Below are 144,179 nucleotides of genomic sequence, written 5' to 3' on the forward strand. Positions count from 1 at the left end.
CCCTATATCTCATGAACAGTACGTCAGGTTGGGTTGAAACTTGGTATGGGGGTAGGCCGGGATGTGTTACAAATAAATATTGAGGTGACGTCATCATGACGTCATCGTGTGATTTTATATAGATTTTTGAAGTTTTGGACCTTTAAACCATATATCACGAACCCAATATGTTAAATTTAAAATTCTTTTTGTATTAGGTTTGTAAGGCAATAGGTATATGTACAAAATTTTGAAAAATGTGTGACGTCATGATGATGTCATCAAATATGCGCTTTTTTGAAACACATATAAGATAATGTCCGATCGTCATGAAACTTGGTGGGTGGGTAGATAATAACACTAGTACACAACATCTGAAATACGTCACGATGACGTCATCAGTAGATTTTTTTACGATTTTTTTAATATTGCCAATTTTATTCTGCTTACAAATTTAACACTTTCATTAATCCGATTGTTTTCAAACTTGGTACAGACTAAAACCGCAATAAAATAATGAGCACTGCCAAGTATTGTTACAATGACGTCATCATTAGACATGTGACGTCATCGTTTGTATATTTTAAGCCCCTATCTCATCAACAGTAATTTAGATTGGGTTAAAACTTGGTATGGGGGCATGCCGGGATGTGTTACCAATAAATATTGAGGTGACGTCATAATGACGTCATCTTGTGATTATATATATATTTTATATATGACAAATGCAATATGCCAAAATCAAATTTCCATTTGAATGAGGTTTGTTAAACAAAACGTAAATGCACACAGTTTTGCACAAAACAGAAAAACATGACCTTAATTTAAAAAAAAACATAATGCGGAAAAGCCCTATGTTCTGTTGCAAACAGACATAGACCTCTAGTTCTTTTTGTGTTCCCATTATTAATTTAAAGATACTTCCCTCCTCAACAAGCAAAATACTAATAACACGACAAAATACTAATAAAAGTGACAAATGTGTTTACTTGCTAGTTGGTACTTACAAGTCTGTACCTTCCTGTTTCAAGAAATGAAGACTAGAATGGTAGAAGACTTTGAAAATTAAATTTAAATGACATTGTGTGTCAACAATAAATTATCATCTGTGGAGAAGCTGGTAGAAAGCTTGAGGAACCGGTATCGGCTGAGCATGCAGCGCGCGATTGTATGCTTTTTGGGAATTGAAAGGTTAAACAGGGTAGCTTCATCAGTAATAACACTTTAAACACAGGTGGGCCCATTATTGATAAAAAGAGCACCTGAAACCTAAACCGTCGATACCTACTCCGAACCGACCAGTCGCAAGGCGGTTTGCAACGTGTTCCTTCGGCCAAGTTTTTCGGCTTTTGAAAAAGAGAGACTGACAACATTCTAAAGGGAAAACGGTCCTTTTGTGCAATGTTAATGTTAAAAAAAAACTTTTTCATTTTGCCGACGCGCATGGCTACGGCGACGCGCGCGCATACCAGAAACCGGAGACTTTTTTTTTTAGGCCTTAACAAGATAACTCAAAAGTTATGGATGGATTTTCATTTATTATTTTAGGGGTTGTCCTTGGTACAAGTACAAATCGATTAGATTTTGGAAGTGATCCGGATCTGGGTCTGCAAGCCCTGCCAAATCTCGCTTTGGTCATTTGCATTTGTTTGGTCATACGTACTTTCTTGCCTTCTGGAATCACATTAGTGTTGCATGTTGATTTGGCTAGTAGTGCCAGTGGATTTACTTATTCAACATGAATTCACAATAACGCTTTCACTGAAACGCATGGCTTCCTCTGTGTAAAACCACTCTTTGGCCTAGTTGTGACTAATGGATGCGATGTTGGATCTTTTTCGATTTGCTTGGTCATCAGTCGTAGTAATGACTTTGGTGATTGGTTGCTACGAAGCAGACCTGCGTGTTTTGTTCGGCCCACCGGGCAGATCAAGTGCATTAAAGTCAGAGCTGTTTCCCGCCCTAAGTGGCATTTACTCATTTATAACAGCCTGTTGGCATGGCAACCGTCCCCTTTCATCAGACAATCTGATTGAAAGTGCACAAATAATGAGCTTAACTATTGCGCTGGCACGGCATATATATACTTTGATCTCCAGGGCCGTGAGACCTAACAAAACACTCTAGACTTATCCATGCCTCCTCTGCACAAACAACGAACACGGAATTACTGCCCTCGCACGCAAAACATCACTTTGCAGAATTTAGGTGACGTTTAAAGCTCAGAATGCCCTCGGCTGAAAGTTGAGATTCAGTCCCTGGCATTCACTTCTGCGAGATCAGAGTTATACAACTCATAATTTGACAACAGTCGGAAGAGTTCTCACAAATTCATACATGGATTCCTTTTGGCAACTCCTATTGGTAAGTTTTTTTACCGTCTTTTGTAAGGATTAGTTGTAGTTTTATTGCAAGACACATTTGTAATGAATGCACACCTGCGCTGGGGAGGGGGGGGGGGGACAATTGTCCTCCTGGCAATGTATTACCAATTTTTTTAGGAATTGAAAGTACTTGCGCATCACAATAGTTGTAGCAACTCCCATCTTTAAACAGATGTTTTTACTGATAAATTGATGAAGGGCCACTTTTTCAGAAAACATTTCCTTAAGATGTTCATCTAGAAACCAGACAGGCCACTGTAGGTATTACTGTATAATTATACGTTAAAGTAATCCCTGAATTTCTTGAAGTTACTTGAAGAGCTTTAGACAGAACATCATTTAGTTCAAAAGATCTTGATTTTAATTCTTTTGTGTTACGCGTACTGTAAATGCCCGGAAAAATCTCAGCGAAAAAATTGTCAGTTTTCAGAGGTGGTGTGTGGTAAAGAAATTTAAATTTGGAGGAAAGAAAATCAAACATTAATTTAAGATTTTGTTTTTATTAAAAACACATTGCTAGACTTTGGCGTTTCATCCAGTATCATTGTATTACAGGCCATAGATCCTAGATCCAAAATGTAATGTAAAGATGTTCTGATTTACCTCACAAGAATTGTATCCTTCTTTTATTCACAGGTAACTGTTGCTTTGAGTTTGAGATGCTATCATGTAAACAGCCTGGGTTTGACAACAACTCCAGCAGTCAGTGAAGGTAAGAGTTGCTCATGTGATTAGGCTGACAATATAATGGCCATTTATACTCAGACGACAATGAAATAAACCAACAAAGAGCCATCGTATGCACTGTTTTCCCTCAGTTACCCTTGATAATACAGCCCCTCAGATATTTGGCTGCCCATCCGACAGCACACTGCCCGCCGGTCAGAATGTAGCCAACTGGACAGAGCCTATAGCTATAGATGACCCTGGCATGGTTGAATTAATGGGCCAATCCAATGAACCTGAATATGTGTTTGTTGATGAATCAACTAATGTCGGCTACTTATTCATTGATGGGGCGGGCAATACAGCTGAGTGTGCCTTCACTGTCACGCGAATATTAGGTGAATGTTGCCCTAATACATGCTGTTGTAGATTTATGATGCTATCTTTCTGAGAAATCGCACCAAGTCTGTTTCTCGGTTGATAACTACCCGTCAGCCATGTAGCATCAGAACAAAATTCTGGCCTCTGCAAAGTTGGGATGATTTTGACGCGGATATGGTATTTTCTTTCAGCTCTCTGAGCACATGAGTTTTTGCTATGACAGAATACAGTCAATAAAAATGTATGAAAAAAAGGGTGCAATTGGGTAAAATATTACTGAGATTAGCAAGCACCAGCCCCACCCCAGATAAACCAGTTTGGAAATACAGAAGAATCGGTTGTGTTCAATGGACAGATAATGGGGAATGACACTCATTCATTGATGGAAGCATGGAATATTGGTGATCTCTTGTTCAAATAAGCTGAAACTAATCATCAGTATTCTTTAGGGTAGATCATTTGTCTTTTGTGCATTTTGTTTTGTTTAAAGCAACAAAAGTGCTTAAGAACAATATTCTAGCGTGTCGATTTCAAGTCAAAAGTTCCCGAGTCACGTTCAAATTACGTCTGAAATCAGCATCTGTTACACGTTCTCGTTTAGCCGATTGCAGCTACACGATGTGCAAGCCATTGTACAATGAAATCAACTGCTAAGGTCACTAACTGGCACAATACTTCTGCCAAAGTGTGTCCTCTGTTAGGGTTTTTGAGAAAAACGCAGTGGTCAATTTCATACAATCAAAATCTGTCATTGTCTAAAAGGTTTTGTCTTGCATGAATTTAGATCAATTGAAAGTCTTTCTTTTTTTGTATTTAAAACAGAAATACTTACCATTTTATCTATAATGTCATCACTTTGTTTTGTCCTGAAATTTTCCAGACATTCCAACTACAGTAGCGGATGCATCCAGTGCTTCCACATCGGAAGGGCCAGCAGCAAATGCAACAACACAAAGCAACAATAGCAATGCAACAACAGGGGAAACATCTACAACAAATGGATCTACAACAAATGGATCCACAACAGAAAAAGCATTCACAACGCAATTACTCGACCCAACTAATGCAGCAACAACAGAAGCACTCACAATACACATAAACACCACAGAGGCATCCACAACACAAATTCCAACTGAAGTATCCACAAATGAAGCCACAACCAAGACACAAACAATCAATACCTCCACAACAGAAGCATCCACAACACAAAGTCCAACTGAATTATCCACAAATAAAGCCACAACCAAGACACAAACAACTAATACCTCCACAACAGAAGCATCCACAACACAAAGTCCAACTGAAGTATCCACAAATGGAGCCACAACCAAGACACAAACAACCAATACCTCCACAACAGAAGCATCCACAACACAAAGTCCAACTGAAGTATCCACAAATAAAGCCACAACCAAGACACAAACAACCAATACCTCCACAACAGAAGCATCCACAACACAAAGTCCAACTGAAGTATCCACAAATGGAGCCACAACCAAGACACAAACAACCCATACCTCCACAACAGAAGCATCCACAACACAAAGTCCAACTGAAGTATCCACACATGGAGCCACAACCAAGACACAAACAACCAATACCTCCACAACAGAAGCATCCACAACACAAAGTCCAACTGAAGGACCCCCAACAGAAAATATGCCAACAACTAATGCAGCAGCAACAGAAGCATCCATAACACAAAGTCCAAATGAAGTATCCACAAATGAAGCCACAAACAAGACACAAACAACCAATACCTCCACAACAGAAGCATCCACAACACCAATTCCAACTGAAGTACCCCCAACAGAAAATATGCCAACAACTAATGCAGCAGCAACAGAAGCACTCACAATACAAATAAACACCACAGAGGCATCCACAACACAAATTCCAACTGAAGTACCCACAAATGAAGCCACAACCAAGACACAAACAACCAATACCTCCACAACAGAAGCATCCACAACACCAATTCCAACTGAAGTACCCCCAACAGAAAATATGCCAACAACTGATGCAGCAGCAACAGAAGCATCCATAACACAAAGTCCAACTGAAGTATCCACAAATGAAGCCACAACCAAGACACAAATAACACTTGAAGAACTATTGCACCAGGTAAATTCATTAATTGAGTGAAAAGCAAGTGTCGTTCTAGCCAGTCACTAAGGCTGTTTCAAAGTGACTAGCTATCTGGTATCTGGTTTGGTCCACTGTACTCACTATTTAGCTTTGATGCAATTATGTATCCAATCTGGATGTACTTTTGTATTTATACAGTTCAGTCGCTTACTCCCACAGCTATCAAGTAGACAGCCTCGGTAACGGCCAGCTAGTCTTACTAGAACCACACTTGCTGTTGTCCAGAACAGCTTGCTCAAACTCAGTCTGACACCAAGACTTCTGTAGTCACTGCAGATGATCAATATTGCAGCCTGTTCTTGGTTAGAAAACTACGGCGCTCCATGAGTGCCATCCACTTCTTTATATACTCAGATAATTTATCACGTCATGTTGACATATCGCTGAGAGTAAGGCGACTTAATCACATAATTGTATCGCCAAGTCGACTTATCGAAGTCGACATGACGACTTGTCCAGATGTATTCTCTCGCCAAGTCGACTTCCAGAAGTCGACATGACGACTTGTCCAGATGAATCATCTCACCAAGTCTACTTAATGAAGTGGAGATGACGACTTGTCCATATAAAATATCTCGCTAAGTTGACTTCCTGAAGTCGAGATGACAGCTTGTGGAAATAAATGATCTCGCCAAGTTGACTTACGATGTGGAGATGATGACATGCAAAAATCTCGTTCTGTATGGATATCCCGTTGTTGAAGCACTGTCGTGGATTCTCTCATGTTCGTAGGTGCATTTGAGGTTTCCCCACTCGTTCTGATATGAACAATAAACTGGCAGAGGAACAAGAGATAAACTGTTGGGTATAGATTTGATGTGGGTCGGAGTTGATTTTTTTGTTTTTTTTATTGTCAACTTGTTTTAAATTACTTCCCCAAGCTTTGTAGGAAATCACACTTTTCGGAAATGACAATAACTAATTCAAGATTTGCTTTAAATCATATTGAGATCATATTTAAGATAAAAGGACTCTCACAGCTTAAATTGGAATATCGGAAATTTAGCAAAACTCTTGTCTGATTTGCTATTACGAGAAATGAATGGATAAAAAAGTTTATTGTTCATATCAGAACGGGTGGGGAAAACCTCGAATGCACCGACGAACATGAGAGAATCCACGACAGTGCTTCAACAACGGGATATCCATACAGAACGAGATTTTTGCATGTCATCATCTGCACATTGTAAGTCGACTTGGCAAGATCATTTATTTCGACAAGTTGTCATCTCGACTTCAGGAAGTCGACTTAGTGAGATGATACATCTGGACAAGTCATCATGTCGACTTCCGGAAGTCGACTTGGCGAGATAATACATCTGGACAAGTCGTCAAGTCGACTTTGGTAAGTCGACTTGCCGATACTCTTGGCGATGTGTCAACATGACGTAATAAATTATCTGAGTAAAGAAAGAAGTGGATGGTACTCGATCATGGAGCGCCGTAGAAAACAAACAGATAATGACTTTTACAATTGTATTCACCCTTTTTTTGTGTTCTTTTCTTTTTACATAAGTCACATGCATAACTAACAGCATTCTTCATGCTTTGTTTTTGGTGTGGCAGGTGACGGTCAATCTCAGCCTGGAGGAGAGCCAAACGATCCTTGAAGAGGTGCAAACCATTCTAGACAGCGACTCTGAAGTGGCTGAAGCATCTGACCTGATCTCGTTGGTCGACGTTTACGCCACCATCGGCAATACAGACAAGCTGCAGAACGCTACCTTGGAAGACTCCACATCATTTGTACAGGTGATGTTATATAACGCCTAAATAGATCCTTGTCATTTGATTGGTGGAATTCAGTCACATGACATTGAATCATCTGCCCCATTTCATTGACAATATTCCATTGTGTGATTTATGTCATACATCATTGGTTCCATACAAATTGGTTCCATTTACCGTGCATTTTGGTTCCGTTTGTTTTGCTCCATTGAACGCGCGCCTCGATATCGCTCGCAGCGCTCATCGCGTTATTACGCGTTGACCGTACATGACCAACCGTACTGACACTGTGACGATTGCAACATTTGACACGAACCCTGACACTTATCATAGTGGCTTTATAATTTGTTGTGGATGGCCATGCCGGAAATGAAGTAAAATTGAAGATCAGCCTAAGTATTTTTTTTCATAAAATCTCAAATGACAAGGATCTACTCAGGTGTTATACAGGGTGAGTAAAAAAAAACTGTAATAATGCAAAGGAGTCATCTTTTTTTTTCAAAAGCAAGTTGAAGACACAAGTTCTGAATTTTTAAAACCTTGTCAGAATGACAAGTTGAGGTTAATTTTGAATCTGATATTATTTAGCAGTGGGTATTATACAACACCTGAATAAATCCCCGTCATCTGATTGGTGGATCGTTGATCACATGTCATTGAATTATTCGTCCCAACTCACGGCGCGCGCGCAGCGCACAGTGCAATGGAAGTTCTATTGCACGGTGAATAGAACTTCCATTGCATGGTGTCACTGCTGCTGGTGGTGTCGTTGTTTTAAATCGAGATAAATTGAATATGGTTGTTCACAACCTGTTGAACAGTTTGCATGAATATAAATATAATGAACTTGTCGAACTTTTAAACAGTTTTTAACCTGAATAAATTGGCTTTAAAAAGTCAACCAATCAGATGACAAGGATTTATTCAGGTGTTATATTATACAAATAACGAATGTTTGTGAGTGCGATGGTAAGAATAATTTCATTCGGTGACAGATTGAATGTTCTATTCCACGAGGCGAAGCCGAGTGGAATAGAACATTCAATCTGTCACCGAATGAAATTATTCTTTCCATAGCACGAACGTAAAACATTCGTTATTTGTTTTATACAACACCTGAATAAATTCTCGTCATTTGATTGGTAAATTTTAACTACAATTTGTTTTGATTTTAAAGATGTTGAACTACCCCTTCACGAAAATGTTTGAACCCAACGCTGTAGCGCTGGCTCTTTGGAACAATACGCGCTACGCTGAACGCGCACACCAGCATGCATTTTGCACGCAAATACCGCGTCATGGAACAAGCGCAAAGTGAAACGGTATAACGCATGGGTATAACGCATGGACGCACAGTGCATTATACCGAATAATAATATGTCACATGATCTACAATTCACCAATCAGATGACGGGGATTTATTCAGGTGTTGTATAAAAAACAAATAATGAATGTTTAACGTTCGTGCAATGGAAAGAACAATTTCATTCGGTGACAGATGAAATGTTCCATTCCACTCCGCTTCGCCTCGTGAAATGGAACATTTCATCTGTCACCTCATGAAATTATTCTTACCATTGCACTCACAAACATTCATTATTTGTATACTATAACCAAACTATTCATAAGATGGAATTTCTCTTGCAGGCAAGTCTGTCGGTAGCAAATTCACTTCTGGACGACAGGTACACAGGCTTCTATCAGGACGCCAATGGCTCTAGTGAAGCACAGACGATCTCTCCAGCCAGCAAAGTTATGAGTACCACGGAGCAGCTGATGAGATCCCTTGCTGAGCAGATACTTGCAGAAGGCGGGGAGTCCTTCAACTCCAGCAATGACAATATCGGTTCGTAGAAAGTGCAATATTTATCTCGGTTGCGAACCTTGCTCAATGGCCCTCATGACACCATGTTTAACACGTTAAATTTGCCACAGAAACACGCACCTCTTCCAAACTTTCGACCATTAAGAAGAGTGATAATACATATCTTACCAGATCGCTAAGATTTTGAAAGTGTGAATTATACTGTAATGTACAGAATGTTCAGGGAAATAAGGCTTATTTGGTTTTTTATTTTTTACTTTCTTAAAAATGCAAATAAATGTCAAAATCTGGATTTCCTATGGAGGTCAAAAACGTTTTCTGACATTTTTTCAGGGGTTCGTTCACTAAATAGAACAGCAAAATTGTTATGTTTATTGTACCAATGTAGATCACACGGCAGAATAAACTGCATGAAATGATATATCCACAATATAAACTAAAGAAGTTTGTGTATTGACTACCTACATATATTCCCAACACCATCTCAACATGGCAAACCACAAGGGACATACCCTTTAAACATTATGGGCCAATAATGGACACCAGAAAAGTTCAGCTTATCAAGTCAGAAAAGTTGCGCTTACCCTTATATATTTCACAACCTGTATGTGCTAACTGTTGTAGAGTAGATCATTTGTCATTTGTAACGTTTGTTTCGTTTGGAGCAACAAAAGTGTTCAAATCTAAAGACGGTTGCTCAACAACTAACCTGATGAAGGTTTGGCTCTGTGAATGCCGTATATTCTGAGAAAACAATATTCTAGGATCTCGATTTCAATTCAGAACTTGACGAGTCATGTTTTGAATTGTGCCTGAAATCAGCATCCAGGACACGTCTCATTCAGCCGATTAAAGCTACGCGATGTCACGCATTGAACTGACGAATTATAGCAACTGCACGCACATGTTCATCATGTCAACGCTTAATTACGCGCACCCATTCACGGATTTGCCAAATTACAAACCAACTACTAACGGAAATTTCGAAAAATTGCGTGACTTAATGTATCTTTGAAAATACATTCTTTTTTTTCGTTTTCTTCAAAATGGCAGCATACCAGAAACAATAATTTCACAGGGAGTTTAGTGCCAGTACTATCTTTAAAACTGGTAAGCTTTTTTGGATAGCTGCAAATGATCTACTTTACCTCTAAGGTTTCAGTGAAATGGACAAAGGTACTGTCACAATGAACATCTTCATCCCTTAAAAATTCATTAAAAGTCCATTTCTCCGTGAAAAGAATCTTTAAGAGATGTTTCACGGACATTTACATGGGGCTTATATAGGACTAATCCTGTAAGGGTATTTTCACGGTTTTTTAATGACCCTGGCCACTGAGGATTATCATTGGTTATACATACAGTACACTGGGTCTATCTCCATGGGTAAACAAAGGACTTTCTTAAGGGTGTTTTCACTGACTCCTAATCTGGCTTAATATGTTGAAAAATCCGTGAAAATTTAGTTAACTGTAATTTCAAGGGAAAATGGCTCTTTAACGAATTTTTAAGGGATGAAGATGTTCATAATGTTAGCATCAAATTATGTACTAATTAGCAGCAAATTATGTACTAATTAGCAGTTGCATGAAATTGGACCTTGTAATTTACAGCTACTGAAATCAAGAAGTGGGATGGCAGCGGAAATCCTGAGCCACTATCGGTCCCAGCAGAAGACCAGTTTAGCACAAGCATCGCTACTCAAGCCATCATCCCAGCTGAGTTGTTTAAAGCATATCAGGGCCTTGCCATTGTATCCGTCCTGTACCGAAATCTGGACAAAGTCATTGGGAATTCATCTCAGACGGACGTAGAGGAGGTCTTTGCATCGGGGAAGAGGTAATTCCTTCCTTGCAGAAAGACCCTGGGCATTGTAGCCATCTTGGAGCTGCATGCTTTATTCCAAAGGAATATTAGTCTGCTGATAAATTAAGGGTCCAAGGCGACATTTTTTTCCTGTCCCTGTTACCTTTGTACTTTTTACTTTTTCATTCAAGTATCATTCAAAATGACTTGATTTTTTTTTGGTGGGGGGCCCCAAATATATACAGGGTGAGCCACAAAAAAGAAAAGACACTTGGCCTGATCATTTTCTTCATAAAGTTCTGCATGTAGCACTTTCAAAATCTAGGAGAGGAAAGCCCAATTAATAAGCTTTCTTTTAGTGCAAGAATCTTTCAAATCATTGATGTGCTTTTCAAGTTACACATTTTAAAGATAATCACTGTTTTAAAGTTCTGTCCACAGATCACACAAAAAAGTGTGTTCTTTCAGCAAAACAAAAACATTTCACACTCATTTCTATATGTGAATTATTTTGGTTTGCTGAAAGAATACTTTTTTTGTGATCCGTGGACAGAACTTTAAAACACTGGTTGTATTTAAAATTCTGTCACTTGAAGAGCACATGAGTGATTCCCTTAGTAACTGCAGCTGCTAAACGTTTTATGTCGTATGAATGTATAACAATGAGTTGATCATTTTGTTTCTGTCTTGTGTGTCCAGTGGCAGTACTTCAGCGGAGATTGCCGTCTTGAGTAAAGTCCTAAGCATCTCTGTAGTACCTCAGCCAGCTGATATGAGTTTATTCAAAAATTTCCCCGTCAATATGACCTTCCAGACTCACGTTAAACAGGTAGATATTTTTTTCCCTATAATTTATTTGACAATTTTACAGAATTGAGATTTTGTTAAACAAAAAATGATACAAAGTGAGTACAGGCGTGGCTAGTGAACTTGTCAGTCAGATTTCAGCATGGATGCTAGTCTGAGTTCTGAGTCGACAGGATGAGTGCCAGTTGAGTCACAAGGAAGATAGCATGAGTACTTTTCTGAGTCATGAGCAAGGCATGATAGGTACTGTTTGAGTCATGAGTCAGGCAGATTGACTTTCATTTTCAGTCATGAGTCAGACAGAATGAGTGCCAGTTGATAAGCAAGGCTGGATGAGTACTAATTTGAGTCATGACTGGGTGAGTGCCAGTCTGAGTCATCAGAAAGGCAAGGTGAGTGCCAGATTGAGTTATGAGTTTTGCACATGAGTGTGATGTTCTAAGTCACAAGCCAAGCAGAATGATTGATATTCTGAGTCTTAAGTCATGATGAGTGTAGGTCTGAGTCATGATCGAGTGCCAGTTTGAGTTATCAGCCTTGCAGATAAGTGCTAATTGGAATGCTAGTTTGAATCATGAGTCTGACAGATGATCGCTTTGAGTCTGAGTCATGAGTCCTGCAGGATTTGCACCTGTCCTAGGATTGAGTCACAGAGAGTGAGTGCCAGTCTGAGTTATAAAATTTGCCATTGCCCCCTCCATATTTTTGTTGTGCAGTATGAAAACGTGTGTTGATGCTTTTTAACACACAATAACGAACCTAGTCAGCCTAAATTTGCATTCTCTAAAGCCTTAAATATTGCCTCTCTGTGACTATAGGTAAACGCTGAAAGACCCAATGACAGTGCTGTAGACACAGACACAGCTGCATGCGTCTACTGGGACATCACGTGAGTAATATCCCGTCATCTGTCTATCCTTTTTATCTGTTCCATTGAGGTACCCTAACGTGGCGCGGCCCCTAACGTGGCGCACTTTGATTGTTTGCCTCTTGTGCCTTGCTGGACTAAATATTTTAACTCAAATTTCACAGTAAGTGAAATTTCATCAAGCTCTAAACATTCCCGGCTCATAAATCTTGAGTTTATGTATCCGCTACAAAGCTCCAGAGAATTTCTATTTTGCCATGATTTTCCAATTTTATTTTGAAGTGCACAATGAACCCTTTAAAATGCCGAGCCTAAATATAAGAAACTAATTTCTGACAAACTTGTAGTTGGGTATTTGAGTGGAAATGATAATGATTTATCAGGATTTATCAACTTTAAAGGAATTCTAAAATGTTAACGTGGGATTTTCCAAGATTTGTTCGAGTGCGCCACATTAGGGAACACTCAGCCGACTTTGTGCTCCATTTCAGGATGCCACCATTTTTTGAATTTCGGACTATTGACACTGAAATATTTCAGATGCAGCCTCAGTTTTCTGGTTTGGTTATTTGATGAATTATTCATGAGGTCAATTGGTTTGTGTCAGTGGTTTGGCATTTCCCCTGTTGGTCTGTTCACTTGTTTGTTTGTCTGTGTAGGAACTCATCATCTGGTGAAAGTTGGTCATCCAGTGGATGTTCTTTCATCAGAGGCAATGTCAACTACACCATGTGTGCGTGCCGCCACCTGACCAGCTTTGCTGTCCTCATGCAAGTCAGGGACATCAAGGTAAGCTATCATTGTTGAAAAGCCCATAGGAACAAGAAATTGCATTCTTGTCACGTGGGTACAGTAGGAAAATGTGCACATATTAGAATGGGGCACAGTTCGCGCCTTACAATATTGACCATGAAATTTGAGACAATTAACAATTTCAGCAACCAGAAAAAAAGCAAGTTTTGACTACGGCTGATACATGTAAGCATACATAGATCCAAAATGCAAATTTAAGCCAGAGTTTTGAGTAGTTCTGATGCCTATTGGGTAGAAACATACTAACTATGATAATTCAGTCAAAAAAAACATCATGCCATAAGATTATCAGATGGGTTGGACAAAATGTAACGTGAGTAACCGTAACGTGAGTAACCATGTTTTTTGTGGATTGCAAAACAATGGAAGATTCTAGAGGATTTGTTTTACTCTTATTATGTGTGCCCCATGGCATGGTCTTTTATCCATTAAAAGAAATTTCCACAGGTTGCCTGAATGAGGACACTTTTTGATCAAAACATGTTGGGTTTTTATGCATGTCCGAAAATGTAACGTGAGTAACCGATTTTGTGCGTCTTGTTTATCACACATAACACATTTTTCTGGATGTCATCTTTGGTGCTTAGGTAGGTCTAGGTCTACTCTATCTACCATGGGGATAACAGTTATTAAACCTTTTCAGTAAGGTAATTACAGCCCAAAGAAACTCAAAAGTACATCAAAAACGTAACGTGAGTAACCGTTGAATTGCCCATCCCGTGTCTACACATAGTTCCTGTATCACTTTCTCGTATCACGTATGAGAAGAACGCACACAGTTATGAAGTCACACGTAGAACTGACATGGACACGTGATATGGGCGCGAGTTTCAAACCAGCCAAAACTCTCTTGTAGCACAAATTTGTTGCCATGGATTGGCCCATTTGAAGTATCGGCGGGTTTGGTGAAATAAACCGGTTGTAACTAAATGTATGTTCAAATTCTTTCTTTTTTTGCAGATATCCAAACCTAACCAGATGGCTTTGAATATTATATCATACATCGGCTGCAGTTTGTCCGTAGTTGGCGTCATATTATTGGTCGGAACTTTTGCTTTCTTAAAGTAAGTTGTTACAGACTGAAGGAACAACCAATTAATTAGAAAAAAACTTTTGTCCAAACTGTATTTGAAATATCGTCCTGTTTGTTGCTTTACAGTTGCACACCTGTTTTCTTTAATTAAGTAATCAACTTAAAAGCGCATGTAACTTAATATGTTTACATAGCTAGTTTTTTGGTCTATGTCATATACATATGGCTACAAATATATTGTACTGCAAGGTATCTGATGATCTTTTTGTTTGCTTTGGGTTAGCATACACACTGAGCGTGTGTTAGTCCACATCAACCTAGCCGTAGCCGTGGGCCTGGCTCGCATCATGTTTCTTCTCTTGGATTCCCCGCCAAGACACAGTGTGAGTACAGATTTCAAATATCAGTTAGACTTCGTTGAGTTTCCAGAACGGACCCAGAACCATTTTTTCTTTTTGCTGGAAGGGGGGGGGGGGGTGGGCTGGACCTCACTGGAGTGCTCTTTTCCCGCTTTTTCTTATCTCACTTTATATTACTTCATCACAAATTAAAAATTGAAAGAAAATGTGTACAGTCTTGTAAAATTTGTAATTTCTTCTTTTTATGTTACTTCTCAGTTGGCTGTCCTGACATATAGCATCTCACTCAGCCTTTTCAATCAGAAAATGTTCAAAAAAAGTTTTATAACAGGGATGATTTTTGTCCAGATTTGTGGATTTCAAAAGGCCTTAATGAGAAGTTTTATCACTATTTTTTTATGCTTGGGTCAAAGGTTTATGTGAGACAATTGCATTGCATAGCTCTGGGGATTCGCCCAATATGGGCATCCCCAAAAAGTGTATAATTATTTTCTCCCAATCTCACCCGTGAAATAATGTGACGGCAAGTTTTGCAAACTTTTACACGTGATGGTTCTACATCCCTGAGTTTGTAGATTCTAAGATGCACGTTAATGAAGCAAGCAATAAATGATGACCGTTACCACTCACCGACTTGGAATCATCTTTCATATTTTGCCTCCAGGATGCGTGCATAGTGGTTGCCATGGTAATCTACTACACCAACATGGCCAGTTTCTTCTGGATGTTGATTGAGGGTGTTCACCTCTATCTGCAGGTCGTGGTTGTGTTTAATATCGAGAGGAGCAAGCTCAGACTGTACATGCCTGTTGCTTGGGGTGAGTTCTTGAGTCTTAACCCATATTTACAAAGCGCACATATCCACCAGTATTGGTGCTCAAAGCACTACATCATTATCACTCTGCTCATTGAGCCAATGAAACATTCCAAATACCGTCTTAGCTCCCTGGGGAGTATAAAGCTTGATGCTGCCATTTCGGCACAAAGCAGCTAAAATCATTCACAGTGACCATCTCTGCCCTCACAGGTATCCACTTACCTGGCATTTTATATCCAGAAGAAAATACACACAACGATTTATAGATTTTGTTCAATTGTATCATTTTTCTAGGAGTTCCGATCATCCTGATGTCTGTCACAGTTGGTGTATTCTCGAACAGCATTCGCAAATCAGATGTGTAAGTTGGCAATAGGAAAATGTTAATGGCCCCCTTTTACAGGTGAATACAATGGCATATTGTGTGAAAAGCATATGGTTTAGGGTGTGTTTTTAACTTTGGCCATGCCGCTGGCTCTGGCACAATTTGAGCAATGCTTCAGGCATGCCAATTCCAATAATATGAGCTGGGTCATAGGTAAATGGTGGGGGATGTGACAGCCTACCCCTTCCCACCCAACCCTCTCCCCCCCCCCCCCTCCCACCCTACTGTTTGATCTTGTGGTGGCTGGGTGACCGGAAAAAAAAATCCTGGCTACCGGTACATTCCAGAATAGCTGGTCCGTTGGCACATTTGTTGTCACACTCACTCCTCTCCCTTCCCTCCTTCCCTCCCCCACCCTCTCCATTTAAATTGGTCTGACAATGGCCCTCAAATTTTACAATTCTCTAGCTTTTGTCTTTCCCCCTGCCTCTCTAGATGCTGGCTGCAATCCTCGGATAACTCCATTTGGATGTTTGTGGCGCCCATGCTGGCCGTCGTAGCAGCCAACACCTTTATTCTCATACGTGTGGTCCGGGTCATCTTCAAACTCACTGCTGCTAATGCAACAAGCGGACTCAGCCAAACAAAGTAAGTCTTTCTTTTTTCTCCAAAGTTCAACATGAAAAATTTCTCTAGATTTGGTAAAGCGAGCATCAACACCTGTGTTGCCACAAGTACATCAGTCAGCAGTTCAAGACTGATTCTAATCAATTTGAAACAAAGAAAAGTTAAAACGGCCCTAAAAGTTTGTGTGGTCTTCTATTTCATCTGCCCTATAATTGGCGCTTTGTGACCACATTTTAAAACCCCTGTAGGAGGGACACAATGCATTTGTGTACTGGTTTGTGTACGTACATGGCGCGAAGTACACATGACTTATTTTATTCTGATAGTTTCTCCACGTGAGCATTGGTAATGCATTTGAATGTCCCTCCCATGGTCTCCCCAACCCTCCCTTTGTAATCATTGAGAGGGTACCTGTGCACAGACACCAACCACGTTGAACAAAAAGACTTAACGCAACAGTGCAGTGCTTCTTTATAATTATGTAAAGCCTAGTTTCCATATCGACGTAAGAAACGCAAAGTGAAACGCAAACAGCACCAAACCTGCAACGCAGACATATAGAAACATTTCATCGGGAAGTGTCACTGACAACTCAGACAGACGCAACCTACCTCACAGACGATCAACAAATTTGAACGACAACTTTGCCGACGATTCCGCGTATTGTCTGTGCAGTCTTCGTAGTCTGCGTAAACTTCACGTCGATATGGAAACCAGGCTTTAGTGATAATCCTAAAGTACAGTTACACTGACAGTACTATTACTGTAATTTCCTCCACCAGACAAGTAGCTAAAGCTACCTTGATGCTGCAGCCAGTGCTGGGTGTGACCTGGATATTCGGTGTGCTATCCCTCTCATCATCTCTCCTCATATTCCAATATCTCTTCACAATATGTAACTCGTTTCAAGGGGTGCTGCTGTTCCTGTTTTACTGTGTTTTCAACTCAGAGGTTTGTTGCATTCTTATCTCCTTAAATGCTGTTCAAAATGTAAGGTTTAACCAATTAAGGCTTGTTCATACTTATTCATTCATGCATACTCATGCTTACACATATGCGAATGTAAAGCGAAGTTAATGTCGGAAAACATTTGGAGAACTTCACTGGAGTTGAAAAGTGTTAAATTTTTGCACATTTTGCATCGCGAATAATTGTCATGACGTCACAAATTTTGTTCCAAGTATGAACTTGCTTTTACTCTTTGTGTCATTTTTATGCCAGTCCGCCAGATAAACCAGCTCTCTCCACATGGAGTTGCGTTTGAGTTAGCTCATTGCATTTACCGGAGTTTGAATTCAGCATTCTCTTTCACAGTTAACAGTTAGGCTTCTCCTCGAGCAAATATTGAAGTGTTTTGGAGAATGATGTAGAGCAAGGGCTTGAGGCTACGTCACAGATCCGATCATTAGTAAATAACAAGTCTAGTTCCAAGTCCAATCACAATTAACAAGAGATGAACAATGACAAAGGAATGCAGCATTATCACAGTTCATTTAAAGAGCTTGTGACTTGACTAGGGACTGGGGATGACTTGTGAATGAATTGTAGCAGAATAGTGATGGTTAATGAATCACCACAAGGCCCCAATTACAACAATGGTACTAAAGATGAGACTAAACGTTAGTCTGTGGTCACTGCTTCAGCCGTAAAAAAAAATTGAACAAATTCCAAACTTTTTGACTCATTTTCTGAGTTCACTCATTGTCTGATTGTGTCTGACTGCATGACCCAGGTCCAGGACACTTTCAAACGACGCAAGGCAAACTGGGAAATGTTCAACAGGAGCACGAAATCATCCACTGTGGCACCGCTTACGGACTTAAACCGCTCAACATCGTACAAGCACCCGAGCCAAGGGGGAAGTGGGGCAGCCGTGGAATCATCAGTCCTTCCTTTGGAAGATATCCCAACATTTCGGTGAATAAATTGCCAAATGGCAGGTTTTTTTCACGTTGTCAAATTCAAGTCAATCACTGTGAAAATAAATGTTGAATTAAGTCAAATTAAGGTAAATTAAAAAGTCAATCTCAAATCAGATCACAAATCAATCATAAACCAAATCACAATCGAATTACAAGTCAATCATAAGCCAAATCACCAAAGTCAATCATATGCCAAATCACAAATTAAATCACAAGTCAAATCAACAGTGATTAGAAATGCTTGTGGCTTGACTTGAGTCTGGATGACTTGTGATGTCGTCTTAGATATTGACCTGGGATGATTTGCGATGACTTGTGAACATGTAGACGTAATGCAGATCTCAAGATCATTTACAAAGACAAATCAGCCACCATCAACTGCTGTAACTGACACCTCGAGAATCATGTAAATTATGTTTATTCAATATAATTTATATGCGATGATAAGCCGCCCACCTTTTGTTGGGTGTACATTTCTCACAATGTTTGTGACTGAGTTTGATCAAGCTATCTTAGTTGTACGTGCCTATTTATGGGCCCTTCTAAAGTTCACGTTGAAGGTCATATTTCACGTTTATTTGGCGGACAGAACTGGGCCTATTAAAGTTTCCAACGCTTCAATTGTTCTCAGAAGAATAAACACAAGTTCACACACTGTTCAATTCAAGGCCCTCGATCAGTTCTATTTTCTTCAATATTGCCTTGCCTACCATGTTCTTACAGTTTATGAGAAGCTCCTCTTATATCCCAATAGCTCCAAAACACACAAAAATATCCATAAGTCGAGAGAAAGTCAAAAAGAAAGCTTGCCAAAGGATGTCAAAAAGGTTGAAAAAACTTTAGTCCTCCGCACGTCCTATAACTTGCCATCCCATAATAATAACAACAAACTTTTCTGTCAACAGAGGGCACTATAACTGTCTCAAGCGGTGAATTTGGCACTAACAGTCACCTGACCAACAGTTGTTATCTCATTGGTCATTTACACTTTGATTGACAGGCAGGAAGAGTTCATTTCAAACCATAGGTTAACTGAAATATATTGTATATTGTTGTTTCCAAACCAAGTTAGTCAAATAGTGTGGACTTTACACAGAAGATAGATTAATGACTAGATGACCCAGTCTTAGCTCTAATAAATTGTATTTTATTGTATATATCTTTGTTACCATACTCAGATTGGAATAAAATAGTATGGAATATTCATTGAGGGAATTATTTTGAAAACAAGTTGTAGATAACCTAACTTCCAAAGATTGTCATTTTTTTCATTGCCTTGTATAGATTACCTTTTGTTTATCGCTGGGTGCCTAGACTCCCTTTTTGCTAATTAATTTGTATTTCATTATTCTATGATTGAGCATTTATCACATAAGGGCCAAGTCGTACAATGTAATTTTCAAATGCAACTGTGAGGCAACCAACTGTACAAAATCTGTGAATTGAATTATTGTAAAATAGTGCATTCTGATGTTGTGTTTGAACAAAACTTCAATTGAAAGATAACGCCATCATATCAGAACTGGACAATGTATTTTTGTAAAGATAGTTACAGATATTTGTAAACTATTGTAAATATGTAGAGTTTTGTAGCGGTTGCAGCAGAATAGTTCAAAAAGTGGGGGGGGGGAGGGAGAACTGCTGGTGTCCCCTGCCTCCCCCCCCCCAGTCCCCATTGTTTGCTAGCTAGTTTCCATATTGCTTGCCATTAAAGTTTTTTTTGGTATGATTTAAAGGTTTTCTAGGTTATTGAAAGATGCTTTCCCCATCCTCTTGTTTTAACCACAAAGATTTTGGGCATCTGCAACCCGCAGATAAAGGGCTTTTATCTTGTGCACATATAACCTTCCCTGCGAGAGCCACATTTTTGTCTGCCGGCCAATAATTCGAATTTTGTGCAGAAATAATTCAATAACTAAACGTTGCTGGATTCTTTTTTGTTCAATGACTCATCCAAAAGTGAATATCTTTTATATTGTCAGGAAAAAGCAATTGAAAAAGAAAATTAATTTTTCAATATGAAATTCGAAAATAGAACAGGGAATGCATCTTTAAAATGATTTTCAGTCAATTTCACCAATTCTAGTTTTCAAGGTTGTCCAGCAAAAGTTGCGTTGTAAATAGTCACCATAAAATTTTGTAATGTGTATTGTACACAAACATGCATTATTTATTTTGTCTATATTATTCATTTAAAACAATAATGAAATTATTCATGTTTGGTCGAGAATCATTAATAGTTATAAGTCAGTCATCAGTTCAACTTAAATACAACTTACGTACTCAGAAATGTATAAGTAATTGTAAAAGTTTATGTATCCATTTGGGTGCTTTGCTTTTACATTAAATGCAAATTGTGCTGGTAGTAAGTTACCCTTTTTTCTAGTGCTACGTCTATTAAATGCTGTGCATGCTATTATTTGTCTGAATGAGATTCTTATTACATAGTTGTCTCTGATCCATATTGATAATTTTTGTGATGACACAGAAAAATAAGATAAGTGACTTCATGGGCAGGGCAGTCTTTTTTGTGCAGGGGGGGGGGGGTAGTCTTAGTAATAGTATCATCCTTTGTTCAATGAACCCCACACTAAACCAGCAAGGGGATATTCCATAGACTAGGGGGGTGGGATTTTCCTTACTTGGTTATAGAAGTACATGTACACACGCACTCATGATTGCTAAATATTGTTAAAAAGTACCTATCCCCCCCCCCCCCCTTCAGATAGCTAGCTCAACACCCTATATTCAAATTAACTGCTAAACCGCGGATCTCAGTCCCCCCCCCCCCCCCCCCCCCCCCCCCTTCACACAGATAGCTGATTTAAATGCAACCTGCATCTTTTGGTGTGAAAACAAAATACAGAAGAAAAAAAATTGTACCCAGAAAATATTGCACATTTCTCTCGGATACTAATGACCAATCACTAGGTTCCCTTACGTTATGAATAATGCATGTCGGTCAGGGCGCCTTGTGATTGGCCAGTTGAGAATTCGCCCACATCGATCAAAAATGGCTACCGTGCACGTGTATTTTGATTTTTCGACGGGAGCGAGAGGTGAGTTTTATCCATTTTTTTCAGGTTTTACAGCCAGAGTTTAGCCAATTTTCGTGTATCACATGCTCCCTTAATCTGTTAAGAAGCCCTAGGGATAATTGGAGTTGGAATTCCGGCTGTAATTTCAGCGTTTGCAAGGGAAATTGTGAGTGTGAACTGATTTACTTGGTGAGGAAAACATGTCACCTATTCAGCATGTGGAGAATTTGCATTTCAGGGGGACGGTACGGGTGGAGGAGGAGGGGGGGGGGGTGTCATTTCAATAAAAACAGCTTCACTTTTGGTTTAACACCTGACGCTGCATTTTTCTTCACATATCATCTCAATGAAGCCAAGGTCAGTCATTGCAAAAATGATAACATGAATCTGTGACTGAAAAACATTTCCAAATTCCAGTTTTGTTTGGAAATACTTAAAAAAAATTCTTGACACTCCATAGACGTTGTCAGTTGTACGCAATTCAGTGCTGAAGTGGCGTCAGGTTGCAACATTCTTTCCTAACTTGGTTACAAAACAACTGTTTTCAGCATGGCTTATTTCAAGTTATTAAGAGACAAAAATAAGAAACGGATGTTGCAACCTGACGCCACTTCAGCAGTTGTGTACAAAGTCTATAGAGAGTCAAGAACATTTTCTCAACAAAATTGGAAATGTTTCTTGAATGGCCAACTCGTGAATAAGGTCCATGGGCCTTATTCATGAGTTGACCATTTTTGTTGAGCTCCCTGCCTGAACGTATTTCATACATGTAAGCATTAACTGTTCAATGCGATGGCGCCAGATAATAGGCCCAGTATTAAGCAGGCACACTGCAACATTATTTTACTGTCTTTTTTTTTTCGATCTGGCTTTAAACATTAGGGCATTTTTAATTACAAATTTAAAGTTATTCATTGAAGCAGACTGGAATTAATTAGGAATTAACTTGCTTTCATTTCTCTTCGCAAGTTTCAAAAATGAAGATTTTACCTCGTTTTCAATTCAATAATATGGCAGACTCGTGAATAAAGGCCCATAGTCTAAGCAGCAACCTGCACCGAGCCCCCTCCCCCTGTTTTTCCCATGCATGTTGCCAAGCTTGCATGATTCCCAAAACTCAGAACTACATCAATTTATACACAAACAATTTATACCTCATTGATACACAAACACTCAGCCAGCCAGGAGGGAGTTCAGTCAGCCTAGAACATTGAGTTTTATTACCATATAAGGTAACATTTTAGTACAGATTTGCATATGCAAATTAAGGACAACTTACAACCAATCACAGGCCTTCATTGGACTTCTCATGTTGCTATGTGCTATTGGAGCTGATGCTGTACTTTTGTGCTGACAATTTTGTTCAATGTTGTTTGTGAGACAGCTGACCTTGTAATTTATTTGTATTTGCACATAATATTTTCACAGTTTGTCCTCCTTTAACCCCACCTTAACCCTAACCTCCTAGTACTTCCTCAGGACTACCCTGCTATATCCAACAGAGTCCAACCGGACTTTCCTGCTCAATCCACTGTGCCTCATTTTCAGTTGTCTGCTGAATCCAACGGAGTCCAACATAGCGTTAAAATGCGGTTCCCCCCTCCCCTCCCCCCCCCCCCCCTCTGGGTACGCCTATGCTGAGCAACTGAGAATGCCATTACAGAACAAATTTCACTGATTGAATACGTCCATTTTGGTTTGCACAAATAAAGTATGGTAACTGTTTGGCAAAAGTCTTCTGCAATTCCCATGGTAAAATAAGAAATATTTTGATTGGAATTTAAATTAATGTCATATTTTTTTCCCCATGTCTCTTTTAGGAAGTCAGCCTGCTTACCAAGGAAGCCGCCCACTATCCTCCCATCTCCAGCAAGTTATTCAGCCAGCAGGCCCTTGGTGTTTGATGAGCATTGCCAGCGATGAAAGTTGTAGTATTACTTAGCATCAGCAGATTAGCGTGCAGCCGTAAAAAACGAAACACTTTATTGGACAGTAATCCATCAGCGAGCAAGATGGCAATGGATTTTGAAAGGACAACAGCAACCAAAATTCTTCAGTTGATTCCTGATGCTGTGTCGAAACACCATGAGTACGTACAGGTAGTCTACAGAACATAACGTAGCACCATACGTGCTGGAAATACACACTGTTCTTCCATTGATCATAATGTTTGTGGCACAGTCGCCTCACTAGGATGAAACATCTGTGACAAAAGCTTCAAGGACTTGGACTGTTTTCAGTTTTTCTGCACCATTTTGGCACCAACCATGACTAGATGTCAAACGAGGCACACATTGAGCTGTGGGTGTGATGAGTTGTGTAATGGATGCAGCAACCAGCCGTTCCTGAGACTAATGACAGGAGACAAGCCCAGAGGTAAGAGAACCACTTAGAATACTCACAGATGCTGATTTTGGTGCTCAAAATGTATTTACTTACATGTACATGTCATTGACAAAGATTTGTTGAAAGCTGGTGTAGATTTAGCTCAAGGCTTGAAGATTTTTGACTGATACATTTGAAAGAAATATTAGACCAGCCAAACAACATATTGTACGATTCCCTTTTCAAATCAATTGAAAATCAGCTGACTAAGGTGAAGTTAAAAAAAAACCATGTGTAGTGGCCCCGCCAGCTTCCTTTTTGTAGGCCGCCTCCTTTTTTTTCCTTTATTTTTTAACGAAAAAATGATACATTTTAAACAGTGACATCATTTTGGCCGCTTTGTCTGTTGCATCTAGCCCATATAGGCCTAAAGCTGGTATGTCATTTCCTGAGTCCAAGAGGCGGCCATTTAAAAAAAAAAAGCTGGCACCCATCTTGGAGGGGGAGTGGGGGGGGGGGGGAAGGGCCTCCTCCTTCCTTTTCTTCAAAAAGGCAGGACGCTAAACATATTTTTTTTTACTTCACCTAATTGGGCTCCAGTACAGGCTTCTAGCCAGGCATACAATAGGATATCGGGCCGATACGCTTCGAAAAAATCCGATACGCTTGAAGTTAACCGATATGATATCGATACGCTTCACATTTTTCGTGACAAAAAAAAACTACCCAAGGTTTTCTCACTACTTGTGTATTAAATGTACTGGTATAAAATAAGATCTGTTGCTGAAACGAATTATCAATTGTTACCTGACTCAAATCATTTTTTTAAACGAACAGTGGAAGCACATCCCACGAAAAGATACCGGAGGTTCGCTACCGAGCGCTGGTGGTATACACTGCCGCGCTGGCCGGCCGGCGGGCCATGCGTGAGCGAACTCTTTCGTTGGAATCCGATGTGATTTGCATGCGTGCCCCGGTCATGCATGCAACACGCACGCTGTATGATCGGACCAAACCATTTTTTGGCAATAAAGGGGTGTACTGTCTTGGGAACAATAATTATAAATACTTCTTATGGAGTCTGAAACATTTCTTTATACGACAGTCAGTTGTTCTACGTCACAATATATTTTTTTTTCTGGAAATGTATTCAAGAAATGACGTAAAACGCAAAACTGGCACTAAATCACCCCTTACGAAATTAATGGATTCGCCCGTGCATCGTGCTAGCTGTTTTTGAAGAAAATACGATCGTGTATTTGATGTTTTGACGTTACTAATCGTTAGTAATCACAACAATTTGTTTAGTTGTGTTGTAAAAAAGGACTTATTTATTCTTGGGACAAAACAAATCAGCATCTGTTGCCACAAAGCAAGATTTGTAGCACTCCAGTCAGACGCCACATGGTGGGTTGCATACTCTCTCAAGTGCTGCGGGAAAATGTTGTCATTCGCCGGCACAGGCTGCCGGGCCATGCGCTAACTCGCTGGCAGCAATTCCTGGTGTTTATTTCTCATTTTCAATGTTCGTATTTCTCGCCAATCATGATCATCTTAGTCGTGCTTTGAATTGTGTTTCTTCATGTTTCCACCACTTTTTTGCAATTTTCCTGTAAAAGCTCCCTATATCATTATGAGTAATGGAAGACAATGAAACTTGAGACCTACATTTTTCCTTATGAAAAAGGATGTTGTTTATAAACAGTTCTCTTATCAATCACTGTTATCAGGGTTTGACAATAATGGCAAAGATTTCATGAAAAGGTAAACTTGACGTAATGAGTGCTTTTTGAAAGACATCTAATGCTGACTACTGTGTTGCATTTTTTTTTGAGAACCCGACCACTCTTTGGATTTGTTGCGATTAATCTTTCTTTCTTTCTTTGAGTGGCCGGCACAACCCGACCTATCTTTGAAATCGTTCGTATTAATCTTTGGTGTGTGTTTTTTTTTCCGGACAATACTTCTCCGTGGGTTTTCTCCTAGACGGTTTATAATAGGAACTTGTAACTTTCAATATATAATGACCCTCATTCCAAGTGGTGTATGTTACTCTGACATCACGATGACGTCATCGGGTGTCAAATTACAAGCAATTTTTGGTCAAAATATGACAATTTTCCGTCAATTATAACACATGAACAAAATGAACGATCACGTTCATACTTTGTGATCTGATGGACAATATCTTGATAAACATTTTTGATTATAAAGTCAAAGTCGTTGACCTTTCCTTCCGGGGCTACCAGAAGGTCAAAGTTAGGTGAATTCAAAATGAAGACGTTAGTTTGGAATCAAAACAAAGCAAAATTTCTTCCGAACGGTTTATGGTATGATCATAAAACATAGTGTAAACTTGTACCATGCTATGAAGATGCTATATAGATTTTGTTACGTCATCATGACATCATCAGGTTCAAATTACAAGCGATTTAAGGGCAAATTTGGACAAAATAGTTTGCACTATATCTTATGAACTAAATAGAGTATCGTGTTCATTTTTTCGTGAGGTTGTAGACTATGCCGTGAGAAACATTTCTTGTTCTCGGACACAAAACAGCTTGACCTTTACTTCCGGTGTTACCGGAAGTGCAATGAAAACTGAATATAACGCAAAAGCGGAAGCATTTTACTACAGACATATATATTATGCAAGTGTTTAGTGAGAAATGCAAGTCGCAAAAAACAGTGTGATGATGTCATAATCCGAAAGGGCGCCCCCTAGCGGCACATAAAATTGTGTTTGTTTTCTTTAATCTGAAAAACATCTGTTCCAATTTTACCAAATCGCCCCTAGATATTCTTTGATCAACCACAGATAACTTAGCAAGGTTTCAAATTCATGACGTCATCATACCGGAAAGTAACGTCGATGAGAATTTGAAAATGATCATATTTTAAATTGAATTCTATCATTTGATCCATGTCGTATATATCTTCGTTCCCCAAATAACGATACCATAACAATTAATGTTAACCTTTTGCTTCCAAATACTAGTGACGTCATGAAACCGGAAGTTAGGTGTTATAAATACATACAGTTATATTTTCCATATTTGCATACGTTATTTAACTTCACAATAATCATTTATCCACTCCAAACTAAATCAGTATTCATTTCCCATTTTTATGCCCCGCAGCGAAGCCGAAGGGGCATACTGTTTTCGCCTTGTCCTTCCGTGGGTGGGTGGGTGCGTGGGTGGGTGGGTGTGTAACTTGAGAAATACTTTACATGTGATTAATTCATATAAAACCTACAGAAGACACTAATGCTGTCAATGAACGTTCCATGTGACCAAGGTACATGTACATTTGTAAGTTGATGTTAAAAGAGTGGTGTTATGTCATGGGAATAGTCACGGTTGCGGGGCATTTGTGTTTGTAAACACACCTGACTTGTTTTAATAATGACGTCATCAAGCCACAAATAACTCGTATGTGTACATAAAATGTTTACGGAAATGTACATGTAGCACACCGTTAAAGATGCATTTCGCAACAAAACAATTTATTGTGATGGAAAGGATTTAATTTCGTGATCCTTTGTTGTTACATAAACATAATCATAACTTAACTCGGCAGTGTTTCATGTACAAATTGCCTGCCTGACCACTCTGCGTTTGTAACAACAAACGCGAACCTCTAGTTGAGTGGTCGGGCACAACCCGACCACTCTCTGTTATTGTTCTGATAAATCTTTATTTTTTTTCCGGACAATACTTCTCCGCGGCTTTTCTCCTAAACGGTTCATGATATGAACTTGTAACTTTCAATATATATCGACCCTCATCCCTAGTGGTGCATATTACTCTGACGTCATGATGACGTCATCGGGTGTCAAATTACAAGCAATTTTAGCTGAAAAAGTGACCAATTGCTTTCATCTATAACTCTTGATCAAAATCATCAATAGTGTTTGTATTCTGCTATCAGATAGACCATGAATTGATAAACATTTTTTATTGTGTACGTGAACTCGCTTGACCTTTACTTCCGGGTCTACCGGAAGGTCAAAGTAAGGTGAATTCACTAAATGAAGACTTTAGCCTGAAATCAAAACAAAGCAGAATTTCTTCCGAACGGTTTACGGTATGATCCAGAAACCTAGTGTCAACTTGTACCATGTAACGAAGATGTTATAAATGTTATGTCATCATGACGTCATCAGGTATCAAATTACAAGCTATTTCAGGGTAAATTCTAACAAAATAGTTTCTGCCATATCTTTCGAACTAAATTGAGTATCGTGTTCGTTTTTTCGTAAGGTTGTAGACTATGCCATGAGAAACATTTCTTGTCCCCGGGCATAAAACCGCTTGACCTTCACTTCCGGTGTTACTGGAAGTGCAATGAAATCCGAATATAATTCAAAGGCGAAAGCATTTTACTACACATATATCATTTTGATAACTGGTGTTAAGTGATGAATGCCAGACAAAAAAAAAGCATTGTGATGACGTCACCTTTCGAAAGGGCGCCCCTAGCGGCACATAAAACAGTGTTTGCTTTCTATAATTTGAAAATCATCCATTCAAATTTTACTAAATCAGCCTTTGATATTCTTTCATGAACTACAAATAAGTTGGCAAGGTTTCAAATTCATGAGGTCATCAGACCGGAAATACCTTTTATGAGAATTTGAAAACAACTAATTTTAAATTTAATTTATATCGATCCATGTCGTATATCTTCGTAGCCCAAATAATGATATCCATTATAATGTTCACTTTTTGCTTCCAAATACTTTGACGTCATAAAACCGGAAGTTAAGTGTTATGAATGCAAGCACTTATGTTTTCCATATTTTCATACGTTATTTAACTTCCTAATGAACATCTATCCATTCCGAACTAAATCAGTATTCACTTCCCGTTTTGAATAATGTCGTCATCCAGCAAGAAATAACTTGTTTGTGTACATAATTATTATGTTTACTGAATTTTATCACAATATTATTGATTGTACTGGAAAGGATTTAATTTTGTTATCCTTTGTTCTTACATAAAAATATTTATAACTGAACTCGGCAGTGTTTAATGAAAAAAATGCCTGCCCGACCACTCTGCGTTTGTAACAACAAACGCGAACCTCTAGTAAATCTATATTTTTTTTCCGGACAATACTTCTCCGCGTTTTTTCTCCTAAACGGTCCATGATATGAACCTGTAACTTTCAATATATATCGACCCTCATCCCTAGTGGTGCATATTACTCTGACGCCATGATGACGTCATCGGGTGTCAAATTACAAGTGATTTCAGCTGAAAAAGTGATCAATTACTTTCACCTACATGTATAACTCTTGAACAAAATAACCAATGATGTTTTTATTCCGTAATCGGATAGACCATGAATTGATAAACATTTTTTGTTGTGTACGTGAACTCGTTTGACCGTTACTTCCGGGTCTACCGGAAGGTCAAAGTTAGGTGAATTTAAAATGAAGACTTTAGCCTGAAATCAAAACAAAGCAGAATTTCTTCCTAACCGTTCACGGTATGACCCCGAAACCTATTGTGAACTTGTACCATGCTACGAAGATGCTATAGATTTTGTTACGTCATCATGACGTCATCAGGGATCAAATTACAAGTGATTTCAGGGCAAATTTTGACAAAATAGTTTGTGCTATATCTTTTGAACTAAATGGAGTAACGTGTTCATTTTTTCGTGAGGTTGTAGACTATGCTGTTAGAAACAATTCTTGTCCCTGGACGCAAACCGCTTGACCTTTACTTCCGGTGTTACCGGAAGTGCAATAAAAACCGAGTATAACTCAAAAGGGGAAGCATTTTACTACACACATATATTTATGAAAGTGTTTGAGGAATGCCAGACACAAAACAGTGTGATGACGTCATCTTTCAAAAGGGCGCCCCCTAGCGGCATATTAATAAGGGTTTGCTTTCTTAATTTGAAAACCATCCGTTAAAATTTCACAAAATCGACCCTTGATATTCTTTGATTAACCACAGATAATTTGGCAAGGTTTCAAATTTATGACGTCATTATACTGGAAGTTACTTCTATGAGAATTTGAAAACTATTTTAAATATAATTCTATCATTTGATTCATGTTGTATATCTTCGTAGCCCAAATAACGATATCCTTTACAATGTTTACCTTTTGCTTCCGAATACTGTGACGTCATCAAACCGGAGTTAGGTGTTATGAATACATACAGTTATATTTTCCATATTTTCATACGTTATTCAACTTCACAACGAATATTTATCCACTCCGAACGAAATCAGTATTCACTTCCCGTTTTTGAATAATGACGTCATTAAGCCAGAAATAACTTGAATGTTTACTCAAATTTATCACACCGTTAAAGATGCATTTTTGAAACAAAATAATTGATTGTACTGGAACGGATTTAATTTGTGATCCTTGTTCTTACAAAAACATATTCATTACTCAACTCGGCAGTGTTTAATTAACAAATTGCCTGCGTTTGTAACAACAAACGCGAACCTGTAGTTTTTATTTTTCGACTAATATTGTTAACAAGGGCAATAACAACATCGATCTCTTTGTTAGTCCGTTGTCATTACCAGGCTTCTAGCCAGGCAAACAATAGGATATCGGGCTGCTACCCTTCGAAAAAAAATCCGATACGCTTGAAGTTAACCGATATGATATCGATACGCTTCACATTTTCCGTGACAAAAAAAAACTACCCAAGGTTTTCTCACTACTTGTGTATTAAATGTACTGGTATAAAATAAGATCTGTTGCTGAAATGAATTATCAATTGTTACCTGAGGCAAATCATTTTTTTAAACGAACAGTGGAAGCACATCCCACGAAAAGATACCGAGGTTCGCTACCGAGCGCTGGCGGTATACACTGCCGCGCTGGCCGGCCAGTGGGCCATGTGTACGTACGCGTGTGAGAGCAAACTCTTTCGTTGGAGTCCGATGTGATTGCATGCGTGCCCCGGACACGCATGCAACATGCACACTGTATGATCGGACCAAACCATTTTTTGGTAATAAAGGGGTGTATTGTCTTGGGAACAATAATTATCAATATTTCCATAGAAGAAAAGAAAACTAGTACTTTTTATAGAGTCTGTATACGACAGTCAGTTGTTCTACATGTACGTCACAATATATGGAAATGTATTCAAGAAACGACGTAAAATGCAAAACCGGCACTAAATCACCCCTTACGAAATTAATGGATTCGCCCGTGCATCGTGCTAGCTGTTTTTTGAAGAAAGTACGATCGTATATTCAGTGTTCTCCAACATGTAAAACAAACCTGGCGCCCCGCCATGTTTTCTGCGGCGCCCGCCATGTATTAGAAGTCACCGCCAAGCTTTAAAATCCAGCCGCCAGGTTTAATTTTTTTGACTCTAAACATAGGCTTCGGGGCCAAGGCTAACTTTTATTGCATGTTGTATTCCATGAACTTCAGTTGTAGATTATGAGGCCTATTTTTCAAAAGAAACCATTATTTTTACAAATTCGCTTCGTGATATAACTACTTCGCAATTCGATGTCACGGTGACTATAATCATATGTGCGTAAACCCAGCCCAATGCGGCGATGACTGGTTCCCTCCGCGCCAATTTAGAAGACATGATGAAAATGCGGTAACGAGTCTGTGCACACCTACGTGATCATAGTAGCATGGCTCTGCATTGCAAGTATGTGCACTGTCAACTGGTCGGATCCGACATCGTAAAAATGCCAAGAAAACACCAATGGAGAAAGAACATTTTTTGCAAGTTAATTCACAGAATTGATCTAGGTTGTCTGTGTATGTATTTTCCGTGTTCAAGAGTTCATTTTGAGATCTCACTACTCGTAATTGGAGTGATACAATGCAGCGTGTTTCCCGAAATTTTCGACCGTTAAACGGGGTCTGTTGGCCGCGGGCCACACATGCACAGTGCATCACACACTTCGGAGTTTTGGCCAGCTTCCCGTCTTGACTAGCGTTGTGCATATGATACGAACGACCTGAATTTTCCATTCTTTTTTAAAGAATTATAGAACGTAAATATATTGACATTAATTAAGGTAGTTTTTATTCACTTTTTGTGGCCATTTTGTGTATAGCTTTCGTAGTGCAATGGAAATAGTTCAGGCTAAAACTATTATGTCCAGTAATAAATTGCACCCCCTTACCGTGGTTGTTAACTTTGAGAAAATAATAAACTCTATGAATCAAAAATGATCAATTATGCTCCAACCTTGTAATCAGATAGACTATAAATTGATAAACATTTTTTGTCTGTACGTAAACTCGCTTGACCTTTACTTCCGGGTCTACCGGAGGGTCAAAGTTCGGTGAATTCAAAATGAAGACATTAGCCTGAAATCGAAAAAAAAGCACAATTTCTTCCGAACGGTTTACGGTATGATCATAAAACCTAGTGTGAACTTGTACCATGTTACGAAAATTTTATAAATGTTGTTACGTCATCATGACGTCATCAGGTATCGAATTACAAGCGATTTGATTGCACGATTTGACAAAATACTTTGACCTATATCTATTGAACTAAATAGAGTATCGTGTTCGTTTTTTCGTGAGGTTGTAGACGGTGCCTTGAACAACATTTCTTATTCCCGGGCACAAAACTGCTTGACCTTTACTTCCGGTGTTACCGGAAGTGCAATAGAAACTGAATCTAACTCTAAAACGGAAGCATTTTACTACAGACAAATATATTATGGAAGAGTTAAGTGAGGAATGCCAATCACAAAAAACATAATTTGACGTCATCCCACTAAAGGGCACCCTCTAGCAGCACATTGAAAACCGTTTAATCTTTTAAAATGTTACAACCCTCAATCAAATTTTTACCATATATTGCCCCTATATATCCCCTTATGCAACCACAAATGAATTTGCAAGGTTTCATAATCATGACATCATCAGACCGGAAGTTACTGTAGGGAGAATTCAACAATGATCATTTTATTTTGAATTTAAATCCATCGCTTGATCTCTGTCTCATGACTTTTTTGCCCCCCAAAAATGACATCTGTTACACTTAATATTGACCTTTTGCTTCCAAATACTGTGACGTCATCAAACCGGAAGTTATCTGTTATTATTACATACACTTAATTTCCATATTTCCATGCGTTATTTTTACTAAATAATAAACAAGTGTCCTCCCTTCCCTATTTTGACTGATGACGCCATCAAACCGGAAATAACTTACGTGTTGCTAACTGTTAACTGAAATTTATGATACCTTAAAAAAACACATTCTTTTTATACAAAATAATTGGTACTGGAAATGTTGAAGTTTTTGGTCCTTTTTTTCTGACATAAACATATTCATAACTTAATTGGAAAATGTCGAATGAAATGCTTGTCTACCCGACCACTCTGCGTTTGTAACAACAAACGCGACCCTCTAGTTTTACTTGTAATTGAAATAATTTTAAAAAAAAAACACCCAAAATTCAACAGGCCCACTTTCTGCAGCATTCTGTAACTTAGGGGTTTCGCTCTTTTTCCGATCATAAAATATGCTTCCAAATGGCCTTAGATTGCACCACAGAGCATCTAGAATGTCAAAAAAATTCGGGGCCCTTGAGCGGGCCCCGCACCCCACACCGTAAGGGCTTCGCGCTCGCAGGATCCTTCGCCGCTAGCCCCTATCCTTTAAATTCATCCTGGCTAGAACCCTGCTCCAGTACACAATCTTATACTATCTGAGTTTAACCTTTTGCATAGGAATTATTTAATTTGCTTTGGATTTGGAACTACGATGTAATTGAAGACAGTTTTAGTCTTTGCAAGTACAATTATGATGTCATCCAAGGCCTGCCAGAGCATGCCATTAGGGCAATTCCACACCAAAGTGGACATGACACCAAAAAATTCAAATACATGTGACTTAAACAAATTTGGCATCAAATGAAAGCTAAAAGTCTATATTTTCAAGATTTGAAGTCGGAATTTTATTTTTTATACATTTCGGTACCAAAAAATAGGATTATGTAATAATCCTGTTTTAATCCTAAAAATGTGATTAATAGTGATATGAAAGTATTCTACCAAAACACACACAAAAATATGTACTAATGCCATCAGTTTCTGTCATGAGAAAGTACTGGTCTTGAAAAACCGACTAAAACTTGTTTTTAACATTTTGCGTAATTTGCTTCGCTTCAGTGACTTCTAATATTTCAGCCTTCGAAAATGTCCTTCCGTTACCGAAAAAATACATATTTTTAATTTATTTTTAAAACTTGCAGTATGAATGCATTGAAAGTTATTGTGTAAAGCAAGTTTAGGTAGGCCTTCAATATGACATTATAACTGACACTGCTGTACTTCTCGTTTTTTAATTACAATTAATTAAATCACGTCCTTCCGTTACCAAATTGGTAACGGAAGGACGGTAACGGAAGGACAAATCGTATTTTTATCAAATGTTACGACATTTGCGCTCATGTTTGAAAAATGAAAATCACTGCAAATACATGCATGTATAATGAGCATTGAAAGGACATTCATGTGACCCACCTTCACAAAAGCGGGATAAGCAGGGCAAGGTGTTTATTACAAAGGAAAGCACAGGCATGTACAACATGTACAATGTACATGTGAATACATTTATATGCTGACGTACCAGTACTTGTATGTATGGAGTTGTTGCAGAAAATCAAATCATAAAGTTGCTGCCATCACCATTCATGGACAATAGAGAAAGATACAAATTCTGTGAAGCCATTCCAGAAGCAGATTAAGTCAAAAATGAGATGGCAGAAAGTACCGGTACTTTGGGGCACTTTCATTCAATTTACATGTGTAAGACATGTGAGGTGCAATCTTTGACAAATTATGCCCAAGTTAACAATTTCAGTTTGGATGTTTGTAAATTAATTGTTACTACTCTAAATCATTGTAATTTGATTTCAAACAATGATTTTAGAGTTCAATTAAAAGCAACACCTAACTGAAGCAATCAGTTCTACCGGTAGATGTTTTTACCTTAAATGTACATGTAGGCTGGTCGCCCCCCCCCCCCCCCCCCACTCTTTAGGTAAACCACTGAACCTACCGGTATTATTATTAAAAGTTGTTGGTGAACATGTCACCAATATACTCAAGTGCTCAAAAACTGTGTATTTAAACTTTTAAGGATTGAGGTGACGGGTTTGAAGTCCATTTCTGTAGTTGTCTTGTGTTCGTGAATTATGTGTTTTGGGTGGTTTTCGTTTTTCTTTTGTTATCATTAATTAGCAGGCTTCTATCTTTATCTCAATAGTTTCTTGGGTATAATTATTTATGCCAGGTCTGCATATTGTTGGTTTCTCATTCAGTTACACATTTCAGCAATTTGTTTCACTTGTATAATTAGTGTAAATTCACATTTTGTTCATGCTATAATTGAGTAAACCTTTTGTCCTTCCGTTACCGTCCTTCCGTTACCAAATCATAATCTGCTTAAAACGTTGTAATTATATTACCGAAACACTTACAGTCAAATGAAAGGCGGTATAGTATAGATAAAGCTTCAGGGATTCCATTTCTTACCTTTAAAATATAATTGCCCCATAAAATTCACAGAGTTTACGCAAAATGCGAGTAAGTTGGAAAACCCTTGTCCGTTTTACCGTCCTTCCGTTACCGACCTCATTAATATTCATAATTCATAAACGGGAGGCATTCATGCCCCCCAAAAGTGTGGAAAATGAAAGTAGCATTATAGCAATACAATTGTGACATTTGTTTGCTGTAACTATGAACAGTGTCTGTGATACACACATTTGAAATTTTGTTTAATGAGTGAAAACGTCCTTCCGTTACCGTGGAATTGCCCATTAGTCTTATTTTTCCCTGATTTTATCAAAATCCCCAGACCGGTAAGAATCAACAGAGGTAAAGATTAAGGACTCTGTTGATCCCAACCACTGTTCCTAAAGAGTGCTACATACATTTTGTACATATAGAAGTTTGTACATGTAGATTCGTAAAGGGTTTGAGCAAAATGCTATGGTGGTTTTTTTTAAAAGACGATGAAAACAAACATAGGTCTTTAGAATCACCAATTTAACCAATTTTATTCATTCTCTTTGTTCACTACCTTACATTGAACCTACCTCTGCAGCTTCGTTTTTTCTTATGTTTTATTTTCTGTGTTTGTGACTTGTTGCAAATCACTGTGCCTGTGCTGGGCAGGCTATTCCTGTATCCACATAAAGTGAGCGGAGGTGAACCTTTTTTCTTGAGTTCAACCCCTGAAAACAAGTTGGTGAATTCATGCAGAAAATATACAGTTTAAAAACAGCATGAGATACATGGAACATGGTCTTGACAAAAGCTTTCTGTTTGTTTTCTCTTGTTAGGGTGTTCTGCGAACTTCCCCCTTTGACAAGACTGCTGGAAACAGGTTACACTCCAATCATCAACCTGGTTCATCTCATCAGGCTCTGCCTGGCATCATCATGTGGAACATTTCACAGAGAGATACCGACTATAGAATAAACACATTATTCATTTCTCCAATGGGGTCGACCATGGACTTCCTCCATTCAAGAGACAGCTGGAGACAGGTTTTACCCCAATCACGGACTCAGTTCTGTCATCTCGTCAGGCTCTGCTTGCATCATCATGTGGAACTTTTGCTGATGTATCTCTCAGGACATTGCACAGGACATGAGTTACTGACTATAGAAACAAACTGTTGGTACATTTGTGGATGGTGAGCCTGGAGCATAGTCTACAAGGCTACTCGTGTCAAATTCAAATGCTGTTGGTAGACTCTGTGACTCACCCTGCCATGAATCACTGAAACCGCTCAGGAGTGCTTCTGATTCATTGTGAACTCTGTGGATATGCTTCCCATCTGAACATTTTACAGACTGAACCATACGTGCATGTGCACTCCAAGAAGCTACAAGCTAATCCTGCAAGAAGTGTACTTCAGCCCTGGATATCTTGACTTTGCAATGGATTGTGTACCAGAGTGCTCCAATATTGACTGAAATTGCCAAGGACTTGAACGGCTGATGCACAATTTAACTTGAAAGTCGCAGAGAACCAAGTTTAGAAAATTGGGTTGGGATATAATCAGTGGCGTAGCTCTTTTTTTCCTTCATGGAAGTAAAAACTATTAGCGCTCAAAACTCAATATTTAACCATTTCGGATAGAAATGTCTTGAATGTAAGCCTCTAGTTCCATCTAGAAAAAAATTCAAAGTTGACCAAACCAAGATCTTGTTGATTTTTTTTTTGAAAAGGAGTCATCACAAAAAAAATTGTTTTTTTTTCAGTGGCTAGGTTCACGTTGGATGTCACTTGTGATACATGGTGAGAATCAATCATTCTTGGTTCGCATTAAGTTTCCACCTTACAATGTGTGTAGTTGGCATTTTGCATTCTCATCTTTGTAATCAAAGCTACGCCACTGAAAAAAAAGGGTTGAGGGTGGGAATCGGGTGAGAGTAACAAGTCCATTTTGATGACGGAGCTCTTAAAGGTCGTAGCTACTTTTTTGTCAGCAAAGTGGTCTAAAACGTATTCATCTAAGATCAAGAGGTACACAGGCAGACAAAAATTGTCAATCACTTTTGAATGGTTTAACTGTTCAAGGACCTTTTAATAGGGGTGTAAAATATCAGCTTTTTAGCTGATTTCGGCATTTTTGTTTTGGATTTCAGCATTTTTCCTCACTTGCTGTGTACAGAAGTATAGGAGATTTCCACAGTTCATCATTTTATGCCTTTTTCAGCTGTTTACAGCTTCTTTTTTTATCATCGGTCACTCACACTCCTGTACTAAGCTGACAATTGCAAATGGGTGAAACATCAAGGCATCTAATATTGTTTTCAGCTCTTCGTCAGAATGGACTTGAACATTTGTAACCAGTCCTCACGTGTAGCCAGTCTATAAAGATTGAAGATAAAAGGCAATATATTCAAAAAGGATAACCAAGAGAAAGTCGGTACTATTTTCTGAAATTCAACCTTTGAAACTCGGAACATCTTGTAATTGTGCATAGAGAATCAATGAGTATTGACAGCAATACAAAATCATGTTATTTTGGCTTATTGCTTGGGGTTCAAAAGCATGTCATTTTTGCTCAAATATACCTTGTTTTAATTTTATCCAAAACAGCAAAGCACTTTTTTTTTAATCGTGAGGGAAAGTTCATCTGATCCGAAAAAATGCACACTTTTCGTTGATGTGTATTTCAAGTTTGACTGCAAGCGCACTTTTCTCACTGAAAAATGTACATGTCATATAATGCATTATAATGTGAGGGCTGGTTACATCATTTATTTACATGTAATTTGATTTTAAATTCAGTGCCTGAATGGTAAATGCTTTAAAGCCAGGTGCATGATGGGTAATTGACGTCACTTCCAAGTGAACACACTTAAGACAAAATATTTTCCTATTGAAAGTCTCTTGAAATTGAAGATTTTTTCGTTTTTTCCCCTGAAATGGCGATACGTTCAATTTTAACTCAAGCATTGAAATCACCTTAAAAAATTTAAAATAATTGAAAAAAATCAAAGTAATTTGCTTCTTTGGACAACAAAAAGTCAGTTTGTGAATCCTATTGCGGTCAGTTTAAGACATTTGCTAGGTCAGTGCAAAGTACGTCTTTTGTTGGTGTTAAATTTTATTTGGCTAAATGTACTACAAAAAAAGTACATGTAATCTTCATATTAAAGTTTTTACCCATCTTGCACCTGGTTTGAAATGTACGTGTATTATCAGCCCTGATGCTCAGGAATTTGAATTAGAGTTCAAAAAGTCTAATGCTGAAAACAGCTGATCGCATTTGGAAACAGTGTACAAGAAATGTAAGATTTCCATCAGATCATTCAACCCATGCAAAACAAGCATGGCTATATATTAATCACAGGCTGCTACATGGAGTTTGAAAAACTTGGCGTGTCTTTTGCTTTAATACTGCATTGATGAGTTCAATTTTGGTGATTTTGCCGCGTTGAAACTTTTCTTCATTTAAAATCAAAAGTTTAAAAATATAGTATTCTGGTCAAAGTAAGCGCAGGCACAATTGTATCTCAGTGCTGATTATACATGTACTTGCAACATTTATTTTGGAAAAATCAATTGATTAACCTTTTTTGCATTATTGTCTTTTACCATCAGGCACTGTAAATAAAAACCAATAAAGCCCAGCCACATGCAGGCCCTCCTGGTGCGTGCACGTGTGTCCCCTGCCCGCAGACGCTGACAGGTTGGTGGTTGCCCGCTATCTGCATCGGCTTGTGAATTGACTGTTGGTGATGTATGCAGCTCCCTCGAAATCTTGCACCCTGGGTGATTGTGGATACCTCGGAAGACTGCAACATGGTAAGGATCCTTTAAACTTTGGCAATTGGTTAGTTTGTCTACAAAGCAGATGTACATGTCCACTACTCCAGGAATGGCAACTCAAGAGAACACTTCTGTACCTACTCCGATATTGCTCACTTGACATTCAGAGAGTTCCTTGGGCATCATGTTCTGAGATCCATGAAAATAAAAGATTTTCAAATGGTGAATTTTGTAGGTTTTCTTGGATATTTTATAGTGTCGTATGATACTAGGGCAATTGTGTTGGTCTTATTTATTGTGAAAATCTCCAGAGTAACTCTTAAATCAATGCTGTTCCATTGTTATTTACACATTTCATTGCTGGTTCTCTAATAAAGCCACCAGAGGTGGTGAAACAAATATATTCTCAATTTGAAGCAGCAAAATTTAGGCTGAAAGCAAAGAATAATATAGGTTTACTGTTTAAAAAAATTGATTTAGCACTTGCAAAGTTTGGCAATCATCGAGTTTGGTAGCATGCATAAAAACATAATCCCAAAACCAAGTCAAGTCTTGCAGTTGCAGTCTGTGTACTGCCAAATAACATTTGAGAGTTTGAAAACTAAAAGGCAGAACCCTTATTATGAGATTACAAAAAAAAAAAATCTCTACATCTGAGTTTCAAATAAAAAGTGTTGCGATCGTTGAAAACAATTGAAAACTGAAAATATTTCAGTCTCAAAAGAAAAATAGTGGCAAACAAAATTTGCTGTTGAAGAAATCTAACCTTTGGGAAAAAAAGGATTTCCAAAAAAAATACTTTTCTTGAAAAGTACGAAAGGCCAAGTGGGCCTGGTGCCTGTGCCATCATCATTTTCACTATTTAGCCACTAAATTATAAAGAAAGGCAAGCATGGAAAACCAGAAAAGAAGTTCCACTTTAAAAAACAAGCTCTTGAAACTGCACTAAAGAAGTGCCTGGTGTGCAGAGAGGGAGAACCGTGCTGTTAGATTGCTGGGTGGATGATGTATCCAGGCCATTCACTCATACCATAGAGGGGCAAACACTCATTCACAATCCAAATTATAAAGACAAAGAAATGGAAGAAAGGAAACGGAGAGGAATTTTGGAAGATTGTGATTCACTGAGTTCTGAATCAGGAGTAAAAACCTCCATATCTGCAAAATATATTGCAAATTACTTGAAATATTTTTGACAATTGACAGTTACTGTCAAAAATCAGTACACTCTTGATTATATGTGTACATGTACATTATGATTGTAAATGGTCAAACCTTACTGAAATTAAAACCACAAGTTCACTAGCTGTGTTCCAATCTTTAAGTGGTTTTCATGATGGAGATTCCTTAGTTCTTCATGACCAAAAAAAAATGTTTCCTCTTAAAAGCTCCTTGTAAAACATGGAGGCTTAACCACATGGAGAATATTTTCTGGTGACAATTTGGAATGAATGTGTGTGCCCCTCAATAAATTGGAGTGAATGGCCTGGGAGATTGGATACCAATCTGTCTCTCAGTATCCTAAACAGAAACCGTGACATCAGACACGGGGAGCCAGTCCTGTCAACAATTTCCATGGTGAGTTTAATTGAAGTTTGTAGAATGAATTCATGCACTGGTACATCCTCATGTGTTGCTTGTTAAACCCAACTGTGTATCTCATGGCTAGGAGTATGGTGTAGTCTGCATAAAACAAGGCAGTATGTACAGATGGTCTTGATTCTATGGCAATACACAGTGGCATAGCTAATGGGGGAGGGGGCATGAAATGGCAATTGCTGTAGTTAGTGCTTGTTTGAATCCTCCCTCCACCACACCAAATCAAAATTTCAAAGTTGCTACTACATTTCAAGCAGCCTTTCCGTCTATTCCGAATGAGCATATACTCTACTCCATTTATACAGGTCTTCTAAAATGAAATGTGGGAGTATTTGATTGTGCTCGATGCAGTATGCAGAACTGGGCAAATTGCTTGCGTCGAAAGGCAAGTTAATTAATCTGAGACAACGAAAAGTCTCACAGTTTTTTGTTTATCCTGGAATGACGAGCAACTAAAATTACAAGAAAGTTGCAATATCAGAATTGTTTCGAAATGATACATGTACATGTACATGTATGTATTTTTGGAATTGTCAGTGGTTCAGACATGAACTATACCTTTTGAGTCTTGCAATGTGCTCAATCGACCCCTCAGTCAGACATAAAGAGGGATAAATTGCCTGAAAATGTGTGGTACACATTGTGCATGTACTTTCCAGGGAATCCATCATATTCTTGGCAGCTCTTATTCTTGCATAACCATAGAGATAACAGATACAATAGCTCCAAAACTTCAAGTCGAACAAAATGTGGAGATCATGACCTGTTTCATTTGAGACCCCCTCCCCAAAACCTAGCTATGCCACTCTTTTTTGTATTAAACTGTTGGATTATATTTTTCTTGTCCTTTTTTTTTTTTTTTAAAGGTCATCAATATGCAGCGTTAAGCAAACTTTATCAAGGCATTGATCTGAATTTTAAGGCATTTTACTCGAGGCTCACTGCTTGTAAATGCTACTATTTTGAATTTTTGAAGCATTCTATCCCTCCAAGTTATCTGGGTAAATTTAAGAATGCCTACAAAGTGTGAAGTGTGGAGACTGAAGTTTGATGCTCAAGGCTGTAGAACAAAGTCAATGGACTATGAATCTGCAAGGCCAGTATCCTCAGTAAATCCACAGTTTCAGCAGGCACTGCCTTTATGCATGCCCAGTTTGAAGTGGATGAAGAGAGGATACCTAACACAGTGACCTATTTGAGAGACAAAAGCAAAAGCTGCTTCCTTCGTTAATATTGGGCATGATATCATGACATCTTACTGACAATACACTCTGTGTGTAAAGTGATGTCCAAATGTACTCCTCATGCATGGAGTTGTAAGATGGCAATTTGCCCCACCACATCATTCACTGTGATGATCAAACAGTCAAAAGGCTCAAGATTTATCGCTGGCTACAAAGAGAGTTGATAAAAAAGCATATCCATGTTTGGCTCTAAAAGTGATCCACGATGTGGTTTGCAAACTGATTTCGCCAATCATTGATAAAGTATCAGTGCCGAATACTTTGTAGGAAAAATTTCAAATACAATCCACTTTCTGTCTGCATAAAAAAACCCAAATTTATCAATGCCTTGTTCATGTCATCTTTTGAGAATAAACGTGAAAATCTTGTAGTGTCCTTGATGTTTTTCACCTTCATCTTGTTTCAACTGTGAACTAGAAAAAACTTCTTCCAAATCAAAGATGTTATATCAGTGCAATATAAAAAAAAATAGAACCTAATTTAACATTTTGGAGACAGCATTCCATTTTGCACTACTATCATGGTTATCTTCCATCTCAAGAACTTCAGAGGAGAACAAGTGAATTATTGTTTAGTGCGCAAACAATTTTTGCTTATTTTTGCATTGAAACTCCAGCAAAGGGCTATGATAACACAAATGAAGGTGAAGAACTCAAGGACATTACAATCAGTATTGCCATAGACTGAAGACCATCACGCTCCATGCTTGGTTTAATTGTCAATAATCTTGCCGTAAAGCAAGTATTTGTGACACTGTAAAGTCAACTTAAATCATCTCTTTTTTTGTGTTAAAATTAAAGGCAAATATTTAGTGAGGGTATGGTCATGGTCATTTTGTTCCAAATCACTAAAAGTGCGGAAAATTAGCAGTGGATGGTTAGTAACCAGTCAGTTTAGCTAGGCAAATAAATTCAGTTTCAGGATTGTAATTTAGATGTCATCTTTGACGTACATTAAATTCAGCCAGTCTTGCTATTATAGCTGATCACCTAACTGTTCTGTCAGATACGTGCAGAAGCATTGCACTTTACATGTACATGTATAGATTTTAGGGGCTGTCGTCAGGACATGTCAAACAAGTTATTGAAAATGTTTAGGCTTTGTTGAGAGGTAACAAGCTGTTGGTGAAAAAATCTAGTTGGATTTTGTACTGCGTTAAAAATTTAGGAGGAAACTTTGTTTCCTTTATTGAAAGCGTTACCCCATGTTTTTCCCTTCGATGTGAGTCAAATTCTATGATCATTATCATCATGTCCTTACTTGTTGTATTGGGTTTTTTTAAGGGAAATATAAGTGGTGAGTTCAAGTCTACATTTTAGTAGGTATTAGATTGGTGCTAAAAAAATAATAGCTGTCAGAAAAAGTAGGTTTTGAAGTACATGTACATGTAGGTGGAATGCACTTAGTTTTTGTTGAGTTTCAATTTAGGCTTTGTCTGACAGAATTTATCAATGCCGTTCAAATTGAGGTAATGCATCTGATCTCTAGCAACCTGCATGTGCTTTCAGTACGCAAAGCTATTTTCATCATTAGGAAATTATGTAGATGAACGTTTACTTGTTGCTCATAGTTTTCATGCATAGGGTGGACCTACATTTGTACTAGGGCTGCTGATAGTGACAGTGGCTAATCCAGCGACAATCAGTCGATCTCTGCAATTCTCTACATCAGCATTCAGCTGAGTTCCTAGTATCCTACATTTATGTCAATCTAGCTACATATTGATAGTTTTCTGCTGGCATTGGTTGAGCATTCTCGACAATTTAAAACAAGGGTTGGCTTTAAATAACCACTTTAACTCATAAATTGGAAGTAAACAGGCCGTCCTTTTAGAACAGTCCCTTTACGGTAGTTCTTGTGGTTTTTTTAGAGAATCATTTAGTTTCAGAGAATCATTTAGTCGTCAGTCATGTTTATCCACTGCAGTGAATTTTATATGCTGCTTTTCTACTAACTCCCAGTTTGAATAGAACTTAAAACTCATCAGATGTATTTATGTATAAGCTAATTAGTTTTCTTAAATCAAGGGAATAATATTCTGTGTATGGTCGAGTGATGTTCACACCGTCGTTCGCTGGTTAAGGTCAAAGGCCATCTATGTTAGGCAGGCCCTGGGAAAATCTGATAAAATTACAAGAAAAACGTTCTACATAAAAATCAATACATTTCAGAAAGAAGTGTGCCCTTTTGAAACTTGTACTTTTCAAAATTTCCTCACTTATTTTTTTAAATTGTCACATTTCTTGCAACTTTGAAACATCTGCTTCTTGCATTTTTGGATGTTGATTTAGGGCTTTCATAGTCCTTTGAAAACACATAAACATTTTACTCGTGAAAATGTTTTGAAATAACTCTTAAAAAAAATAATGGTATGCCAGGTATGGTAAAGACATCAATTTGAGACCTATTCAAGGATACGTGTAATGTGCTATAAATGCAGAATTTTAACTGTAGATTTTCCCAGGACCTGCCTAGGTTTGCATGTGAGCATGTACATTACCTGCCTTATGCAGACACGCCTACTCCACTGCAGCCGATTTCACAAAACAGTGTGTAACTTGCGCCATGCATAGGACTTGCGCAACGAATTTGTTGTGCGGATGCACAATAAGCTTAGATCAATTTCACCAAACTTGCCGTAACTGCGCTACGTTTCCAAATAGGATAATAACAGAATTTATGATGGCTGTTTGTGCAAGATTTGAAAAAGTCATTGAATCACCTCCGCCTGCCATTTTGAAAATATGGCCCGTGGTGGTTTGTCCGAACTTTGGAATTGTGCGGCAACTCCTTGAAAAACTGTTGCAAGTAAAACAGTAACTTCCAAAACGAAGCTGCGAGTGCAATAACTTGCTCGACAATCACAATTTGTAGGTACATTAAATCATTTTCAGTGGCCTACGCCACACAACTTACATCACCTAAAACGAATGCACAAGTTACGCCATAATTTGTCGTGCAAGTCGCTGATATAAATGCACTAGGAAACTTTTGTTAAATTGTAATAACTGAAATGTTGCGCAGTGTGGAATCCTGTGCAAGTTGGGCATTTAAGTGTGGCGCAAGTGGACTTACGACATTGCTTAAAAGTTTGTGAAATCGGCTGCAGTTATGCCATGAGAATCATTGGGTTTAATGAGTAACAATGAGGATGTATAACCATGAATTGTACAGTGCATGAATTAATGAAAACTTCAATTAAACTTAGCATGGGCGACGGGACAGGCTTCCCCCGTGTCATATTGGATGTCGCAGTTTCTATGGATGCTGACGGGCAGATTGCTACCGCATCATCCACCGAGTCACTGAGCAGTATGGCTCTTAGAAGGGCACATCCAGGTCAAAAAATCACATCGGCAGAAACTACCGAAAATGATGAATTTTGTTACAGTCTAAGTTGACTATGTTTTAGTGCAGAGAAGCGTTAAATTACTTTTGGATTAGAAGAAGGTGGACTTTTCTGGAAGACAATTACTTGAAAAATAAACGTACACTCTTGCTCTTAAAAACTCAATTGATTTATACATGTACATGTACATGTACATGTACATGGACATGGACAAAAAAAAATGTTCTTGTGTTTTCCTTAATCAGAAAAGGAAAACTAATTGAAAAGATGATGGTACAATGTAAGGATAAAGTACTAGTTAATTTTTAATTTTTTCCTGCAAAGTTAATCTTTTGTCGTTCAAAAAAAGTGATAAGGGTTCTTTTGATGCCAACAAAATGTGCAATTGTGCACAATTTGATGAAATATAAACGTGTGAAACAATCGCACTAAGACAACACCGTACAGTTTGTACTCTGTGTTACTTTGCAATATGATGCCGACAAAAGTTTAATATTTACGCTAAGCATAGTCTGCTACCAAACCCTCGAATTTCTGCCATTCTTGCATTCATTGCCAAGCAATTTATTCATGTTATCTCATTTGAAGAAGTGTTCGAGATTGAAAACTTGTACAGTTGAAGAAAATCACACAAATTTTATTGCTTGCCAATTTTGCTATTTTGTCCTATTGCAAATCTAGCAATAATGACAAATTAAAGACACAGGAAAGAACCAGCACATTAAATGTCAGTGAAATTGACAATTTATTCACAAGTGTTGTGAATAACACAGTTAAGATAACTGTACTTATACAACTTGTAGATACTGAGAACAGCATAAAGATTCATAAGAGTTACACTCGGAGATTTTCCCTGTAAATAGGATCGATATGATTGACCTAATATCATCCGACACTGTAAAATGTCCAAGAAAACTTGCAAAACAAAACCATTTGTTAATTATTTTATTTGATTGGATCAAAAGTCATGATGCAACTGTGAACATCTGATAATGTCAAGGGGTAATTAAGGAAAGGTGCCAAGAGTCTCTTAAATTAACATTCTTGACAGTAGATGGTGGGTTACCGTGGCAACGCTCGTAACCAAAAACCCAAAGTATCATCTGCCTTGTAAAAAACTGAACTGATTGTCGGAGTTTAATAGGATCCTTATCATGTTGTTTTCTACTTGGGTTATCCATGATTGCTCAACTTGCAAGATCTAGAGGGCGCTGTGTACACTCATCAAGAGTTGGTCACAAGTTGGTGTGGGTAGTTGGGTGACTGCTGCTTGTTGGTGTCTGTGGGCGGGGGACATGTGTGTGCGCACCAGGGGGGCCTGTGTGTGGCTGGGCTTTTTTTTTGGCCAGGCAAAAGGTCAAAGTTCAAGGGTCATGTCAAAGTTGAAGGGTCAGGTCAAAGGTTATGTCAAAGTTGAAGGGTCAGGTCAAAGGTCAAATTTTTTTAAAAATAAAAATTGACAAGTCTATAAAATAAAGTTCAAATGACAATATATGGCAAGTCTATGGCTTCTTGTTTATTTCATAAAAACAGCGCCCTCAGTGTCACAAATTCAAACAATTTTTTGGTTTAATTTACAAAAGAGCGCCCTCTATCTTATTAAACTTAAGGGATTTTAGGTTTATTTACTAAAGAGCGCCCTCAATCTTAAAAAAAAAGTATAACTGTTAGTTTCTTATATAAGAGCGCCCTCATTGTTGTAGCCTTAAAGTTGAAATTAGTGTTAGAAGAGATAATGCAGCAAAGTTTAACACTTAAAACAGGCACATGTTCCAATAGTGGCAGAACTTAATCCCCGCGTACCTAAAATGCAGTACTTTTCCCACAAATACATGTGTATTCGCAATAAATTAAACAGTTTTGATTTAGATAATTTATAACATCGACTTTGATGAATTTGGAGATTGTGTTTGTTTTGGGAACTGTGCCTGTTAATCACATTAAACTTTGCTGCAAAAAGTCGGCTAATTAAGACACATACTTCTAAAATAAATACACTCCACAAAAAGACAACAAACATTTGTTTTATTCATTCAAAAATAAACAAAATACATATAAAGCACATCATAGGAATGATTCTCTGTAATTTATCAGCCAGTATCGCCACACTTTCTAAATATTTGGATCAGGATGTACTCACTTTGTAACAAATAAAACAATTTGAATTACTTGGGATTTAAAGTTGCTCTACCCATGCTCTTCAACAGCTAATTTGTTTTCAGTGAATTAAATTTCAATGTGTTAGTTTTATTTAAACAGAAAATGTACCTTTTTTCAATTTCAGACATTTTAAACTTCTGAAAATATGCTTTAATTTTGGGCGTTACTTCATCCGTAACAGAAAGATACCCCTGAATGATGTCCGTCTGTCGGGCTGCGAACAATTGGAAATTTGTAAAGTAAAAAAGCCAAAACTAAACTTTGGGTATGTTTTTTTCTTGTCCCATTTAAAGTTGAATAGCTGTACTGCTAGAAATATAGCAATTTACAAACAAGCTCTATTTTTAGACTGAAACTCTAAAACAGCATGGGCAGAGAACTATTTAAAAAACCTGATATTATAAATTCTGTGATTACACATGTAATCACATTCACATAGTTCGTTTTTTTAAAGCAGTATTGGAAATTACTGCATATTACACACAACTGCAAGGATACTGGCTAATTTCAGCTATTTTCCATCATATAGAATACAACTGACTGAATCATTCCTATGATGTGCTAAGTACTGTAGTTATTTGTCTCTAGAACCAAATGAACCAGGCACATGTCAACATTAGCCAAAACAAAGAACTTAGTGAAACTGGAATCTAAAATTAAAGAACCAACAAATCATTTGTGACCAATTTATTTTCCGATTCGAAGGACATTTTATCGACTGGCTGTTTGAATTTCCAACCTAAGAAGGTTTCACAACAAACCACAAAGACTGAATTATTTTGTTTCAACTCAAAATCTTGCTAAGAATTGACTTTGCATTCAGCTTGAAACCATTTTTAATAACATAACTTTTTTCTAAACGACTAAGTTCAAATTGTGAATTTGTTTTATAAAACTTTGAGTACACATGTGGTTTTGGCAAAAGCCTTTCATAAGTGCTACAAATCTTGAGCACATTTGAGATGAAACCTTTATTTTTATTTAATATGACATGTAATTTAATGGCTTTTCTAAATCTGACATGTGCCTGGTTCTAGAATTTAATATTTGAGTTCACAGGGCAAATCCATAGCAAAGAGTTTCACTTGTTTGAGATTGTTGATGCCAGATAAAGCACCTTGCAGAATCCTGCAATACCAATTCCAAGATTTCTTCCTTTTAAACTACGAAGACTTTCAAACTTATCGGTACTTCAGAATGCTTTATCAACCAATATTTTCAGGTTTGAGATGGCATTAATTCAAGCCAATAATGTGTTTCTGCCATGGATTTGCCCTTTCCCTAAGACGACTCCATCCAATCTTCATGAGGAGAGTCCGACAGGTTGGCATCAGATCCAGACATCGAGAGTAGCGTCTGTATAGCTTCCTGGCCTTAGCATCTCGTGCAGAAGTTGCACAATCTCAGCACATGTTGGGAGGAAACAAACACTGAAATAACATGCATTAGTTTGGTGAAGTGGTCCAGTATAAAGCAGGGATTTAGAGGATGTCTCTTATAATATTAAAAAAAAAACCCAGGGTGGCCACAAAAAAGCATCTCAGATCATTAATTAATGAGGGATTCAAATAAGGAAATACTTTAAAATTAGTTATAGTCACTTTATCAACAAAATTGGAGTTTCAGTGTACAATGTACATGTATTTAATGCTTACAAGTCAAGAGCTACAGTAGTGGCCACCCTGCTAGTACCCACAAAAAAAACCTGCGTGTAAAAATCTAGCTGTACTTTGCCTTGTCTAAAGCACCTCACCACTTAAAGATAAATATGTACGCTGCGGAAAGTAAGCCAATTTTGTAAAATAAAAACTCCACAATGCATTGGTGCGATTCCATGAGAAAGTCGACCAAAAAACCCCACCCTATTTTGGGGAGGCTAAAATTATCATTTTGGCTCATTGTTTTCTCCCGCAAGTGTTATCATGAGTCTGTGGTTTTCAGGCTGAGAGGAAGATGAACAGTTTATGCCAAGGCAAGAGTTTTTTTTGTGAGATTATAATTTGTTATGTTTTATCCTGTACCAAAGATGGGTGGACAAACTGTAACACAAGTTACCAAATTCTATCTCCCTAGAGATTTTATGATTGATTTTTTTAAAATAATTGTTATGGCAGCCTATGACTTACACCCTAATGATGTAAGAACACTGAAAAGATTTTTCAAACAGTTAAAAGTATGAGGAAACTTTCAAGTGCAAGGCACTTAATTTTGTTTCCATGTCCATTTTGTGTAACGTGAATTACCAATTAAAAAAAAGTTATTTCCAAAACAACAGCAGTTGATTTAGTTTGCTTTTTTTGTAGTTTAGTCACTCAATTTCAAGGGATCTTCTGTGACGAAAATACACCTTAAATACTTTGACTTTTTAGAATAATAGAACAAAGTTGGCTGAAGACCTGTTGTAAATAATGTAATGTGATTTAATTGCCCATTGATCCAGTTGGGGTAATATTGGTAAATATTTGAAACTTTTAAAAACTCATCTGAAGGCAGAGAGTGTTCAGATAAAATAGACTGCATCAAGGACAAATGTTGGAGAGAAAAAGTGTGCAAGTAACTGCAATGTGCTTGTGTTATGCTATCAACTCTAACATCAAAGTCACATTTTGACTGGAAAGCAGTCGCAACCAGATTTTTTTTTTTTTAATTAATGTTTGTTTCAAACATACCTAAATGAATTATTCCAGTTTGGATTATTTGATGTGCCTTTTTTGGTTATAGTCATTGAATAAAAACAGTTTTCACTGGGTTAAAATCCTTTGCAATGAGAGACTCATACATTTACTTTGAACCAATCATCAATTCTGCATTACCAAGTTGTCATCAATTTGATTACGACATCGGTAACAATTCTGAAAACCATGTTCAATGGGGAAAAAAGTCTACAATTGCAATGACAGGAACATTTCTACTCTTACCATATCTTGCCATGCTCTTTACCTACTAGTCTAAATGCACTTTTCTTTTTTATTCGAAATGACAGGGGAAACACACCAGAAAAATATACCTTATAATGGAATATATTTCTAAAATTTGTCTCCGCAACTGTGAAGCACATTTCAATTCATAATACTCATGAAACACTTTTCTCATGTACCGACTACGAGGAGAAATCACTACTAAATCGTGTAAAATGTATTATATTACAGCTAAATAAATGAAGAACATTATTTTAGATTAATTAATTGATTTTGTTCATTTTTCTCTAATAATTACACTCAATCCATGGGTGAAGGATACGCTGTCACCGCCAGCCAGGTTATACACCCAACTGACACCCTGATGTTGGGCCATTCCAAGGATCAAGCATATTAGGCAATCCACTACCAATATCGCTATGATAACTAAATATTTTATTTTGTTAATTTGTTGTTTTTTTGTTTTAAGTTTTTGGAGGACAGTAAACAGTTTTACCTCAAAGGTAGAGATATGCTGTCACCCCCAGCCAGATAATTTATCCAACTGGCACCCTGATGTTGGGCCATTCCAAGGATCAAGCACACTCTACTCTTTATTGTCCAACCATTATACTTGTTAAGTTCTACTACATGTACAGTACCACATTAACTATGGCTTACATATTTACTACAGCTGACCTAAGGCTTAAGTAAATTGTAAAATTAAAAAAAAAAATACAATAAAAAAAATAAATGTATTTACTGTCACAAAATAACAGTCCTTTACTTCCTTTCACTTTGAATGACATGAATGCATAATATTCTGGACATCTACAGCAAGTACAATTGTATTCGAAGCCAGCTTTGTAAACCATGAAATAAGAAACCATATTTTCTTAGTTAATCCGATCCCAAAAGTCCCGATAAAAGCAAATCCATAATGTCATGCCCTATGTATCTGTTGCTGGATGGAGAGAAGATGAATGTACCAAGTCTCCATTTGCTACTGGTGGAGAGATGTTACCTTGATGAACTGTCACTGGTCTAGACTGGTTACTGTGTGAAGCTGTATGTCATCTTGGTGAACTGCCACGGGTATTTACTAGCTTGTGGGTGAAGCGATGTGCCTTCTGGGCTTCCAGGTGGAGAGATGTCACCATGATGAACATGATCTAGACTGGCTATGTGGAGATAGGTCACCATGATGAACTGTCACTTGTGTAGACTGGCTATAGCTACTGGGTGAGGAGATGTCACCTTGATGAAGTGTCACAGGTCTAGACTGGCTACTGGGTGAAGAGATGTCACCATGATGAACTGTCACAGGTCTAGACTGGCTACTGGGTGGAGAGATGTCACCATGATGAACTGTCACAGGTCTAGACTGGCTACTGGGTGAAGAGATGTCACCATGATGAACTGTCACAGGTCTAGACTGGCTACTGGGTGAAGAGATGTCACCATGATGAACTGTCACAGGTCTAGACTGGCTACTGGGCGAAGAGATGTCACCATGATGAACTGTCACAGGTCTAGACTGGTTACAGTGTGAAGAGATGTCATCTTGGTGAACTGTCACAGGTCTTTACTGGCTTTTGGGTGAAGCGATGTGCCTTCTGGGCTTCCAGGTGGAGCGATGTGACCATGATGAACTGTCACAGGTCTAGACTGGCTACGTGGAGATAGGTCACCATGATGAACTGTCACTTGTTTAGACTGGCTATAGCTACTGGATGAAGAGATGTCACCATGATGAAGTGTCACAGGTCTAGACTGGCTACTGGGTGAAGAGATGTCACCATGATGAACTGTCACAGGTCTAGACTGGCTACTGGGTGAAGAGATGTCACCATGATGAACTGTCACAGGTCTAGACTGGCTACTGGGTGAAGAGATGTCACCATGATGAACTGTCACAGGTCTAGACTGGCTACTGGGTGAAGAGATGTCACCATGATGAACTGTCACAGGTCTAGACTGGCTACTGGTGTAGAGATGTCACCATGATGAACTGTCACATGGCTACTGGGCGAAGAGATGTCACCATGATGAACTGTCACTTGTTTAGACTGGCTATGGCTACTGGATGAAGAGATGTCACCATGATGAACTGTCACAGGTCTAGACTGGCTACTGGGTGAAGAGATGTCACCATGATGAACTGTCACAGGTCTAGACTGGCTACTGGGTGAAGAGATGTCACCATGATGAACTGTCACTGGTTTAGACTGGCCACTTGGTGGAGAAATGTCACTTGGATGAACTGTCACTTGTCTACAACAGGATCTGAGTAAATCGATGTGAACAGTCACAGGTCTAGACTGCACTGTGTGAAGGAGATGTCATCTTGGTTAGTAAACTGTCACGGGTCTAGACTGGCTTGTGGGTGATGAAGCAATGTGACCACGATTAACTGTCACATGTCTAGACTGGCTACATGGTGAGGTGACATCACTGAACTGTCAAAGGTGGAGTGCAGCTCAAGACGTATTTGTGATCAGATACATGTATGTTGCATGATTCCACTTCCCGAGTGTTATGGCAGGCCCATATTGTAGATTAGACAGAAGATTCTCTCCAAACAGTGACTTGCCAATCACCTGTGATCTCTAGTATCCTTCAATGGGAATGTTCAAGTTGCTGTATTACAGTCAAGACCAAATATTCTCTCCAAACAGCAGGTTTTTTTCTTTCTTTTTGTAACAACATTTTTTTATCAGCAGAGTAGACTCTGGTTTCAAGTTCAATGGCGGAGCAACCAGAAGGGCTTTTTCGATTACAATCGGACTAGTATCAGGGACCTAGACTACCCACAAATATGGTTTCTTATTTCCTGAGACGACAAAAAAACATACGAATGACCTTCTTTTGTCCAAAACACGCTATATCCATTTGAAAAAGGTGAAGATTTTGCTTTTTAAGAATAGAAACGGCCGTCGAAACTGACTTTGGGCAGCCAGGTGAGGGCAAGATATAAAAGGTAACAAAATGGAACTAATCGCATTTTGGAAATAAACTCTTCAAATGCATATATGAGCATCACAAACAGCTTTTCACAAAGTTTTAAATTTTTAAACAATTTAAATAAAGAGAAAATTTATTCATATATTAATAATGTTGTACAATTCCACCTGGGGGTGCGCATCGGAAATGGGGTACTTGAGTACCCGACCCTTGATGTCAGGAACCGGTTCCAGATTATGGGATTGGGTACTCGTAACCGACTTTACAAATTACCAAGTACCTTCTCAGACAATGACAAAAGCAAAACAGATTCGATGGTTGTGTTCATTTGTTTTTAACGCGCGACATTGGTCGATGCTCGCAAAAGTTGCAGTTTACTCCATAAAGCTATGAGAGCCCTTCAGACAACTGGATATGAATTTTTGGGGTTTCTTTTACCGGTATCCGGCTTTTACTTCAATATGGCACACCACTTTATGCCACCACAAATATTTTCAACACAAGTTTTCTTGAGCATGCCTTTTCATATTTTCAAAAATGAAATATGTCAAACAACTCTCAACAAAACTCGCTGTTGAAAAAGATGAACGAAAGGTGATAATAATTTGAGAGGGAATTATACACTAAGCTGCAAATGTAATCAATGAATGAGAGTTTAGGTTTTGGGTTTTTTTCCTTTATTTTTTTTAATATTAATTTAATTTGGAGAAGTGTTGACATTGTACAATATTTAGAATTGCTGATCTTAAAAGTGAACTTTGGTACAAAATTGTCCTGTGAAACTTTTCTGCCAAATACTGATTACACCTGCAGCTCAACAATGACTGCACCAATCTTTGACATTTCCTGAGGATATTTACCACATTGGTTGTGTTTCAAACACCTAATTCTGCAAAAAGAAAATCAAGCTTTGTTATTTTCTTCTTTTTTAATGATAAAGAATGTAATATTTGCAAGATTTGGTGTGTAAATGCTACAAAATGTTATTTTCATTTGAATAAGTTAAGAAAATTTCAAGTTTCGGCTTAAATTTGCCTTATTCAAGTGAAAAGGCAGCTTTCAAAACATATTTTGTCCGGTGATAGGAAATCAACTCGAATTTTGACATGCATGGTACATGCAAATCACAAAGTAAAAAGTTTTGAACACTGAAAAAATCAATGTGATTGATACTAAACAGAAATATTCAGATTTTGATAGCAGACTTTTCTGCAAAACCATGCTCTTCAGCATTTTTTCCCCCTCTTAAACATGTTCAACTTATACTTATGAATTATTCCAACCAAAAACTAACTTTCTTTCCTTTTTTGGCCGTCTCCAACCCTCTGGGTTGCAGATGCTCCCAAAGGGTACTCCTTTGCCCCCCTTACTATTAGGCACAAACTGGTTTCTGATCCATACATTATCAATACTGATTATTTGGCTGAAGGCAGCCTTAGGCCAAAAAAAAAAGTCTCCGGTTTCTGGTATGCGCGCGCGTTGCCGTAGCCATGCGCGTCGGCAAAGTGAAAAAGTTTTTTTTTCAATGAAAGATGATGTCTCTAAACCGCCAAACTCACTGGTTTGACTGGAATCCTGCTGCTGCACAATTTTAATGTGTTTTTAGATTGGGTTATGATCGAGAATAAGCTTTATGTGGCCTCTCTGGACTCCCATATATTTGCACTAAGTTTAGTCGGGCACCATTTGCAGTCATCAGCCGACATTTGAAGCAAAAAAATCAGGTAAAAAAAAAGAAAAAAGCCACGTCGCCGCACCACTTTTTGGGCAAGCTCCATACCAGAAACCGGAGACTTTTTGGGGGGGCCTTATACCCAAAGGAATAGATGTATTGCTGGGATGCAAGTACATGTAATTCATGTTATTTTGTAAAGTAATAATTCAAAAACTAGTGCTGGTGGAAAAGAATCATCTAAGAATTAAATTCCCAGTAAAGGAAACTTCATGCTATTATTAATTATTTTCAGTTGATGTCTTTTCAAAAGTGAATTACTTTTGTATTGCGAGACAAAAAGCAATTTGGAATGAGTCCATTTTTCAGGATGAAAATTCAAAAATACAGGGATGAGATTGTCCATTTAATTAAAAAGTCTGAAAATTGCAAGTTATGGTCTGAAAGATGCATTTGTTTCTATACTGATATTATCCAGTGTAGAAACAAATGCATCTTTCAGACTATATTTGCAAAATGTCCTTCTCTCATATTTAAAAATGTCTGATTTCAGACAAAAAGTCTGAAAAATTGTATGCCTGAACATAACTCAGGGAATGCATAGTCTTTAATTTTTTGAATTAAAAAAGGGAAATGAACAATTTTCAGCAGAACATTGGTCATTCAGTCCTCTTATTTCATCACAGGCTGCTTTTATACAAACAACATTAACTTGGTTCAACTGAAGTTGTTATACAATGCCAACACACAAAAGAGTTTGCAATAAAAGTTTTCTTGAGCATACATTTTGAAGATATCTGGATAGGGGGGGGGGGGGAGATATGTCAAAAGATACTCAGCAAAACTTTGTTAAATACGTTGTAATAATAAATGTTAAAGATTGGGGTGCAGGGGGTGGCATTTGCTGCTCACCAACATTCACTGCAGACAACTAAAGAAAATATAAGCGGTGTTTGAATTTTTTTCATAAATTATTTTGTTTATCAAACAGCTTTGAAATTGAGATGTTTTTAGTTGTCAATATTTGGGGGGGGGGGTGTTGGCATTGTATAATTTACGAAAATCAACTTCTTTAAAAGTCACTGAGTTGTCTTACTCTTATTTCCAAGAGTACAAATTGCACTCTCGACCACTGAAAGTAGGGACCAGGTGATTTAGGGTTAAAAGTAATTGTTACATTGAAAGAGTTAAAATGAAGGCATTACTGGTGTGGAAACTCAATCTATTTGATTGAGTAAATTTCATTCTAAATGTCTTGTCCCTACTTTCAAATGAATTATCACTCATTGGAAATAAGAGTAAAATGACCGATTTTAATGTTACTTTTTAAGGGTTCTTGTACATTGGAATTTTAAATATCTATCTTGTGTGAGTAATATATAAACCAGGAGCCTGAACTGGAATACCCAAACAGCCTCCCACTGCATTTAAGGTTTGAAATGAATTAGGCCATCAGCCTGGCGTTTGATTAGTATCAAATCGGGGCATAAATGGTTATAGTGCGCATGCGTAAGGTATACCCCTCCTAGAGTGGTAACAAGCATTTTGATGGACGTTTTGAAAAAAAAGGGTGACAACACCCAAAAAGCTGCCACCACTGCAATGATATCACATAATTATTTTCCAACTCTGCAGGTGTATACCTTGCCAAAAATCACTATGACGATTATTCCCCTCATTTGATACCGGTTGCCAACATTTTGGTCCGAGGCTGATGGCCTAAATCATAAATATCAGCAGCAGCTTTTAGAGAAGATACTAACTCGTTTATGCAATGTAGGTTGCTTTCAAAAAAGTATTTGAAAAAAAAAAGAGAAAATTTTTAAATGTACAACATAGTTCATTCTAGAATTATGTTGAAATTCAAAGCAGACCATCCATTCAAAACAAGTGCAAAATAAAGTCTCATTTCTTTTCACAATTTTCAGCAGCACACTTAACGCATGTCTTCTATTGAACTAGGAATCTTGTTATAGAATGCCATCACAATAATAAGCAATTAAAGTTTTCTTGAGTATGCATTTTGCATATTTTCCCATGTGTGCATGGTAATATGTCAAAATGATACTCAGCAAAACCTTATACATGTAAAATACAAAAAATAGCACAATACAAAAAAAAGGGAGGGGAATTATGTACTTATTACTTGCCCACTGCAGTCAGCTAAATAATAGTACATAATTTTTGTTCATAAATCTGTAGGGGAATAGTTTTTTCAAAGCGGTTTTAAGTTCATTTTCAGTTTAAAATTGTGGGCATTCAACAACAGTTTCAATTAGCGTTCTTTTAGAATTCACTGGGATTGTTACTGCCACCAAGGAGCAAACTTTTAGCGGACAAAGTTAAGTAAATTTGCTATATAAGCATGCAATCCTTAACCATGCACAACAGCACAATTCAACAAGATTCTATCAGATATATGTGATGTGTTCAAGTAAAGATGGTATCAGCATGTGGTTTTCACAGCAGTAATGCTGAGATTGTGCCCTTTTTTAAATTACACAAAAAAAACCCAAATTTACCAGGGTCGACAAACCACTCATTTAGCTTGATTGCATCACAAATGCACTACATCTAGGGTTTAAAATAATGAAGAACCAATAATGTCCAGGGCCTTAATTAATTAATTAATTAAATAATGGAGGAGCTGCTTGCGAGACAAATAGTAAATACTCAGAAAAAAATTGCAAAGCCATATTCAGCTGACTTTACTCCATCTAATATTTGTGTTGGCTAATGGCTAGTAATACTACCCTTTTCTAAAATAGATGCTGAGCTCAAGATCAACTCGAAACAGTTCGTCGTACAAAAAGATGTCGTTCAATGCCACCTCGAGAAGTTGCAATGAAAGTTTTCTTGAGTATTCATTTTTGGATATGATCTGGGTTTCGTATCAAAGATACTTAGCACAACTTATGCACCGAGTTTTAAAATGCAATTTAAAATTCAATACAATTAACTTGTTTCATTTCTCTGTCATAAACAAATGAGAAAAATGAGTCTTCTGAGAAATGAGTAATGAGAGAAATAAGTAAAAGTTTGTCTGCACGTTTAGAAAAGCTGGCATGGTACAACATCTGATTAAACAATTTGAAATTGATGCACAAAAAATTAACGGGTCTTGAACTTAAGCAATTGGTGATTTCACAGAAAATTTGATGATTTATTTTAACTGGACTCCAAAATGTTAACGGGCATCCACAACTGGGACAATACTTACCTGTTTTTTTTTTTATTATTATTGTTTTAGTATTTTTTTAGACCCAACTTTTGGAATCCAATTAAAAGCATTTACAATGGCTCTCAAGTTTACAAAGGCAAGAAAGGTCTATTTTGCTTGTCTGCTTTCCCATGTAGTTTCAAAGGAAAGAATAGTGCATTTAGACTGAAAGGTAAAGAGCATGGCAAGATATTGCAACAGCAGAAATGTTCCTGTCATTGCAATAGACTTGTTTTCCCCAGTGAACATGATTTCAAGATTTGTTACTGATGAGATAATCAAATTGATGACAACTTGGCAATGCAGAGTTGATGATTGGTTCAATGGAGTTATCCGAGTCTTAATTACAAAGGATTTCAACCCAGTGTATCTGTTTTCATTCATTGACTATAACAAAAAGCCTCATAAATTAATCACATAGTGGCATTATTTAAGGTATATTTGAAAAATTTGTCAATTTTGTGAAAGTGTAGGAGAAGGTTGTTCTTCCAAAGTGATTTTGCAAAGGATTCCAAATCAATGGCTAACCTACACAGCATTTTTTAAATATTTGTATAAAATACAAATATTCTTTGAATATTCCAAGCAGCAAAAAGATATTCTAATATTCAGTTGTTGATCAAATATTTGAATATTTGGTGTATTAGGGACAGCCCTATACATTTGTCCAAAGGTAGACACACTTTAGCTATTAAAGATTTACAGCAATAAGTTTCACGTTATCTTGTATTCGTAATATAACTTTTCAGAAATAATCATGTCAAAACCTGACCTACTATTTGAAAATTAATTAAAACTTTTATGTACGTAAAATTGTTACTTGGAATTTCAGCATGTTAATTTTGAAACCGCAAGGAATAACACGACTTAACAAACCTAATAGACCCCAAATGAATCTCAACAATGCAGATTTTTTTTCAATTTATTTATTTAGATAGGAGATGAATGAAAACAGGGCTTCACTCAATGTCCACATTTTTGTATGGAGGATTACTCAGAGCAAGTGGCAAAAAAAATCCACTAAAAAAAATGAACTAGTTTAAAAAATGAACCAGTTTCACAAATTAATAAGTTTGTGCATTTTCAGGATTTGAGATTTGTTAAAATAAGACTGAGAATTTATTTAATTCTTTTCTGAGGGCACTTTAAAAAATGAAGTGAGCAGACAAGGCAAAGACAGAGTTTAATTCATCACTTTTGGTTTCAGAGTTTCAGAATATTAACATCAATTGAATTTGTTCAGATTGACCCTAACCCCATAGCATAAGAAAACTAATAAAGGTTAAGATCTAAAGGTTTCAGAACTGTTATTTTTAAGGATAAGATAATGTATCCAATCCACACTCCATCAAACCATTAGACATTGCATGGAAGATAACCAAAACTTGAGCTATCTACAAATATAAGCAGCTGCTGTGTAATACAAATAAGGGGCTCTCCAGAAAATGTGAATAGTACTTAGAATTTTCCAAAAAAAATTGTTTCTCATTATTCTCCACTCAGCTGAAACTTCAGCAGGCTAGGTTTTTGAACAAACTCCTTTGGATTTTGAGTGGTGTTTGTATTGGAAACGGATGCGGTGCATGAAGAGTAAATGATCTTATGTGCCCTCGAAGTCAAGGATTTGAGGTTTTGATACATCACTGCTCAACATTATTGGAATAACTGAGAAATTTCAGTGGTGTACGCATTAAAAACATTAAGACATTGAGACCTTACTCCTCAAAATGCAATTGAATCAGCTCAACATTTTTGGTTTACTTTTACCTTCAGGAGTTTCCCATTTTTTTGGCAATTGTGTAGTAGGCCCCTCTCTAGTTTTGTATAAAATTATAGTCAAAGGTGTTTTTGATTATTCCAAAATGACTTTTGTCCGTCTAAAGCAGACTTCTCTTCATTCTCATGACATCGTTTTTTGTAATATTGAACAGTTTAGTAAGCACCATGCGAATTAACACAAGTTTGTATGCTCACTGTACTTCGCGGTGATTGCCATTTTTATTGTCGTGTTGCGTTTTGTCATCTTCTATCAACGCTTTAACCAAAAAATTATCTCAATAGACAAAAAACATGGCCTCTATCTAGGGCATACCTGTTGGTTTCTAATGTCACAAACTAGTTTGGTAAGTTTGATAACCTAAAAGCTGATTTGTGTTCCTTATAAGGAACAGAACAGGACCCTACACAATCGCCAATTTTTGGGACAAAGACTAGCTTTGATGGAATGTGGATAGGTATAACACTGACAAAAGCATTACAAACTCACCTGCTACAGTGCTGCTTTGTGTAGTTCGAGGTCCAAAACCATGGAACGTTGGAGGCATTATCAGTATAGGCAAGATGCAGACAGCTGTTGGTAAAACAAATTTAAACAAAAAAAGAAGTAAGAACCTACATTACAAATTTTGGGGTAAAATTATGGAAATGAAGGAAAAACACAACACAAAAAATGAAGGCAACTGGCCACTGTTGAAATTTTTGAAGTCACATTAAAGCAATAAGAAAACAGTCTGAAAGATTCCCATCTTTTGACCCTCTACGATCAGGTTCTCTAACTCTTGACATTTCTGTACTGGATGAGAAGATAATCTCCTTCAAGATTGGCAGCAAATTCTCTATAAATTTTTTTCAAATGATTTGGGGCATGTCTGAACTTCTGGCTGCACTACTAGAGCTTGTAACAGTGTACAGCCAGATCGAGGCACTCAAGCTACCAATGGCTACTCTAACGAGTAGGTGGGCCCACTCTAATTTTGGAAAACTATGTCCTGGACTGGAAGATAATCTTGATGAAAATAAAATCGGTAGTGAATTAGCTACATCATTTGACTCAATTCAAAAGCACCAATGTAAGAGCACTTAATTCAGCATAATCGTTAATAGCAGCCATGACATCAGGCTCCACATGTACATCTAGAAATTTCATATAATGCCCCAACTTGTTTGATTGGATTATTTTGTTTTCAGATATAGTGCCCTCTATTGATCTGAAGTAGTGTGCAACTAAAAAACAATAGCACTCTGCATTGTGCTCATTGAAGAGTGACAACAATAAGTGATTGTAGTCCAGGTGTCAAACTGCAGTTTGGAGGCTGACTGAATTTTGGAAAAAATTGAAAAAAATTGGAAAATTTCTTTTGACTCAATATGAAATTGCATAATCAACCAATTAAATTATCATCATGATCTCCATTTTTTTAATAAAGACTTATGGATATTAAAAGTTGATCACCATTCAAATGATCAAGTGTTAACATCCCCTTTTTGACAGCTTTAGTTTGGGAAATTTCCCTTTAACAGGAAAGCTTCCCTTAACAGGATCACCACCGGGAAGGTAACTGTCATGATCCCATGTTAGTAGAGAGAGGAAGAAAAGTGGGGGGGGGGGGGGGGGGGCCAGAAATTAGATGGTGCGTGCGAGAGATGGAAAGGGAAGGTAGGGGTGGAGAAAAGAGGAAGCAGGGAGGAGGAAAGGAAGAAATGAAACAGTGCGTGCAGTGCGTGCAGTGCGTGCAAGTGACAAAAGAAGGGGTGGAGAAGAGGGGAAAAGAGGATGGAGGAAAGGTAGACGTGAAACGGTGCGTGCAAGTAATGATAGAAAGAGGATGGAGGGTGAGGATGGAGGGTGGGGATGGAGGGTGGGGACGGAGGGTATGGAAGGTTGGGGTGGAAGGTAGGGTGGAGGAATAAACGGTGATGAGCCGGTCAGGAATCACCAGGGGGGGTAAGGGAAAGTCTTGTCTCAACTGTGGCTGCAGTGCAATGACCAGCTCCAGCGTTTCACAGGTGAGATGCAACTCAGCAAATGGAGTGACCATCTACTCAAGCAAATGGTTACTACCAAAAAGTCACTGTAAGCTTACCAATAGTCAGTTGGCTTGTGGTATAAATCAAGAGTACACAACTGAATAGCCATATTCCCCTACCTTTTTGTGGGTGGGGTTTTATATTGGGAATGGCAAAATAAACACAAAAGCAGAGTCATTTATCAAGACTTCTTACAGTAAACTAAAAAAAACAATTAAAGTTCAAATTACATGAAAACCACAACATTTGGACAAACTCCCTCTTTTGGGGGCGGGACACTATTCATAATAAGGGGGTGGGGAAATTACACATTTGCAAAATAATACAATATCAATCAAAACCCAAGTCATTTTTTTCCTCCTGATTTTGGCATTGGCAGTAAGCAGTAAATAAAAAGCTTGATGTAAGAGTAAGTGCACTTTTTAATGATGAGATAACAAGCACTTTTGTCCTTGAAATCCATTTTGCATCAATTACAGTAGATGCCAAAGTTTGACTGTCTAGTCTTTCTATTGCAGAAAACGTTTGAAGGATTTAAAGGAAGGAGTACATTTTCTAAATCTTTAAATTTCATGTCATATTCATATTCTAAGTGACTTTCAGTTGTCAAACAGAGGTGTAGTAAGAGTATGTGAGTATATGATGCCTTAAACACATTTTTCATAAAATAAAAAAATTAAGAATATACCCAAATATGGGAATAAATACATATGCCATTGGGTCAAACTTAAGGGTGGCATCCACCTATTTTCTTCTCCATCCTTCGACTGATTGATCTGACATGGTTGCCTGCTATTACCTAAAAATGTTGCTGGTCCACTATCTAGAACTGATTGTTTTGGTCATTGGCCCCTTTCCCCCTGAATTACAATGTATTTGAGCACAAGTTTTTATGATAAGAATGTTTTATGTTTTTTTTTACACATTTTAACTTACTGTGTACTCCAAAGCTTAAAACCATGTATTTTTAACTTCATATTTTCTTGCATTTTATTTTGGGAAAGGAATTTTACCAATTGACAAGTTTAGTTTGTAAACTGTTGCAACGATGCGTTAGGGCATTTGTTCCGAGGACTAATGCGAGCGCGGAGCACAAATGGGTCCGAGGACTAATGCGAGTGCAGAGCACAAATGTAATTTTTGAACAGTTTCTTGCAGTAGAAATTACGATTTTCTTGCTTGCGTGCTCATGGTATACATCGTGCGGTGATCGCCATCTTTATTTTAGTGTTGCGTTTTGTCTTATCATCATTTTTGTAATGAATGGGAAAGATTCCTATATCTGGCCATCAATGTCACCCTGTGCAAAACTGCATATGACTGGTGTGAATTTTTGTTAGTGCTTTCTCAGTAAATACTTCAATATTTTCCCTGCTAAATTTGACTTTTTAGGACACGTTATTTGAAACAGCTACTTTTGACTGCATGATTTTTTTGGGGTTATATGTCATCATGCAGCCTTTCCAATTGTGAAAGAAAACACCTTTAAATAGTAATGACTCCTTTGCACACAACCCCCACAGCTTTTTACAGCTTAATCCAAATATAGCTTAAATTATGGAAAAACAAAAATGACGTCATGAGTAAGAAGCCTTTCAAATTGTTCAGGTTTATGGAAAATATTAATTCAAATTTTATTAGGAAAAGATTCCCATATCTGGCCATCAGATATTTTTCCCTTCAGTGACCTATCAGCCATCAGAAAGTGATATGTCCTAAAAAGTCAAATTTAGCAAAGAAAATATTAAAGTATTTACAGAGAAAACACTTACAAACTTTTCAGCCCAGTCATAGGGTTTGTTCACAGGTAGCCCCATAAATGTGGCCAATTTACTGGACTACCTCCGTAAATAAAGGCCACACTTCCACCATGTACAAAAACGTGTCGAACTTTTATGAAATGTGAATCTCACGAATAACCCTTAAGCACATGTATTGAGTGATATCCATTTGCACAATTTACAGCAATAAATTGCACATTATCTTGCTACACTCACAATATAATGTTTTCGAAACATTCTTTTGGACACAAAACATTTTCAAATTTATTAATTAATGCAAAATTTGATTTATGTACATAAAAGCTTTATTTTGAATTTGAGAATTAAGTTTAAAACTGCAAAGAAATACAAGGGCTTAACAAACCTAATAGACCCCAAACTGAATCTCAATATGTTTATTATTTTATTTTTGTATTTTAGACAGGAGATGCCTGAAAATAGGACTTGACTGTATTTGCACTAAAAAAAATGAACCAGTTTCAATAATGAATAAGTTTGTGTATCCTATTTGCAGGGATTGAGATTTAAAAAAAAAAAGCTGATAGTTGCTCAGGCTTTCCAATGGCACTTTACGAAAATGAAGTGAGTAGACAAGGCAAAGACAGAGTGAGAAAATACTGCTAAAGGGTAAGACTACTTGTATGTATCCAATCCACACTCCATCAAACCAGCAAGCAAGGTAGACTTTATTCACTACGAAGCCATTTTTTATCGTATTCTCTGAATCTATCTAATAAATTGCTTACCGTTGAATAGGATGGTGCCAGACTATTTTTAGATTGAAGTGCATTCCACAAGCATTACAATTTTTTTGTTTACATGTGGTTTAAAACATCAGGGTATGTTTAATCACAAATATTAATTATTCATCAGAGGAGACTGTATTAATTTGTAATGAAGTTTCATTTCATTGCTTTCATTTGTACTCGCAAGTTCAATTTAATATGGCCAACTTGTGAATAAAGTCCATCATCTAGAACTTTAGCTAGTTGCTGTTTAAGCATTGAAAGAGTTCTTAAGTAGTTCATGATAGACGGTACAGCCTTGTATACTGCGTACTTTCCATTCACGAACCTGACTCGGTCGATGTCCTTTGCGAACTATTGGCACTGGCGTTTGTGTTAATTAGGGCGCCCGCTTCGGTGAATCACTGCACAGTCCAATAAACCATGCATGCTAGAAATTGCATTGTTAAGGACGTTTTGGAACCAAGACAAATGGAGTAGATGAATTGAATGGGAGCTCTCCAGACCACCCCTAATTCCAAACGTTCTCAACTTTTTGTTCATTTGGTTTCTCATAATTTTCCGAAATAATTATCCCCTCCAAAGTAATATCTGGAAATCCTTTATCAAAGAGAGGCATTCCTGTGACATTTAGTATCAATGTTTTAGCCATATATATGGGTAAATATACATGAATATCAAGTCAAGGGTTTGCGATTTTGATAAGTCACTCAACATACATGTAGTTGAAATAACTGAGATACTTTCTTGGTGATGTAATTAACATCAAAACCTTATTCTTATAAAGATTTGAGTTAATCAGTGACATAAGAATTTTTGTTTATTTTACCTTCAGTTGTTCTTACAAATTCTTTGGAGCACGTTTAGTCTTGTTTTGATGGAATGTGGATTGGTAACACGATTACAAATCATTACAAACTCACCAGCTATAGTAGGGCTCTCTGCAGTTGGAGGTCCCACGGAACTTGGGGAAACTACATCAGTAGGCAATATGCAGGTCTACAGCTGTTGGTTAAATCAACAAAAAGTAAGAACATACATACAACTTCTTTATACCTTAATTTTTGGGCAAGATTACCATATGCAAAGTTCACTAATTTTCCTCTGTATTGACTAACAAGCCCCCAGATAGCAATTTCATGTCATCAAAGTCAATTTGAGCAGTGAGAAAATACAAGCATTTTCTTAGAAAGCACTTAGAAATTTTCAGTCCACTCTCATAGGGTTTGTACACAGAGTGTTGAGTGAACTTCGTATATGGATATCTTTCCAATTTTTGTGTTGGGAGATTGTCAGGGAGGACTGCAGGATTTTTTTTTGATGTCATGGGTCATGCACCTTTGACCTTTTGATATTCCCCAGTTAATAATCATTAACCACAGCAAATGTCAAGGGTAAAAATATAGTTTAATTGCAGGAATCACTGCTTTTTAGAAATTTTAGCATTCATCACGGTACAAATGTTGCTCTAAATACCGAGGAAGTCTAGTATTTGTGAGACATTCTTTAGAACTAGGGTCATTCACTGGCTGTCTTTGTCATAGTCTCATCATCTCATGTGAATCAGTCTCTGATAAAGGACAAACATTTCAGAGCCTTCTATTTTTTTTTATTTTTTTTTTTGCAGTATGGCAAGCATAGCCCCATAAATGTGGCCTATTTACTGGACTGCCTTCGTAAACATAGGCCACACATCCACATGTACAAAAATCGTGTCGACTTTGCCAAATTTTGATTTTCACATTTAGGCTTAGTTTGTAGGGGTTTTTTGCTTTAGAAGCATACTCACCCTCTTTATAGGCTAATCAGAAAGTGCTGCCTTTTTCAGATGTATATTTTTTGTGAAATTTCCAGATTCGTTTTTACACGTTTGCGTATCAAAATTTCAACATGAAATTTCACAAAAATTAGACATCTGAAAAAGGCAGCACTTTCTGACAAGCCTATAAAGAGGGTGAGTATGCTTCTAAAGCAAAAAAATCCTACAAACTAAGCCTAAATGTGAAAATCAAAATTTGGCAAAGTCCACACGATTTTTGTACATGTGGATGTGTTGCCTATGTTTACGGAGGCAGTCCAGTAAATAGGCCACATTTATGGGGCTAGGCAAGCAAGGCTTCTCAATTTAAAAACACATGAAGATTGTACAGATAGACATTTCCAATTTTGTGAAAAAAAATACTTTTTAAAAAGTTCTGCCTGTAGACTTTGCACACAACCGCCAAGTGGTGTTCAATTTCTTGTTTGTTCAGTTGCTTAAATTTTCATTTCTTTTAACAACTTAATCCACATAGGGGCCTACATGTATTATAGCCTAAAATGACTGTTACAGAAATTAATTAATTCAAGAGTGACAAACATTCCAAATTGTTCAAGTAGGAAAATATGTACTTCCAGACTTCAAATGTTAATTAATGTAGTCTTGAGTTTTTAGACATTGTAGGCTTACAGGCTACACCACTAAAATTGAATGCCGTATACTGCAAATATAATTGTTTAAATTTAAAACCCTTCCCATTTTAATTAAATAAAAAAAAAATTGAGAGAGAACTTTAGGATCAGTCTCTGTTGGATAAACGAAAAAAAATGGCCAAAGTGTACTTCTGGACCCCTTTCCTGAAAAAGACAACTAAATCCATTTTTAATGTTATTGGCCTGTACTATCGGGGGGGGGGGAATGTTGCCACCACCCCCCCCCCCCAAGAGTAACCAAAATTGATAATTAAGTCAGAGTTTAAGTCTTCTCGAAAACAAGTGGAATTGCTTTAGGTTGCAGAAGGGGTTGTAAAGTATAGTTTTACCGCAACATGGAAAATAGCAATGCAAAGAGGGGAGTTCGGGGGTGTAGTCGTGGTAGCATGTCGTTTCATGTGCATGCAACAAATTGAAGACGAATGAAACTTTCCTCGCTACTTACATTTTTAACGTACCAAGAAAATATTGGTGAACATTTTCATTTCTCGGATTCCCACCACTTTCACGTTATCGTTCTCCTTGGAAAATTGAGGAAGCTGAAGGAGTCATTCAAAAGTCTTCAAGAACAAACTTCGGCAGCAATTTTCGTCTGCATCTTTCAAAATGGCGTCCCGTCAATTTCGGCACAATGCTTCTCCGTGCGCAAACAGCCGCACGTGCTCTCCCAACAATGGGAAAAATATTCCGCCCAAAGCTGAGCCAATCACAGAGCTCAATCCCCCGTGTGCACCAATCAGTGTTTCGCAGAGCCTGGACGCCAAAACAAACATTTGAATAATTTGCATATGCCTCGTTCATTAAAAGTTAGGAGAAAATGGTAAGTGTGTTTTTTATATTATTATGTGACAAATATTTCGGACTTTTTATTTATCAATCCGCCGGGCAACTTTGATGAAACAAAATAACTATTTTTTTTAACCACAACTTCTAAGTTATTAAATTTACTTCGTAAGCAGCACTTTTGGCTCATTTTTAATGGAATGGGTTGTTTGCTTGAGAAGAGAGAATTTACAGGAAAACGTTAATAATAAACTAAATCATACTGTTTTTGAAATTATTTTTTAACCAGAAACAGGAGAATTTTCCCGCCTTACATGCAGACGTACACATCCACATTATCTTGCTTAAATATACTTGTTGAACAGTAATCCACGTCTTATAGGTACCTGTGAAATTGACACTCCACTCTAAAAAGAGAATTTATTTTAAAATTTTAAAAGCGACTTAATTTCAACAGTTCTTGGGATGATGACCCAATAAACCGACCAAATTGATTTTTCCAGCGCCTTGAGTACCGAACTGTTGGTAGATACGTGCGCTATTTAAGATTCCATTATCATTAGTTGAAGACCTTCTTGTAGGAAACTGTTTTCAAGTTTCGGATAACAACATTATTAAATGTAAAGCCCGTGCCCCGCCTTACTTCGTATAGGTGCAGTTTCCCCTTACCTATATTATATTTGACAATTAATAACATTTACAAAACCAAACTTTCCTTAGTTTTTTTTCTAAGAATGTTTCTGGAAGGAAGACAATACGGTGGTCAATAGGCGCTATACTCTATCTCTCCCCAGTCCCCCCCCCCCCACGTGGACGCATACACACACAATCCCGTTCCCTTTTAAATACAAAAGTCCCCTTGCATGGAGTTGGAATGTAAATGCCAAGCAATGAAAAAAACTAAACCATGTTGAACAGTAGTCAATTAAAAAAATATATACCCACAGGAACATCCCCCGCCCCGCCCCGAATTTCCCGGCACTGTAGTGTTATAGAGGGCGCTAGACTTTAGTCTGGGCCCTTGATGACTGAATGATACCATCGGGGAAAATACATCATTCCTCTGGACACCATACCGCTATACCATACTGTGTTGGTGCATTTTGTCGATTTTTCGACCGGTCGTTCTGCAAAAAGGCAAGTATTTTTGATATATTCCGAAAGGTGATTTGTTAATTGAAATAAATGGAAGAACAAATCTGGATATCTCTACATGTATAGGGAAAAACTGTCTAAATTAGCCTGCTCTGGCTGATAGAAACAAGAACATGAAGAAGAACACAACACACATTTTTTTCTCATCCATTGTTTTTTGTAATGCCCTTGAGGGCGCTTTACAATGATTACTTGGCAGTTTTCTTAACGAATCGATTCCTGATTTCTCATGGCACCTATTTCCTTGTGTAATTTATTGTGTAATTTATTAATTATATAGTGCCTAGGAAAAGTTTGAGACCTTTCTGTCATGGTTATGCTTATTTTAAGTTCAAGTCTCGCAGTCGCAGGCGGATGGGCATTGATGGGTATTGATGGGTATCCAGTTTAATTCTAAATTATAATGCCAAGCAAAAAATGAAATAGTTTGTCGTCTGGGCTTAAAAATGAAGGAGGCGGTTGCATATTTTAATTTCTTTTTTCCCCCCAAGATCACGGATGTTCCAAGATTTCAGTTTGATTCTTCTATTTTTTGCGGATACAAAATGCAAAGGAGCCATACCCTTCATAAAAAAAAAAAGATATACATTAAAAAAATTATAATTTGGTCATGCACCCAGACTTTTGCAATGACAGAAATGAAAATAGACATTCATTTCACACACAAAAATGTAGCATTTCCTTATAATGTAAACACATGGAAACTCCAATATATGGTACCCAGAAACAGAATTGATTACGATTGACATTTAGTATTTTGAACCTTTTTACACTACTAATAAACTGTTTGTTTATTTCAGTCACAAAGATCAGATTTGAACCAGCAGTTATACATAGCCAGTCAGCACCATGCCAACTATTGAGGAAGTCAGTGATGATGAGGCACAGGGGAGTCAGGGTACCACTCAGTCAGGGACCAGCAGCAGCAGCAACCAATCAGAGAATGGCGATCAGGGTGGGGGGTTCGCTGCAGTTGGAGTGAGTATGCCTACTTGTCAACATCGGATAGACAGTAAATAAGCACTTCCACGGTAATGTACACCATGGAATGAACACATGATGACTTGGAAGTGCACAATTTTAGATTGACGGTTGATAGTAGAAGGAGTTTACAGGCCTGAATCCTTCAATATGCAACATCAGCTGTAACATTTAGGATTTTACAGGTTAGGTAGCAGAGACCCCCCAAAACTGAATTTTGACCAAGCTCATCAATGTTTGCCTTGAAATCAACTTGATATCTGCTTCGTAAGCAGCATCAATTTTTTTTGGTAAACTGAGTTTTCAAGGTATGCGCATATTGTTTCATAGATCCTTCAACATCCACCTGGAAGTCTTTGAAGGAGTTTTTAGGGGTTTTTAGGGCACATGTAGAGCCCAGTGCCCCTTAAAAAATCAAGTTAGAAATGTACAAATGTGGTGGAGTTTGGAGGATTCAGGAGGGTGTCTGGATGGTTCCAATCCCATTTTCAGGTACATTGTATTGATACCTTTATTATTCAAATTGTTCAGAGTGTATCTCTGTGTCCTATGTATAATACGTGTGTATTTTTCTCCCTCCTTTCAGAATTATCTTGCCAATAACAAGCTAGATTTCTGCCTGTGGATGTCTCGGATGGTTACAGTAATCTGCAGCTTGTTCTATCTTGTACCAATCTACGGGTGAGAGATTGTTCAATTTTCCCCCTTTTTCACCTCATTCACCTTAACCCTAACCCTGCCAGACGCAAAAAAGGTGGATAAGAACTGGTGCACTTTCATGCATTCAGCTACCAACACCAGTGCACGAGTGGCCAGCTCTGAAACAATGAGAGCTAAGTCCCATTGAATAATGCCACAGTTGTACCCTGCTGTGTGCGTTGACTGCCGTCTCTGAGGCAGTTTGGCCTTAAGCCTTTTGTCCTGATGGATCTTGCTACAGTTGGCAGGCTTGTCACTTAGTCAAGTGTTGCACGTTGCTACATTTGGCAGGGTTCTAGCAAACTTGATCCGAAACTTGTTCAGTATATTTTGGACAGATTTAGAATTACAGAGTTAGAAGTACAAATCCGCCCACTGAGCCCACAGTGATTGGTTATATCTCCATTTCAAGCTCTACCCAAAAGTGTCAAGTTTTGACGGAACACAGTGCATTTGCAATTTGTCACTTGTATATTTTTGCTTTGCAGTCCTCAGTCAGCCTATGGTTTCTACCAGCGGGCCATCATCTGTAACGGTCTAACCAGCGCGTTGAGGCTCCAGCAACGTCTACCCACATTTCAGTTCAACAGGGTCTACCTGTCGCTCCTGCTTCTTGAAGACAGCTGCCATAATCTCTTCTTCTCTCTCATCTTTGTCAACAGCCACCCTATCACACGTATCCTTTTTCCAGTAGATATAATAAACAGGCATGCAACTTTTCCTCGGCTCTGCTGATTTCCTCGTTTTTTACTTCTCATGAATTCCATTACTAATTGAAAAACACTGTACAAAGTCTTGTGTGTTTGGAGATTCCTCATTTTTTATAAAAACCAAGTTGCATGCCTAAATAAATAAATATGGATATTCATGTACCTCTTGTTATTACCCTTGCTCACTGGGCCCACGGAACATTCCTTACTTATACCATCTAAGTTCCCTGGAGAGTATACAGCTGGATGCAGCCATTTTTCTGGTTCAAACAGCTAATTCATGTGAAAATGTTCCAAAGTGTAAGCGTTACTGCATGGATAAATCCCTAACCCTGCTCAATGCAACAGGATCCCACTATTTTACATATCCATTGGGTCATATTTGATTGAGCAGTAAACCCCTTGTTTATATTCCTGTTGCAATCTGTTGGATTCAGCAGGCAACTGAAAGCATTCAGAGTTGGATTCTTTCAGGTGCTGGTAAATAACAGCAAGTTGGACTCTGTTGGATCCAGCAGCAAAGAGAAAAATAAGGCCCAGATGGATTCTGTTGGAGTGAGCATGCCAGTCATTAAATATTTTCAGGTACCCAACAACTTGGCAAGTTGGATTGTGTTGGATTGAGCAGGAAACTCATACAAGTAACCGTCGGACTCTGTTGGATTTAGCAGGGTAATCCTGGGGAACTATTAGGGGGTTAGGGTTCTAATGCAGGTCCATACTTTGAGCAATATAAGATGAATACACATTATTTTGTGACATCACTACAAATTCACAAAACTGTACACATTTCCATGAGGTCCACTTGGCTTCGGATTTGCATGATTTAAGAAGCAACATTCAAGTATATGTACCTTGACTTTAAGTTACATCAGTGGCGTTGGCACCCCCATTCCTATTCGCTCTGTTACACGCATCCAACTTCATCAAGAAACTCCTCAACGTAAGTATGACAGAAGAACAGGATTTAGGATCATCTGAGATGCAAAATGGACAATTCTGAAACAGAGAAACATAGGTTTTATGTGTGTTAATGTCAGGGACCAATTTTGTGGCACTGCTTGCAGGTTAGTAGAAAAATTTGTACTTGCCATGGCAGGAAATTTGGCAAACCGCAGACTCTTTTTCACGGCAAAGACATTCAAATGCTTTCGCGTGCATGAAGATTAGTGACAATGGAAATTAGTGACGTTGTAGCAATTTTGCAACCATTTTTTTACTACATCAAATTCACTTTGTATTCACAATTGCCTGGAATATGAACCAGCCTTTCATACAAAAAATATTGGTATCTTTTAGGAGTGGGTCTACATGTACATGAAAACTGTAATACAAGTTTCCCGTCCAAAAATCTGAATATCTGACAGTTTCTGTTTTTTCTTGGATATTTCAGATAATTGGTCCTAACTCCGTGTACCTGGTGCGTAAGATGGTGGATAACCTTATCACTAGACAGAGCCAGATACTACGCTTCATTGCCCTGGACGAGATCATCCTAATGCCCTTCCTTATATTCATGGTCTTCACGTAAGTATGATTACAACAAATGACAGAAGCCAACTAGCAGAAAAATATAATAGCCCAAACTACCTGGGATATTTCATCTCAAAACCCTGCTAAATGCAACAACATTCAACACAAAATGACAAAACCTGCTCAGTGGTGGATTTTGTAAGATTTTGAAGTTTCAAGCTGAAATGCCAAGAGATTTTTTTTGGGGGGGGGGGGGGGGTTAAACCTAAGAGAACCCCACAATTGTTCTCAAATAATTAGGATCCAGCAGAGATTGTCACTTTCAATAATATTAAATTAAGACTGTGAAGTGTTAAACTTAAGTTTTCAGCCTCAAGACAATTTTGTACGCTGGTCCAATGAACAATATTGGCTCAGGGGAAGACTTTATTTTACTTTTGACGAATATTATTACTTTGATAGTTTATTTAAATATGATTTTTATTTGCCGCTCTCTCCTCAGGGGGCGAGTGAGTTTCTTGGTACCCTTCATGTACTTCAGATTCTTGACGTTTCGCTATGCATCACGGAGGAACCCCTATTGCAAGTAAGTTCCGAAATCTAGCAGCACTGCAAAACTCGCGGCAATAAAGCTTCTGCCCACATTAATGCCTTGCCTCTGGGTTTTGATGGTCCTGGAACATTTGACACATAATCAGAGGGCTACCAGCCAATATGTTGTGTATTTGGGTAAGCCAGTTCAGCAGCATTCGATGAGTCCTGAAAAAATCCTTGAAGTCCTTGGGAAAAGACTCAAGATTACGCATGTTGACAAAAATAGTTCAGGATTAAGATATTAAGGAAGTTTCTTTTAATTAAGTTTCTGGATATTCATGGCCATTGTCAGCATTAAACAATGAACATGTTAAAAAGTATCAATTCGTTATTACTTGATTTGATCAAATGTTTCCTTTACTGCTATTTATCTTATATTAGGCAAATATTTCACGAGCTGCGCATCGTGACAGAGAACTACTGCAGCAAGCCCAACACGCCTGCTTTTCTTCGTAACTTCCTGACTAAATGCATCGGAATGATCTCGCGATTTGCTCCTCCCATTCAGCAACAGTAATCAGCACATGCGTACATGTATGTCATGCTCCTCTGTCACGTAGAGGTGAAATAGCTGGAGTTGTGCTGAACCAAATACAGTTAACCAATCTTAAACTTCAAAATTGGATTAAATGTATTATGTGCACTGTTAAGGTGTAGCTGTTCAGGGTGAGTAAAAAAAAAACAAGGACCCCAATAGCAGGACCATAAGATGCATGTGAATTGTTTAGCTGAAAAAACACTTACCTATTTTGTGATCCGTAGACAAAACTTTAAAATGGGGTTTGTGTTCAAAATTCCGTAACTTGAAAAGTACAAGAGTGATTTGAATGATTTTTGTACTAAAAGAAAGCTCATTGATTGGGCTTTCATATCCTATATTTTGAAAGTGCTACAGACAAAAGTTCATCCAAAAATTGGTCCTGCGATTTGGGTTTCATTTTTTTGACTCGCTCTGTATAAGGAAAAACCTGTTGAATTTTTTTGATTTGTTATTTGTACCACTTAAACGCCACTCAACTGCTGAAGCTTTCGTCCATTTATTTATGTTAAGGTCTTAATACCACTCGAAATTTTAGCGATATAAAGTAGTGTGTTTTCCGAATTCTGGTGCATGCAGGTGGTAGTGGTGTGCATTTACAGGTAGTTTGGAAAGTAAAATAATGGTACCCAGATACCCGTAAAAGAAAACCGATCCCAAAATTCATATCCCGGAAGTTGCTGTTAAGATTGTTAATAAAGGTGCGCACTATGACACTACCACATCAATGCGTCAATGCAACAAGATACAAGTGTGTACAGTGGGAGCTGAATGATTTGGAATTTTTAAATGCCCATAAACATGAAATCTGTTTTGGTTTTTCCATGTACCCTGGTTGTTGTGTTAAAAATTGCCCACAAATGGCATTCAAAACCTTTCTTTTTTATTTTCTAAGAAGTTGTTAAGTAATTTGTAACGTTGGTTGCAGGTACCCGATCCCATAATCTAGAACTGGGTCCTGACATCAACGGTTGGGTACTCGGGTACCCAGTTCCGATGCACAGCCCTAGCACATGGTTGCCGATACACATGGCAGTCCACTCACACTGAGCCAAACAATCCGCTCTGTTCACAAGTACCCCCTCACCGGCAAAGAAAGCACAGTTGGGGACGACCGACTGATGCCATCTTGCCTGACTGCAATTTTGCCGCGACGCGCAGCCGTACCATGTACCACTGCGTATACATAGTACAAATCCCCTGGTGTACGTGCGTCACACACAAGAAACGGTACGCGCCAACCAGCTAAATGTCCCACCCATGGGACGTCCTTGCTAGGTAAAAGGGCGCCCTCTTTCGTTGGCGCACGGAGCCCATACAGACTGTGTTGGTCATGGTGCATTGAATGGTGTGCACAACGTCAAATTCTAGCATCATCCTCCCAATAAATAAATTTCACTTTAATTAAAGCAAGTTTGAATTATTTGGGGGAGGGGGGTAAGTTTTCTTGGCAAAATGAAACTGTTTTGGCTGAATATATGGCTCTTATCAGCATAAAAATAAATTTGCTAAAAAAAGTTAACATATAAAATAATCCCCAACCTACCTACCTTATTTTGAAATGGCATGTTTCTCGGTAGCATGTACTCTTGGTCTTATGTAGCACACATCCCCTTTTACGTGTACGTATTGCGTGTCCGTTCTGATCGTCCGTGAAAGTCGCTGTAATGGATTTTAAAAAAAAAAAGGCGAATATTGAAAGGCGGCTTTAAACGTCATATTTTGATTGCAATATTAATGCAGTAATGGATAAAATGATAATTAAAATCATCTCTTTCATGGGATCTTTAGTTTGTAGGACTTTTTAGACTAGCATTCAATATAGTTTAGTTTCTTGAAATCTTTCGCACCATTCGCACACCCTTTTTGGCATTAATTAGTTCTGAAGATTATTGATAAGATAAATATAAATACACATTATTTATTACACATGGACTGTTCACAAAGTCAACTTCAAGTTCTATACTTTATTAAAAAAATATGCACAAAGAAAATGTGTGTGTATTGCATTTGTCCACATGTACATGCGGTGTACATGTACAGTCATTTAAAATATACCTAAAATATGGGAATGTTTAAAACATACTTTACTGAAATTGTTGTAATTTAGATGCAATTTAAACACTGCATTATTGTTCATGTGCATTACAACACAGCATTTTGTCTCTACCCTTGTTTTTAATAATCTTAAAAAAAAAAATTCACACTGCCAGCTTACCTACCAATTTACATGCAGTGCACTATACTGTACGGGCTGAATGTAGCAGCAGCCATATTGAGGGGCCAAAACGTTACCCACTGTGGCTTCACATTTTATTGTGCACAGCGATAACTGCATGCACTGTCTACATGTAGTCAGTATGTAGAGATCAGTGATGCGCAGACATCATTGAAACCCCCCAATTACACGTTGATACACATTAGAAGACACCATTTTGTCTTCATTGTACTTTTCAAGAACACGTTTCCACAGCTTTTCAGGTTCAAATTACATGTACTTCATTAATTTGCCCATAATTGTGTTCTCTGCAATTTCGATTCCAATTTCTTTGTTTCCGTTTTGTGCTTGGGGTGAAATTGTTATGCAGTTTGATGTTTATAATTTTTGTGTATTTGATCAAGAGGATAGTTTTGTGTTTTGTTTTGTGCTTTGTGTTCATTTCATTAAGCTCTATTGAGTTAATGATTGGAAAATGGCAGATAAATATGAGTTCTTGGAAGTTGAATATATTTATCTTAGTTCTGCTTTCTATGTCAGTGGCAATTTTAAACAAAACAAAAAAAACGCTCCCAACTTATTGCATTATTTAACCACAAACATTAGTGAGGCCGTCACTGAAAAATTAAAATTAAATGATGTGAATTTGGTTCTGAAAATGTTTGCTAGCCTCTTATCATTCACACAATGTAAAAACTACAATTGAATGTGTTAAAAAAGGCTAATTTGCTGATAGTTGTACCAAGTAAACTTGAAATGTATGCAAAACTGTAAGGATTTAAGACTTTTAAACTATGTATACGTATGCATATTACTTACCCCAGTGTGAACTGTAAAGTCTTTAAATGTACCATTACATCAAATTTACTTCAGTATTAAAAGAAATGCTTAAACAGTGTTTGTGCTACTTTCCCCATTTTTTTTCACGTACATTTTCCAAGTTAAATAAATGAATCATTTCAAATGTTACAATACAGAACTGATCTCTGTACCTTGTACTATTATCCGTTTAAAATGCTAACTCAATTTGAAAATGCAGCTGTAATTGTTTGAACACTGTCTGCTGCCAGAGTATTTTTATGTGCATGCATTGCTAGGGGCCATAGAGAACAAGTAGAGTTAGAAATTAACAGTCCCTCCAATTGCAACATCTAACCCCTAGAAATAGTTTCCCTTAATTCCTTAGACCAATCTACATGCTCAGATAAACTAAAGCCACTCTCCCTGCCCTCCAATAAAACCCTCGTCTCCCATCCCCCCTAGATTCCAGTCAGCCTGTCTATAGGACTCGACTCCTCAGCCCTGGCTCTCCAAGTGTCCAACCCTCAGCCCCTCAGATTGCCAAACAATTGCCAGGGGTACTCCTTGCCATCATGAAAACTGATCAGTGTTATTTAAATGTCAAAGTACAAACAACCTCAGGTTTATATTTTAGCAATTTGCACTAATTTTCAAGAAAGGGCCGAGGTAAAGCGGTTAAGGAAACAGACTGCCATGCTCTAGGTTGGTGTTGAACCCCACACCATACTACTGAAAAAAATTCTTACTGCGGAGGGAAAAAAACCCATTTTCTAATAACAAAAGGCAAAAACTGCATATGCAAAGCCAGAACACAAATACATGAAATATACATACAGAAGAGCAGGAAAACCTTCATGAGCGCCCTCTTGAGTCCAACCATGACAAATGAAAAATTCAGATGAGCAGAATTGTTTTGATGGCAGATTTGAATTTTGAAAGAGTCGGCACAATTGTTTGAGTGATGTACTTGACATAACAAAAACCGTTAGCATTTTAATATGGCCAAAGTGTTCACTTATTTGTTTATTCTGTTCAATAATATTACTACCAATATTTAAACTTTCTACCAATCAGAATCTATATGCAAATAAGCCATTCATCAATCCAAGAGATGTTTCCAAACAGTGTAAGGACAAAAACAAGTCCATGCTTAATACAGGCTGATATAATCTACTCTACCTGATATTCTCAGCCAATCATTCTTGAGGTTATTAAAATGTAACTACTGTTATGTAGCTTTTCGGAGATGTTCTGCAAGCCAGCTGAATCGGAACGGTAGCCCTATTAACGAAGCTAAGTCTATACATGATTATGCCACATGGCTCCACTGCCATCTCTGTAAAGACGTGTAAATTTGCAAAACAGATTGGCTTTGAAATGCAAATATATCCATGTGGAAAGATATGTAAAAGTTGCAAAACTTGCAGAACATTCATTGGCTTACCGTCGAAATTGACTTTGGGAAACCAAGAGAGGGCGTGATTCTTACTGAAAGGTAACAAAAATGTATTTGATGCATTTTGCAAACAAAGTCTTCAAGTATTCGTTATTTGAAAGCAGATTGACATTTCACCTTTTCTTTAACTTTTCTTGTTATAGTAACTTTATTGTCCTACTCCACATGCCGTGGTTACTTTCCAAGATGTTATTGTTCCTGACCATAAATAGGGAAACAATGTCCAAACTTTCCCAACAGAAAAAAAAATGTCGGGAATGCGTCGTAACTGCAGGCCTAAAAACACGCACGTGTAACCAAGCAGTTTCCCGGGCTATTTCAAAAACGTGACGTCATATAGGTTTCCACAATTTTACAAATGTACTTACCTAACAAAGAAGACCGACTTATTTCTATGCATATTCTTGTGCAGTCCACATGACGCAGTTCCAGTCATTCAGTGAGATATTTAGGAAGTCAACAGGCACGGGGGAAAATACAATTTTTCATGCCGGATATAAAATCGCCGGAAATGTGGCGGTCAATCGATATGGCGGAAAATAGGATGGTTCCGATTTGAAAGCATGTATACTGATCAAATCACATTCACTCACGGGCGGGGTACCAGACGAAGAAAAAACATTAGGGGCGGGATAGCATCGAGACCGGAAAGGGGGGGGGGGGCTTATTCCAATATGGATACTTAGAAGCACTGCCCACCAATGAAGATGTGAAATTATTTTAGGGGAGACGAATGTGTATCCCTTAAACTTCAATCTCTTTACTGGTGATATGTTTGGACCAATTTATACTGCAGACATGGGCGGTTGGAAAAAATTATGGAGGATAATTTGTGAGGATGATTTTGTGTGGGGTGTTTATAGTGCGTTAAACTCATTCTTTGGCAGAGATTGTGTGTCATTTAACGACTTTGTACTGAATCATTTACTAAGAATAAAGTTATCTTATTCTGCAAGTTTTACTTATAGGTTCGGTTCTAAATAAGTTGGGGCTTTTATAGGTACTAAAAATATCATTCGATATAGTTTTGAGAGCAATGGTAAGAAAGAACAATGGTTTCCTCTATTCGCCTTGCCACGATTTTGGAGGATTTTCACGAAAATAATAAAGTTAAATCCACTCAAAGAAAACAAAAATGACAACTTAAGGGAAAACCAACAACAGCATTAAAATACAAAGTTTTCTTTTATTGCAATACCACTTTGTCGAATGTATAAATTACACGACGAGTTGATTCTGAAGATTTTTTTGAAAGAATTATAAGAGGTTTTTTTAATTTAATGGCAGTTACATAATTGCTGAAAGAAACCCATGGTAGAATTGGCAGGGATGGGGTTGCAATTGCCTCTTAAAACACACAATTTTGAGGGAAATTTATGAGTTTTTTTAACAAACTTTACACCATTTACCCATTAAGTGCAAAACCTTCATTCTGAAATTTGTTACTGCCTAAATTAAAAAACCTATTCCAACAAATTACATCAATGAGTGATATGTTAAGTGCCAGTTTTTCCATCCACACAACATTTCAAAATGAATAATAGCTATAAATAATACTTTTTTATTTTGGAAACTGAATGATTTGCAACCCCATTGACCCCGACAATCTCAACCAAATGTCAAAACATTTTACAAACAGGACTTATGTAAACCATTGTGGGTTTAATACTCAAATGCATTATGACGTGGTTACACCGAGAAGATTATGAGTTTGCATCTACAGAATTACTTTTCAAAATAACATTAAAAAACCTAGAACGGGTCAAATTATCCATATTGCAACTTATCACCAATGATCTCTCACGAGAGAAAAAAAAAATGGTGTTTGTATATTTTGCTTTTACTCCAAAACAAAATGGTGGGACATCCTCAATTCAAACTTTAACTTTGTACAAGTGTTTAAAAACTAACAAAAGAAATCAACAATTTATATATTACAAAAACTGATTGCAACTAGAAGTGATCCTACCAGAAACACACACATCCAAACCTACAGAATCCAAAAATGACACATGCACACTGCTGCTAACTACAAGAAAGACATTCAAAAATACAAATTATTAATTTTTTCATTGAAAGATTTACAAGAAAAGCTGTGGAAAAAAAAAATCAATTTCGGGAATTTTTCACGATATTAGTTATACACCAGAACTCATGCAAGCTCTGGCATTACGTTCCTTTCCAAGAAAAAAACAAATGTTTTAATTACATTGCTCACTTTTTTGTATGTACATCTGTAAGCTATCTAGCTATTTATTTACATTTCAAATATGTCAATGAAAGAATATATTTATATATAAGGAATTGAGACCATCAAGATGCTTGTAAGAACACTGAAGATTTGATATAAATGCAACAAGACATGAATTCCATCAATCACAGAATCCAATATTAAAACCGGAATGGGGCCTACTCCCTACGTGCATGTCCAAATCCCCAACAATTTCCTGGGCACACAATGCTCCATATCACATCCACTTCCAAAGACTATCAGTCAAATCGCGCTTAACTACAACTAACAAAAAGAATCAAAGATCTCGCTGGAAATTTGATGCACTGTGAGCTAAAATTCATCAAGGTGGGTTGAAATAGTCAAGAACATTATTACACGAATCTGTAAAATTACTGAAGGATTTCATGGACATGATTTTGTTTGGAAAAAGATGCATTCTTCCAATGTCACATCATGTATCAAATATTTCACAGAGATTTTGGCACAAAATTTCATCTTCAAAGATTTAGTCATAATAATGGAAAGTATGTACATTATTACAAAATCATTTAGTCAACTGTTAAATTTCTTTTAATTCTATGTGTTACCCTGGTGACCAAACTTTAATTTAGCACACATCTGTCCTTTTGGTATCGGGGAACCGGGGATAAATAGAAAAAAGAAAAAAGAATGAAAAAACCTACACCCAAGCCGGTATTTCTCTCGATAGAAAATTTCACAAGTTATTCTTATCATCATATAATTATCCATGACAAGGTACATGCAGTTAATAGAGAAGTATTGCATTGTGGGGTTCACATAAACACTCATTATCACTCATCCCCCCCCCAAAAAAAAGCAATTTTAAAACATGTCTATTATTCATTGATGATTCCCACTAATTGTCACAAACAGTGTTTATTATTGGCAGTAGATTTTGCGCACAAACAACATAGGAAAAACGTGGCAGCAAAATGTTAATATCATATTGACTATTTCCTTTTCCGGAATCTTTTCCATGCACACACAATTGATATTCCGTGTCCACAGAAACATGGAATTACAGTTTGGTCACAGAAATTTGATACCGACTAGTAAGGAATAGAGGCGGAAATGAAGATGCTCTATGAATTTTCCCAAATCATTTTCACTCTTGACTGTTGTAATACAGTTAACTTGAGCTAAGCATTTTTAGAATTTTTTTACAGAGTAGTCAGAGATCCCACAGATAGATCGGAAATTACTCCATGGCTTTTCAAGACTCTTTTCTGTAACCATTGTGAAAAAATTTAAAAGCTAACTATGGAATTTCCAAGTGATAGTAAGGAAATTTGATGCCTGAAAAACTGTAAACAGTTTTGTTCGAAATCATTTCCACAGTCAATCAGAGAATTCACAGAACAATGGTTTGGATTGTGAACAACAAAAAACTAATTTGATGCATTTTCGAAAGTGGCCCTGTTTATATTCAATGTGTGATGCTTTAAAGTCATGGGCTGATTTCAGTTTGAAAGTAACATAAAGCTATAATTATGACTTCACATTTTAAACTTGAATCAAAAATTCAATGAAAGCTACATCATTCCTGATTAACTTTAGATGCTAATTTACATGATAAACACAACTGAAATTATTCAATGTCGTCTTAAATATGATTAGAAAACTCATACGTTAAATGAATACATCACACTTTAAATTAATTTAATCAAGTTCAATTCTACATGGAGTGATTAGTGAATTTTCAAATTGATTGTCATGCCGACTACTAATCAAGAAATCTGTCGAAAGACAGGATTCATTTAGCAGACTGCAGGATTAGGGTAAATGGTGACCCTAGTTATACCACGCTGTGTACTATCCCAGGATGCCTTGCAAATTCTGTTGAACTTTCATTATATTTGTATAGAATGTTTGTGTGCATTGACAAGGGACACAGGCCCAATTTCAGACTTTAAACTTGCAGTGTATTTCAATTGTTGACTGACTTCAGAGACGACATGCGCCAATCATGACAGAATGCATCTGTCATTTGTATTAGTAGCATATAGAAAGTTTGTTGACTAAATGCAAGTTATACAAATGAGGCCTGCAAATTTATTTATGAATATTTGTTTGATTTCTTACCATTCATTTAGATGTGTCGGGTTTAAAATTCAAACTTGCACATTAAATACTAGTGAATTTGTTGTTTTACATAACATGATATGGTCAGTGTCAATCAAAGCAAGATAGACTATGCACTTTACAATAGTTAACTGTTACGATATCCCGTACGAAAGAGCTCATAGCTTCACCAAACATGGAAAAACAGTTGCAATAAATTGCAGGGCTTAAGAAGAGCAGCAGCACTTCTCAAATTGTACCGTTTGTGGTACTTCACATACCAATCACGAATAAAGTTGCATTCAAGTGAATGATGTTAAGAAATCAAGCCACAGATTCAACAGGACATCTTCAGTTAACATGAAACTTTGACATGACACTGCCACCTATAAACAAATCTGATATGCCTAATGGTTAAAAACCACCTTTGATTTTACCGGAAAGTGTTTCCTTATGAATGGTCGGTTTGGAATCGAATAACTTCGGCAAGTACAGTTTTAAGAATGTTTGGTCCTTACAAATATCCAAATTTACATCTTCGTTATTTGCGTCTATGTGTGCATAGATAAATAAAACAAGGGGAGTAAGCCGTTAAAAGACCCTGAGTGTTTATTTAATTAAGAATAAAAACATCAATTAACAAAAAATCATAACGTATTACTGGGATGTGAATTCGGATGTCATCAATCTATCTACAGTGTATTACTTCAATAAAATCTGATTAATACTTATAAGATACTTAACACTTGTGAAGTCCGGGATCCATACTGAAATTCCACTGGACTCCACTGGGAATGTATGCACTATAAGACTGGTCCTATTTTCTATGATTGTCATTCATTATTTACTCACAAACGTCCCACTCGTTAATAAAATAAATCACATTACACTCGCAACTATAAATTATGAAAACTCAAAAACTATACACTCCTTTATTAAAAATGCTGCTTTCCTCACGAGCAGTTTGGCATCGTCTAAAATAAATAAAAAATCAGATGGTCATATGGCCCACATGAAGAATCCCACCTGACGAGTTTGTCATTTAACTATTCTGTACACTGCATGCATCTTTGTTGGGACTCACCTATACACCCAATCAGAAATATTTAAAATCCAAGATGGCCGCCCACGAAATGCATTTTACACTGAATTTTTTCAACATCCGAGACTTGAGGGATTTCGAGAATTCAAAACTATGAATAATACCGTTTGATTCGGCATCCACTTGTGTGAGAGATGAGATACGATACATTAATAATACCAACACAGTTGACTTTCCTGGTCTCTGGGCACCAGACCAATTGGTTTTGCACACAGAAGCTCAATAATCCAAACGTTGCTGCCTGATTACCCTTGGGAATGATGAGACACGAGCAGGCATCCGCTGTGGTGACCAGTCTACTTGGTTAGGCAGAGAACATAGCTGCATGCTTGTAATACAGATGAGCATCTGAAATCAAATGCGAGAACTTCATTTATACTGGGAACTTACAAAGAAAAAAATCCACAAACTTCTAATCTAAACATCCACATTGATGGTTTTTCCCCAGAATTTTAAACCGATTCACATACACAAACGTGCAAAAAATAAATTGAAATTATACCTGGGCATGCACAGAAGGATCCTTTTGAACCAAAAAATTGCCACAAAACTACTGGAAAAAATAGGAATCCAAGCCATTTGTACTTGACCATGATCGAAACAAATAGACCCAAATGGCAACACATTGTACATTACACTCAATTCTACCTTATTACTTTTGCATGATCACACATTATCTGTTTCATCCTTCAAAATCTTGCATGTAAAAAATAACTTTGGATTCTGATATTTTTTCCAGATTAGCTTGCTCCAGAGATATTTAGCAAAACTGTGATAACCACAACACAAATGACGGGTGCAAATTGACCAAAACTTGAAGGAAAAAAAGATTAGATTTTTTTTACACAAAGCAAAAAATGGAAATGGTATTTTGTGAGGTAATGACAAGCTCTTTGCATGAAAACATCAACTTTAAACACTGTTCACATGCATGTTCGCTTTGCAGCGAAATGAGGCTGATGGTATTAATACTAATTGGACTAATTTTTAACAGTACTTTTTGCATGGCTAATACATGTTACGAGGTGTACATCAAAGTTCAAAATTGAGATCCAATATCTCATGAAAGCAAAACTTGGTTTATACTTATGTACTGTTTATTAAATTGATAACTGCAAAAAAAGATAAAATATATTATTTTTTTCTGAAAAAAATTGTGCTTTTTTAACGGTGCAATTGTGCATGCATGCATTTGCGTGCTTGATTCTGGCAGCTGACATTTCTCATCAGTGTCAGTGAATCTGATTGGTTCACGAGCAAGCCCTAATCCAATCAAAATGCCGATAATGGTCACATGGTGATCTCTTGACCAATCAGAGAAGCTCAGCTCAAAGGTGTCTATTCATTAGCCTGTTTTGAGATATGGTGTGCACAATAGGAGGGCAATATTTTGAGTGGGTAAATTCTTTTGTACTTTCCAAATACATGTAGTGCCGTCCTATTATGACCACCTTTTCTCAAAAAGGCTAATACACTAAAACTTGCATACGAAAGTAAACGTGCTTGCCTCATGATTTGCACTTTGTTACAGCTTTTGCAGCCTACAGCTTTTTAGTAGTCCATCACGCGTTTTATTCTTCCATCTTCCATTTCTTGCCAACGATAATCTACGGAAGGAGTGAATTGGGGGTTGCATTCAGTGGTTTGCACTATGGCAGCCATCTTGCAAGCTTACAAAAAGGACATTCTTTATTCTCTTGTGCCAAAAACTGTGATTCTTTGATACTCTGCTGGCAATCAACAGTGACTGTTTCAGTATGGAAAGGCCTGCATATTATTTTTGTTATTAATTTGTATTTTTTTGGTTTTATTTGCACATGCACTTCTCAATTTATGACTGTCCCAGAAAGAAAACCATAAATAAATGTTCTTCTATTTTCCATAGACTAGGCTTTCAAAAGAATACAAATCAACATTTTTCTAGAGTTTCTTTTTTTCGAAATGACAATGAATTTGACATGACAATGAATTTCTTACAACAGACTCAAGACTTTAACACCATACACCATCACAAATTCCGACACCAAGTCACAACGCACATACATAAATGAATGGGAAAGGAAAAACTACACAGAGGTGAAGCAACATATGAAGCAATATTTTGTTGAGAATTTGAGGGATGGGTAGAAAAAGCAAGCACAAGTAGGCCATGTAAACCCAAATGAAGGCTAAATACAAGCAAGCCATGGTCTCATGGTAAAGGGCCATTTCTCTAAACCTCGGTTCATCTTCAGGTTCTCCTACAGGACCCTCCAATCCCATAGTGTCAACCCTAATCATTTGGGAGCCATTTGTTTTGAATACTAAAAGCTTACAAATGGCTCTGGAGTGAGAGATGAAGCCAACGCCAGAGACTTTGCCAAGGTTTGAACAATGGCGCTTACTCAAACTGGGACACAGTGATCATGGTCATCATGTCCTTGGGCAGGACACTTTACCATCTTCTAGGTGAGGTGAGGCTTAATACTTCTCATTTTGTAAATAGAAAGGTTCATGGTACAAAGATGGATTCTCGTCAAATAATAATGTGATATACATCTAACTACTGGCCTAGTGTGACTGCAAGTGTCTAAGGTTCGATCCCCACCAGCCTCTTCTCATCCAGGTGAATTAATAAAAGCCACCCCAGCCAAGTACACAAATTTAACAGCCATGCTTTGATGCTGTTTTCCATGGCAAAGTATAAAGCCCACCAACTATTATAAACAACGTACATGTGTTCTAAGGTTGGCCATTTTTACTCTGTACTTACATGCTTGGTCCTGTTGGAATGGTGGTTGGGCTGGCGGCGGGGGACTGTAGGACATCGGACTGCTGTCGGATGCCGCAGACTTCTTGTCCGATTCGCTTCTCGCGATGCGCTCCTTCTCCAACTCATGTGATAAAGATTCTGCTAAAATTCAAAATTTATTGTATGTTTTTGTAAATGACTCTGCTTTTGATTTTACTACCAGGCAGGTATTTATATGACATTTTATTAAAAGAACAATGATATTTTACAGGAGTGGTATTTGAAAGTACAATCTCTGTGATGCAGTGCGTATACACCAGCAACTTTGCAATAGCTTTACATTTAATCACAGTTTCCCAATTTCGTCAAAACCTTTGAAAGTTGGCATTGTTGTCGGAATGCCAGTCTCCTGTTGCAAAACTAGTTTGCTGTTGCTAGCTGTATAGCGATTCACTCACTGTCACCTTCTGAAAGCTTTTCCAATCTATAAGATTACGTAATAGTGGAGGCAATTTCCGTCTTCCAATTTATGAAGGCAAGAGTCAAATGGAAAGTTGACTTCTTTAATACAAACACAGTGTATGGATCCAGGCAATTTTTGAATCATTTGTTTAGTCGTTTATTCTTTACATTAACTGACAGAATTGCCTAGGTTCCAGAATTAAACATTAGAAAGTTAGAGGCATAGGCAAAAGAAAAGGTTACATTTGCCTTTGAGAAAGATCCTGACAGGACTGAAACGTTAGGCCTTCCAAGTTTGATTTGTATATTTTAGGTCAATCTACGTAGTTAGCAGTTTGCAGTAGTTTTACATATTTTCAGGTTCCAAACTAAGCAGTAAACTACCATCACAACAAATGTCATTATCAAGCTCTACCCTTTCACCAACATCCGGCCCCCCCTACCAATTTCCCACTGAAGCCCGTGATTTTGCACGACTTAACACACTGACTGCTTTCAGCGATACATACCACACTCACCGTTGAGCGCTCGCAGTGACTCGGTGGAGTTCTGCCTTGCGATAGCCGCAGCCTCAGTCTCTGACGTCATGCCGTGTCTCTTGCTGTGGCTGTGCTCCAGTTGCTCCTGCAGACGTCTTCTGGCCTTCTTCTCTTTCTTCAGTCGTTTCAAGATGATGGCTACAGACAACGGGGAAAAAAATACTTAGATATTTTGGTTTCTCTGGAATATTGGGTTTTTCTAATGCCACTACAATCAGCTAATAATTCATCACCTGCTTCCTCATGATTTATTCAGTGTTGCTGAAGTGTCTTATTGTTTATGACTGGGCGACAGCAGATTTTTGCAAAGCCAAATTTTCAGCATAGCGTCTCTCTGAAATTGGGCCCAGAACTCACCCACGAAACTACTTTGTGTCCAGCGCTCAGGAATCCCATTATACTTACACAGCAAATTTCTTCTCATTTACAGTAATTGGGTATTCCCCCCATGGGATCATGTTGTCAGGAGCATTTTACTGCCAGAAAAAAACTGGATCAAGTGGTTGGGATTTTAGACTTTCCTGCCTTTTTCTTTTTGCCTTCATAATGCCTTTTTTGTGAATGTACGTATCCCCCCAGTGTTTTTCAGTCCCAATGAATGTACGTATCCCCCCAGTGTTTTTCAGTCCCACCAACAAAATGGCAACCCGCATAATATGAATCTAAACTTCTACTTGTAAGATCACAAGGCTACTGGGTTGCAAGGAGGCCCTCTTGTGGTCCCAACTTGAACCCCACTTGAACCCCGCTCAACCCCGACAAGTTGAATGAGAAGGGGATGTAAACCAGCTTCCCCGGTACCCATGTCTGACACATACCAGCTGTTACTGGGGCCAACCGATCTTAATTCTTGTCATATCGCAGGTATGTAGGACTGGGCTCCATGTTTCTGATTTGAATGCACGCAGAAACACCAGTTTGACCATAAATAACCCCAACAAAACAGGAAATTATCTCAATGTAAGTTTATTCTGGCAAAAAGCTGGGATGGTTTTCAATTCAGCCCCAAGTTTATGAAATTAGAGATGGGTTTCATGGGCACAAACATCTCAAGACTTGATGAGTCATTATGTCTTGATCGCAAGACAGTTTATCTTGAATAATCTTGGGTAATTCTGCTCGGCTCAAGTTTCACACAGGGAACAATTGCAGTCGTGAATGCATCGTTAAAATCAGACGGTGTTGTAGTCAGGATACTTACGATGAATTACAAGTCATCACAACAAGTCGAACAAAAGTCCATTGCAGGTCATCCAGTTCCAAGTCAAATCACAAGCTATTCGGATGAACTGTGACAAGGCTTTCCTTCTTGTGAATTGACTTGTGACCAGACTTGTGATGTACTTGTGAAATGACTTGGGATGTACTTGTGAATTGACTTGTGATGTACTTGTGACCGGACTTGTGATGTTCTTGTGAATTGACTTGTGATGAACTTGTGACCGGACTTGTGACGTACTTATAATAAGTACCTCAACTACAACGCTGTAACATTTATCATGGTACGCACCCAATCTCTTCTGTTCGCCCATAAGTTGTTTCTCCAGCGACTCTCTCAGTTCTCGTTCTCTCAGCAGTTCGAGTCTCAACTCGGCTGTTGGATAGAGTCAAAACGAAGCTTACAGTTATCACATAGCTTATTTAAATCTGCAATTGGACTTCAAAATGGCAACATATCTTCTACGTTCTTTAAAAAGTTGGGTCTGCTAATACAATACCACCAAATGGCATATAAGAACTTTAACCAATCAGTCACTGAACGGCCCCAAACCACCCTGCTTGCTTCTCCCTGTACTGCTCAAAATCACCCCAGCACTGTTTTTATGGATTCGTCATGGTATACATACAATGTCATGAAATGTAGTAGGGGTGCTAATATGTTAAACAGTTTTTATTCAACGCCAACATGAACTATTTCCATAGTTTTAACAGACCACTGAAGTAACATTTGACAAAGCCAACTGCAACTCCAAAATCGTAAAGCCGGCATTTAACTACCTCTCTACAGGCAAATCACCTGTTTTGGATTCCACAGCCAAAGGAAGTTGCAAACTTAATTACAATTCTTAAACAGCATGATCTTGTAGCCAATAACGGTGCCTTAACAGTTCCCAGTTCAACGGGACAGTTTTCTGCCGCTGGAAGTGTACAAACAGATTGACAATTTCCTGGGTCGCGCCGAGTCGGGGGAGAGGGGCGGGCGTGGATGGGGTGTGGGAATAGGGGGTGGGTGAGGAGGAACAGCAGGTGTTGCTGTGTCAGTTCTCATTGTTTGTAGGGGTAGGTGTGATATTAGAAGGAGGTACAACTTCACCATTTTTTAGAAGAGATGAGCTTTGCAGCATGCTTCCCATGCGAACTTTAGAGTATGGAAAACACGACATGTAGTAACTGCTTCATGCTCATTCCCGTAAACTACTCATGATTAATTATATTATGAATGTGCAGTTTTGTGCACAAACCCAAAGAGCAGTCTTTGTGTCCTTCATCCCTCTTGTCTTTTTCAGTGTTGATGGTTAAATGTGCACAGAGTCCATAGCAGAAAACAAAAATTGTGTTTACCGTTATGTACGGCATTTCACAATTAAAGGCGGTTCATATTTCACACAAATGTGAATGCCAAACAAATTAGACTTCACGAAACAAACTCAGCAAAATTTGCCGGAGTTGAAACATGTTCAACTTTAGCGAATTCGCAGCACTAATACTTGCCATGACCTCACAAATTCCCATTCTTGTTCACTTATATGGAGTATGAACCGGCCTTATAACTTCTTAATACTTGTGTGAGGATTACTGTGAGATTCTATTGTGTTTCTGTCTTTAGAATCAGTATTGTTTCTGAACCAAGTATGCTATTGCAAATGGTAAATGCTCATGATGTTCATGAAATGTACATAAGCTCGGCTAGCAGAATTTTTTTTGCTTAAGAGTCGACTAAAAAACATCCAGGACATCTCGCCGAAGGTTTATCCGCATTGGGCACAATGTATTGGGTATTAGTTTCAGGACTCTGAACTATTTGGTTGTAAACGAAATGTCATTCAGAATCCTGCAACTATATCAAAACAATGGACTTATTGAGGATAAACTTGTCCCCAACTGATCCCTGACATTTAGATAGATGACTCCTTAGTGATCTCATGAATTCCACCCTTTTTTTTTTTACCTCTTTCCAAGTGAATGTGTTTCTCCTGTTGCCGGGCGTTGTCAGCGGCAACCTTCACCAGACCCTGGATGTTGGTCAGAAGCGTCTCGATGGAGGAGGGGCCCTGGGGGGCAAACATCTCCTTGGCAGCGGCAGCGGCGGCGCTACGGTCCAGGGACAAACCCATGGAGGTACTCAGGGAGTGGGGATTGTGATGATGGGGATGATGGGGATGGGGGTGTGGGTGGGGGGTGGAATGGGAGCTGGGCTGGACCGGTCGCTCCCTGTCGGGCGAGACATTGCAATGGGAGGAGGAGGATCGGGAGCTGGATACATCCACGGCCAGCAGGCCATCTGTGTAAGAAACAGAAAAGCACCATTTCACTAATCATTATTATCCCTAATTGGTAGGCCGATCATCATTTCTGGAATCTTACATGCCAAGGTGTGTAGGGCCAATTTCAAAGTTTTTCTAATGTTGCCTATATCAAGAATTTGATAATATTGCTTATGACCCAACATTCTGCGTTGAACAAAAATTTAGAAAAAAATATCTGCACTATTACCTTGTAAGCTAAGAATACTTTCAGGATGCGTGCAAGGGCAACACAGCAACTGATGTCAAAGTCATATGTTTATAAAAACAAACCAAATATGTGTGTATGTTTGGCATCAGGTTTTTGTTAAAGTTTATTTTTCACGGGTGTGCCAACTTGGCTTTGATAAAGTTTCCAGGCTGCATTTTACAAGTTTCCCTCGGTAGTACGCTGCATGGCTGGCCACGGTTCAATGACCGAGGGTCCTCTGCTTCCGAACACATGGCGGCATTTTTCGACATCGTTACTTAATTTGATAAGTTAATTTATAAAAAAACAAGTTGGAAAGGGGGTCTCGAGGTAAAAAGGTTGACTAGACAAAATGACACAGACAAATATCAACAGGAACTGGGAGCCTGCATTCTAACCAGCTGCTGGGATTCCTGTTATAGTCAAGTCTACCCCCGAACCTGCTACGCATTAAGTCGCACTCACCCTATGCCGGCCGGCCGGCTGCCCGTGAGTCGGCACGGCCGATAACTCATAAAGGACTGGAGCTGTTTCAGACCAATAACAACACAAACACTAAAGGGTTGAGACAGTAAGGGCCCATCCCCGGGGAGCCCGAATGCCGCGATAAAAAAGCTAGCTTTGCCGTTAAGGAGGGGGGGAAATGACAGGCTAAAATCCCTCATCGGTAACACACTGAGGCCATCGGGTGAAGCACGAGTGACAAGCTAATGCGCGCCAATTTCCTGAATTGGCGACTCCTTTCCTCTCCCCTAATAGCATTTCTGGTTTGCAGCAGTGAAGTATGCAATTCAGCAGTCAAACAAGCGCTAAGTGTTTCGGCCACGCAGCCACCAACCACCACTACCAGCCAGGTATTTATATGAGTCGCGACGTGCCACGTGGATTCGGGGGATTCGAGGAATGAGGGCGGTCTACTGGGGTTGGGACCGCCGATAAAAAGTTGCCAACTCATTGACGGCACTCCAGCCTGAGGGGGCGCCGGGTTACAAAAATACCCCCTGCCTTGCTCAACAATGAATCGAAGGTTTCCTGTTTTTGTGTTGGTTGAGTGGAGTTCCTCGCCAAGTTATTGGCAGCAGATAACATAAAGGTGGGCTAATCTGACAGATGTTTTCCTTAAGATGTTTCTCCGAGCCTTGGTTTTTAATCTGTCTTCCCGCAAGAGGTACAAATGCCCTTGTTTCCCCCGACCAGCTCGCAGCATATCTATTCCTGGAGCTTCCTTTTCAGATTTGTTTTGCGAATTGCAATGTTTTTGTTTTTCACTGGGCGGGCTGACAGACGGAAAATTGCAAAGTCAGTCTGTGCATAATTTTCTTTTTCTTCGGGAAGAGTGACCAAGACAGAATTTAAGTGAGAGTATGGCCAAAACATATTCAAATGGACAGTTACGTTTGAAATTGTGCATAAGAAAAAGGACTCCATACACATTTTGTTAAAACGTGAAGATTCACACAAACTAACACAACATTTCAGTTGAAATTCAGTTCCCTTCCCGTGTTTTCTTTTTCTCTCTGTTTTGGATCTCCTTTTGGGTCCAGTGCCATTACTTCAAAACCTATTTTTCAACTTGGCCGCCAGGCCCAATATGTACAGTTTATGCAGTAGACTAAAAAAAGAAATCCCCTATAATTGAAACTGCACACATGGAACCACACCCTCTAAAAACCTTGGGGGAAGGGAAAGGGGGCTATTAGCACCAAGGGATCACGGCTTAATCCACTCTGCTCCCCACGATACCTCCTTTTATCACATCCGAATTTTTTTTTAAACTATAAAAAGGCTCTTTTTTTTAAACCCAAATGGCTGTTTGGCAAACATATTTAACAAGGAAAGTTTTTTCCAACGTTTCTGGACCCTACCCCTTAAAAAATTATCCTGCTGTAATCGTTTTGGGTCGATGGGTCATATTATCAATTTAAATTTGACCCTTCCTGAACAACAAGTCGTAAAAATCTTTGACCAATCAAAATAGGTGTTTCAAATCTTTTTTAATAGAGTATCTATACAAGATTCTCCCAAGTAGGCATAAATATATACACCAATTTCCATATAACAACATTCTGTCAATTAATGCTTCCCCTTTTGACCTTTCGTAACCCAAAAATCTGGCAGCGCCAAAAAAATAAGCACTTTGCAATAACAATGCTTTCGTAGCTATTTGTGGCACAAAAATTGCCCAAGATCATGTACATGTACGTGAAAAACAGGGGGGCCAGGCGCCAGGAAAATGTCCCCCACATGTTGGGAAAGATGAAGTAGGCACGCTTGTTGCTGTTGAGGTTGTGTAAGGGGGGATAAAGATTGCTTACTCATGTGTGATGTCTTGGAATGGTTGTTGGTGTGGCTTGGTGGGGAGGTGGTCGGGAGGTCGTCTCGAGCGTGGGCTGCTAAAAAACAAACAAAAAACACAAAGAAAAAAAACTGAATAAAATTTGCAGCTTTGTAATAAGTGCAGGATGGAAAACGGGGTTACAACCATGTAAAGGTTGGTTCATACTTAGCGCGATACTGAACGTGAACGCAAATTTGTGACGACATGGCACGTATTTGCGCTGCGTTTCGCACATGTTGAGCTCATATCAAGTCCTGCAAATTTGGCAGCGAAGGTTTTCTGATGTCACGTTCACTTTGCATTCACATTCGTGTGAAGTATGAACCGGACTTCTCCGGGGAAATGATGCTTCGAGAAGAAAATTCGGGGAAATAAGTTAACTGTTAAGCTCTGGTTCTTTTCAAAATTACCACAAACACCAAAATTATCCTATTTCCCTTAACCTTAATGGTCCTGATTTCTTCAGTAATATCTGCATATACCTAGGGGGTTAGGGTTAAACAAAATAATGGAAAAATTTACCGACAGTTTTTAAAGTCTAGAATGAATTTTAAATTCAATTTCAAAATATATGATGTACTTAAGCCAGGCGAACTAAAAATATATATTAACCCTGTGTTACAGAATACCTGTGAAGTTGCTGCAGTGTTTTAAAATATCCAAGAGTAGAAAATACCGATACAGTTAACAATTTGAAATGTCAAGTGTTGCCGAGTTAATTAGTGCATAATTACTGCATCAAATGAAATGTTGTGCAATACCAAATCATGAAAAGAACCCAAATCAATAAGTTGCTGCGAAGAAGCGCCATATGTTGCTATAATGGGCAGCTTTTGTGTCTACGCTCAAGGGAACATACAAGTTACCAGTCTGGACTCACGATGTTTTCGTCAATCAATTTTTTCAATTGCAAAAACATTGTGATGAAAGTAGTCTGGTGCACTCGTGCGGTCTGTATCAGAACCCAATTCTGGTGTCTAAGGGTGCCACACCTAAGATTTTTGGTCAATTCTTGATTTTCAAATCGTACAGAAATGACGACGAAAAAAGTCTGGTGCAAGGTGCATGTCTGTACCAGTAGCCAATTATCGCATCTCGGGGTGCCATACCTAAGCTGTGTTCCATAGCGGCCATTGCTCGCTGGTGCTTCCTATCCACCTCCTTATCCTCACCGTTAAACTCGCTGTCGCCCGGCGGCGAGGCCAACTCGCGCGAGCCGGGCCCGCCGCCCGAGGAGTGGTCAGTCCGGGGCGATATGCTCTCGTTGTCGGTGCCTGGGTGCTCCCCGCTTCCCGACGATGATTTGCTGTTGGGGCTGCCAAGGCTGTTCTGGATGGAGGCGGCACTGGTGATGAAGCTTCCATTGGTGTAGATCGATGGGGAGGAGATGTGATGGCCAGGGAAGGCGCTGCTTGAGACCAGGGCTGGGTGGGTGGTCAGGAGGTAGGGTGAAGCCCCTGCCATCAGACTGTCATAACCATTGAACGGCAGAGGTGCCTTCAGACCAGCTAGTCCTGCAAAGATAACAATAATGTTGCTTGGTCTAAAACTGTTTCTTTTTAAACCCTATTTCTTCTTGCTTTTATAATGGGTCTTGAACTTGTAAAAGTTTCTTTTATAATCTCTTGTGGATATTTTGCTGATTCTTCTGTGGTGCCCCATCAACAGTTATGTAGACGCGTCCATTACAGTTTATCACAAGTAAATCACAAGACCTTACACACAAGGTCCAGTTGGAATGAACGATGACAAAGGAATACATTTGTCATTGTTCACAGCTCACTTTTCACTGTAATTGATATTGTCGAATTGACTTTTAACGAGAGATTGGAATACTTGTGGTGTACTGAGGACTCAATTACAACACTGTCTTATGGGTTTCTCAAGTACCCCCTCAACAATAATAAAGTGCCAGTTAGGGAAGGCCACTGGGAGAGACATTTGAACACATTGTCAAGGACTAGGGGTGTGCATTGGAACCGGATACCCGAGTACCCGACCGCTGATGTCAGTAACCAGTTCGAGATTATGGGAACGGGTACCCAATTTAACAAATTACTTAGCAACTTCTTACATAATGTAAAAAGATTGTGAATGAGATTTTGTGAGAAATTTCCAAAATGAAAACCAGGCTACACGGAAAACCAAATCAGATTTCACGTTGATGTGCATTTTAATGCGCGACAGATGACGCTCGCAAAAGTTGCAGTTTAAACCGCAAATCTATAAAGCCCTTCAGACAACATCCTGGATTTGAATTTTGGGTTTAAGTTTCTTTTACGGGAAACCGTTGTCTGAATTACTTGGCAAAGGTGGCTCAGGAGTTTGCATTACATGTAAATCATGTGTATTAATAAAAAATAAAAAGTAATTGTCCGAATTTCTTGGTTACGGCTGGAAATAATGCACAAGTCTATGTGAAGTGGTTGTAGTCGCTAACATGGATACGGCCTAAGAAACAGAAATGCTCGTCTTACTGTTCTCAAAATCATAATATATTCTTGTCTGGGTTGATGCCGATGGTGTACATGTACATGTATTTATTGTACCATAGAAGGAATTCGGGTGATTCACAATGCAGTGCGCCACCAAGAGTTTGCCACGGAGAGTTCATTTTTCCCAGTGCATTGTGGGAGATGGTCGACAAATTCGAAGCGCGGGACATTTGAAATTGTTAGTTTTTTTGGTCAGTGGTTTCGTAAGCGTATGATTCGAGGATCTGTTTGCCCTTTTCTTTTTTCTTGTTATCAATATGGTGTTTTCTGTAAGGCGGCAGAACGCTATGACCCAATCTATGACATATTAGCTCAAGTTGTCTACCGACACTCATTCAAATGGGCCATGTTTTGTCGACCGTAAACTTGAAAAATGGACTCTCCATGGCAAACTCTTGGTGAATCGCCCGAATTGCACTAATTGCACAACAGAAACAGATATCCTTCATTGAAACAATTATCACAGATCCATCGCATGGCTAACTTTCATTACATGGCCGATAATAAAGAACTGACTTTCAACTCGCAATCCTTGAGATGAGTGATCCTCTCATGCAAACAAAATAATAATACTTGCCCTGCGGCAATAATACCAACACTTGTAACATGCTTTTCTTAGACACTTCACAATTTCATAATTATCGCGAGAGAACGACTTTATCGATTTCCCTTTGCAATGCGCTCGGGCACTTCAGGTTGTCATGTTTGCCGGCTGAAAAGCCCTCACTGCGTAAAAGCGCTGACTTTGTGGACGACACCCCATCCGTCTCTGACAACGGGAATCAATAATCAATCAAAAAAATGGAGGGGGAAAAAGACTTATATGAATGAAGTGGAAGTGTCTGGGATTATGGCATCAATTGTAGGTGATGGATAACAAATGCAAAAAAGTACTACAACAGCCTTGATGATACAAAGCTATTCTAGATGATTCTGTGTGTGACGTGACTGACATCCTTTTGAAAGTGTCTGTGAATTGAAGGCCGTATTTGAATATCCTTGATTGGAATTGTAGTTCTGACACGACATGCTTTTGTCAGATAAAATCAGACATATCACGTAAAGCCTTTTCATTGTGACTGTCATTAGGCTTTATTGTCAGCAAGAGTTACTTTTTACAGAAGTTGGTTTTGGAGTGTGCATGAGACTAAACGAATGTGTCAACTTCAACAAATGAATACAAATATCTTTTAAATCCTGGCACATCTTTTTGTGTCTTGACAACTGACGGTGATGACAACTGACAAGGTGAAACGTTAAAGGTCAATAAACTGACGTGAACCCTCGGAGTTAATGTGCCTTTCCAATAACATTGCAAACATTCACACCGAGCAACATTGGGCAGTCAAACGATACACATAAGTCTACACAATGTACCGTATTGAACCGATCCTTGTATACTTATTTATAATAGGACAACAATGGCTTCATTGTTTTCAAAAAAAGGGCAAAACACTGTGAAAGCTATGAATTTTGTCTCATTGTGGGATTAGATCTAGAGCCACTTGAAGTAGGCACAACCATGCAATTAGAAACAGCAAGCAAACAATCAAATTTTAAAAAGCAACAATTATGGGGCAAATAACAAAATCCTGACATCCCAAATCCATTTCCCCCTTGAAATTCGATTCGTTTATGTCGAAAAGCAATCCAAATATAAAGTAGTAGAGTAGTCAAATATAAACATGGATTTGTCTCTGCAAATTCCTCCATGATATCTAGATGTGAACAACAAGACTTCCGATATTTCAACCAAAAGGTGTCTCTTATCAAATGACTAGCGTCCTGCAGGGACCGGTCATCAGAATCCAATTAAAAATATTATAAAAAAAAAAATAACTTTCCTTTCTGAGAGAAAGGGAAAGAAAAAAAACATTGTCTGCAAAATACGAATTGATATTTCAACAGCTAATCGTGGCATAGTTGGCATAGCAGTATCCAGCCATGATACTTGATTGCTTTTCGGGGTTCAAGCTCACTCTGTTGTGAAATCGAGAATTCTCGGTTTGTCATTCCGTTTTCTGTGGATATACTGGGAACTTATCAAGGAGCTAATTATCACCAATCAGCTTGCTCAGGTCATACCCCCCGTGGGTCCGAGCTCCGCAACACCTCGATCTACCATCTGCTGTTTTAACTCATTCGCACATTTCAAACTCTCTCTCAAGTCTCAGCATTTTTCTATGTCACTCGGAGCTTGTTTTTCTCTCCCTGTAGATCATTTCGAAGAATTTTCATCAGAGCTTTAAGGTCAGTTGATGGGGAGAGCTGTCATAACTATTTTCAAGTGATCCATTGCATTCGGGTTTTTTTTTCTAATCTCTAATTTTTCTTGTTATATTGCTGCATCAGTGTAAGATCAGGAAATTGGTCATGCAGGTATTAAATTGGAAGTGGACTGCGCGACTGTGGATAAATAATGGCTTAATTATTTCAAAATGTGGATGTTGTTCCCATCAATTACAAAAACCAAATATGGCAACAGGCTTGTAATTGCAAAGTCATAATTGCTGACTTTCAACAAGCAGTTAAAATACCAGCATACATCACCCCAAATACTCTATTGTACTATACAAAACATACTAATTGGCTGAATTTGTGCTAGACGATTTAAGTTAAATTGCACCAAAATAACTTATGCTTATTACATGTAAAATGCGCATCCAGTTTTTAAATACACAAGAAAGACGAGTTTCAATTTGTGGGAAAAGTTAAGAAAAGAAAAAATTGATTGGCTGTAGCCTGAAGCAGCACAAAAAATAGAGGAAAATCTATCAACTGATAATGGCTTCTTGATCATTTTTATTAATTACATATACTACTTTAATTGTTATGGTATTTTGTTTGACTAACTAGCAATGCAACCAATTTTTAAGGATGCCCGTTTCAAACGAATATTTCATGGTACACTCCTTTCCAGCAAGTTAAAATACAACATTTGAAACAATAGCTTAACCACATGTTGTCTCTGTGGTCACAGTCTCTGCTAGTTTGCAAGCATCATATACATTCGTCAAGTTTCATTAATTTCCCGTACATGTTCATTAATAATAGTCTATGAGTTTCCTATTCATGAAATACAATTTACAAACGGCTGGCAAGGAGAATGACAAGCAATTTATATTCTGTAATTCTGCAGGTATAAACTGCAACATTCACAGCGCAATATGCAATTCTAAATTATGGACATACATGTTATCACAATCTGGCAGACGCACATTAATAACGAAAAAAATCTTTATAGCCAAGATTTATACAAGGAAAAGAGCAATGAACCTCATAAAAGTAATTTTATTCTCTACACTTGCAGAATATATGGATACTTAAGATTCCATCCGTACAAATTAAAACAACATATGGATACTTGCAACTCCATTCCTGTTTATGATCAATTACGACTAATTGCGTGCAGCAGATAAAGTGCATACGGAGTGTTAATATACTCTGCCAATAATTCATATGCATGTGCAGGCAATAAAAAATTTAAAAGAAACATACTGACTTTAAGTTTTTGGGCAGAATTTTTGCATTGGTGCATTTGGATTTTAAATTTGATTTTTGAGCAGTCACATATACTTACAAGTCTGTAAAAAAAACCTCAAATCACCCTCTTTTCAAAACTCTTTCCAAACATATTTAATAGGTTACGGTCAATTCAAAATAAGCGCCAGTTTTTCATTTTGTCCACTAAACTCGTCAAATATTAATATTTGAGGGTTCCTTTCATTTTGTTTTCGGACACCCTGTATTTGTGTTATACAACATTTCCAAATGAAAAGTCAAAGTTATAATATTGCAAATGGTCGAACAGTAATACTGAAGATTGCTGGAAAATTTCTGAAGATTGCTTGATTTTGAGTCATCGGTTGACACAGTTGACACAATTCCCCAAGAGGGAGAGTAACATTGTGTCTAAAGAACAATCTTGTAAAACATTTAACTGAAATCCAAGATGGCCACCACGCCAACCAGAAGTGACCACAATAGGCAGGGTCTGTGCAGTGTTTGGATGTCTAAGGACACACATCTGGAATTGGTAATACAGTCCATCCTCCTGTTGAAATACTCCGACCTTCCTTCCTCTTGGTCAGCTAACTCCGGCCACAAATCTCAAAAACACCCACTGTCAACCTATGATTAATGTCCAACTTCCTTCACATTTTTTTTCTTCGCTTATATATATATCAAAAGACATTGTCCAGTCTCCCCGTGAGATTTGCAGAATTTTTTTTTTTAACAGTAAACAACTTGTGGACGTCCAGCCAACTTGGGTGTCCAGTGAGAGACTGGAACAATGTTGTTAAACAAATCAGGCGGCAGGAAAATGTGGCACTTGGGCGACGGATTAGTGTGCAAAACATGATGGGAAATTCAGGGTCTGCTCAGATAAAGAATATTATAGTCTTCAGATTCTTATTTCAAAATAATTCATTCTCTCTTGTGTATTATGTCCACTCCATTTCTAGATAACAATAGTCACAGGAAGAAACAGATTTTCTTCTGCAGCAGTTCGAGATCAGCGCCATCTGGTCTCTACCTTCCCAGGTACCCATTCATACTCCTGGGCAAAGAGAGGCAATTGTAGTAAAGAGTCTTGCCCAAGAACACAAGCACCATGTTCCCTGTCAGGGTTTGAACCCACGGCACTTGCTTCAAACATCATTGTACCACAGCGCTCCCTCATCCATTCCCTATTTTCAAGCAACTTTTTGCTGTCAGAAATCAAGGACTATAGTTCCAATTTGTATTTTAAATAATCTTCTTTCATTTGTATATTGCATCCTGTGCATTTCTACATATGTAGATATTTTTGAAGTCCCAGAAAGGTTCATACTCCTCCATTCTTTCTGCTGCATGAATTTATGTAACTTTTTCGCTATACATATTCAGAATTATCTTTTCAAAAAAAGAGTTTTATAATCTTTGAAAAGCATCTGTGATCAATTTAATTAAAATGCCCTTGGGCCTTCTATTTGGTACAAGGGAAAGTCTGTGGTATCCGATGAAACCGCCTAATGCTATATGATTGCACTCGTGAGTAGCAACTGAGCAAAAACTGATATAACGCAAGGTCAGCGATAATTACAGTTATTTTATTGCCTCCTCGCCCGACAATTACTTGAAGTTAAGAGCAGAACGTCATTAACGTTATTGGCCATTCAGACGGCATAAATCATTGCACTTTTCATTTCAGATGGGCGAGCCATCATTATCAGGGTGGCTTTTGAGTTGGAAAATTGTCAATGCCAATACTGTTAATTTTCCTGTGCTCCAAAGAAACTGAACTGAAAAACAAGGTGTTTTTCCTTTATGCAACAGTCGCTTCTGGCGCTATTTCTGCTACACAGCTTCAATTTCTTCTTATACTCTTAAAATTGGCATTGCTACAACTTCTACAACTGTAGTTTTAAACTGTATGCAACTGTAGTTTTAAACTGTATATAGCACGGAGAAGTGGAAGGGGTTAATTAAAATCAGTCCATACAAAAAACCAATACAAGAGGGCCAGCCTGATGTTCTTGTTGTACCTACACATATCTCACTGACTGACTGCCTGACAAGGGCCGATCCAGAACACAATTTTTTGGGGGGGGGGGCCAAAAAATTTTGTCCCCCAAAAAGTGGGTAAAAAAAATTACGGCGTGGGGTGCTAAATGCTGGTGTTGGATATTAATACTAAATGCTCTGTGGTGCGATCTGAGGCAATTTCTGACCACTTTAACCAAATGTTTTTTGAGGTAAAAATGGTGGTGTACTCATTGCCTGCCTTTATTGCGATGTCACATAAAAAAAATTAAAAATTGGTTTCGTTTAGGGGGGGGGGGCATGGCCCCCTTTGCCCCCCCCCCCCCCCCCCCCCCCCCCCCCCCCCCCCCGGATCCGCCCTTGCTGACAAACTACATGTAACTATCACTTGTCGGGCAGTGCTGTCGTATGAGATTACCCTACATGTATAATGCCAATGGATGGGGTAAATCCAGCCCATTGTGAATAGTGAATAGCCATTCTGAGTCAATTGAATAGACTTTGGTACCCTCTGGGCCCAGCTTGGCTAATAGGCTTGCCTATAGTCTTGTTTTGTTGAGATTGGTGTCTCTGTTGTAATGAAGTACCATTACCACTCCCTTTGTTGTCTTTGTTCCTTGCGTTCATCCATTTATGCAACAACTGCACATCACAATGCAAGAAATTACATTACGACCTTGGGTATTATACTTTCCCATCGAATAGAATCAACAAATTATCCCTGCGGTATCTAATTACAAATTGTGCACAATGTTAGTCACCACCGGGACTTCATAATGCCTCGATAGCGTGCATGGGCAACTGCACATCATCAACAAAACAATACATCAATGAAATGAAATTACATTTATCTCTCAGGTGATCACAGTAGCGGAACAATTTTGTTCGGCCTCGCGTGATTAGTATTGCTACAAAGGGGTGCACAGTGCATGAACTTGGCAGCAGTTTATGAGTTCATTAATAATGGATGCTCTCTGCAAGCCATTTGGCATTTTTTTCTTCAGTATTTATATTTCTGCGATTGGGCTTGTATATTTTATAGGAATCACAAACAAGTGCACTCCACTCGAGTAAATGTTGCCAACGTTTGCGATCTTTTTGTGCATAGCCAATGAGAAATCATTAGCAACGTTTGCCTTGTTTGCGTAAGTGGAACACACCCCGAAGCCAATTTCATGAAACAGAGCGCAACTTACGTTTCTGTCAAGAGACAAAAGCAAAAAAGGATTAAAAACAAATTGCGGTGACACTGGGACATTGTCCAGAAATAAGAAATTATACCGGGATAATTGTCAGCCAAATGTTATCCCACGAACTAGTATTAAGTCCAAAGTCTAGAACTAACAATTTGATTTTCATACCATGTCAAAAGCTATCTTTTTTTGGTTAAAACCCTAACCATATTACAATTGAACGATTCAGGGCTGTTAGGATGTCAGTTAAATGAGTTCCACTGAGCAATGTCCAGAAAACATTTTTTGTTTTTCTTTGGATGGAATAAAACATCCAGTAATGATGAAACAGTAGGGCCTAGAATATAAAAACCTAACGGCAAGGTCAAATCCTCTTTTTACAACAAGTTGCCCTTTTGTTAACAAAAACCCTGGTTATGGCTTTGTCCGTTGATGAATACAGCGGGAAAGACACATGGCCTTGCCGCCAGCATTATTCGAACACATGAATGCGCGGTGCACACTGGCTACATAGACCTAATCCTTTTCATTTGTTCTTCAAACGCGCCACGGGTTTTTACCACGCTTCGTCGGTTCCAACAATATGTCATCTGTATACTACAATTCCAATAATTGCTGGCCGCGACCAATATTTTAATTGTCATGCCGTCGCGCATCTTCTCTTCGTTGAAGCCATGGATTTAGTTTTCGGCTCTCCTCTCCTCACTGGCGGGTAATACCGTCAATAATTCCCGTTCCGGCAATATTGACAACTCCGCGTTGATTGGCGTTTTTGGTGCTGTACCCTCAATAAGCTGCCCTTCATTAATTTTAATCAGGTGTCTTTTTGAGCAAACACAATCGGCCATATCAAAATATAGGGCAAGGGGAAAGGAAAGCATAATTTCATTAAATATTTAAAGCAGGACTAGGAATGGGCGTTTCTAGAGATGGTGCTTTGCGACATGTAGAAACAACATGGAATGTCTAATTATTTGGTTTTTCTTTTAGAAACAGTCATACATCAAGAATCTAATTACTATACTGCGTCCATTGAAATATCAATCAACCTTCGATAATTCAGCCCTTGTCATGTCAAAATTCAGCACGCAAAAGCGTGCCCCACTAGCCTTGTATTGCAAAGTAGACAAAAGAGAATATAATCTATATGTATAATTTATATCTGTATTTTCTTTTAATATTAATCATACAGATTAAACACTATCAATCAGCCCAAGTGGAAATGGAATCATGCACGATATCAATTCATTATCACAATTTGTTTCACAATATCTTCAATATTTTTCCAATGCTGGTCGCTTACAATGTGGCAATTTCACCACAGTCTGTTTTCAACATTCTCTCATAAGATCTTCTGTTTTTGGCACTTTTATGGAAACTGCAGTTGTATATTCTAACCACTTTATATCTGCTTTTGCAGCGTGCGGCAATTTTCACATCCCCAACAAACTCAAGAAATCATACTCAAATTGTGAAATTAAGTGTCCCGAGTTGATATCAATAGCTGAAAACTCTAGACAAGAAACCATACTTTTTTTTCTGTCTCTTGTGTTAGAAACCCCGGTCCCCAAAGCAATTATTTTTGCAGAGGGGGAAAATTGGAGTGTTGAGACGTTTCTGCTTGTCTAATTCCATTACGCCGGACAAGTAAATCATCCACTTTGATAATGAACACCAGGAGTGTATGAACAGGAAAAACGTTTCCCTTAAGAGTTGTAAAGCTCCCGGCATGAAGTGTTTACGTTGAAGGAGGGGGGAGAGGGAAGAAATGGGATGGGGCAACAGTTGGGTAAGTCTTTTAATTTCATGAGGCGGCCTATCAAAATACAAAGTTGGCATGCAAGTACCTGGATTGCTAGATTTAATCAGGGGAGGCAGGGGAGGGAGGGCCAAAAGCTAGTGTGGGGAGGGGGAGGTTTTTTTATCAGACACAACACACTTTTTTTGGAGGTGGAGGTGGTTTGAGAAATATTACCCTTTGTGGGGGGAGTACTAGGAGTGTACCAGGATTTTATGGGGCAGACGACTCTAGACTACCAAGCATCTAGGGAGGGGAAGGCAGGGACGGAGGGGGGGACTACAATCCTTAGAGTTTAGACACTTAATCCTCAAGACTTTTTCTTCACTATTCTATTAAAGCCAACAATGCTGAGAGACCAACAACTGTCAATGCTGACCAGTAATCAAGCTGTCAAAAAAACAAGGCTGAAAACAATTACAGCAGCCCAAACTAGTCTGTAACACTGGTACTATAACATTCATTTTAGAATGAATAAGAAAATACTAATTATGAACCCAAGTTGTACAAAACGATATTCTTATTAAGCAGCAATTTGGGGAATTCTTATTACATATTTGTTTGTCAATGCAACTTTAGAAATCTCTGGGTATATTCGAGTGCTGGAATGTTCGGATCAAGAACTGTACGAGTATTTTGAGGTTAACTGTTCTACCTCAACATAAACATAACTTCCCTGAAACCATTGGTAAAACTTGCTCTGATTCAACCAAAAAGAAAAAAAAATCTCATAATTTAATGGAAATCATCTTACCATTTTCCATCTTGGGCTTCTTGAGTGGGTCTCCCTGTTGCAAGCCATGGAGCATGTGCACCGTCTGTGACAGAGACAGGGGTAGGCTGCGCTTAGGAGGTCTGCCCGGCCGACTACTGTGCAAGAGGGGAGAAGAATAAGACGAAGACATGAGGGATAGCAAGATCTCAAATATATAAAAATGAAAATAATTATGAGGTGCTCACAATCACATAGTGCTTGTTACCAACAGTCTCAAAGCGCTTCACAATTATTACCCCTGTTCATCAGGCCATGAGACCATTTTGCTGCAGCAGCTTGAGATCAGCACAATCAAATCTCTACTCTCACAGAGCATGCATTTATACTCCTGGGTGGAGAGAGGCAATTGTGGTAAAGTGTCTTGCCCAAGAACACAAGTGTCATGTTCCCTGTCAGGGTTTGCATGATTCAATTTTTTTTTAAAGGAAATGACCAAAAAGGGTTTCATTACTGGATATATGGTCATACCCCTTGTAAGTACAAAAAAAGCTCCAAGTAGAAGTGACAACAAATTCTGCAGTAAAATTTCTCTGGAAGTAGAAGGAATATGGAAATTCAGAGAGCATCAAAAGGCAACCGAACCAGGTTTTAAATAAAAAGTACAAATAAAAAATGGGGCAAAAATTGATAAGAACCAGTTGAAACTTGACTGGCTTTACGACACCATTTGAAATTGAAAGGATGCCCATGCATCCAAACTGTAAGAAAAAAAAATGGCTACTCTGTTAAAAAAACGAAAATGACTTGTGTGTACATGTAAGCCAGCTACGCATACATGCAACAGACATTTGTCAAGTCATACAGACAACCATATCAGTAGTAATGATTAACACAATAACGTAATATCCCGACAGCAAGACAGCCATTTGTATCGCGCCAGACACCAGTCCTGCATTGCCCTTTGATGTTTAAATACGTTTGCACAAACATTGCAGCGGGTATCCAAATAACCCATACAGCACTTTGCCGATTGCTTATTTCAAATTGATTTGCCTGTTGTCATGGCTAAACATTGCAAACACTAAATCCTGTTTGCTGGGAGGGTCGAAAGACCCAAGCTGTCGTAAACATATGTCTCAATTTCCACGCCAAAAACAAACACGGTTTGTACAAATAGGTTGCAATGTTATGAGAAGTACACGTAAAAGCTTTTACGCTTATTATGAGTTATGAACATATATGTACATTGTTGTTTGTACATGTAAAATAAAATGTGTACAATGTATTGTTTGGATGCATACATGTAAGTTCGTTTCACAACTCAAGTTTACAGAGTGTTACACAGTAGACTGGACTGTGTACAGCCCTCAACCAACCATCCAAAAATTAAAAGCTTCAGCAAATGCTGACAATCATTTTTCAAGTTTACAAATATTTTGCAATCTCAAACACCCCTCGTTTTCATAAGGATTATTCTTCTTTCTTCACTTCACTCTTCATTTCTCCTGGTTAACACAGTGATTTTGAGTATTATCATCTGACTAACTGACTGATGGGGAGACAGACAGACAGACAGACTGACTGACTGACTCCCCGACTGAGTCAATCTGGGCATAAATATTGTCCTCAACTGAGACTTCTGGGTCAAGCTTAACTAGCTATAACCTAGTCTTGTTACACACAAATTAACAAAACAATCCCTCACAAACTAATTGACCTTTGTATTAATACCAGACTAGAAATACACACAATAAACCACCCAGTATTCCAAAACTGTCCCCTTCTTTTGTTTTCATTCTGGTCTCACATCAAGGTGACTCAGCAGTCGGCTCAGACTGATGTTGTCTTTAGCCCGAGTCACCTTTCTTCGCGTCGGGCGCTGAAACAATAATGAGCGTAATGCCTAATACCCCATCCAGTCATGGATATCGTAATGCCAGCAATCAATCTACTCAGGTCTTGCCACGATCACGCTCAGACGGTTGCAAAATCATCGGCGAAGATTACTTCAATTTTTTTTTTTTCACGAGATGTAAATTTCAAGACCGGGGTTTTGAAATCTAAGCAATTTCAATTTCAAGAGGGCTTAGAGATAATCCATGTGCACACCAAACTATTTCAGAATTTCAAAACAATTTCATCCACTGTCAATTTCATTTGATCATGCAATACCCAATCACTATTGTTATCAGAGATGGTTCAAGTATGTTGCAGTAAATATGTGTATAGAAATCCTTTACTACCATAACAAGACTTTAGTATTAGTAAGCAATGACAATGAATAAATTCTAGAGTCAAATTTCAACAAAGGAAGCTATGTATGTATATGAACAAGGAAATCTCCAGTCAAACGTATTACTGGTTCATTACCTTTTGTCCGTTCAGCGCAGAGCTGAATTGCTCCAGAAAGTTCTCCCATTTATGATTTTTAATAGCTGCCCAGGTATTATACTTTCAAGTTCATGTACTTTGAGATTGTCTTTTTAACAAAAAATGCCATGTTCAGTTAAATCGTTCCTTCCCCAAAGGGATGAATTTAGTCTACTCGGGCCAGAAAGTGAATGATAGCCGTTTCTCAATGCGCCTTTATTGCGATTCTCTGATTGATGAAGCCTTGGCCTTCCGAAATCCGATCTGCCATCAAATCTCTGGAAACTCAGCGGATAATTTGATATTGCCGGGGCCTTAGTAGGAACAATATCAACTGGATTATAAAACAGCCAAGAAAAAATCAATTATAGCTATAATTTTCATAAGAGAGTGCGCCAAAGTTGCTTTTGACTTTGACGTCTGCTCAAGAGATGAAGGAAAAAAAAACGGCGGCGGTGCAATGAGACGGTTTGTTGAAGCAACTGTACTTTCCCTCCTTCCCTTGCCAAATCCCATCGGACTCGGTGCCAACTCCTTCTGATGATTGAAAGCCTCGCCACCAAGCGCCATTAAAAATGCATCCATTCTTCATGCTCGTGTGCATTTCCGAGTTCATTATTAATTCAGGCAAACGGAATATATTTTTGGCTCGGCTCTTAGGACTCTGTCTTTGGTTTTCTTTGGCAAGCCAGGCCCCGCTGTAAGAGATCATCATGTTTCATGCCGTGTTTGAACACACTGAGCCGATATATACAGGACCTCCGGAAATGTCCATGATTTGAATGACAATGGACAATCTGAGGCCAATTTAGGTCAGTTGTGCACCCCTTGGGATCCTCGCATAACCTCTCACTCAGGACATTCTTATTTTCTTACAAAGCAAATAATATCAATTTCATATTTCTTATTCCAATTATCTACAATGGCACACCGTGGCTCAATTTTTTTATGCCAGTGATTCAAACTTTCTCAACTTTTTGACTCCCACTACAGACGTTGTTCCATCCTGAAAGTAAATAACAAATGAACATTTTACTACTTTTAAATGGAATGCTAAATCCTGAAAGAGGACAAAGTTTTCAGCAAAGTTTTCATCTTCTCCTCCCCCCCCCCCCCCCCCCACCACAGTACAAGGGAAACATTACCACACACAAAAAAAATTGTTCAGAAAGTTCCATTTCAAGTTATAACAGCAAACTTTTTGCCTGAATGATTTGAGTTACATACATTTTGAAGCAACAAGCTACCCAGTAGTGTTTACTTTCTCAGAGCCCTGAGCCAATGAAAAAGCTCTTGAAAAATGTGATAAGCTAACTGTTTAACTTGTGAACCTATAGCCTAAATATGTTTTTGCTTTTTGGAAACACTGCATTAGAGTCTGCTGTCTGACTTTGTTTACACGCTCACAGCATCCAATATTTTGCTGTACAGAGATTGTTCTTCGGAGTGCAAGACCGGACGTCCACTCAAAACACAGATATTATCCCGTTTCATCTACCGGAAACTTTCTGACATTAATATAAGCAAAGTGACAAGTTTTGCACGAAAACTATGTCCTTGGCTTATGGCAATCTAGAATTTGATTGGTTCACTCGAGCGTCTGATTCCTAACTCAGCCAATCACAGCGCCAGTGACTGGCATACATGGCATACACAGCCCCAGAATATTTTCCTTTCTCACTGGAAACTTGTCAGGTTGATGTCAAAAATAAAAGCGAGGTTTTCATTTTTTTGAGGGGGACAGCAGGCCTCAAGCTTTATACTCTGTCCTATTATCACTCCATGAGTGGGCGCAGTCAACTATCGCTAGTATTAATGAAACATGAAGACACAGTCAGCTTGAGGGCTCTCACATCCCACTGTCTGTGCACTAACTACCGGTGTCAGCCCGGCAAAGGTGAACAAACACACAGGATCTCTCTTACCAAAGGCAGGAAAACACTATCAACTTTCTCCAAACCTAAACAAACAGGGACAGCCAGATATGAAGAAAGCTTTTGGTTTTTTTGACACGGGATTGAGTGAGTACTGGCTGAGCGTCGGGCCTAGAGTACATGGACGTCAGGCACGCCACAAACTCTTCAACCAGTTTTGACAAATGATTTCCTGTACATTTGTCGATCTATTTCTATGATTTATATCTCAAGAATCGGAGGTGGGGCAAGCAGTGAACAAGCACTTCTTGTGTTTGAGAGTCACGGAATTCAATTGATACTCTTGGGTTTTTTATGGCAACAGGTTATAGTTGCTGAAAAATGGAGGAAAACACGATTAATAACGATCAAACAGGACGTCCCATTTTGCCAAGATTAATAACGTGTGAAAATGGTGAATGGTGGCTTTCTTGTGGAGGATGATGTAAACAGATTGAATATCCAGTACAGTGATACATGAAGTTGACTTCAACAAGGTCGCGTCAGCACCTGATTAGGGTAACAAATCTTTCTTGACGTGGACATTTCAAGGAAGAGAAGTTGACTTGTATTTGGAATCAACCATTTGTATATTGCACGTCTGTACCATGTAGATTTGTTGAAGCAATTTTGGTCTGATAATATTCAGAAGCAAAACAAATCGGGACCAATCCAGACACGCTATCACTTCTAGCACAAAGGCCCCCTTCGATGGTGAAAGCATTGCGCTATCTATTGTTCAGATAATCCATCAAGGGGCAGTTGCTTTGCACAATAGCATACACACTGGTTTCTCCATTAAAGGGGGCCCGCACGAGTGCCCGGGAAAGTCTATAAAATAAGTCAAATTGTGAAGTTACACACATGTTTGTAATATACACTGGTGACATTTATTTGTTTATTCAAAGCAGCATTCCAATAAAAGACAGCCAGTTTCAAGTTTCCAGTGTACATTTGTATATCAGCACTTGCACTTCTTGGAACCTCAAGGCTAAATAGAGATACTACAGGATTATGGGGTTTATCAATATTATAACCATACGGCATCCAGGGATAGCGTGAACTCTCGATGACATCATTAGTTGCATAAATTAATCATAATTGGCACAGTGCCATAACCTTACAAGATCAAAGTACTTTTTCTTTTATTACTAACCCCGACAGTTGTGCTATTCGTGGTCTAAGCATCCAACAAAAAACTGGTATTCTTTGGTGAAATGATCGAGCGCAACCATTTAAGTTATGGCACTCAAAATATAATATCGGTGAGGTGATAAAAGTACCTTTCTTTATTATTACCCCCATGATTGAGCTATAGTTTTAGTATTAGACAAAGCAACTGTGTGTCTGTGGTAAAATGAAAACAATAACAAAACTTAGAGCATTATTAAAAGAACAGAAAATTCAAAATACCCCGACCCAAATCAAAACATTTCACCACAGAGTTGAAGTATAACCAGGTCGATAATAACAAAGTCACCCACTGCCGACAACCTGTGTGGACAAAACTATCTGTTTATTTGTACAGGTTGCAAATATTTAACAGTGAATCAATTCTAGAAATGGCTGTCCGCCCAACCCAAACACGTAACGAATAAAACAACACATGGGACTGTGGCCATGTGTCATTTCCCATGCACGCTAGCTTTTGCCAACTGATCAAAAGTTGTGAAAATATACAAATGACTTTAACCCTTGCCCAAGCCAAACAAATGCACTTGGAACAGCCACCTGTCCTTATGATAACCAAAACATGTTTCGCGCCCAGGACCACAGCGCCCTGGCCGATGATAGCTGGGGATAATGGATCGTACACCTACTCAAACATCAACCCTGGAACTTTGCAACAACTCCACAAGACAATTTGCAATAGTTTTTTTGCACAAACAGATGCTAGCTGTCCAGCATGTTGACTTTGTTTGAAATGGTCCAATTTTTCCTAGTTTCGTTTTTGGGTTCTGGTCGTTTGATCTCATTGCTGTGTTCATTTGTTTGCTTGTTTGCTTTTCGAGATGTAATCTGTTTATAAGTCCACTATTAACATGTCCATGTATACAAGGTAAACAGTACCGTCCGATTAATTTTTCTTAATTTAAAGATGTTTTATGAAATGACATTTATTTTTTGCATACTTTTGCATACTGGACTACGATGTACATGTACATGTATGCATACGATGTAGGCCTATAACATTTCAATCAACGATCCACTTTTCATTATTTGATTCAGGGGAGAGAAGTTTCAGCTGTGCACCAACAATAATTCAACCCAAGTTATTTTATTTTTAATAATTTCATCCACAAATATTTACCAGGTACTTTTTTCCAAAATCTAAATTACATTCATGGTTACACGAGTCCCAGTGAGCAGAAAATGTTGTCCATTAAATTTCTGGTTCTGGCACAAGGGTCTCCAATTGCAGGCTCACCCTATGCGGCCATTTTGATGGCCCTTCCAGGTAGGTCTGTGGGCCTTCAAGGCAATGGTACCGACAGCTGTGAATGAAATGTAGTTTTGTCATCAAATAACATATTTTTCAGGGGTCACCTTGTTGTTTTGTTAACTTTTTGGATTTTTTTTCTGCACCGAAAGAGGTCAAGGAACAAAAAAACTTGATTCGTTTTGCTGGAACATTTTTTCAAGAATTCAGTCGTTCCCAGGGTGCCCTTAAGCATTAAGCATTGATCTGTTCTTGTGCGTTTGTTTGTCAAACTAAGAAGTGCTGAATGAAATAGAGGAGTAACGCATAGATTCACTTAACTCCTGTAATGACATCCTATGAAAGAACATTTATGTAAACAATCTGGTGTTATGCACTTTTAAAAGTGCAACTGTATGCAATTGACCATGGAATTTATAGCAAAACATCAGAAGAAATTGAGTGAAGATTCATACATATGTAATACCCTATATATCATATTTTCATTTCAACTTGCAAATCAACTGGTTGAACCATAGAGCATGGTTGAACTGAACTCCCAAGTAGGTAAATACGATGAAATCACATGCAGACTAAATCTGTACAGCAACATATTGTTCGTTCTCTCTCAAAACTAAAAAAAAAAATTGGTTGGTGGGGAGAGATTCTCTTAACTATTATTCTAGACTCGGAGAAAAAACTATGTCGCTTGTTTCTTTTTATATTTCCAGTTTCGTATTAAATTCAGAATCTAAATCAGTTGAAAGTTGTGAGTCACATTTTATTTCAAGAATTAGCTGTCTGTAGTCAGTTCCAGCATTTTTGATGACACAGCCAGGGACTCTTCACTGGAAAAGCCATATATCAACCGTCCGACACCTGATGGTCAAGCCAAACAAAAACATGATAAGATCTTTGCCTGTCCGAAACCCAGTTAGCTGACCCTTACACAAAGACAGACAAATTTGAACTCCAAATGATTTGGCATTTCTGACAACTGCCATCTATCATTCTCTTTCCAGCACTGCCCTCTCCCCGCGACTCCAACCCAGTCAATCTTAAAGCCCCAACAATTACCGCAACAAAAGCCCTCTTTGTCCTACGCGACCCGCCCCCAGGCCTTAGGCCTAACATCAAAGCTCAGTGTGTGCCGAGACATCCAGCGGTTCAGGATCATTAATTCCATTTTTCTGGCTTTAGCCAATTATTTTCGGCCCAACTGCAAATTGAGGTCATTCCAAAGTGACCAATATCATACCCAGATTTAAAACGACTTAGGCACCTCAATTTTTTCTCACAAAAGGACCCACACTTATCAGAACTGTGTAAATATTAATGACTGAGGGAAAAAACCAGTATTAATTGAACGTAGAAATTATACAAGTGCTTCATGAATTTTAATGTCCGTATGTCCAGATGGTAAACGTAGACAGTTTGTTTAATTAAGGAAAGTGATATAAGGGTACCGTCATTTTCAATATTAAATTTCTCAATTCAATATATTTTATTTTATTTTATTTAGTAATTTTTTTAATTCACTAATTCATGCTCTGGATTTGCGTTCCCTATGAGCCTCACTACTATCAGGAATGGCTGAGAACTAAATAAGTTTAAAACATAAACAGGAACTTAGAGACGGAACAACCTTTTCTGCATCACAATCAAGATCAAATGTTCTTGCCATCTTTCTCTACTTAAAAAATGTTGCAAAAATCAACACAACTATAAACAAAGGAAACCCCTATTGCCTTTTCAGTCCTTCATTTTACAGAGTCAGTTTTATGTAGCATTTTTAAACATCCATTTTTTTCACATCTGAGTAAACAAACCAAAAAATCCCAAATCCACAACAAATTTTCCTCTGTTCTAGAATCATAAAAAAAAGTTGAGGTCACCTTTATTTGATGCCGACAGATTTCACTTTCTTTTTTACCACTCTGCCTTTAACCAATCATTTTATGGAGACCACAATAAACAAAATATTGGTGCTTTAGGATTAGACTTGAGGGACAAAGAAACAGATCCAAATCAGATGCATAACGCCCAGACCACGTCAGTCGAGCAGACAGCAAGACGAAAAAGAAAAAAAAAGGAATTACTCATTTCGGGCTAAGAGCAGTTTCACACATTGTTCCCATGATTCATCTGTTTAGATTGCACTAATGTAGTCTGCCGATCTAAATGATTTAAGTGCGAATCTTCGCATATAAATACCCGGAACTAATTCCCAGCAGAATCTCGGGAGGCCCCGCTGTTGGAGTAAGGGGACGTATCGAGTTGCTCCGCAAAGGAAAAATAAATTGGCGAGTGAGACAACTGACCATCGAGAGACGAGTAGTGTTACCAAGGAGGGCTGGGGAAGGCTTCAGTAAATTGCTAAAGGTGTGGGGTTGGGGATTTGCTCAAGTCACAATTGGTTCATTTTGTTGTGAAATATCTGCACACTGGCCTTCAGTGTGGTAACATAAAGCTCTCCATTCGCTTTGAAAACATCATGGTTCTTTACCGATTCTTACACGAAAATGTACTGAAGAATCAATTGTGTAGAACATTAGGTTCACTTTGTAGTCTACAAATGTGTACATGTGTATATCATGCAGTGTCTTGGACCAATTAAATACACATTTTTTTTGTTGGTTCTGTAAGTAAACCAGACACTGATGTCATCCAACTCAAATAAAAAATATCACCCAAACCCTCGTTTCTTTCCCCAGACTGAGCCTGCCACTTTCATGGACCATTTTACTAGCAGCCTACAAAAATATGTTGACATGTATTTCTCAAACCTTGAAGACATTTATGTCCCTGTTTTCTTAGACTACATGGCCAGCGTACACTGGAGTATCGTATGTCAGTCGGTCGCATTGAGAAATTGCGATATTTTCTTAAGCCGGAGAGAGCGCTCTATAGGCAGTCCCGTCATTTGAAAGCAATTAATACTTTTTCCCATCCATGGCTGAGTGTCAGTCTTAATTCGCTCCATCACAAAACGTAACTTAATCTTTCCCTCAGTTCAACATCCAATTTAGCCTTTTGTGTCTGCTTGCAAACACTGGTTATTACCGCTAGCAGCGTTCCACTGTCAGATCGTGTCCCCCTCGCCAAGGACTGCGCACCATCGGGCATGAATTTCATTTCTTTGTGTGCAGCCATACAACTGTATCCACAACTGTTGTTATGATTTCGGTCGGGGCGGGGAGGGAATCCGACGGCAAATCCCAGTCCCCACTGACGCTGAGTCTGTCCAAACATCAGGAGGGCCACAGTCAGTCGCAGAAAAGGGGAACATGCAAGCTGATACAGCCTCGGTCCAAATGGTGCCCGGGCGCTAATTCTGGTTTGTTGTCCCATCTCAGTGTCACATTTTGAAATGAAACAGCGCGAAACACAACACACCGCGATCAATAAAGCACAGTTACAGAAAACCCTCCGCTAAGTAAGTGGACGACTTTTTCGACTCGTGAAAGTGAATCCGTCAGCCCTGCCGGGAACACCCAAGCCCCGAATCCAATTTGCGTTTTCTGCATGTCTTGCATGGTAACCCGACACCCGTGGCCTGTCCAGAAGTTGTCATTATTCAGTCATAGTATATTCCAATTAATTAAAAAGCTTTTTAATAGAAAGCCTCCGGCTATTATGCCAGAGCCCTCCTGGTTTATATTTTGGTTCTTTCTGGCTCCTGGAGCTCAGCACTCCAAATCTGCATGTGTGAATGACTTGGCGTGCATCTGGTCATTTGCCTTAAGGCCCTGGATGCGTGATACGCCAACAGTCCCCGGGGAATAACAAAATGGCCGCTCCTTACACTCATTGTTTGATCATGAGCAAAGCGTGTGGCTCTGTGTAACATTGCGTTCAATTAACACAGGATCTATATCTGATTGCATAGCGGGTAAACTTGAAAACTCAAGTTTGTGATTAACAATGCTCGGGAACTGTTGTTCTGCTTCAGGCACAATGGGTTACTTATCAAATTTGGGGGATAATCAAAAGTTGTTTAACTCTTTGCAATTTTTTTTCTCAAGGCTCAAGTTTACAAGCGACTGACTCTGGGCTGTGTTTGTGAAAAAGTGACTTACATTGTACCGCATGAAGGATAAGTCCGAGCCAATGATGAACAAGTGACCAAAAAAAAATACCTCAGAAAGTTTCACCTCGAAATGTTCAAGGTTTAGACCTAACTTCTGACCAGCATTTTCAGCTTTCCATAAGCTTGACAGCTCATCAACATTTTATTAGTCGTTAACAAATTATGCAGTCGCCATGTACACCCAAACTCACTTTAAAATTGGCACTAATCATGCAGAAAGTACACAGAACAAATGAATATAAAGAAAAAGGTTTGCCCTTTTATCCGTAACACATTTTTTCTTGTTTTTTCCAGCATCTATATGAACATAAAACTTTAAACAGGTCAGTGTAACAATATTTGCTGTAAAATACCAACCCCAAAACCCATCCATTTCTGAAAATTACAGCAACAACAAATGTTGTATATTACCTTTAATGCAAACGTGATAAATTTACCAAAGAGTAGACGACAAGCGACCGTATCTTAAGACCCCATTTATATTTCATGAGAGAAAAACCACATCAGCCGAAACAAACAGCTAATACACACAGCCTTGAAGACTATTAAACAAAAAGAAAACCCTGAAAACCAAATAATACATGTAATAATGAATTAAGAGAATGCATTAGGCTAACCTTGACAACTGTTAACAGAGCAACAAAGTGAATTTCAGGGCCATGTTATATTAATATTTGCAATTAATTATTTCTGGCTGTATTCATTAAGGCGGAGAGAGAGCACTCGGTCGTCATTTAAGCGCAGCAAACTCAAGTCTTCATCATTATTAATGGCCCCTTTTAAGCTACGTACAGCACATGTACTTCAAAACTCTGAAATATTCATGTGAGATACCGAGTTAAAATGTATCATCCTCTGTGTTTAATGAGAGCCTCACTAACGACTTTAATATACTAATTGTATAAGAGATTTGGGGGTGTTTCTTGTGATTAATATTTGATTTGAGGGTAATTATCGATCGGGAAAAACACGAGTACTTTGCAAATTCTTAACTTCATGCAATCCTCTGCGAATCATTTTAATGCAACAACAGTGAGTGTTTGTGGCAAAAACAAATCCACAGGCCTTGTTTTTTCTTTTTAAAGTAATCTTGCTTTCAATAAACCACTTGAAACAATAATTTATGAATATTGCCTTTTCAAACATAATCTGCCAAGTTCGAGGGAAAAACGGGGACAAAGACAAGTATAAAACTCAATATAATGACCATTTCACAGAATTGTTCACCAAAGAAAAAGCAGCAGGGTAATTCCAGCGTTACGGAAGAAAATGTAATGTCCAAGACAGAGCCAATTAATCATGATATCTAATTATTCAGAGAAATGAAATGATCCAAAACTCTAATACGTAATCTCCTTAACTGTTTCTAGATGATGGATGCATAAGATTTGAAAAATACATTTTCAGCTTTATTCACTGAGCTCTTTTAACAACCAAAAAAATGTCTGATTTGTAATGTCCTTGACGCTGGAATTGTATGGGTTGGTTAAACTACAGCACTTTTTCAATCATTCTGATAAATTTGTTGCAAGAAAAGTACACTCAGTTGAAAATGTAAACTATAGAAGACAATTATTCTGGACCTTTTTGTATCAAACTGTTGATCAAAATAGTACGGAGCCTTGACTTTTGTCTGAGTATTCAGTACATGTACAAAAATACAAATTGTCACTTCTAAAATTCATAGAAAAGAAAGCATTCTTCCCCTTGCCAGTTATGATGAGTTATCCATTTTTTTCCCACTCAATTAAAGGTTTTCAAAAGTACAACCGATATTCACAGATACTGTTGCATATTTCTGGATAGTAGTACATCACAAGTTGCTAGATTAATGCATTCATGCAAGAAGTGTGTAACATTTCACTGCAGGGCAGGAAACTCACCCAAAGAAATTTGTTGGAGATTGAACGATACATTATATCTCTCATCTTGATTCCACCTTTCTTTTTTCCCCTCAGTGCGTGCGGAATAGCAGGCACTTTATGATTATCAGTGCATAAATGATTGATGTGCGATACGGTTACTACTAACACCATACACGTGGTCGGTCACGCAATGGAATTGCCTGTCAAACGCTTGTCCCTCCGTCAGAACGAACCTCAAAATAATGAGTCTGAACCAGTTAATGATTAATAACCCCCTTTCTCTGTCCTGCCCGCATGAATATTAAACGGCGACAGAGGTAAGGATGGGGGTTTCTCTCTGTTCTTTTATTTAAAAACTCTGATAGTTTGATGGGGACTTTAACGCATTTGGGTGGAAACAAACGTGAATAATTGAACTTCGTAATATGCGAGGGGGATGGTTAATGGGATTAAACTACTAGGCGCACCCATGTCTAACAAAATAAATCAACAAGAAGACCTATTGCACAACATGACTGATGATTACACCAAGACCCAAACAGGCATGTAACAGTGACGTAACCAAAAAAAAAGGCATTTCCAAGCTTTACAGGACTTTATACAGTATTTCTCCATTTTTAATAGCACTGTGTAAAGTGAAAAATGAGGAAATAAGCTGATCCGAGGAAAAGTTGCATGTGTGACAGAAAGCCAGTACAGAAATGAACTATTCCAACAACTACGCAATCCCCTAAAAAAAAGGTCCTATCCAGGGTATGATGTCATGGAGCTGACTGGACAGAATCTGTTGCTGGGCCAATGTCTTCCGAAGCTCAGCAGGGTACCAGTTCAAGCAATATACATTATGTGATATTTTGGCTCGTAGCCTGCCGTTCCTTTGTGTATTAAGCGTGACTTTTCTGAGCTAAGCCAATTTGTGTGCTGTTCCGTGAATTTTACCTGTTTTTGCACAAAAACACATGCCCAACGGTTGTAAAGAATGTAATCTACAAAAATATCTACATGAAGATATGCACATGTTAGCAATAAGTTCTTCAACAGGCAATTATCTAAGAAGTGGGCAATGGAAACTACGGACTCCGTTGCACAAGTACCCCCTCAAATACAGCGATAGCGTTGAGGGAGAACACTTGGAGGGACAGTCAATCGGCGCCTGATGCTCATGCGAAGACGACATATGTTTGTGAACATTCAGAATAATTACATCAGAAAAGCCTAAAATTTGACAGAGGAGTTATTCTTTTCTTGTCGTTGACTGGCTACACTGTTTGAAAATTTTGCTGAAAGTTTGGCAGAACAAAGTCAATACACCCGTTTGAAGATGAAAGGGCTACAGCAGGCAGATGTTAGCAATCAGCTATGAAAAAAGCAAAACGGAAAAGCTGAAAACTTCACAGATTTGTGACAGGATGTGAGGTTTCTGTTTGTAGCACCAATTTGGTTTAGTTCTTCCAATTCCCTTTGGAGTGGAAACTCGGTGTGGATTTGCGGGCCTGGTCAGGGAGCAAAATGTGGCGCCAAAACAAAAGTCCTGTACGAAGATCAACAACACGCTTGTTGTGGTGTGATAGATCAACCACACCTGATGGAGTGTTTCCAATAAAATTCTTTTTTGAAAACAGCGATGACAACACAGTATTTTTCACCCAATGCGGTCCAAATTGGGCTGCGTTTGCTTCCGTGGCCCCTTCCCCTCTGACAACGCCCCTGAAAAAAAATGGGGTCTTTTTTTTACATCCAAGAACAACAGAAAAATTGCCAATATCATTGACCGTCTCTGAGGAGAACAAAATTTATGAAGCCAGCATAGGAAATGTGTTCTGTCAGTTGTGGTTAAAATACCGGAATGTATTATGTGAAAATATTATCAATGGTGTGTCTTTTTTTCTTGTGTGATTTTGAGTCTAGTTATTGAACAACACTGGTGTGAATGAATTCAATTTTATGACGCACACTTGTTCATGAACCTCTTCAAAAATGTTCTAGCACAAACTTTTGTCGCAAACTGTTGGAAAAATAGAAACATGGTATATGGGTTTATTCTGATTGGCACAGATATGAAAAAGGAGTATAGCTCCATGATTTAAGCAACAGAACATTCATCTGCAAAAGAGCGCAAAGAATTTGAGTATGCCTCTTTGCCAATGTACACTTTCCAGTTTTGAAAGCACGTATCTGCAGAAATAGAGGAGAACGTGCCAAAGTGACACAGCAGTTATTTCTTCCAATCCAAACACATCCAGCTTCATTTTAAATAAGCCCACCCAGATTAAAACTGAATGAAGGAATTTTTTTTTTATCTCTGTCACGCAGACAAAATCCTTTACTTTAACTGAATAACGCATGGTCATACTTGCGGAAAAAACCTGACGTGAGTGTGATTAACAACCAGGATTTTCTCAAATCGATTGTCGGTCCTGTAACATAAAGAGTAGACAGAAATGGTTGGCAACTGTGTGTTTGTCCACAAGATGAAAAAGAAATCCTTCATTACGAGAAAAATACTGCTCGGTCACTTCCAACTCCCCTGGCACCAGCACGATTAAAACAAACCGCTGAATGTTTATCGGGGATTCCAACAACTTCCTGAAGTGGTCCGGGCAATCGGTGGGTGCCTTGGATAGTACCATCCCAGCTTATCCCCCTCCCACTGCCCTCCTTAAACCCAGAATCCTGCTGTCATGCTGACAGTACGACCAGGTGCGCTTGTCAGGGACCCTAAGTTATCCCAACGCCCTTGTCCCAATCAATTTTGCAGTGGCAGCGAAGAGAGAGGTGACTTGGGAAGCGGGGATCGCCCAAGGTGGGGGGGTCGGCACAAGGGTCTTGTAGGTAGGGGTCTGTCAACGGATTAGGGCATGTGTAGGGTGTATGCTTAACCCACTGCAACCCCACCTTGGCAGCGACTCTATTCCTCATTTAGTTATCATCCCAAATGAAGCTGTCAACGCCAGGCTCAGGCCACACAGCACAAGGTGCTGACAGTCGCATTGTTGGCAATGAGGGGACTGCTGCCTTATCAGTGCCAGAACAGCAACAATTAGCAAATTGGAAGTGTAACTGCTCCTAATACCCTAGCAATCCTTAGGAAAATTGGCAAAGAATTAGCACTCTTCCTGCCCGGCTTGCACTGTGCGGCAGTCAGTCCGGGCCGCCGGTGGCTCTGGGAAACTGATCGCAAACGGCGTAGGAAGAGAACAGAACCCAAGGCTTGTTATTTATCAAACCTGTTTCCTGGCTCTGTTAGCAGGTATGCTGAAACAACACTTCCTCCCCGAAACCTGTATTTATAGACTTCTGTAAATGTCTTCGTTTGCCCGAGTCTCTCCCTCCGTCGTATTAATCCCACGGCCGTTCCCGCGGCTGAAATTAAATAGCCCGGGCTTGCCCTTCCTGATATATCTTGCGTCCCATCTGTTATTAATCTTAAGCATCAAGTCGCCATCCACGCCACTCTGTTGACCAGCGCCTTCTGCACAGAATCTCTCATTGCCGTTTCCGCGTATCGGGCCAGGCATGAGGTAATTTAACACAATTAAAGACAAATGGCCCAATGGCCAGATTGGAGAGGAAAAAATAGATATGTTGAACGGGCTCTCGAGTAATTCGATGAAAGCTGAGTTCCCATCAGGTGTGCTGAGCCCAGGCACTGGCACGATGCGATACCTCCTAGTCCAGCCTGAGGGCTATTGTTTTTTGTCACCATATTTCCTCTCGTCTCTATTTCATCCTCCCATGATGCCTTGCGGGCCATATTCGTGACGGAGGACATTGCCCCAATGCCCGATCAGTCAGTGCACAGGAGGCCGGCTGTGGCAGCTTGTTATGCCATCAACGGCGACGCGCTGAAAAGTTTCATTTGCAGTCCAGGAAGCGAAAGCAATGTACAGTTCAGAAATGACTTGAAGATATAGAGACCAGAGTTGGCCTGTGGGCTACCTGGAAATGTTAAATCATGCACCTCCAACTCACCAGCACAGCTTCATTCATATATCACTGTACCGGTACCTCTGAAAGTTATTTTATCACACAATTTATTACTGACATCACTTATTATTTTAAGCGTTTCCATAAATGCATGCAACTAAATTTCCACAAGAACACAGTAAACATGTGTACACAGTGTAATCACATACTTTTTTTTACACAAAATTTGAAAATTTACACTGCTCACTGGTATCAGCAACAAAATTTACATCTATGCACATAAAATCCCACAACTGGTTGAATTTGACTAATCCTGTTGCATACGAGGGGGGGGGGGGTGCATTTTTACAATAAAAAAAGTTAATTTTGCCTTCCCCAACTGGGGGACCACAAGGGGGTAACAGACTTTTGAAAGGGCATGAACCCCCCTGCTCCCTTCCCCCTCCGTCCCCATCTAGCAAACAAAGCAATTGTGGAATAAGTCAAAACCCAATTACCAGATTCCCTACAATCACAACAAGTTGATGAACACTTCACATTCAGAATTTCCTGTGTGGGTTTTTAATGCTGTGCCATTTCCCCAACAACTGACATGCCGCTGCACAAATGAAATATGGTCCATTTCCTCTCCACTCTAACACAAAACCAACGGCATGACTGGTTATTGGTTTTAATTACAGAAACACCTGCACAAAACAATTACGGCACAAAGGAAAATACAACACAGGATATTCTGAGTAATTTTCTCGGCCCATACATGCTGCAGGCGAAAAGATTAGCAGGGGGAAAAAAATCAGCGGAGAAAATGTGAAAAGGTTTCGGCACTAATGTGCAAATGGGCTAAATCATTCAATAGTGAATATCTGGGCCCAATTTCATAGCGCTGCTTAGCAGGCGATTTTCTGCTAACTGAACCTCTGTCTATTTCATAGAGACTGTAAGCAATAAGTGCAGTAAAGTACGCTTAACCCCGGGGAAAAGTTGCTTAAATGAGTGACGCAAGAGTACAACTCTCCATGCGCATGCAACCGTTACGCCATGATGCTTAAGCAGTACAGCGTGATTTTTTGCTAGGGTAAGCACAAATTTTCTGCTAACTGTAATGCATTAAACCAGTTGCTTCTTGCAGAGGCACAAGCACAAGACCAGCATTTCTGCCCTGGCGGTTTGGGAGAGAGAGATTTTTGTTTCTTAGGGGAACCAAATCCTAGAGTGCCAATTTCTATTAAGAGTGGGACTTAATCGCATTGTTGAGCAATTAGAGAGCCCACTGACCATGCACTGACCCAAAACAAAATCCAGTATCCTCACATGGCTTTCTAGAGTGACTGGTCGAACACTACATTTGCTGAATGTGTTGAGCCACTAACGGAAAACCCTGTTAATTATTGGCTGATATGTGTATTTTCTTGTGCAAAAAGTTATAAATGGATACAACAGCCCTTTTTAGACTGAAGTATCCATTGGTAGTAAAACCCTACGTGAAAATATGTACAACAGGGAAAATTTAGGGTCAAATGTGTGACATTTTTCCTGTCCCTGTTACCTCTGAACTTAATAATTTGCCATTCAGGTGTCGTTAAAAATGACTTCAAACTAATTCTTATTTGTAGGGTAGGTTCGGAAGTAATCATTAATTAAGGAGTGCATCCAGCACCACAAAATCAAAGATGTCAGCTGTAACAATGACAGTGGAAAAAGTGGACTCCAAATTTTTAGAATATGACCCTCATATTATGATGGTGAAACATTGTTACTTTACACAGTTCTAATGATATAAAAATGGCATAAAGGACTCGCAAAATGAAGATATCTATAGGCATTTCTAAACAGAAACATGGCTATATGTAGAGTCAATGTTCTGTAAGTGCATGAACATGTGCTCACTTCTTTACTCAACCAAAATAAGAAACATAATTCTTTTGTTCACTGCTCTACTGGCAAAACTCCATTCTACCAAAACCACAATGCCGTTTGCTTATAATACACAAACAAAATTTCCCAATCCCAGGCACAAAGGCCAAACACTACCCCGACAAACGAAACAAACCCCATTTCCCATGTTCTTGTTCAGCATTTCGGTTATCCCTTCCGCAAATAGCTGTATCAATCAGCACCAGAGGATTATAAACAACAAATTCCAACCACAAACTATTGTCATTCTAATTTTTTTTTATTCCTCCACCAAGAGATTAAAAATAAAGTGGCCTTCAGTATTTATTTTGTGGACCCATTGCTATTCAAGCACTCTGCAAAACAAGAAGTACAGTCATCACCCAACCACACCTAGTGGAACAAAACTTTGAAATTATTAACTTCTTGTGTAAATAATGTTTATTTCATTCCGATTGTTCAAACAAAAGCAAAGTCCTGTCGCAGTGCTTGGACAAACGTGTGAATTACAACTCAATAATCTCTTCCGTTCAACAGGCGGACAAATCGTAAAGGTCAAACTCAATTTTAAACTTGGGTGGTTGAGATTACTGACAAATTCAGTGTTGTAGTCAAGTACATGTTCATGAGTACGAGTACTTTACCATGAGTATGACTACGAGTACAAATCCATAAGTGCAATTGTACGACAAGTAAGAGTACGAAAAAATGTATTGAGTACAAGTACATGTATGAGTACAAGTATTAAAACACTGCTGAAAATAACGAAATAAAACTTTTGACTTTCCCCCTTTTAATTAGTTTTTGAGTGATACATGGGAAATGGACATCTGCATAAATGCAGATGATGAAATTAGACACCAAAAGAGAGAGGACAAAATGAAATCGCACAATCAATTTTGAGCTGTCAAAGTATGCAAAAAGACTGATTCCTTTAAATCTGAATGCACTTCTTAGTACAGTATAGAATGTTAGTTCAGACAAAACAATCCGAAATTCATAATCAGCTGGAAAAGTTTATAGAGGGCCTGATCATAATTCAATCCTAGCAGATGTTTTCGTGCCAGCAGAGACTTTCTCAAAGGCATTTTTGTCTTTGAGTAATAATCTGCCAAGATCACACTGGATGTACATGTATTCCTCACAAAACAAGTATTTGCTTTAGGAAAATGCGAAATGAAATGGGTGGCAAACTCAAGATTTATCTTGAGGTTCGACAAGGATCTACGAGGTTCTACAGGGTTGTATGGGGTAGGCCTACACACACCTTGGGGTTCAAACTTGGCTCACTCATGTAAGAGTTTAACCCTCCCCCAACTACAGCCTCCCCAACCCTCCCCTCCCCCCAATACACACACAGCTCAATCGCCTCGCTCCCCTAAATTGTCCCATGACAGGCCTACACTAACCAGACTGGCTCCTCTCTAATTCTGGAAACGTGTTACAAATGAACAACAAATGCTGTGGACCTCTTCCTAGTTTCCTGTGTATCCGTAATAGTACCCTCAATCCTAGTTATCCCCACTCCCCCCCCCCCCCCCTACAGTTTTACCCCTTCCATTTCTTCCTACCCAGTGGCCGGTCTGGGACCCTGCGCCCCGCGCACACACACCAGGCAGGAAATGCCACGGCAATCAGATCCATCAACTGTTTTCGGGATATGGCTCCACTCAACAACAACCCTAACAAAATGACTCTCAAGTCAAACTTGGTTACATGGAAACGAGTCTGAGAAGCTGTACTATAAAGAACTTTACAAAAGCACTGCTAAAAAAAATTGAAACGTTCTTGTAATTTTGTAATCTCAATACTCAACTGACTTAAATGCCTTTTATTAATGTCACAAGTTACGACAGTAATTAGATACAATTTAATTACGAACAATACATAACTTCAAGGCAGATAGTAAACCCAATGAATGTTAAATAATAACAGACGGGATGCATCTTCATGCTTCTGTGTGTTTAATTTTTAGAAAGTGTCAGTAAACTGCGAATCCCTTTCTATGTGTTCGTTGGTGAATAGTGCCTAGATTTTTTTATGTGTTGCAGTGTTTCTCTTTTTTATAAAGACAAACATTTTAATGCTGTTTGCAACAGCAGGTTTTGTGTTGGAAAACAAACTTTACAAAACATTTTTTTAAACTGGTTTCATGACCTCCCCCTCCTTCACGGTGATGCCCCTCCTTTCCAATGACCAAGGATCTTTTCAGATTCAAATACATACAATATTCTACATGCACAGCCAGAGTGAATGACTCAACTACACTGTAATTTCAGGGGCTTTTCTCTGTCCATAAAGAGATCTAACCCAGCATATAAAACAACATTCGCTGACACTGTCAAAACATAAGAATTTCCCGTTTGCAATTACGTACTCATGTAACTATTTGTGCAAAGTGGGTGAAAATGTTCACACTTCGATCCGTAATTACATTGCGCAAATGACTTTTCCAGATCATGAGCTGAAAGGCTAATAAAACATTCGAGGAAGGCCCGTTAATACTAGCGACAATCCAACATCATCCCGATAAAACACCCCAGCAGTCATACTCCGATGATGAGGCAAATATACAAAATCATGTACGTCAACAAATTCATACACTTTTTTTTTTTTACTCTATCGAAAAGTCATCATGAATAAATGTATGTATGCTTATTACCCAGAAAAACAGGAAAAAAGATATTGGTAACAAACACTTAGGGCTGCGCGTTGAGCAGATATCGCTAGCGGTGATGTATTAGAATTCAATGACCTTATAAGACAGTCAGAGTAATTATCTCTCCCTTCCATTCAATGCCTCCGGGGCCAGCGGTTTTCTCTTCCGATACGCAAATGAAAGAGTAAGGTAATATGTCCGCCAGGACTGACACGAAATTGAGGAATCACACCCCGGGTTGGCCGGCAGAAGTCTCGACGGGATTAAGAGATAATGCCCGGGCTTCGGACGGGCACAAGGAAACACAGCGCAGAACCCATACAGAATGTCACAGATCATTCTGTGGTACTTAATGCGAGTGGAGGGGGAGTGAAGAAGCGTACAGGCGTGCGCACAACCGAAGAGGCAAATGTACTTTGCCGTGTAATGATACTCTGACCTGCTATGCCACTTGTTTACATTGATGGTGTCAGGGCGCCCTCACTTGATTTCAGTGGCGGAGTGGAGGGCAAAAACGATACAGTGATTAGTTGATTACAATTTCAAGTGCATGGCAGAAAACGTGAAATAGTGAAATAGTTGGATGTACAAAGGCAGGGATTATTTTAGAACAAAGGAACCCAAAACATTTTTTAACATGTGTCATTTGGTGCCAAGCTTTGTAACTGTATTTCCACATTAGAAGGTTAAGAATTTATTACAAGTCAAATTTTTGAATAAATAAATAACTAAATTTGGGGGGCTAATCACCCTTACTTGCAGCAGAAGCAGAATTGCTAAGGACGCGGCTACAATGTGGGCAAGTCGAAGGCATGTCAAGGCGCCTTAAACAACCGCCATATGACCCACATCTTACCACGGAGCAAAGCCAGATCAAAAGTGTTGATTTTTATGGAGGGAGGCAAACCGGAGAACCCAGAGAAAAACCTTCTTGGGCACATGAGAGAATCAACGCACAACTCTGCTCATATATATGACCCGAGCCGGGAATCGAACCCGGGGCCACAGCGGTGAATGGCGAGCACTTTACGCACTGCATTAACCATGCCACCCAATGCGCAGAAATTGTGACAGTCGAAGCTTCAGAAACTGTTTTAAGTTCAACAGAAAACTAAATATCTTTTCAATAACGGAAAAATTATTCTTTTATCTATAGGGATATGAAAGGATTTGACCCTGTATAAATGAAAAGTATTGTCAGGATTGTTTTTCTTTCCTGATAGGTACATGATTACAACTTCTATTCAGCACACTTGAAATTAAGTACATGTATGTGTGGGGCTTAAACTACATTGTAAATTTATATGGCTTCTATATGGCTGCATGACAAAATCACATTGTAAATGACTTGCTTTGTTTCCTTTTCCGAGCGGTCACTTTTTTGTGTTTCTCAGCTTCGATACAAGGATGTAATCCTGCTTAGTGCAGCGCTACACACACAAACAATGCCCCGTTATCCTTCACGAAAAAGAAACTCTATACAACAGGAATTAGAATAAATCCAAGGAACAACAACAAACTGGTCAATTCCCTATCAACACCAAGATAAAAAGAAAATACCTGACCAGTAAAAGGTTGACAATTTCAGGTGACCCTGCAAATCAGTTACAATAACAAACAGCTTTTTTTTACGAGTGAGACTGGTCCTATTCTGTAGAAGAATGAGTTCACAGTTTACTTGCAAATCAAGCCTTTGTTCAACTGCAGTTTGGGAATGTTTACTTAAATCTGGCCATTCAGAGAGCCAATCAAGCGAGTACAATCAATGTTATCATTATTTACAGGAACGGACTCGGTCTTATCTGCTTTACAAATGCACACCTTTACTTTAGTGAAGAAAGCATGGTTGTTTTTTTCTCTATTTGTTTACTCTTGCATTTTACATGTTTGCAGGGGAAAAAAATATGAAACACTCCTTTGCAGAACATACTTAAAACTCCTTAAAAAAATTTGATTTTTATCCAAACTGAATGCCATTTTTTGTATGTTATTGGTTAATGAAACAATAAAAAGGTTATTAAACAGGGTACCGTTAAAGGTATCCTTAAAGTAAATAAATTTTAGACTGAAAAAAAATTACAAAAAAGTAAAATATTTTCCTACCTACATGTACCTACCTGGGTAATTTTTAGAGCGTTACAGTAAAACAAGCAGTTTTTGTAACCAAACAGATACACTGAATACATTATTCTGGCTAACCCCAATGCGAAAAGTCTGTCATAAACAAGTATTACCTTTCTAATTATTACAATTAACAATTGCAATTGCATTTTTAAAGTGCAAGTGACAATTACAAATGCAGCATTAGGAGTGAATATCATGTACAGTATACTGATGCAGAGAACACCTGATTGTATCATTATACATCATACATTATGGATGACTGTAAGATTTTTTTTACTTAATAAATAATTCCCGGTCCCCACAAATGCTGTTTTCTTAATAACGCAATCCAAATCCAAACGGCCGTTTTGATAAGCCGGTTCTCAATTGCAGCGCTGCAATTCGGTCTCCAAAGAATTAAACAAATTAAAAAAAAAAAAGCCGAGCCCTGAGCGGGGGATAATGATGTCCGAATTATACATAATGCTTGGCCGACGCAACATCTGGGCTCTTTAGTAGTGTGCCCTCACAGCAATCAAAGATCAATTTTCTCGGGATTTTTTGACAACTTTCAGAAGCTGCAGGGGTGAATACATGATCACTTAAAATGTGCTAAAATGGTCCATTGGTTTCTGTTTCTAGTGGACAAAGCGTGGCCACAGCATATTAGTGTTGGGACATCAGTTTCAATGGGACTTATGTGGGCACAACACAAGAGTCCAAAAGCAATCCACTTAATTGCCAGTTTTGATGGCCTCAGCAGGGATCTGGTGTCCAGACTCAAGGACACAATAGAGGGATTGTGATGTTGAAGAGACACTGGCATTTAAGGGATAATGCACAATGTAATTAGGATCACTTGGCCAGAAATCCCCAGTAAATAGATGCATTTGTTGGAGAGGCAACAACTGCTGTGACACCAAACACAATAAAGAAAGCATTGAAAAAGGAATATGACGTACATGTATGGTTTAATGTATACTTTGTACACATTCCTATGCAATTAAGGGATACACTTTACAAGTACTGTAATTGCTTGTTCTGACTACCATTTCTCAAAACAAAGGATTTTTTTCAAGTTTTCAGCTCCATCAGTATGTATCAAACCAGAAAATGAAGTTAAACCTTGGAAAGGCTGTAGAAGTGATGACAATGCACTCAAAATTGACTTCAACACAATTGCGTTTTGAACTGGCGATTCACTGATGTTCAAATTTGAAACAGCATTCAGGGAAATCTACATTTAGCCCTGTTTGACTTGACGTCAAATTATTAGGTCAAACATGAACAGCCTGCCTGCCTGCACACTGTGTATGACACTGGTCACATTGTGTCATCACAGGGTTACATGCCCAGGAAAGGTTAAAGGGAATGTACATGTACATCATTGGCTTTTGCTGTAATTTTCAGAAATGAACTTTTTGAGGGGTTAATATAATACATCAAATATTGTTTAACTGACATGTTTGAAATTTTGTGTTTCGAAAATGCTTGAAAAACCAAGAAAAACAAAAAATATTCAAGTAGTCTGGTTCCCTGACTCCACTAAAGATAAAATGTATCAATTTATAGTTGTCGGAAAATTGTAAGGTAAGGGAACCAGTCTAGCTGGCCTGCACCCGTCCATGAACATGTAACAATAGCAAACAAAATTTGGACTGAAAAAAATTGTTAATTTGGAGCAGTAGTTGAAAAATAGTTAGGTTTCCAACGGTGGTCGGCCGACCACCGTTGGAAATGTATACAAAAATACAATTTTCTTGAAAATGACTTGACACCAGGTGCCATAATTTTACAGGATGCTTTAGACTGTCATTTACCAACATCCTACTAAGGTATTTTGTAAAAACTTGGTAGTTTTATTTTTCAATGTTTGCAAATGTTGTATATTCCCTTTAAGCTACTTTTAGTTTTGGAAATACTACCAGGTACTTGTCTGAAAAACAATTACAAAGATACATGTACACTCCCTTCAACTTCAAGGAAGTTTGCCTTCACATATTTGTGAAAAATTGGCAGCCATATTTTGGGGAAACTTTTTTCTTTTGGGACATCTTTTGACAATTTCAAAAGGAATATGGGGTAAAATGTAGTTCTTTCATTAGAATTGTATCTGTTTACATTGTTTTCTGTGTACAGTTCACAGTTTATTTTCAAAATATGAAACTAATATACAAAATATGAAATGTATCGCGCAACAATAAACTAATAAGCCAGTTTCAGCTTTTCATGGCTTATACTAAATCAGCCATACTCAATGAGTAAAGAATGAAATTGGTTCACATTTCTCGTCACACACACTTCCATCCTTTTTTTCCTTCAAACAAAGGCATCCACAGAAACCAACTGTCAAATAAACTCCAATTAGTATTTCTGTTTATTTCCCGCAGACAGATTGTGACGTGCGGCCTACATTTTCCAGTAGTCGCCATCTCCGTGGTTTGTATACTTCAAAACCTCTTTCCTTTTTCCTTTTATACTGTGATATCTTGTGCCCGTCCTGACGTGTAGGGCCGGGGAAATTGCTTGACAGACAAGGAACACAAAAAAGCAGCATTAATTGAATGCTTTCAAACAAATCTACAAGGGATCTGGCCGCATGTCCCATCAAACCTAATGACACTGGCGTCAGCTATCCCCAATGTTGAATCGGGCAAAAGACAACACATGGGCCATTTGTCATCCTTGCCTGCCCAACTTGGGTTTCAATTAAGATAGGCTGGGCCCGACTGTCAAGTGGTCCAAATTGCTTTGATATTCAACTTAATATATTCCCTTTCCAACCCCCAAGTGTTTTTTTTCTTCAGTAAAGCAATCCTGTTCTTTTGTTATTGTTGTCTAAATCTCTTGAAAGCGCTCCAGGCATTTGTAGAATTTCGACGACTTTGGGTTTTTTTTCTCTCTCTCTCTTTTTTTTTTTGAGAGGAAACAGGCGTCCAATCACACTAAACTAAACAGTCAGCATCGCAAAGTCGAGAGCCTTTAAGATTAGATAAAGAAAAATTGTTGTATTATGATTACTCCTGCCATTTGCAATTTGTCAGATAGGGCTCCAAAGGCCCGAGTCCACTTAAGAGGAGGGGGCAAAATGTCATTTCCAGAACACGGACTCTCGTACTTTATTAATACCGAAATCTATACATGTACACAACTGGCTAGACAACCGTTCAGTGTCAAGTTGCAGAATTTATCTTCCTGTTTTTGGAAGTCCAGTGAAGAACTAGTCTCGACTCAAGACTGGATGTTTTATTTTATTCCCTTAATAAAGCCAGTCCCTAACAAGCATTGTAAAGCAGGGTGCCAAAAACAAGATTAATCAAATCTATTTTGGGAAAATTTGGCAGCGCTACCCAGGAAATTCAAAGCACATGCAGTATACAACGCGTATTCATCAGGTACCGGTATGTTCTCGGAAATTGCCGGGTAGCCCTGCCGAAGTTCTCAAGACTGGCTTTGATTCTATGTGTTGATAGCAACCTCTACCACCGCAGTGGCTTTACCATGCTTAATTAATCACAGACAGGCTGCATTAGGGGCATAAATCCAAATCTAGTCTTGAATAAAGACTAGTTGAGAATGCATCTTAACTTGAATTGCCTATTGGGAAGGAAATATACCCCCCTTCCCAAAGTAGCAACTGACCCGAAGTGACCTAGGAGTGACACTTTTTGCCCGGAAGCCGAACTTCACACAAGTGCCCTGACAAATAGTGGAATATAAGTGTCCCAAGAGCTATGGACCCGTCGCTTGGGACACTCACTTCACACTACTGTCAAAATCAGCAGGACTTTTGTATAATGACTGGATACTAACACCAACTTCTGAATATCTAAGATTCTAAACTATAAATAAAAGGACAGCAATAGACCAATCCATTAGGCCCCGCCCACTGCGCACGTGGGCAACAACACGTACACCTCTCCAATACCAAACTGCATGTTTCAGCCGCGTGCGTCATACGCGCATACACGCATGTCAGACTTTTGTGCACGCATGTCCGACATTAATCATGGCTGTAATCCGAGTTATGTTTCTCTGCAGAAAACCATTATCACAACACTTGTTCCATTTCCAGACAAAACAACATTCAGAGCAACCTCACTTTTAACTAATAATTTAAAAATTGATTTCTCATAAAGTCTTGTGACAAGCAGTGAGAAACAAGAACAAAATAAGATACTAATTAAATTTCAGTGTCAAGTTTTTCAAGTCTGATAAGGAAAAACTTTCATTTATTTTTGTGCATACAGACACAATATGTCACATTTTCACATGAGGTGGCATGCACAATGTATGTTAACATATTAGTAACAGTACAATTCCTACTGCACTTTGCTCTGATTGTTTCCATTACATACGACTTCACAAAAAGTCAGTGTAAAATCGTCTACCGAACTAGGAAACCAAACCAACTTGGCACCGAATAGATAATTTACAGCCTTTCGCCACCTTCATCTCAATTTCAGGTCTGTTCCTAATGGCTACAGTGTTACTGGGACAAATGTAATGACTTTGCTGGATTTCCGGACTGTTCCTGACAGCCTGTATACACTGTGTACTTGGTCTTCTGGCAATGTCAATAGATACAGGCCTACGCAAACAACAATTGCTGGAGTAAGCCGCAAACAAAGAAATCAATTGGAAGGGGAGGCTGTGTCGCTCCATTTTAATAAAAGAAGAAGAAAAAAAATGACACACGCCTTGACAATAGTACTAGCCTTGCTTCTAATTGTCTGTGATGATTGGTATGCTTTCAGAACCGAATTGATCCATCCACCATTTTTGAGACATGCAATTGAAAAAGAGTCTTTTTAATTACTATGGATCTTAAAATGTATTCACTGTGATTATTTATTTACGCTCTGCGGAGTTCAAAACAAACGGCCAGTCCATACTCAAAAGTGAACACAAACATATGTTTATGACTTACTTTTTAACGTTGAACAAAGAAATTGACTGGAGCAGGTTTTGAACCTGCAACCTCCGGATTACTGTTCTGGTGCTCTACCAACTGAGCTATCCAGCCCTATGTGGGGGGGGTTCCGTCAGGTTCACACCCCGCTCCAGCCAATTTCTGTGTTCAACTTTGAAATTATTATACATGTAAAAGTACCTAGACAGTTTCCCTCTGTAGTTTATTGGAGCGTTTCTGACTTAACGGCAAGTATTCGTGGTGAAAATTCACAACAGTTAAACACATCTGAACAAGCCAAATTTTTCAGCGAATGCTTATTTAACATCGATTTTGCTTAATAACACTTGCATTCACATACATGTAAAGTTTGAACCAACCTTTAAATTTAAAGGAAAATCTACCAGAGTTGATTTTTCTTTTCTGACGATGAACATTGCAAGAGTCATATTTTAGCAAGATCTGCGATCAGATGACATTCATACATATTACATGTACATTACCGAGTCACATGCGGTGTATGTTTGCTTTAAAATGTATACTTAGTAATACAATGTCTGTTCTCCGTACAGTAAACGCCATGCGAATAAAGTCCTTCCATTAGTGCATGTACCAAACCGTTTCAATATTGAATATCTGGCTCTATGACCACAAGAATTACATTTCCGGCAAACGAAAACATCCTCAGTGAAATAATCCGCTGTACTTTGAACTCATTACAGCGATTGTGTACGTTCACAAGCACTTCGGGTCAATATCTGGTTTAATTTGTGCGGAAGATGATCTTTTCTGCTCCAAATGTGTACAGAATGGGGTGTATACGTGTACATGTATGTATACACAAGACAAGTGACATTCGTGTGTTAATAATTTTAAGAGCTTTTTCTTTTTCAAAGACAGCGCCGATCATGACTCGTATGGTTTTATCATGAAAGTACGTCTCTGCTGCGATTCGAGTGGGCTTACTTTCTGCCTTACAAAAATTGAGAAACTGACCCTTTGCGTTCAGTGGCCATCTTGGAGGAGTGTTTGGTTATGTTCATTCATTAACAGTGAATGCACAAGAGCTCCACTTGTGCGTGTCCCTGTTGAACAAAGCACATGCCTCAAACATGGCTGCAATGCAAAGGGTCTATTACTAATATAAGGAAAGGGAAGCGATATAAAAATAGCGTCTATACTATATACATGTAGAAGTACCTCGTAAACACACACAAATCAAAGTTCAACATCTGAATGGTTACTTTTTTCATTTTCAGGTCAGCAGTGCAAACAAGCACCTCGGAAGTCAAAGGGGGAAACAGACATTGGAGGAAAAAAATAGAAATTTGCAAAATAAGAAATGGGGATAATCAGAATTAGTGCAAATTCCGAGTTAATGAGCGGATCATTTGAAAATTATGCATTATAAAAAAAGTCACCCATTTGTGAATGTCATTTGCAGTTAATGACACATTAGGCGATGCGCTTGCACATCTGTCAATCAAGGTTTACTGTACTTTTTTTGGTAAGCTCACAAAAATAATGTTTCTCATTTCTGTAGGTAGCTGTTTACGTCGGTTTGAAAAGTTTTCAACATATTTTGTTCCCATTTCATAACAAATTGTTTGTGGGTTGGCAAACTGAGGGATACAAATGTTAGCATGTTTTTTTTTTAAGCTCCAACTTGGAAGTTTATATTATCCTGGGCAATGATGTCATCATTTTGAGTTGTTACCAATCATAATTCCGTGTGAAGAAAGATACGGAGCAAATTTTTTTTATAGTATTACATTACATCATACTCTGCATGTATGCGAATGCGTACGCGAATTTATTGTAGTGACGTTATTTCAGTTTTTGCACTGCAAATTTGCAAAACCTGATCTCAATGACTCCAACAAATTTTGTAGCAAAAGTTTTTAGACGTCAAATTCACTTCAGATTGGCGTGAAGTAAAAACCAGCCTTCAAAGTTAAAACTTTCATTTTTTTCAGTGTACCATTTGGCTTATTACAAACATTGACAGAACATCAGGTTAATGCGCAAGAATATATCCCCTGTGCACAGTTCAGATTCTTCTTCCTGCGGAAGTGGGAAACATTTCTAAATATTTCATGCCACGGCATGATTCACTCTTCATCAATTATTGCACAGAACAATAATGATTAGGACTTATGTACTGGCGACCAGCCCGATTTATGAAACATATGTCGGGACGATCCATCATCGGCCCGACTCCAACCCAGGAAATGGAATTTAATCATCAATAATGAAGTCTAAATGGGAAAGTAAGCCGAGAGTATTTTGAATGACAAAAAAAGGTACCCAACTTTGACACTGTGCATTCAGATACTGTGGTCACATTGATTGAATTCTTGTAATTATCTTGCAATTGTTGCACTTCTTCTTTGGTGGACTGTGCACATATTCAATAGCTGGACTTTTCTGGACGCGTAGGTTTCTAGGAATAACGAGAATACTTCTTTCTTTTGAAGTGGGTCTTCCTTTTTTAAGAGGATTTTCTTTCCCAGGCAACTCTGAGTGGTTTGGCGTATTCGATCTACCATTTCAAGTGTGTTACAATGATGAACACAGAACAAACAGATGTTCACATGATGCACTATGTACATGTGTATTAGAAAACCCCAGCCAAAGTTGTGTTCAATAAATGTAGAGTAGTGCGTACTCGTTTCCCCCTTATGTCATCCACATTTTGTGGTAAACTTCCAACCAACTTTTAAGGCTACAAAAAAAAACATAGTGTTTTAATTTGTCCACTTTGTGACTTTTTTAAATTCATGTTAATTATTTATAGGCGTCTTGATTTGGAGAGGTATGTTTGCAACATTAAAACTGAACAATGAATTTGTGGGGGAAATTGGGGGGGGGGGATCCAAAAATGAAGATTAAATAAAGAATTAAGGTAAGATTAGAATCTATCAAAGTAGTACGTATTCCTAACATTGAAAATTATTTACATCATCACAAGTTGATACAGAATTACAGATGAGCAAAAGCGTTATAATAGTCAGCATAAGGTAACTGCAGGGCTTGGTCTCATGAATTCCCCACACACTTCATAAAGCAAATCAAATAACAAAACCAAAACCCAAGTTCCTTTGGGAAAATCACGTTTTTTTTTTAGTTTTACTAAGTCCGGGCGTAAATGCATTATTGAAATTGCAATTAGTGGCCTAAAAGCATTATCCATCTCGCCATCACTAGATATTATATGAATGGTTTAATAATCTCAGAACCAGTTTATCTATCCCGGCCAGGACAAACAAGCACACACCGCACCGAAGGCCAACGCAGCGACTTGAAATTAATACAAATTAAAAATCCGTCCCGGCGCATGTTGGCCATTTGCACTAATGGATGTTAGGGGGGCATAAATTTATAATACAATATCTGCAAATGTCATAAAGGGTATTGCCGGATAAAGTACGCACAACCTCCACGGAGACATAAGTCATGGTTTGTTCAGGTTTTTTTTTTTTTCCCCCTCTTCTTTTTCCTGGGTGGAAAGTGTTGGCATTAGCCACGCCGACAATTAATGGGTCTGTCTTAATGCTTATTCTTCATTCAGATTGACAGAAGAATGCGTCAGTTCTAGACTTGCTGCCGGCTGCGGAAAAGCTTAGCACGATCATGGGCATGGGTTGAATGAACAAAGTTGGGGGGGGGGGGAAGCTGGAAAGAATTTAATACTTGATGCATTTGTAACTCAACAATTTGCGTAAAGGAAAACAAAACGAAAGAAAAACCATATGTCCAAGACCATGATTATGACAGAGATATTCTTTGACAGACCAGCAATCAAGTCCACAAACTTCTGTTGAAGCACTTAAAGGTTCACTTAAATATGAAAATTTTTGTGCATTTTTTTTTTGTTCGAAGCAAAAAAGTTACTCAAAATCTTTGAGCATTTTTTTTGTAGTTTTAGCTCAGTGGCTACCATTTTTTGAGGAAACAAGGAAAAACAAATGCAGCAATTTTTGTTGGTTTCATAACTGGGTTGTGCTGCTAACGCACGTAAAAACGTGTGACCACTGTTACCCATTTGTACTCCTGAGTGGAGAGAGGCAATTGTAGTCAAGTGTCTTGCCCAAGAACACAAGCGCCAAGCTCGCCTTTCAGGGTTCAAACCCATGTAACATAGCGCATGAGTCAGAGTCGGATACCATAACCATAGGACTACTTTTCACACATCCATTTTCTTGAGTTGCATGCTTTCTTGAAAACACTTTTCAGTAAGAAAACCGACACAAACTTCCAGCATTCAGCTACAGATCGGAGAGTTGCTTTCTATATGATCTTCAGCATTACTCTCACCAACCTGTGGACAGACTGCCTAATTTCCATTGTCACAATGTACATATTCCAAGCTGTGTACGTGTAATAGCCACGACTCTGGGCCATTAGTCAATGCACAACACAACGGATGCTCCATACAACTTGTGATAGTGTGATATTAATGTTCAAGCCAAGAACCCTCAGGCAATTTCCCTCCCCCCCCAAAAAAAAAAAAATTTGAGAGAAACTAAACCGGCAGCCAAATATGAGAAACCCGAACAAAAGATGACAGAGTAAGCATTGCCAAGGCGAGACCAAACAAATGAAATAATAACATTCACCGGGAGGAGGAAGAAAAAAAATAGGCGAATCCGGGCGCGCGGGTGATTAAATAAATTTATCATCGTCCCAGTTAACAATTGACAAGCGCCCCGAAGCCTATTGAATTGAAAGCAGTTGGAGATTGTACCAAATCATAGCCCGACCATTCACTTAATCACTGCTTCTCAATAGCCACCCTGGCTGTCTTCTACTCACAAAAAAAAAAAAAAAATTAAAAAGAAGAGATATGTGCTACAATCTGTTTCAGTAATAATACACGCATTGGTTTCTTTCTGTGTCACGAGACACACACACAAAATTCCTGATTGTACTGAATCAACAGTTCCGACACTGCCACGGCAGATTGCCGGTGTGTGCATTGCACAGTCGATGGAAGTACTCTATTCAGTCGCGCCTTTTGTTCACTTTTAATGAATTCCGCGTAAAACTGATCTGACGTGCTCTCAATGATCCTGCAGGATCGGAATGGAGGTAACATCGAGTGCGCGTGGCGCGTACAATCAGTTCAGTGAACAGTTGGAGAATGAACCAGACTATAAATGTGGAACAGGAAAGGGCTGATTTTAGTGGCACATAGGGGGTGTCATCATATCCTTGCACCATGATCATAAAATGAAAAAAAGGCAAGGATGCACGTTCTCAGGATGCACAGGTGAGCATTCAAGGTGAGCAGGTGTGTTCCTTCTTAAGACATTTGCACAAAACAAGCTACGTAAAATGTTGGAAAATGCCATTTGACATAGCTGGGACCACAAAATAGTTCATTTTAGCATTTTTCTTACAGCAGCGAAGTAAACAGTGTTTAACTTTAAGTAACTTAAATCCACTTTGGCAGGCCGTGGAAGAAAAGCAGACAAAAGTCCCCTTTCTGCCAAAACAAAGATAATTTGAATCCTTCTGAAATCAACTTTCAGAAAACTGGGCAATTCCAGTTCCCCATGCAGAAATGGACACGGCAGAAATGTGGAAAATTTACAAAATCTTCAGAACTAGAATCATCACAAACTCAAATGTGGTATCAAATGAAAGGGGACAACAAGACCTTCCATCTGAGTGTTGTGCCAGTGAGACAGAATATGGTTCAGTTCATCAATAAATAAAGTCAGTGATGTGCATCTGTAAACATGTTACTTGACAAGATTATAGTAACCCCCCCTCCAACCCACCCACCCATCCACCAAGCCTAAGGCTCACTCATTATTTAATTGGTCCATTATGGGAAGATGAACAGCACCACACAATAACAACACCTCTGGTCTAGTGTCTGCCTCCCACTGTCCCAAATAATAATCCCTAATTACAGGATGCAGGTATTTAAAACTCATCTGTGGACAAAAGGCCATTGACTCACACCATATACCTGACTATGAATAATTTTCACCCCTGTTGGGGTGTTGAAAGATGCTCAGGACACTTCTTAATTTTTCTGTCTGGCAGTGACTATTACAGGCCTTTACCTCTCCAGATAAAACACATGTGCATTCTGCACCAAGCCGATTCAGTTTTTGGCTATCCCTCTAGATACAAATACAATGTCAATTTGCCAAATGTACGTGTTTCCGCTATCCACATTGTACATGTGTACATGCACAATGTACCTGTGGGGTAAAAACGATCAGTCTGTTGCCAAAAAAAAAAATCCAATACGTTCTATTCTTGAGCAATTGAGGGGGTTGTGAAGACCCAATTCGGGGGTATGAAGAAACACAAATCTAGAGTTATTGATGTAAGTTTACACATTGCCACAGCACCAAAAATTCCATTTTAACAATCTTAAATCATTAGATTTAAATGCAGGATCATTTGCATTTATACCAAAAGTAACCTGCCAAATCATTATCAAAAAGCTTATACTTGGCTAATTCTCTAGGGAGTGCGAAAAAAATCCTATTCAAAATGGAGGATTCATGACTGTTAAGGTTTTAAAGATAGTACTAAACACCTAGTGATAACGTTTCGTCCGGCTTGCTGTCATTCAGCAGAAATCATGAAATGTAGATGATTTCCAATGATCAGTCAATTGACAGATTTTTGGAATAAGGGTTCTACTGTCGAAATCACATTACGTGATCAAAAGGTTGGTTTTTCACGGTTTTCCCCGAAAAGTCCTGAGCTGAAACTTCAACAGGTTAGGTTTTGAACATTCTTCTTTGGATTTTTAGTGGTGTTAATATTGGAAACGAAATAAAAATGCACGTTATGCAAATGATTCTTTATGCCTTTTGAAGTACATACATGTACTATTCTGTATATTTTTTAGTGTTAATACCCCAAAAAGGGTCTTCCGGTGCCCTAATTTGCTGACAAATATTCGTATTCACAAAGCAATGATGGTTTCTATTGAGCTCGCCATCCATAACCATTCACTCACAGACACACACACATTGACAAATAGATTACGGTGGATGCAATATTATTTCAAACAATAATTGTGTTTATTTAAGAGTACTTCCAATTTTGCGAGGGGATGCATTATGCACGCCATAGCACCTGCGGACTATTCAAGATGCACAAATTATTACAGAAGTCGAACAAGGCCATATAGATTCCGAGCGAATTATTTTTCTGGAAAATGAAATTTTCATGAGTGAATGCATGTTTTCGGTAAATGTTAGCATTACCAAGGCTTTATAGTCCATGAAGATTGTAGACAGTTTATGAATTTTTTTTGATGCAGTTTGTGCAATATGCATGACGTGAAATTCCACAAGGAATTGTGAAGTTAGTGTCCAAAACTTGAAAAGTTTCAAGTGTGCTATATGTTCATACTGGCAGAAGCAAAAGCAACTTGACAAAAAGGATATAAACCAAATATATCTCCTTTAAAACAAATTTATTTCTTCTTTTTTTCACAGACAGACCCATTTCTAGGGGGAAAAAACAAATTTTCAAGCAAAAACCTCCATTCAGTATTGAATTTTTGTAACAAATAATGTGCTTTAACCCTATAGAACCACCTTGAATCCATCAAAATCCATACCCCTGTTTTGGAGTATTTCAACGGATTCAGGATACCTCCATACTGAGCAGTCACCAACACCAACATTTGTGTGCATGACACAATAGGTGGATTTTGGCAGATTCAGGATACTTTCTACTAGAAACCCAAGGGGTTAGGGTTAATGAATCGATAATTGTTGTCCTACATGTATAAGTATTTTTCTGTAATTGTTTTAGGGACGAATTTCAGATTATGTAAAAATCTAACAGCCAAACTGCTAAGAAAAGCCAAGTTACAGCACTGCTAAATTTCACTATATTGACTGACTCTTTATCTAAAGGCCCAAATTTGGATTATATGTAAAACTAACAGCCAATGTCAAATATACGTAAGCCATGTTACATCACAGCTACATATGACCACCCATTAGAGCTTTATACAGGTAACCAAACAAAGGCATTAAAACCCACTCTAAACATTCTCCAGAATTTCAATTCACCAAAACGGGAAAGAGAAAATAGAGAGAACAATTTCTTGATTCAATATTGTCATTCCCACTAAATACACAACGGACCCTTCAGTAAAAGCAAGGAGGGTGAATCGCAATGTTATGGGGCGAGCATTATATTTTTAACCAATTACACAATATAGGGGCCTACCAGTGCGTACTATAAACCTATATTACGCATTGTGTTCGGACAATGGTTCGCCAAAGGATACTGCCAAATTGTAGCAGTTCTGTGTTTGGTTCCGTTTTTCTGCATTTGTGAAAAGCGTTACTGATTTGTACAAATGTTTGTCCACGGATATAAAGCGTCATTCAGTTTTCTTTTCTTCGTTTCACCTGCCACTTCCTGACAGATGGCCTCAAAATGCAATCATTTAATCTATCAAATGTACACGTAGTGTTTGCACGGACAAAAGAATTGCACCATTCTTTTGAGGGTAATGCTACAAATGTCAGTTGACGACACTTACTGCATATATTTTACTTTGATAAAGACTTTTTTTCTGTTGCATGGAAAGAGCCAGATGTACAGCGTACTGTTCAATTTGTCTTAATTCCCTTTATCACTGCAGGCAGGCCAAAGGTCTAATATCAGTAATTATACGTTTCTTCAGAGGGAATGGTTTTGTGCGAGCTCAGCGCAGCTTTCATTTAGAAAAAAAAAACTTGGTCCACAACTGACTTTTTTTCCATCAACAAAGCCCGTCGTATCAGCATGTTTTAGAGGCAAGACACCAGAAAGTGGAAAACTTCTAGCAACATAGATCTGCGAGCGTCATAACCGTGAAACCTGTTTTGTTTTTCCACAGAGCCTGGTTTTCATTATGAAAATTCCCCACAAATGACATTCAAATCTTTCTTTTTCATTGAGAAGCTACTAAGTAATCTGGTACCCGATCCCATAATATGTAACCGGTTCATGACATCAGCGGTCGGGTACTCGGCTTCCAATGCACAGCCTAGATCAGAGGCTCATTTTTCCGTAGGAAAATTGCAATACAGGTGACTTTTCATAACCAGTGTTAAAATCAACCCTGGTACTAGAAATCCATTTAATACCCAAGTCCAGCAATACTTGACTAGACAAAGTCTAGTCCAACTTGTAAAAAGTGCAAACTTGACCAAATAAACCAATAAACTATTTGTAAACCACTTATAAATACTAGAAGGTAACGGGACCTTGCACGTGATCTATTTTGAGCGACACGTCCCAGCAGAATGGGCCTATTGTTGAGCCGTGATTCCAAACCAGAATGTCGCACAGCGTATTGAAAGGCCAGACGTTTCTGGAGTGGAGTACCATACAACCAAACTAACAATAACTCTGACATGCACCGTTTGCTGCCAAAAATATGGACCCTTTGAGTTGTCGTGAATGCTGTATCGAATGGGCTTGTAATTTGACATAAAGGTGACTTTGATAAAAAGGGGGTATATACCCTTCGATCTAGAGACCACATGTGCTTTAGGCGCATTCACCCAAAGATATTAAGTGCCAGAGAAAAATGAGTTGAAATGTTTTCAATTGCTGATTCAACTCGACTCAATCTGGATACACAGCATACTGCCCTTCAATGGATTTACAGCTGCATTTTTCCCCGTGCGATATCACTAAAGCTTTTACCCAAAATGTGAAAAGATCATGGAGAACGATTAAAACATATTGAAACAGTTCAGAAGAAAGATCATGGAATGGGGGTGGTTCAGATTTTTGTGTTGCTACGAGAAAAAAGATTGTCAAAGCATAAATTATTGTGTGGATCTCTGAAGTGTGACCAACGCTTCAGTTCCTGCTTAGAAATTCTGTAGGCTTTTGTTGGAAACTGATGGAACAAGGTTTGCACTTTGGAGTTATGGATTCTGTTAGATCCAGCAAGCAGCAAAAAGAATCACTGCAGAAGCTGCAAGGTCTACTGTGGGGCATAAAAATCCATATTTTTTAAAACAAGTCTTCTTGAAAGGTATGTAGGATCGTTTCCGTTTTGAAGCAACAAAGTTGCTCAAAATTTTAAGAAGGGTGTATAACAACTAACCTGTTGACGTTTCCGCTCAATGGATACTATATATTTTGAGAAGACAGCGAAAACACTTGCTTAATTGTTAGGGACTGATAAGCGGTAACTGGAGTCCATTGTTAACACAGGTAACAATATGTGTTTGTGGGAAACACTTCAATTTGTAAAACACCTTCAATGGTTGTTTTCTTCTGAGCGATATCATTTCAGGCGGAAAATAATTTCACACTTATCTTCAGTTTGAGTACATGTAGGTTTCCTGCTTTGATCAGTCGGTCGTTTTGGGGTAAAAGAATTCCCCTGCTGAAATGAACTGATTCATTGAAACACTGTGACAACAAACAAAAAACTATGGCAGACCTCCCAACATAATAGTTTTTCTTAATAAATACGTTATAACGGTCACTGCATATGGCTACAAGTGAACAATCAAACACTGTTAATTTTTTCCGTGCAACTCTCTCCCGCGACTGAAAAGCCCTGTGTTATTGTTCCAAATGGGCTGACCCAGTGCACCAGTAAGGCGCGCACTGGCCCCGTTCCCTTCTTCTTGTGGGTGACCTCTTTCA

At 38.4% G+C, this 144,179-nt stretch overlaps 3 protein-coding genes, 2 long non-coding RNA genes and 1 other non-coding gene across 7 annotated transcripts; 3 read left to right on the forward strand and 3 right to left on the reverse strand.

The window, feature by feature from the left end:
* Nucleotides 1-1,845: 1,845 nt before the first annotated feature.
* Nucleotides 1,846-20,103, forward strand: LOC119727304 (adhesion G protein-coupled receptor L4-like). The gene is made up of 16 exons (XM_038199157.1): nt 1,846-1,912; nt 2,953-3,075; nt 4,291-5,534; nt 7,125-7,310; nt 8,934-9,132; nt 10,725-10,950; nt 11,617-11,746; nt 12,543-12,613; nt 13,252-13,381; nt 14,366-14,469; nt 14,722-14,821; nt 15,462-15,615; nt 15,909-15,975; nt 16,435-16,587; nt 17,349-17,517; nt 18,299-20,103. The coding sequence occupies exons 1-16, from the start codon at nt 1,846-1,848 to the stop codon at nt 18,485-18,487; spliced, it is 3,312 nt and encodes a 1,103-aa protein (XP_038055085.1). The 3' UTR covers nt 18,488-20,103.
* A 3,248-nt stretch (nt 20,104-23,351) lies between these two features.
* On the forward strand, nt 23,352-39,209 carry LOC119728298. The gene is made up of 2 exons (XR_005271034.1): nt 23,352-23,902; nt 36,182-39,209. It is a non-coding gene; the product is annotated as an uncharacterized LOC119728298 (long non-coding RNA).
* Nucleotides 39,210-46,869: 7,660 nt separating this feature from the next.
* Nucleotides 46,870-67,722, reverse strand: LOC119728297. 2 transcript variants are annotated; one of them, XR_005271033.1, is made up of 4 exons: nt 67,485-67,722; nt 65,491-65,572; nt 60,500-60,583; nt 46,870-48,910 (listed from the first exon to the last, which is right to left on the reverse strand). It is a non-coding gene; the product is annotated as an uncharacterized LOC119728297 (long non-coding RNA). The 2 variants fall into 2 exon arrangements; XR_005271032.1 differs by lacking the exon at nt 46,870-48,910 and having other exon boundaries at nt 58,802-60,583; nt 67,485-67,721.
* A 1,129-nt stretch (nt 67,723-68,851) lies between these two features.
* On the forward strand, nt 68,852-74,116 carry LOC119728296 (transmembrane protein 33-like). The gene is made up of 8 exons (XM_038200481.1): nt 68,852-68,959; nt 69,778-69,955; nt 70,545-70,639; nt 71,146-71,333; nt 72,243-72,310; nt 72,761-72,894; nt 73,343-73,426; nt 73,816-74,116. The coding sequence occupies exons 2-8, from the start codon at nt 69,827-69,829 to the stop codon at nt 73,949-73,951; spliced, it is 834 nt and encodes a 277-aa protein (XP_038056409.1). The 5' UTR covers nt 68,852-68,959; nt 69,778-69,826; the 3' UTR covers nt 73,952-74,116.
* Nucleotides 74,117-79,613: 5,497 nt separating this feature from the next.
* On the reverse strand, nt 79,614-105,565 carry LOC119727305 (dachshund homolog 1-like). The gene is made up of 8 exons (XM_038199158.1): nt 105,415-105,565; nt 94,758-95,162; nt 93,626-93,703; nt 90,766-91,098; nt 89,107-89,190; nt 87,567-87,734; nt 86,617-86,757; nt 79,614-84,212 (listed from the first exon to the last, which is right to left on the reverse strand). Exons 1-8 carry the CDS (start codon nt 105,563-105,565, stop codon nt 84,169-84,171), a joined length of 1,404 nt encoding a protein of 467 aa, XP_038055086.1. The 3' UTR covers nt 79,614-84,168.
* A 28,002-nt stretch (nt 105,566-133,567) lies between these two features.
* On the reverse strand, nt 133,568-133,640 carry Trnat-agu. The gene has a single exon. It is a non-coding gene; the product is annotated as a tRNA-Thr (tRNA).
* Between the last annotated feature and the right edge of the window lie 10,539 nt (nt 133,641-144,179).

This window comes from Patiria miniata, unplaced genomic scaffold (assembly GCF_015706575.1).
Source record: "Patiria miniata isolate m_02_andy unplaced genomic scaffold, ASM1570657v1 HiC_scaffold_20, whole genome shotgun sequence".
Classification (NCBI taxonomy): Eukaryota; Metazoa; Echinodermata; class Asteroidea; order Valvatida; family Asterinidae; genus Patiria; species Patiria miniata.

What these genes read in the sequence shown, in the direction of transcription:
- LOC119727304 (XM_038199157.1), top strand. Translation starts at nt 1,846, where the DNA reads ATGACTTTGGTGATTGGTTGCTACGAAGCAGACCTGCGTGTTTTGTTC. An exon ending in AGCATTCGCAAATCAGATGT is followed by an intron (nt 15,976 to 16,434) that starts GTAAGTTGGCAA and finishes CTGCCTCTCTAG; the next exon opens with ATGCTGGCTGCAATCCTCGG. An exon ending in AGCGGACTCAGCCAAACAAA is followed by an intron (nt 16,588 to 17,348) that starts GTAAGTCTTTCT and finishes TTCCTCCACCAG; the next exon opens with ACAAGTAGCTAAAGCTACCT.
- LOC119728296 (XM_038200481.1), top strand. Translation starts at nt 69,827, where the DNA reads ATGCCAACTATTGAGGAAGTCAGTGATGATGAGGCACAGGGGAGTCAG. An exon ending in CTTATATTCATGGTCTTCAC is followed by an intron (nt 72,895 to 73,342) that starts GTAAGTATGATT and finishes CTCTCTCCTCAG; the next exon opens with GGGGCGAGTGAGTTTCTTGG. An exon ending in CGGAGGAACCCCTATTGCAA is followed by an intron (nt 73,427 to 73,815) that starts GTAAGTTCCGAA and finishes ATCTTATATTAG; the next exon opens with GCAAATATTTCACGAGCTGC.
- LOC119727305 (XM_038199158.1), bottom strand. Translation starts at nt 105,565, where the DNA reads ATGTCTTCGTCTTATTCTTCTCCCCTCTTGCACAGTAGTCGGCCGGGC. An exon ending in ACACATTCACTTGGAAAGAG is followed by an intron (nt 89,191 to 90,765) that starts GTAAAAAAAAAA and finishes TCTATCCAACAG; the next exon opens with CCGAGTTGAGACTCGAACTG. An exon ending in GGGCGAACAGAAGAGATTGG is followed by an intron (nt 87,735 to 89,106) that starts GTGCGTACCATG and finishes CGTTGTCTGTAG; the next exon opens with CCATCATCTTGAAACGACTG.